Genomic DNA, 144,179 nt, shown 5'->3' on the forward strand with positions numbered 1-144,179 from the left:
GGGGGCGCGGCCGGGGTTAAGGGCTAGGAGGGTGGAGGCATCGTAGGTAATGCGGGAGGGCTGGGCAGCGCGAGGGGCAGGGGGACTGGCGCTGGGCGCGGTCCAGGCGCGGACGGGCGTAGACGGGCTTACCTTTGGCGCACCTTCGGCGCGGATTGGGCGCGGTCGCTGCGCGTGAACGCAGCGCGCGGGAACTACTGTCATATATGGATAGTGAAGGGGAGGGGCGAGGGCGGTTCAGCTGGGAGGCGGGTCGGGCTCACGAGGGCAAACAATAATAAACAAAATGGAGGCGGAGGGGGGGAGCACAGCCGAGCGCTAGAAGGAAACGCGCTAACAAAGTGAAAACCAGTGAAAACAGCGCAAAATTTACAAATCGCGTTTAAATCAAGCCAAGCGGCACACAGGCAGACAGCAGGCAATGTTATACAGCAATTCAAATGCAATGCAGCAGAAACGATACCAGATGTCTCCTGGGGACACTGGGAGCGACCACCCTGCTCGAGGGAGAGGAGCGAGTCACGCTGAATGCAGGTAGGGGAGCGCTGTTTACGGTCAGTGGGAGGGCGGTTCAGCTGGGAGGCGGGTCGGGCTCACGAGGGCAAACAATAATAAACAAAATGGAGGCGGAGGGGGGGAGCACAGCCGAGCGCTAGAAGGAAACGCGCTAACAAAGTGAAAACCAGTGAAAACAGCGCAAAATTTACAAATCGCGTTTAAATCAAGCCAAGCGGCACACAGGCAGACAGCAGGCAATGTTATACAGCAATTCAAATGCAATGCAGCAGAAACGATACCAGATGTCTCCTGGGGACACTGGGAGCGACCACCCTGCTCGAGGGAGAGGAGCGAGTCACAGTAGTTCTAACCAATGGAAAAAGTATTCCCAAAATGAGTACCTAAAATGGCCAATGTGTTAACACATAAGTAATTGGCTGGTGCTTTCAGAGGTTCAATACAGGAAGAGGCATGATGTATTCATGCCACGGACGAATGGAGTGACGATTGGGGCAGCTAAAGGGAAGCCTATGGGCAGGCTGGTTAGAGCAGCGCACACGCGCTGTCTAGAGCAAAGACCTATGAAGTAACCACTTTTGTAAGTTAAGAGCTTTGCCAGAAAGCGGATCTTTAACCTGTCGGAAAAAGTAATTTCATCCATCTAGTGACGACTTCATGCAGCTTCTGGGCACTGTTAAACTTCAAACGAAAACCTACATTTCAGATATCGATCCATCACACTTAATATCATTTATAAACTTATACAGCTTATTTTTATTTCATTTAAAGGGTGCAGCTCATAGGTTTCATGCCTTAACAAACACATTTTTTGTCATAGCTATTGGCGCATTTATTTGAGTGCAGCTTCCACTTGCCCTGGTACGCAATGTACTGTGAAATAAGTGAGGGATGTCTAATGGCTGTTGGTTATGATAAAGTTTAAACACCATTCTTTTTCTGTGCTAGACAATTGTGATGGCGCAGGCGACATAAATAATTCACTTCAAGTTTAATTATGGTGTCAAAGAACTTTTGGGCAGCACTACCTCATGCACCTGTCTGCTCAAAAGACACTTGTCCCCTGCCAGTGGTATTTAGGTTAAAATTTAGAAATTAAATATTGAGGAAAAAAATACAAAAAGAAAAGTGAGAAACTAATATTTCAAATGTTAATGCTGTATAAGTATCTGAAAATGATTTTGTAGGATTTTATTCTTATTGTAAGGTACACAAATCCAAAATCCTATGCCTAACCATAATGCTATCACTATCACTTGCCTATTACTATTATGTACTATAACCGAAACCCAAACCCCCTAACACTAGGAGGATAATATACCCACCACTTTTCATAGACCTGAACCTAGTTCATTCCAGCTAAGTATGCTGAACAAAATTCTTTACCCTAACCCTGTATCATGCCCATACTTCATCTCTAGCCATAAAGTTATCCCTAAGACTAACATTAAACAAGAACTGTTCCTTAACTGGCACAATATACGCAACCTGAAGTCAATCTCTATCCTTTATGCTTACATTAACTCTACACCTAACTTTAATGTGTACCATTGCCCTTACCCTAACTCTTATTCACACACACACACACAACCTCAAAGGCGGCAGGAACGCCACGAAGAAAATGCCCTGCAAAACCAATGATCCAGAGAATATTGCCTTACCTGGCTGCCTAAATCAACCCTGGCCTCAGTGTCACCCAGCCCCCAAATACAATGATCCTCCCTGGCCTTGTCCTAGGCATAGGGGATATGTGTGGTTCTCTGCCCCTACAACGCAATCACACTGCCTTACCCATGTGTCAGGGTGGGTTGCTCACGTTGGCCTCATGAAGGCCCATCCTCAGACAGGAGAGGTAGTCCTGTAACACAACTCACCAGTGCTGGTGCCGGTTGCCTCCTGGCCCGGGCCAGTCACTATTTCAGTAGGAGTTTAGAACACAGTAATGCTGTGTGCTATAGAATATGGACTCAGCCGCATACCTTTCCTCAATGTAACTGTATTCTGTAGATACAGAGCCCAGCCTTTACCCAGGCCAGTTGTTGGATAGCGAGTACCACTCCACCCTTGAGTCCAGGGCCTGGTCTTAGACCCGGTCTTGTATTGTACACCCACATTCCTAAATGTAAGTTGTCTTGGAGGTTGGCATTTCCGTTGGTGCTCTATTACTTCTGAAGTCATGAGTAACTCAAAGGAGAAAGTAAAGGTTGAATGACTTGTTTTATGGTAAATTTAATAGATTGTTGCATTTGGTATCATAAGCCCCTTCAAAATAAATTTTCTAAACAAATTTCTAAATTTCTTCAACAAATGTTATATACACATGAGGAATGGAAGCTGCACTGGCCATTTATTTGATACCGTTTTGTTTTCAGAATTACGTCTTTAGACATATTTTAGCTTTTCTTTCTCGTAAACTTTTATCTAATTGTAAAATACATTTAATAAATGTGAACCGCCGCTGCTGAGGAAAGTTTGAAATATGAGACAGAAAGAGATGCATGGTTCTTACCAGCTCAATATCAGAAAGACAACCCTTGTACGCTTCAAGTACCTGCCGGCATGCGATAGGATGAACCTTGGCACATGTTTGGAAACCGATTACTATGCCCTGTAAATAAGGAAAGACAACTCACAGCCTCAGGGAGACAATAGACATTAACCAAACACAGACATTTAGTACAAGAGATTTCATGTTAGAAAGAAAGGATAAAGCTGGTTCTTGATTTCACATTCAGTGTTTACAGCTGGTATTGGTGAATGATTGTCAACTAGTAAAGCAAATATATTCAGTGGCCTGAAAGCATGATTTAAGGATACCTTTATACAGCTATGCTGGAGGGCCTTTACCATGCTACTTAAAAAGCATCTTTGGACAATAAGATGAGAGTTTCGTCACTATTTGTTTTCTGTCACTTTGTTCTCTCTGGTGTTTCACATAAAGGAACTGCAAGGACAGTTCAATACACAAGCCTTCTTTACAACAAAGGAGTGTGATTTCTTTAGAAGGGATGCTTATCCTTTCTTCCTCATGTCTACAGTTGTCTATTTTGAAGGCCTTTCTGAGAGAGTAATTTCAAAGCCTTCACATAGCTTTATGTCTTTCACCGCTTTATCTGCTACATTGATTAAACTTGATTTATCTTGTTCAAACACTGGCTTCTATCAAGAGAGATCACCTAAAGAGGCTCCTAACTATCCCTGATGAAATGCATTATTAGTCACCTGAAAAAAGGAGCTCTACATTTAGTTTCTGCTAACTTAGTCCTCATCTACTCTGTATAGGGGTTTCACTATACTATAATTTGGCTATGCACGGAGTACAACATCACACTTTTGGGTGAGAGGAAGTACTGAGTGAGGAATGTTTCACCAGTCATCAATAATTTACCATCAAGCTCTATGAATGAAGTTACAAAACTACACAATGTACATCCAGAGGCTCCACAGCCCCATATGACTACCTTCTCAACTTGTTTTTGTTGTGGTCGTACAGGGTGAAATACCCTAGGGAAATAAAGCTATGATAATTGTAAGAAATGCACTTGATACTTACTGCATGGTAAGGCGTAGCGATGAACCAAGTAGATTCGAACATGCTTCGAAGGAAGGGTAAGATCAGTGCAGTATCATCACAGCTGGCCATGCACTTACCAAGGCACTGGAAAATAAAACCCTAATATGGGAGTGAATTAAAGACAGTCTGAGTTAAGAATAAACAGCATCTCCTGCTCACTCTATGAAAGTCTTACTTATATTGGAGTATTCATCTTTGATTCACTCTACACACATATTTGTCTCCCACTTTCAAATAGCACCTAATAAGTTGAGTGAAATGTTTGTTATCTTATGTATAGTATAGTTATATTTTCTGGACATTGTAGAGATTTGTATATGGCCCTGAATATGACTCAAAACAAGGAAGTGAGGGGTAATGTGAGCCAATGAAGGTACAGTACCTAGGCCCTGAAAGTGCTAATGCAGAAACCAGTGGAAATACTGCTCCTTTCAGAAAGCAAAGTAGAAAGAAAGGTGGACAAAGAAAGGGGAATCCTAAGGATTTTTTCTTGGTGCCTTCACAAATCCATGAGCATGCAATGTCTCATCATCAAGGGTGTTCTTCATAGGGCTGGCAATGCAATGCCCTATGGGCCCCACGAAGGGTCGCTTTAGCAGAGATCTTTTTATTTTTTCCATCTGATGAAAGTGCCAGTGTGAGGGCGTTTTGAATGTGTGAGGTTGAGTGAATGTGTATAGTGAAATGAAGAGAGACTAAAAAGAGGTATTCAACTGGACTTTAAACTAATGGTTTCCTTGGCAGGTTTAAAAAAAACATAATTAGGTACGGGCGACTACAGGGAGGTAATGTATCCAAGTAGCCTAAATCTGTGAATGTGGTCAGGTCAACATGTTTCTTGCCTGTTGGCCCAAAAAGTATCTGTACCACTTCTTCAGGACCTAAAAAAGGGAGAGCTAACCCTACCCCATATCTAAGATGTGATATAAAGTGTAGGTAATCCCCTAAAAGAAAATACCTTTGTTCAAAAAGTTTAAAATTGATTGTCCTACTTAGAAAAAAATTGAGAAAATGAAGAAAACACACATTAAACAAATGTTTTGCATGTATGGGCCAATGTGTCTCCAGGATCGCTTTTCCGGGACACTGTATGTGCATGCTATTGTTATGGCTGATCAGTCGCCACAATGGGAAGGAAGTAAAAAACACACTAGAACATGCAATATAACAGAACAGGCAAGTGGACATACAGGTAACAGACAACATAAAACCAATCTGTGTTGATGTGACACAGTGTATCACAAGTTGTCCTCAGGAGTGAGTGAAGGGTCTTACCCTTTGGATCAGTGACCCATAGGTCAAAAGCAGAGTGTAGCACTCAGCTGCTAACTGTGGAAAGAACAATGATAGTCAACATAAAGAAACAGCAAGTCAAGGGGACCAAAATGCCTTAGGGTGAGAAAAAAAAGAAAAACAGAGAGTTTTCAAGAGATGCAACCATACTCATGTGGTTTCTGTGCAGAGAGCGCAGGAGACCTACCATCCTCTGTTCATCTGGATTGAGACTGAGCAGGGGAGAAGACCCGTCTTTTAAGGTGCAGGTAATTGTAGTGATTGTCCTTGGGTGGGGTGCATGCGACCGTGGGAAGGAGTGATGACGCACTGGGCCCCTTGAGATTCCAGAGCCATGATTCGCTTTTAAGTGTACCCAGAAACTGAAGGACCTCCTGGTAAACACCAGACCTCATATTCAACAGTCCCACATGCAGAACACCTTTTGGACCTTACCACCTGTCACAGGGCACTATCCCTGTGGGTCCTACGGGGTATGCCCACTGACTAAACATTCCTAAGAGGTCAGGTTGGGTCCCCAATTCGCCTGGAAACAGAAAAGTCACAGTAACTGCAGTACAAAAAAACTGTGTTTACCTGATCACCTGCCTTTGTGGCCTTCATTACGGGGGAATGACCTCGAGCGCTATCGAGCCAAGAATAATGGAGCACTGGAGCAACATATGCTGCAGACACAGCACTACAAAAATGTGCCATCAGTTTTCCAACTCCAACCACTCTCCAGATGACCTCCGGCAGATAATTTTGGAAGCTATTAATTCATGGAGCCCTTTAAATCTTTTCAGAATGGAGCAAGGGTGGATTTTATGCCTCTCCACCAACAGCAAAGGTTTGAAAGATGAAATCCTCTAGTGCGAGGTGTAATTCAGTCCCCTGTGAAATCAGATACTCTCTTACTATGGCTGGATTGACATTTTCTTCATACATGGGACCTGATATACCATATCACCATTGACACCATGTCACATATGGAATGCCCGGCTATGGAGTCCCAGACACCACACTAAGCAGTGCTTATGATAAGCATTTTGCGACTTGGCATTGGTCTCTTCTTCAGTAACACAAATGATTCTGTTGATACCAATGAGGTGGTACCCTCCAATAAGAAACCATTTAACTGTCTTAGTCTACTGTTTGAGATGAACAAGTTACTTACCTTCGGTAACGCTTTTTCTGGAGGATACAGTATCTGCCTGTGGATTCCTCACCTTGTGAATATCCCCCTGCGTCAGCAACGTTCGGAAAATTCTTTGTAGCTTGCCGGCGTGGACGGCGTCACAGGAACGCACGACATCACGCGTGGCTCCGCTGACATCACCGACTCCATAATAGGCCTACGCTGGCGTGATGACATCAGTTCCGCCCTTTTTTCCGTGCCTTCGAGGCACACGGACGAACCAACAACAATAGATATATACACAGTATACACAGTACAAACTAGTCAAGTGTGAATATAACATAGTAAATCATGTACAAGAACACACTTCCTTTGAGGATAACATGTATACATTAAAAAAACATTACCAGAAATTCAGGTATAGAAGCGTGGACAACGGGGAGGCGGGTGGGCATGTGAGGAATCCAAAGGCAGATGCTGTATTCACCAGAAATAGCGTTACCGAAGGTAAGTAACTTGTTCTTCTGATGGATACATCTGCCAGTGGATTCCTCACCTTGTGAATAGATTCCCACAGCAGTCCCCACTCCCGGAGGAGGGTGTCCACTCCTCTATACCAGAAAGTCCTGAAGGACAGAAAGCGCAAAGTGGCCGTCCCTCCTCACTTCGGTATCCAAGCAGTAATGCTTTGCGAAAGTGTGCAGGGAGGCCCAAGTTGCCTCTCTACAAATGTCCTCTACAGGAACACCCCTAGACAAAGCAGATGTTGATGACTTTGCTCTAGTAGAGTGAGCTCTTATGCCCTCTGGAGGTTCCTTACCAGCCAGGGCGTAGCAGATCTTGATGCATAGAATAATCCATCTCGAAAATGTGCGCTTGTGCACAGCTCTTCCTTTTCTACAGCCAGCAAATCCAACAAACAACTGGTCATCCACTCGATAGTCCTTTGTCTTATCAAGATAAAAGCTCACCGCCCTCTTAGGGTCCAGGCGGTGAAGCCGTTCCTCCTCCTTGGAAGGGTGAGGGGGAGGATAGAAGGTAGGAAGGGTAATAGACTGTCCTAGATGGAAGGGAGTTACCACCTTAGGCAGAAAAGCAGCTCTGATCCTAAGAACCATTCGTTCAGCATGGATAGTCAAGAATGGGGGCTTCAAACTATGAGATTGAAGCTCACTTACCCTCCTTGCTGAGGTAATAGCAACCAGGAAGACCGTCTTAAAAGACAAAAGTCTCAAGGGACACTTGTGCAAAGGTTCGAAAGGAGAACCCTGTAAGCAGTAAGCACCAGATTCAAGTCCCATTGAAGTACAATAAAGGGAGTAGGAGGAAATTTATTCGTAAGGCCCTTTAGAAATCTTAAAACAACAGGAGACTTAAATAAGGACGGCTGATCCGGCAGGCAGAGAAATGCCGACAAAGCCGAAAGATAACCTTTGACTGTAGCAAGCAAACCCTTGCTGCGCTAAAGAAAGAGCAAATTGAAGTATAGCTGATAAACGAGCCCTCAAAGGATCGATGGATTTCTCCCCACACCAGGAAACAAACCGAGACCACCTATAAGAATAGATAGACTTGGTGGAGTCACGTCTGGCCGATAGAATGACATCCGCCACATCATGTGGGAGAGAAAAGGAATTCAGGTTGCCCCGTTCAATCTCCAGGCATGAATGTGTAAGGTCTGGAGGTGGGGGTGTAGAACCTGCCCCTCCATCTGAGAGAGGAGATCTACCCTGAGAGGGAGACGGAGCGGCGGGCACGAGGAGAGGTGGAAAAGATCTGTGTACCACACCCTTCTTGGCCAATCCGGGGTGATCAATATGACTAGGGCCCGGTCTTGGCGAATCTTTCTCAGTACCCGAGGAATCAAGGGTATGAGAGGAAACGCGTAAAGGAGTTGTGAGCTCCAACTCAATTGAAACGCGTCCCCCAAAGCTCCCTGCATCGGATACTGGAGACTGCTGAATGACGGGCAGTGAGCATTCTCGTGAGTGGCGAACAGGTCCACCTGAGGAGTTCCCCACATCCGAAAGACGTGACAAACTTCCTCTGGATGAAGCCTCCACTCATTGTCGGCCGAGAACTGCCGACTGAGACTGTCTACACGCACGTTCAGAACTCTGGCCAGATGAATTGCCATCAGACAAATCTGATGGTCCTGACCCCAGGACCAGAGACGCAGAGCCTCTCTGCAGAGGCACTGCGACCCCACTCCTCCCTGTTTGTTTTCATACCACATCGCGGTGGTGTTGTCCGTCAGGACTTGAACCGACCACCCGCGAAGGGAAGGGAGAAAGGCCTTGAGTGCTAGACGTATCGCCCGCAACTCTAGAAGGTTGATGTAAAGCAACCTTTCCTCTGGAGACCAATGACCCTTGATCTCCAGATCCGCCAGATGAGCACCCCACCCTAGAGTGGATGTATCCGTTATCACCATGGCAACCGATGGAGGTAGATGGAAAGGCTTTCCTTGAGACAGATTGCCTTCCATGCTCCACCAAAATGCATCCATTGCAGCTTCTCTGGAGATCCTCACAAACTCCCTGAGATCTCCGTTGTGCTGATACCACTGCCTGCGGAGACACCACTGGAGTGCCCTCATGTGCCAGCGTTCATGGTTGACCAACAGAATGCAGGAAGGCATCAGACCGAGCAGGCAAAGGACCTTCAGGACTGGAACGACCGCTCCATTGTGAAATAAAGGAGTCGTTCCCTGTATGTCGAGAATCCTTTGAGGTGGAGGGAATGCTCGATATACAGTTGTGTCCAGTACCGCACCTATGAACAGGTAGCGCTGGGAGGGCACCAGGTAAGATTTGGGTACATTTATTAAAAAACCCAACCTGTACAACAACTGAGTTGTGACTTGCAGATGATGGAGCACTGTCTCTGGAGATTCTGCTTTGATCAACCAATCGTCCAGATACGGGAATACAGGTTTCCCCGACCTTCTGAGATGTGCTGCCACCACAGCCATCACCTTGGTGAAAACTCGAGGTGCAGTAGTAAGACCAAATGGAAGGACCGCAAACTGGTAATGTTGCGATCCCACCGTGAAAAGGAGATACTTTCTGTGTGACTTCAGGATAGGAATATGGAAATAAGCATCCTGCAAGTCGATCGACACCATTCAGTCCTCTTCCAGCAGTGCCTGAAGAACCTGAGCAAGGGTGAGCATCTTGAACTTCTCCTTTTTCAGGTAAAGGTTCAATATCCTAAGATCCAAGATTGGACGAAGTCTGCCACCCTTCTTGGGAATCAGGAAATACCGGGAGTAGCATCCCTGACCCCTTTCCTGCTCCGGAACCACCTCTATCGCACCCTTTCGTAATAGTGACAGGACTTCCTCCTGCAGGAGAAGTAGGTGGTCCTCTGAGCAAAATCCTTGGCAAGGAGGGTAATCTGGAGGAAATTCCCGAAAGGGAAGAGCATACCCATTCTCTACAAGATTGAGAACCCAAAGATCTGATGTAACCGATTCCCAATCCCATAGAAAATGGGTAAGCCGACCCCCTACAGGACCCGCATGATCCGGAATGGCGGATCTAGGGGTGCTTTGCTGATGGTGAACGGGGTTGGGAAGAGGAGGCGGAGGCTTGACGTCCTCGAGGACAAGCTCTTTGTTTGCCCCTGTAGGATTTTGCTGTTGCTGCTGCTGTTGAGTTTGACGGTAGGGACGAAAGGACAAACGTCCAAAACCTCTATATCTCTTAGTCGCAGAGCCTCTGGACTGCAGCCCCAAAGATCTGGCAGTAGCCCTACTGTCCTTAAATCTTTCCAAAGCTGCATCAGATTTTTTGCCAAATAGTCCAGCACCATCAAATGGCAAATCCAACAAGGCAACAGAAGTTCCCATATTGTGAGCAACTGAATCAGCAGTGTCAAGACCACTTTGAATCACTTGACATGCAGCCGCCTGTGTATCGGCAAACACCTCATTAAAATCCTTCCTGCTGTCCTCAGGAATTTTAGGAGCCAACTGCCATACAGAGTCCATCAGGGCATGTGGGCATGTGGGCTTTGCGCGGACTTCCTGTCCCCGCTGTTTTCGCGCCCGGAGGCGCTACAAAGCGGAGCCTTGACCTTGGTGGAGCGGGGGTCATTTGCAGCGCAGACAGCCTACCTGACCACACGCCAGCACTCTGCCTCTGCCCCTGGGTTGCCAACGCTGTAAGTCTCGCCGCCATCGACATCCAGGAGCGGCTGGAGACTACAGCTCCCAGTGGGCTTTGCGCGAACTTCCTGTCCCCGCTGTTTTCGCGCCCGGAGGCGCTACAAAGCGGAGCCTTGACCTTGGTGGAGCGGGGGTCATTTGCAGCGCAGACAGCCTACCTGACCACACGCCAGCACTCTGCTTCTGCCCCTGGGTTGCCAACGCTGTAAGTCTCGCCGCCATCGACATCCAGGAGCGGCTGGAGACTACAGCTCCCAGTGGGCTTTGCGCGGACTTCCTGTCCCCGCTGTTTTCGCGCCCGGAGGCGCTACAAAGCGGAGCCTTGACCTTGGTGGAGCGGGGGTCATTTGCAGCGCAGACAGCCTACCTGACCACACGCCAGCACTCTGCCTCTGCCCCTGGGTTGCCAACGCTGTAAGTCTCGCCGCCATCGACATCCAGGAGCGGCTGGAGACTACAGCTCCCAGTGGGCTTTGCGCGGACTTCCTGTCCCCGCTGTTTTCGCGCCCGGAGGCGCTACAAAGCGGAGCCTTGACCTTGGTGGAGCGGGGGTCATTTGCAGCGCAGACAGCCTACCTGACCACACGCCAGCACTCTGCCTCTGCCCCTGGGTTGCCAACGCTGTAAGTCTCGCCGCCATCGACATCCAGGAGCGGCTGGAGACTACAGCTCCCAGTGGGCTTTGCGCGGACTTCCTGTCCCCGCTGTTTTCGCGCCCGGAGGCGCTACAAAGCGGAGCCTTGACCTTCGCGTCGCGGGACGCGCGCGGGCGACGCCGGGCGGAGCCCGGGCAGAGGGCGGGCCGTCTGTGGCCGTCAGGGGCTGGCTGAGGCTGGGCTGGGCCACGTCCCTTTCTTTCTTTTCTTTTCCACCAGTTGTGAGGGCATACGCCCGGTGCCTGTCCCCGTTCTGTTGCCCTAACCATGTCTACCCGTTCAGGGAAACCACTCAGGGGCGAAGTTGACAGGGGATCAAATGTCGCGAGCCCTGTCATAGGATCAATGGACCGTTTTATCACCAGGGTAGCGGCGGTGATTGAAAAGGAGATCGCCATGTCTGAGCGGCGTCTATCTGAAGTATACCTCCCCTCAAGACGTTTATCCTTGGGGGCAGTTGCACAGTCGCTCACACCTGCCATTGTCCGGGTTCAAGCGGGTACCCCCCCTAGTGTGGTTGGTGTTTCTTCAGAACCCCCCCATTCGTCTGGTATAGAGCAAAACATAGATAGGCTGGAAAATCTGGCCGCTCTTCTACCTATAGTTACAATGGAAGACGGTGACCCTAGTAACCTGTCCACATCATCACCACCTATCCCGACAAGTGATGTCGTCAGAGATACTGAGTCCCCAAAATCGCTTGCACCCCCCATTGTCACATCAGACGGGAAGTTAGTTGGGCCTTCACCTATCACCGTGACTTCTGATATTAGGCAGGTGTTTCTCCCCGTAGGTAAAAAGTTGCGCAAACGCAAGAAGGGTAGGCTAGTGAGACAGGCCGCCCTCTACCAAAGAGTAAGGAAGTCTCCTGTATCTAGTGCGAACATTATAAGGGGTGCTCCTATGCTGAACGAAACAGATACAGAAGGGGGTGTACTGATCCCTCCCAAGGTGTTACATTCAGCCAAAGTCTCAAAGACAACTGATTTAGTAGCAGTTGAAAATACTCTGGAGAAGGTATATACCCTCTTAAAACCGTTACTAACACAAGTCAAGGGCCTAGGAGAGAGGATTGATAAACTAGAGCAGTCAACCCTGGATGGGTTTCACTCACTCAAAACAACAATCAAACAAACAACTAGAGTGATTGGAAATAAGGACGTGGGCGCAAAGGGGAACGAACTTCCAGCTCATAGTGGCCCCAAGCCCCTAACATCTCAAAATAAAGCTATTCCTATTAGTCCACTAATCCCAACTCCCAAATCTCCTCCCCATACTAAAGCAGGCCCTAGTCACAAGGGACCTTTAACTCATACAGAGCCTGAGAAACATAAGTCAAAGCCTCTTCTACAAAAACAGCAACAGACAACTAGTGGTAAAAAGGAAGTCCAACAAAAGACAGAGGGGAGCAGTAAACTTAGCGGGGTATCGACAGGGAAAGCCACTAGGTCTGTAACCCAACATCGTGCCCCAACCACTTTTTTAATGGCCCCCAGTAACCCACCACGACGGATTCCCCCGATTAATCTCCCACCAGACTGTCAACCCTTTGTTGCTGTCATGGTTAATGTGCCTCCCCTAAAGGATGGCCAGATGGAAAACCATCAATCACTTAAGAACAAGTGTATCCATTGGCTGAAGGCAAATAAGCCAATCCCCCTGGGTGTGGATGGCATTATCCTAAGTGTCCGTAGAGTGGGATGGGTGGGGCAAGGGAAAAAAATGCAGGAGGGGGATTGTGTAATCATAAACTTCCAAGACCCCAGAGTAATACCTTCCATTTGTACTCCTATCAAAAATATGGGGGCCCCGGGGGTTAAACTAGTAGATCTTACATATTTTTATCCTCGGCATCTTGTTAGTCCTAATGGAGGAAGTGTAAGTTCCCCTAATTCCGGCCAAAACTGGGTTGGGGTTGTAGGGGGCAATAGGGAAAATCAAATGTGGGCAATTGGCCCCTGCTGACTGGAAACAGCGAGCAGAGTAGACCCAGTAGCACCACCACCCACCCAAACAAACTTTGAAAGTGGAATGGGAGATTCTATAGCAATTCCACAAGATCCCTGCTCTCCTCGGATATTTAGGAGGAATCCTACAAATAGGGGCTTCCAGGTGCCCAGCGACCTTCCAGCTGTGACGGACCTAGTCTTTAAGGTTTTCAGCTGGAACGTCGCAGGGATTGCAGGAAAACTGGCCCTTCCAGATGTTACTGCATGGGTTGATGAGCACTCCTTGTGCCTCTTCCAGGAAACATGGAGCCTGGTGCCGGTCCATAGGGTGGGATTTTCCTCTTATTCCTCTCCTGCGCGAGTCTCGGAATCTGGGAGAGGCCGACCTTCGGGCGGCCTTCTTATCTGGGTCGCAGCTTCGCTAAACTGTAGAGTAGTGGACTCTCCTACAGGTTCCCCGGACATACAAAATATCACCCTTATAGATCAAAGGGGAAGAATTGTTCTAAATATCTATAATGTGTATGCACGGGGGACAAAGGGTGGGAGAAAGTCTTCAGTAATAGCTCTTCTCGAGACCCTGTTAAACAACACCCCCCATAAGACACGCATCTTGGTTGCAGGTGATTTGAACTGTACGTTCGAGCCCTTGGGCTCGGACGTTTCCCTCGACCAAGATGAGGAGGATGCTAGGAGGGGGATCCCGGCACTAGACATCCCACCGATCAAAAGGTGGACAGAAGTGGCGCTCCAGATATACTCCCTGAGTCTTGAATGTAACCTAAGGGCAGCGAATGGGAGGACTTCTTCGGATAGGGGGGGTGCCCACACCTACAATAGACCAGGGCACACGTCTAGGCTGGATTATATTCTAATAGACGTGTGCTTATGGTCTTATGTAAGGGACATGCAGGTGGTCCCTTCGACAGAAAGTGACCACAACTCACTCTCACTAAAAATGGAGCAATGGTGGCAACCCTTAAGGAGGGCCAACATCAACTTGGCACCCGTACCACTAGATGAATCGGAAGTCACCCCATGTGGTAGAAGAATTAAATGGGCGAAACTGGTTCTATCCGAGGCAAAGGTTGGGGAAATCAAATCCCATCTAAACCGTGTGGTAACATCTCTCGGAATCTCCATGGAAGGGGTGGGTAAAGCGTGTGGGTTATTTGTGTCCCTGATTGAAGCCTTAACCAACGTGTTTACCCTGTACTCTAAAAAGCCGGGCAATACAGGAACTAAAAAACCAGTTGAGGGGTGGTACACCCAAGCATGTAGGGGCCATAAGGCAAAGTTAGTTGAGGCAGTCAAATCTAAACCCCAAAGTGTGATCCAGGAAGCAAGGAAGGCCTATAAAAAGTCCCTCAATTTGGCTAAAAGGGAGTGGGAAGATAAATACTGGGATGACCTACTCCAGGCTAGTAAAAACAGGGATTCAGGGGTCTTTTGGAATCTTATAAGTAAAACGGAGTAAATCTGACGCAGCCATTAGACCCTGCAACATCCCGCCTCAAAACTGGGTTAAACACTTTGGGTCCTTATACCTCCCAGCAGATGGGGATCTGTCTGTAGGGGGGGACCTCACACTGGCAATTGAACCTCACCCCTATGACCTCTTCACTCCCCTAGAGATTGAGGGGGTTATAGGCTGGGTAGCACCACGTAAGGCACCGGGCCCGGACGGCCTTCCGGGTGATCTCATGAGGGCTTACCCAGCGGAATGGGGAAGGATCATAGCTGCTCTCCTAAATGATATTATGAGGGGAGGAGTAGTGCCAGAATCCTGGAAAGGTGCGGTGGTTGTCCCTATTTATAAAAAGGGGTGTAGGGAAACCCCGGGCAACTATCGCCCCATAAGTCTGATAGACTCCACCCAAAAGATAGCTGGTAAAGCTATCCTTGGTAGGATTCTCCATTGGGTGGAGGAGAATAAAATCCTATCAGACTTTCAGGCAGGTTTCCGGGCCGGTATGGGGACTATAGAGCAGGTGTTTAGGCTGTCCCTTTTGGGGTGGAAGGTGGTGGAACTAGGCAAGGGTAGTCTTTACTTAGCCTTTATAGATCTGAAGACTGCCTTTGACCTAGTTCCCCGGGAAGAGCTTTGGAGGGTCCTTCTTGAGTTGGGATTACCACCTTACATCTTGTCCCTTCTCATAAGCCTTCATGCCCACACCTTTGCACAGGTCCGCTGGGGTAAAAACGGAGAGCTCACTGAGAAGATACCAGTGTCTAGGGGCGTAAGACAGGGCTGCGTCTTGGCACCCACCCTTTTCTCGTTATATCTGAACGGGGTGGTAAAACATCTTCAACAAGAACCAGCCGACGCCCCCTGTCTTGGAGGTGTCCGCATCCCAACCCTGCTTTTTGCGGATGACACGCTCCTGATTTCGAAGACCCCACAAGGACTGCAGAAACTATTAACACGATTCCAGGAGTTCTGTGGTGCTAAAGGATTAATAATAAATGTGGACAAAACGAAATACTTAGTTGTTAATCCACCCAGAAAATTGGGCCGCCCACCTACACTCAACTCTATCCCCCTAGAGAAAGTAGCCGAATTCGACTACCTTGGTATCCGGATTACGGACAGGATGACTTGGGCAAACCACATTGAAAAAATGGTTCTTAACCACAGGAGAGTAGGAGGAGCTCTCATGAGGGAATACAGAGCCTCAACTAGGAGATCACTCACCCCAGTACTTGACATCTACAAGGCCAAAGTAGCGACTTCAGCCTTGTACGGGGCTGAACTGTGGGGCCACTGCCGACTGGATGCCCTGGTCACAGCAGAGAGCAAGCTTTTAAAATCCTTCATCTCTGTTCCTCTGAGCACACCATCAGTACCAGTGAGGATGGACATGGGATGTAGAAACATCAAAGATCAAGCTCAGCTTCGCCCGCTCCTGTTGTGGACACGGATTTGGAGGAGCGAAGATTTAAAATCCTATGCTGATGCCCTGGGAGACATAATGAGCCAGGGGGGTGGGGCTAAGATAAGATGGTTAAATGACACCAAAAAACTTTTGGAGAATATCGGACTAGGAGACTGCTGGTCATCCCGTTCAGCCCCCCCAAAAGAAGTTGTCAAGGCGCTTTACTGGAAATGGACTGCTGAGCGTCTAATCACAAGCTCCAATCATTGCAGGTCCACTGCCACCTTTTTACAAATTAAAGACACTGTGGCCGGTGAACCCTACTTGGACTTGATCACTCTCCCCTTTGACCGATCTCTTTATTTTAAATTTAGAGTTGGTTCCCTCCCGCTAGGTGCTTTGGTATCGAAATGGTCATTAGCGGCCCGTACTTCCCCCAACTGTGCATGTTGCCCAAGTAAGGTTGAGTCCATTGCGCACGTTTTATTTGAATGCCCGGATTACGCAAGGCCTAGGAGCTTTTGGCTGAAACCACTCTGCCGAAATATGGGCACACGCAGTCATTCAGTAGCCTTGCGTATCCTAAGCACGGACACTTCCCCCCCCATTGTATGCGGAATAGCTAAATTTTTAAAGCAGTTTTGGCTCATTCGATGTAAGAGATCGTCAGTAGCTGTTTAATTCTCTTTTAGCTAATTTATAAATGGCCTTTTATATCCTTTTATCTCTTTTAAACATTCACACTGACTTCTTATGGTAATGATTTTTTTTGTACATTGTATGATTGTATTATAAATGTGCTTATAAGATATCTCTGTATATCGAATAAAAGCTTATGACTGACTGACTCTTAGTCGCAGAGCCTCTGGACTGCAGCCCCAAAGATCTGGCAGTAGCCCTACTGTCCTTAAATCTTTCCAAAGCTGCATCAGATTTTTTGCCAAATAGTCCAGCACCATCAAATGGCAAATCCAACAAGGCAACAGAAGTTCCCATATTGTGAGCAACTGAATCAGCAGTGTCAAGACCACTTTGAATCACTTGACATGCAGCCGCCTGTGTATCGGCAAACACCTCATTAAAATCCTTCCTGCTGTCCTCAGGAATTTTAGGAGCCAACTGCCATACAGAGTCCATCAGGGCATGTGTATAGCTCCCCAAGAGACATGTGGCATTGGTCGATTTTAGAGCCATACTTGCTGAAGAGAAAATCTTCTTCGCAGTCTGATCCTGTTTCTTGGACTCCTTATCCCCAGGCACTTGAGGGAAAGCACCAACAGTCTTCTTCGAACAGGCTGCCTGTATAACCAGTGTTGGACTTTGGCCCTTAGGGCAGGTTCACCCCTAGACTTTTTGCTTGAAATGGTGACCTGGAGATGGTGATTTTTGGATTCTGCGCACTTTCACTGTGTCCCAGTGGAAAGTGCGTGCGCACTCTGAGTGCATGTGCTGAGCTAGGCCTGCCCGCCCATAGGAATGCATGGGGAATGTATGTGTCCCTGGTAGTTCCTGATGCGTGGGGTGTACAGGCTTGAGTCTGGTATGTGTGAACTCGTGAGAGTGAATGCTGCGAGATGGTGTAAGCAGCATGTATGTGTCTAGTAGGGAAGCGCCATTTCTAGACATGGCTGTACGTGTGCTGTGAGGGTGCTGGCGTGTGATTGGCTGGAGCTGGCTGGCATGCCAGGCTCCAGGAAGTCTGGATGGGTCTGCCCGGTGGTGAGTGGGAGATCTGCATGAGTAATGTGTGGGAGGAGTGTACCTGTGTCCTGGATGGGCTGGGTTTTCCCCACACAATGCTGGCTCCGCCCCCCTGTGGTTTGTCTAATGACCCAAGCCCTGCCAGTGAATAGAGAGGGTGGTTGAGGTAAACAGAGTACTCAAGAACCAGCTGCGACTGGTTCCGCCCCCCACTCTACACCCTTGAACAAAGGAATGCACTGTATAAAAATGGGGCTGTGTCCCCACAGAGGTGGTTCTGCTTTTTGGATCCTGCCAGAGGGGGCTGTTGCTGGTGCTGGGGCCAGGAGGACCGCCACTTGGGGTGTCTCCCTGCCTGGAGACCCAGTGTGCTGGCTCTGGCCCAGCCTTGCCCCCCCTGCCTGCCTCCAGACCCTGCTGGAGCCTTGTCCTGTCCTCCAGTGCTGGGGAGCACTGAGGACTCCTGGCCTGCAGCCAGAGAGCACTGCTCCCTGCCCTTCAGCGCTGGGAGCGCTGAAATCGCCTGCCTAGCGCTTGGAAAGCGCTTGATTTTGCCCCTAGCGCTGTGAGCGCTGTATTTGGTCCTGGAGGCGCTTGGGAGCGCCTGCCCTTCGTTACCAGCGCTGGGTGTGCACAGCCGGTGCCCACCCGGCATCCGATCGCCCCGTGTGGCGAGTTGGCGGCGCGGGTGCCACCCCGCTCATTGCCGCGGTGTTATTGTCCGCTTTTATTGATCTACGAGGGAGCCCACTCCTCGGATCATCTGGGAAGCCGCCTGCCTGCCTAGAAGCGAGCCGCCGCGCTGCCCGCGGCGACCCGGAAGTGGTGAGGCGGCCGACCAATCACAGTGCGGCCCCGGAGAGGCCGACCGGAAGTCCCGCCCCGCTGCCGCGACCCGGAAGTCAGGCAGGCCGGGGGCAAGACGAGAAGCAGCCTGCCGAGGAGAGCCCCGGGACCAGCGGGAGAGACCCGCCGTCGCTGGAGAGCCCAGCGCGAACCCGGTGAGTGCAGGTGCCTGCAGAGGAGGGGGGGAGCGTCGGGACACATTGCCGGTGTCCGCCCCGCCCCCTCTCTGTAGCGCGACCTCGCGCCTGTAGTCAGTAAGAGCCAGAGAGGCTCTGGGGGCATTTTCTATTGGCGAGCCTTGCGAGGCTCGATTGCCAGCCCCGCGTCCCGAGCCTAAGAGAGGCTCCAACGAGAGAGAGCACCTCAGCGCTCCTGTTGAGTCACGAGGGGCCCCGGGGGCACCAGTTGAGTTAGAGCCCAGCGAGGCTCTTGGCAAACTTCATCCCTTTGGGTCCCCAGAGAGGGGGACCCCACAGCCCAGCGAGGCTGCACCTTTTTGTTGCTGGAGCCCTGAGAGGCTCAGCAGCCCCCCTTACTGGTCAGAGAGCCTAAGAGAGGCTCACCAGTGCCACAGTGGTGGTTCTTGAGCCCAGAGAGGCTCCAACTTTGCCCTAACTTTCCCTGCACCAGTTGCCCAGCACTTTGTGGGCAACTGCCACGTTTAGGCCCTGACATTGGGACACAGGGACAGTCACAGGTGGTGACTTGTGAGTTTTGCGCAACTGTGTTTTATTGTTACACCTCTGAATGTATTGTTGATGCATCATGTGTTTCCCTCCTTACACCTCTGAATGAATGTTATGCATTGCATCATGTGTTATGTTCTTACACCCCTACAGGTATTGTAATACATAGGTGGTTGTTTTCTCCCTAGTACAGGTGGTGCTAGTGAGGTCCTGTTACCAGTGATTACTGGTTGTGTGCTATTTTGTGCTATATTCTATGTACTAAGTGCTATTTCTGATTCCTGACAGTGGTCCAGGTGGCCCTGTCTTGTACATATCCCCTGTAAATTCTGCCCGTGCCTCTGGCACATTGTAAAGTGTGTGTTTTATCTAATGTGTTTTGGTGTAATACAAAGGCTATTTTTATATAACCTTGTGTGGAGTTTCCTTTGTGGTGGGCCTTTGGTTGTTGTTGCTGGGGTGCATGCGCAGATACTTAACTTACATCGCCTCCAAGTTTAGCCTTGCTGCTCGCGCCACGTTACCTAGAGGGTGAGTAGGGGTTATCTTGGCGTGTAACTCCCTTGCCCTGACTTGGGTGTGGTGGTCTCTGACTGACTTTGGCGAAAGCCCTGGCCAGCCAGGGATCCCATTTCCAACATTGGTGGCAGCGGTGGGATAAGGATTTGTGTTTGCCTTGTACCTTAGTAGCAGCTGGCTGCACCACAAAACTCTGCATTTTAGATGACCACATTTTAGGGGATTGTTTTTGAAATTCCATTGTTTCTTCTCCTGAAGAGTGTCATTTGATTGTGTTCAGTACATTTGTCCCCCGCCCTGCTTCCAGAGTTTGGTACCTGTGTCGCTTTTGGTCAGGTTGAGAAGTCAGGGGTGGTAGAAACTGCCTTACCGATCCGAGGGGAGGGTGTGTGTGGATGAATGGTGTGTTTTCCTGGACGCATGAGTATGAGTTCTCTTTGATAAGGAGATTGTTGAAGTTTTGGAATTGTGTCCTCTTACTTCAGATTGTTCAGTCCCCTGTGTTGCACGTGTCTGTGAGCATCTTGCCAAGATGGAGTCTGCTTTTAATGTCTGGGGTCTGTTTTTGCATGAACTGAGAGAGTTTTGCGAAGAGAGAGACATTGCAGTGAATGAGTCAGACACCCAGTCCCAACTTAGGGGTAACCTAATCCAATGGCAGAAGGAGGACTGGGAGCGTGAGCACAGTGAGGAGAGGGCCCTGGTCTCACACCATGAGGGTGGTGGGGCAGAGGGGAGCCCTGAAGAGTCTGAGGAGGAGGAAGAAGATGACAGCACAGGGACGCCAGCAGAGAGTGAGGACCCCATAGATAGGGAGTCCCTTGCTGGGTCCAGTTTAGGAGGCAGCGCCTCATCCCTTTACCTGTCCCCAGAGGAGCTGGAAGATAGGAGGAGAGAAAGGGAGCACCAGCTGGCTTTAGAAAAGCTCAGGTTGGAGCATGCCCAGGCTATGGCACAGCTGGGCATTAGAAAGCAACAGCTGGAGGTTAAGAAGCAACAGCTAGAGACCGAGAGGGTCTTAGCGCAGGAAAGGATAGAGGAGGCTGAGAGGGCCTCCACCAGAGGCGAAGTAGCTCTGGAGGGTAGACTATCCCCTGCGCGCAGTGTTGAGTTTCTGGATCCCCCAGGGAGGGTTGGGTCCAGTGGTGGCAGCTATTTAAATCTCAGTCTAGAAAGTCCCAGTTCCCAGAGTATGGTTCCTGTTTCCCCAGAGGAGGAGAATAGGTTGAGGTTTAGGAACCTTAGGAAACCGTCTCATCAGTCTTGGGAAGACTTTGAGGATGACTGTTGTAGAGCCCTGTGTGATTGGGTACGGGAGCCCACGAAATGTGATTGGGACCTATTGCTCGATATGTTTCTCAGAGAGCAGTTGCTCAGTTGTTGTTCACCAGGGTTGCGCCAACACCTGTTACGGTGTGGATTGTCTGAACCATGTGAGCTGGCAGAGGAAGCAGACCGCTGGGAAGGGACCAGAGGTTCTGTAGAGTCATTGGTGAGTGACTCCAAAAGTAGTGGGTCAGGGATCTTCCAGCCCAGCGTGGTGGAAGAGGCTCAGTGTAGCCCAGCTAGGTCCCTGGTTAGTGAGAAGGGTGTAGGGGCTGACTGCCTGGCTCAGTGGAGCAGGAGTCAGTGGGTGGCTGAGAGCCCCCAGAGGCCCGAAGCCCTGTCTCAGAACCTGGGTGGTTTCTTGAGGGAACACCAGGTTGGGGACCTAGGCTGTCCTGTTAGTCCACTTGAGGAAGATCTCCTAGTGAGTAGAGAACCTAGAGTGTCTGTAAACAGAGCTCCTGTGGTTCTAGAGTCTGGCAGTACCGCTCCGGTAGGGAGGGTACAGGAGTCCAGAGTGAGGAGTGATTGGGGGAGTTCCCCAGTGGAAGGACCAGTGGGTCAGGGACTACCCAGTTGGGCTAGGTTCCCGTGTAGTGACCATGGTAACAACACTTCTGGTCTGGGGGATCGTCACGCACTGTCAGGTGGACAGAGGGCGGGAGATCTGCGCCAGACAGACAATCACACAACAGATGTGTCATTTGTTAGCCTCAGGGGGATTGTGTGTGAGTCCCCAGAAGTACTGGAGTGCCAGGCAACTGTTCCACCGAAGGTTTTAGACCAGAGGTTGGAAGGCCAGGTTCAGGATCGGCCTGACCTGAAGGGTAGGACGACTGTAACCAGTGTCCTGACCGGTTCTTCTTCCAGAGGAACTTCTCCAGGTGGGAGAGGGCAGACCTCTGGAAGGGGGTGCAGAGGGTGGGAGAGCCCACCTCTGACCCCGGTGCAACCTGAGTGGATAAGTCCTGGGTTGGAATGGCGTTCTAGGGGTACCCCTCGCCGGAGGAGGAGGAACCCTAGGAGAAGAGGTAAGGGGAGGAGAGCCTTCCCTGAGACTCCTGGTCCGCCTGAGGTTGTAGGCCCTAGGCTGGAGTACCAGTGGCAGTCTAGTCCTGTCTTGCAGACAGGAAGAGTGGAAAATGGCTCCTATGTGCCAGGGGTTACTACCCCCCGCTCTGCGAATTGGCATGGACCAGTGGCACCTGGGTGGCCCAGGGCCTGGTCCTGGCCGCGGACAACTTGGGAGTACCAGTGGGGTAGCCCAGTTGGTCCAGACAGTGTGTTTAGAAGGAATCCCATGGGTTCACCGTGGCGTAGAACAGGAGGGTGTCCCTGCAGTTGCGGGCCTGCGTCCGTGTTCTATCGCCCCAAGCAGGGAAGTCCATCACGGTGGTGATTGGTCTCCCCTGCGTTTTGGCTGGAAGGGGGTTATGTTGGACTTTGGCCCTTAGGGCAGGTTCACCCCTAGACTTTTTGCTTGAAATGGTGACCTGGAGATGGTGATTTTTGGATTCTGCGCACTTTCACTGTGTCCCAGTGGAAAGTGCGTGCGCACTCTGAGTGCATGTGCTGAGCTAGGCCTGCCCGCCCATAGGAATGCATGGGGAATGTATGTGTCCCTGGTAGTTCCTGATGCGTGGGGTGTACAGGCTTGAGTCTGGTATGTGTGAACTCGTGAGAGTGAATGCTGCGAGATGGTGTATGCAGCATGTATGTGTCTAGTAGGGAAGCGCCATTTCTAGACATGGCTGTACGTGTGCTGTGAGGGTGCTGGCGTGTGATTGGCTGGAGCTGGCTGGCATGCCAGGCTCCAGGAAGTCTGGATGGGTCTGCCCGGTGGTGAGTGGGAGATCTGCATGAGTAATGTGTGGGAGGAGTGTACCTGTGTCCTGGATGGGCTGGGTTTTCCCCACACAATGCTGGCTCCGCCCCCCTGTGGTTTGTCTAATGACCCAAGCCCTGCCAGTGAATAGAGAGGGTGGTTGAGGTAAACAGAGTACTCAAGAACCAGCTGCGACTGGTTCCGCCCCCCACTCTACACCCTTGAACAAAGGAATGCACTGTATAAAAATGGGGCTGTGTCCCCACAGAGGTGGTTCTGCTTTTTGGATCCTGCCAGAGGGGGCTGTTGCTGCTGCTGGGGCCAGGAGGACCGCCACTTGGGGTGTCTCCCTGCCTGGAGACCCAGTGTGCTGGCTCTGGCCCAGCCTTGCCCCCCCTGCCTGCCTCCAGACCCTGCTGGAGCCTTGTCCTGTCCTCCAGTGCTGGGGAGCACTGAGGACTCCTGGCCTGCAGCCAGAGAGCGCTGCTCCCTGCCCTTCAGCGCTGGGAGCGCTGAAATCGCCTGCCTAGCGCTTGGAAAGCGCTTGATTTTGCCCCTAGCGCTGTGAGCGCTGTATTTGGTCCTGGAGGCGCTTGGGAGCGCCTGCCCTTCGTTACCAGCGCTGGGTGTGCACAGCCGGTGCCCACCCGGCATCCGATCGCCCCGTGTGGCGAGTTGGCGGCGCGGGTGCCACCCCGCTCATTGCCGCGGTGTTATTGTCCGGTTTTATTGATCTACGAGGGAGCCCACTCCTCGGATCATCTGGGAAGCCGCCTGCCTGCCTAGAAGCGAGCCGCCGCGCTGCCCGCGGCGACCCGGAAGTGGTGAGGCGGCCGACCAATCACAGTGCGGCCCCGGAGAGGCCGACCGGAAGTCCCGCCCCGCTGCCGCGACCCGGGGCAAGACGAGAAGCAGCCTGCCGAGGAGAGCCCCGGGACCAGCGGGAGAGACCCGCCGTCGCTGGAGAGCCCAGCGCGAACCCGGTGAGTGCAGGTGCCTGCAGAGGAGGGGGGGGAGCGTCGGGACACATTGCCGGTGTCCGCCCCGCCCCCTCTCTGTAGCGCGACCTCGCGCCTGTAGTCAGTAAGAGCCAGAGAGGCTCTGGGGGCATTTTCTATTGGCGAGCCTTGCGAGGCTCGATTGCCAGCCCCGCGTCCCGAGCCTAAGAGAGGCTCCAACGAGAGAGAGCACCTCAGCGCTCCTGTTGAGTCACGAGGGGCCCCGGGGGCACCAGTTGAGTTAGAGCCCAGCGAGGCTCTTGGCAAACTTCATCCCTTTGGGTCCCCAGAGAGGGGGACCCCACAGCCCAGCGAGGCTGCACCTTTTTGTTGCTGGAGCCCTGAGAGGCTCAGCAGCCCCCCTTACTGGTCAGAGAGCCTAAGAGAGGCTCACCAGTGCCACAGTGGTGGTTCTTGAGCCCAGAGAGGCTCCAACTTTGCCCTAACTTTCCCTGCACCAGTTGCCCAGCACTTTGTGGGCAACTGCCACGTTTAGGCCCTGACATTGGGACACAGGGACAGTCACAGGTGGTGACTTGTGAGTTTTGCGCAACTGTGTTTTATTGTTACACCTCTGAATGTATTGTTGATGCATCATGTGTTTCCCTCCTTACACCTCTGAATGAATGTTATGCATTGCATCATGTGTTATGTTCTTACACCCCTACAGGTATTGTAATACATAGGTGGTTGTTTTCTCCCTAGTACAGGTGGTGCTAGTGAGGTCCTGTTACCAGTGATTACTGGTTGTGTGCTATTTTGTGCTATATTCTATGTACTAAGTGCTATTTCTGAAAGTGCTACTTCTGATTCCTGACAGTGGTCCAGGTAGCCCTGTCTTGTACATATCCCCTGTAAATTCTGCCCGTGCCTCTGGCACATTGTAAAGTGTGTGTTTTATCTAATGTGTTTTGGTGTAATACAAAGGCTATTTTTATATAACCTTGTCTGGAGTTTCCTTTGTGGTGGGCCTTTGGTTGTTGTTGCTGGGGTGCATGCGCAGATACTTAACTTACATCGCCTCCAAGTTTAGCCTTGCTGCTCGCGCCACGTTACCTAGAGGGTGAGTAGGGGTTATCTTGGCGTGTAACTCCCTTGCCCTGACTTGGGTGTGGTGGTCTCTGACTGACTTTGGCGAAAGCCCTGGCCAGCCAGGGATCCCATTTCCAACAACCAGACTTTCAGGCAAAGGATGCGAGGATAGAAACTCAGGATCACCAGGTGCTACCCTATACCTCCTTGCAACACCCTTAGCCACGGCAGGAGCTGTAAGAGGCCTGTTCCAAACCTCCAATATAGGCTCAGTCAAAGCCTCATTAAAAGGAAGCAATGGTTCCACAACTGAAGATGGGGAATGGAGGACCTAAGTCAAAACATTAGACTTGTATTCAGCTGTAGGCAAAGTCAAATTTAAAAATTCTGCAGCTTTTTTGATAACCACATGGTATGGTGCAATGTCCTTTGAAGGGGCATCAGATACAGAGGACAGCTCTCATTCAGGGGAAAGCTCCAAACCAGTAGCATCCCTCAAATCATCAAAATAGTCCTCCTGAAGCTCACCTTCTTCCACCTCAGCCTCAGCCTCTCTAAATCTTTGCTCCTCTATAAGGCGCTGAGCTTCTCACCTCGATCTCTCCTTCAAGAGTTGCGCCGTCGGATCCGTGACCGACTCCGACGGAGCCGGTGCCGGCGTCAAGATCGGATCCGGAAGCCCAGGTCGCTGCTCACGAGGTCGAGTCGGAGCCGGCGACGATGGAATCAGCGTTGGCGACCTCGGAGGCGCAGAGAAATGCCAAGGCGGAGCCGGCACCGGCATAAATGGCAAAAGGAGCTGGAGCATAGGAGTGGGGAACTACTAAATTATATGCCAATGGACCCATGGGACCCGAAGGTGCACCAGAGGGGTACAAAGCTCTCGAGTAGGCTCCATACATTGCGTTTAAAAACGAAGTAGGGTCTTGACCTGGAGCTGGGAAGGGTGGGTAAGGACCCACAGGATGCTCTCTCGGAGGTTCCAGATTCGCCTCCTCTTCCACAGGCGGATGGACTGGAGTCATAGAGCCCTCAGGTAATGGAGCCTCTTCTTCCTCTTGAGCCGGGGACGGCGCGGAGAGGGACTCCGATGCCGGAGAACGCACTGGCGACTCCAAGGGCAAAGCCTCACCTTCTGGAACACCAGGTGAAGGAGACTGAGTCCTTACCGGAGTGATGTCGAGATTCATGCCTTCGCTTCTTATGCTTCTTCTTCGTTGACCTCGAAGCATGACCAGATGACTACCTCGAAGGCGACGCCGTGCGGGACCTCGACCTCGACCTCGACTTCGACCTCGCCCTACTCAAACGCGATCTCGAAGTCTTCTTCTCCTTTCTACCTTTCAACTTCGCCACCAGAAGTTTTGCTTGCCTCTCTCGAAGAGCCTTCGGGTTCATCTTCTTACACGAAGAACAGCCTTTGACATCGTGGTCCGAACTCAGGCACCAGATACAATCCTCGCGCGGGTCCGTAATCGACATCATCTTGCCGCACTCCCCACATGGCTCGAACCCGGTCTTCTTAGACGACATCTGCAGCGAGAAACAAAGAAGCAAGAAGACCCCAAACAGAGAAAAACAGTAACAAAGTTACTAACAGCTACAGAGGTTCCCCGAAACCGTTTGCGCCGACGACGTGGAAAAAAGGGAACTGATGTCATCATGCCGGCGTAGTCCTCTTATGGAGTCGGTGACGTCAGCGGAGCCGCCTGCGATGTCGTGCGTTCTTGTAACGTCGTCCACTCCGGCGAGCTACAAAGAATTTTCCGAACGTTGCTGACGCAGGGGGATATTCAGAAGGTGAGGAATCCACTGGCAGTTGTATCCATCAGAAGCCGCCTTACTAATACCATTGACAACATTGGTCAGCCTGCATTTGACCGCTACACACTCCAAGATGTCCACCACGGAGGGATGATACTTTTGCTACACAAGCACATGAGGGGTTTGCTCCTATTGGCTCCAGCCTACCTCTTCTCTTTCCTCTTCTCCTCATTTGACATTTCCCAATAGTGTTCACCAAGCATCCTAATCCATTGGGAATAGACCACTTGGCCGCCTCGTGTTACTTATTACATGAGGTGGCCTAGATTTCCAACATGAACACAGATACCAATATGCCTAGATTCCACCTTGAGGGATCGATAGGAGTTATGTGCACCTGATTTGCTCTCCATCACTGTATATGCAAGAGTACTTAGGTTTACTATACCTTTCTCTTACCATTACCCTTGATTAACAAAACATTCAACTGTCTTAGTTTACTACTTAGAGGCCACCTTACAAAAACCATGGATGACTTCGGGATGCCCAGCTTTTAACCACTGCACACTCTGAGGTAGGCGCCACTGAGGCATGATACCTCTGTTACATCAGCACGTGAGAAGCTCACTCCTTTTGGCTCAAGATCGCCCCTCCCCTCCTCTCCTCTCCTCATTGTCCACTAGGTCATCACTCCTTCCAGCTTCTGCCCACACCACACCTGAGGACAATCACACCAATTGCCCGTACCTTCAATGACAGGTCTTCTCCTCTGCTCAGTCTCGAGCCAGGCGAGCAAAGGAGGGTAGGTCTCTTGTGCTCTCCGTGCAGAAACCATGTGAGTATGGTTGCTTCTCTTGAAAACTTTTTCTTTTTCTTTTAACACTAAGTCATTTGGGTCCCCTTGATTTACTGTTTCTTTTTACTGACCATCATAGCTCTTTCCACTGTCAGCAGCTGAGCACTACCCTCTGCTTTTGACCTATAGGGCATAATTAATTGATCCAAAGGGTAAGACCCGTCACTCACAATGGAGGACAACCAATCAGTTATAAAAAGCTGAGTAACACAAACACAGATTGGTTTATTTTGTCTGTTCCATGTATGTTCACTTGCCTATTCTGTTATATTATATGTAATTGTGTGTTTTTCACTTCTTTCACTTGTGGTGACTGGTCAGCGCCAAAAATAGCATGTGCATGTCTACCTTTAGAGACACTATGATACAGTGAGTTAGAAAATCGATTCTGGTGACACATTGAGCCAAACATACAAAACATTTGTTTACTGAGTGTATTCTTTATTTTTTCATTTATTTTCTAGGTTAGATGATCAATTCTAAACATTTTGAACCAGGTATTTTCTTCTACAGGAATACCTTAGCAGCATATCATGTCTTATGTGTGGGGTTGGACTATCCCCCATATTTTTGGTCCTGACGAATCATTGTGGAACCTTTTTAGGCCATCGAAACCTGACCACACTCACAGATTTAGTCTACTTGGGTACATCACGCCCCTGTTTTAGCCCCACCAAATTATATTTTTTCAATCCTACCAAGGGAACCATCACATTACAGTTCAGTTCGGTATCTCTTAGATAGTTTTAGTATCCCTTTACTTCACTATACACATTTACTCCACCCTTCACATTCAAAATGCCCTTACACAAGCACTTCTCATCAGACAGCAAAAATAAAAAGATTTCCCCTAAAGTGACCCTTCGTGGGGCCCGTAGGGCATTATAGCGCTGGACCTATGAGAAGCAAGCCCACTATGAAGCATTACATCCTCAGTGATGTGTGAGGGCACCAAGAAATAATCCTTAAGACTCCCCCTTCTTTGCCCGCCTTCCTTTCTTCTTTGCTTTTTTGATGGGAACAATATCTCCACTGCTTTTTGCATGAATATGGCCTCACATCCCCTGAATGGGGATTGGCTCTAACATGAAGACTACCTATTGGCTAAAGGAGATCCATTAGGGAAATGAGTATAGCCCTGAAATGTTGTGGCTTTTATTGATTCAAGTGGAGAGGATTACCTCAGGGAGTTCATCTCCATCTGCTTCTTAGTAGGTCAGTCCTTCCAGGGAGTGGGAGAACCACACCTGATTTTCCCAACAGGCTAAGCCCAATACTGTGTACCCATATTATAAAAATTACCTTTACTAATGGGATACACAGTTCTACCCTTCTCCGACTTTGTGTTAAATTGACTTCCCCAATGGTTCAACACTGACCCTTGAGAGCACTAACCTCCTCATTCACATGATGGGCAAAACTGTCAATCTGTTCGGTGAGTTCTTCCATGAAAGAGACATGCCCTTCTCTGTATGGGGCTTGTTTTAGGATAGTCCCCAGGAACTGCAAGGAAAACAGTGAGAGACTTTAATGCAGTAATAGAAACGTAAATGCAGTATCCACGGGTGACGTCTGCAGTGATTTTGAGAAGATAAGGGTATACAAACTTCAGCTAACAACCTCTGTAATGACGAAATTATATTTGGACAGAGAACCAGAGAACACAAATATCAATGCTTAAATAGTGTGGTGTGATATCAGTGCTCAGAAGAAACAGGAGGCCTTGACTTATTTACACAGAAACACATGCAACAAAACCATGCTGCCCACAAATTATTGTGAAAAGAGCAACAGTGCAGCCATCCAGACAGAAAACACATTGGGACTATGCAACAATATCACATACTTAGAAGCAGAATGCAAAAACATTTTGGGTATCCAGCAAGGGGGCAGACTGTAAATTTCGTGTTAACAAGGGTGAAGACTGAACACAAGGAACATACAATTGCATCTCAGGAGCACAATAGAAGCTCAGTGGAGTGTGATGGCCTGGCAAAACATACAGTGACAGAGTGACAATTCAAATGAAGATAGGGAGCATGGATCATGTGCCAGTCCGATTGCAGAATATGAATTTACTGATAATGTGGAATGCAGTGGGAAGAGTGATAGTGTGACAGTCCAGGGAAAGAAGAACGTTGTGCTATTGGGACTATCCTGGGGGATAAAAAAGAGTCCGAGGAAACAATTACCAGTAAGGGGCTACATTTGTAGCCCTGTGCAACAACAATTTCAAATAGGGGGTGGTGATGGACAGAGTATCTGAGTTAATCAGAACACTCCTACCCAGTCAACAGATCAGGGCTTGATCCATCACCGTTTTTTAGCTCACTGCACCAGTCAGATTTATGAGTAATGCAATGATCACTGTAGAGCCTCTAATTTACCTGGGTAAAACATGCAGATAAACTCTGATACATGTAGGACTAGGTGTCGTAAGCATGCAATTTCCAGTTTTATTAATGTCAACTTGGGCCCATAAGGTTTTTAATGCTTCTGGTAAATATTGCATATTAGGGAAATGTTATGTACCGAGTACAGCTGCTCCCCCTCTGTGCCCAATCATAATCAACATCATAGTAACGATCATAATCCATAGAAATAATAGGGATATGGTGAGAATATTGCAACCTCATAGCAGAACAGCACTATGATGGGGTGAATTTAATATCTGTATATATACACGCTGAATGAGTGGCTTTGGAAAACAAAGAGACAAGCGTCATGTGTGACATTCATTAGCAATTCATCCTTACTGAAACAAGCGTGCATTTCCACTTTGCCAAGTCAAAGTTTCTTTCCGTGGAAGCTGAAATAGTAGTTGGTAAAAAAGAAATATATGTAAGTAAAAGTGAATAGCAAGCAACATTTCAAAGGCAATGTGCTTACATACCAAGCACTAGCAGAAGTAGATTCACACAATTCAAAGTGTGCAAAATGTGTTTGTTGGCTCAGCCTGTCCTGGGGAATTGAGTTCAAGGTCATTAGTTGTTCATGTGCCCTTGATGTCACTCTTAGCTCCTTATATCTGGTTGTAATTTTAGGTTTATATATTCTGGTTTCCTTTCTTATATAACAGAAAGGTCACCACACCACTTGTTTGCAGAAAAACAGTTCATTACAGAGCTACTGCCAATAAGCATTTCAGCCGTCAGATGAAGCCTTGATCACATAGGGGATCGCCGTTGTGGTTCAGAGTAAAAAAGAGCACATGCGCTCTAAAATTACATACACATAGAAAAATATTCCTTTATTATATCAAAGACCAAAATATTTTATAACACTTCTTAATTTGCTATAATACCCAAATGTACCCCAATATAGTCCTAGGTAGTCGCACAAGCTTTTACCGACATTTGTCCTACCTTGCTCTTCATAACAGTTCTGGCCCTGACCTTTTACCTAGTTAGGTGCTGCATAAATGTTGTGTAGTTTTTTTTAAAAACTGGCCTAATTTATTATGCATGAGGATTCTTAGTATCACAGCAGGATTACAATCTTGTGCATAATAACTCTGTATAAGGGTCACCACTATCGTCATCCTTGGCTGACATGCCCACAGTACCATGGCACATCTAGGTAGAACCCCTGATGGTACCTTTCAGGTATATAAGTAGAACATCTTTGCTGGGCAAGCCGGAGGAGAAAAAGATTCTATGCTGACATGCTGACACGAGACGCTGAAGTCCCTGCATGCAGACACTCCAGTTAGCAGTCGTCTGACATTACTTGTGGGTTGTCCACTCAAGACCAAGATGGGGTCCTTTGCTTTCTCACATCAGGTATTGGGGTTTGCTCTTTCCTAGGAGGTTCTTGGCTATACACCAACATACATGCTAGGTACACTTAGGTACATCTAGTTAGGGTATGCATCGTAGGAGTACGCACTATTACCTTCATGTATTTATGTGTCTGCATATATTCACTATTTTAGCACCATGGTAGATTTCTACTTTTTATTTACTCTATTGGTGCTTGTAATCGTCTATATCTGTTTCTGTCTCGTGGTTGTTGCAGCACATGTATTTTATGCTAGAATGACTCTGGTTCAATAAATACTTATTGAAAACGCCCCCACCATTTAGTCTGTGTATCTCTCTGAGATAAAGTGAGCACAAGTGACCAAGAAAAAAGTATTGTACTGTTTCCATGATCCCTGAGGGTCAGGGTTCTCATGTTCGATAGTTGCCAGAAACTATTCTCTCCTTGGTAAGGTTGTGGGGCTTTTAGTGGCACTGTGAGCTAGCTGGTCTACATACTAACATATCCTTTGGGGGTGTCTGGAATCAGTCTGGACACCAATCCCTTAGTTTATGTTGTCTAAAACGTAGAGATCCTTTATAGATTTGTAGGAACTACCCGACTAATTCACATAAGTGACATTATAATTTGCAATTAATTCTACCTTAAAAACACAATAAAACACTTCCGCATGATATCTGCTACACAGGCTGAAATACAAATCTTGTTTTTCAGAAAACAAGGGTGTCTAACCTTACAGAAATATGTATCAATCAATTTATTAACAACATAATATCACCAACTTTTCTAAATGTTCCTCCATGTGAACTTCTCACATAGTAGGATTCAATTATGCAACATTTTAAACATTACTTTTAACTGCAACATATGGTTGAACCAGAGTTCTAACATTTTCTTTCATATTAATTGCTGTGAAATACCCTGTTCATCCTTAGTCATCACACAAACAATGTTATGCCCGTGTAGACTAATCTAACCTACCATATACCCTGACTAATACCTACTTCTAATACAAACGCAGAGAGAGCGTTTGGTGTTTATAAATGTGTGTGCAAAATCTCTTCTATATTGAGGCCAACAGGGATATTTGTTTCAAGTTTAGTCATTAGAAGAGTTGGTGCTACTGAGTTGTTACAATAAGTCACAATTGAAATAAAAGAAAAGGTGCCAAAACAGGTAGTGCTCTAAAATAATGTTGACCTTGGATATACTGAAGAAATATTTTTTTCTATGTTTATGGAATTTTTTGGCACATATGTACTTTAAAAAACTGAATCAAGATGCCGCATTCTTATGTGATCAAGGCTGAGTCTGACAGATGAAGCGCTTCATGGCAGAAGCTTTGCATTAAACTGATTTTTTCGGCAAACCAATGTGTCAACTGCCTTTCTGTTATACGCGGAAGTAACCCAGAACTTGCAAGAAGATACCTGACTCCGTTTCTGTTATTGCCTCATTCGGTTTGGAGTACGGCATCGGCCAGCTACAAAGAAAGACTGTGACTATTTCTTTTTTTGCTTACTTATACAAGCCTTCAGCCAGACCTCCTCATCTGCAGGTCTAACGTGTCCTATCATTCACATTCTCTTCTGTCCTCCACAGCATACATCATGGGCCAATTCTGACTTTGGCTAACTTTACTGTGAACAATGGCGTTCTGCTTTTTCACAAGGAGCACATCCACACACAAATTATTTTCATTTAGTTCCAGGGACAACAATAAGAATGTGACCTTTTGAGACCAAAACAGTATTTTTTACCTTGGTATGTACCTGGCATCACCTCCCACAATACAAGTTTATAAAAATCGTGAAAAAAACATGAGTGGACAAGGTCTAAAAGCTAGCAGCCAACACCAGACTTAATGGCTTTGTCATTGGTCAATGGTTGTTTGAAATGCCATTAATACTTGTTAAATTGTGTGCTCACTGGTTCATGCTTTGGAGTCTCACCTTCTAAATATGTTATCAGCGGGGGGATCTTCCTTCTGAGGAGTTTTGCTAGAAATGGGTAATTTGCAGGAATCAGGTGCTTGAGAAGAGCCAAGACTGAAGTTCCCCTTTCGACATCCCAGCGAGGATATGAAGAAATTACCTGAAAACCCACAACAAAGAATTCAGAAAGTGATTCTTTCATGAGTTCCTATTCTCTAGCCTTTGAAACTTCTGGAATTGCTACCTTGTTCTCTATGCAGTACTTAGTACCAACCACATTGGTACTGATAACCAATTTACTGGAAATAAAACCATCAAATTCAAAAGGATAAAAGCTGAGTTGAATTTAAGATCTCTATTAGTAGGTTGCATAGAAATGGCAGCAAACAACTTGGGAAGAGGGATCTGGTGGAATATGATGGGGGTAGAATGTGATACTCACCAGCAATCTTATGAAGAGTCTGTGTATCAGAATTTCTTTAGCTGTTTAGGTACAAAAGAACGAAGACATGTCATACTCAATCCATAAATTACTGAGCAATACCTGCCAAAGGAAGACATATGGCTGACACACACACTTAAGACACCCAGTAGTACCTGTAAACAAGATGATGGGTGGCATTTCAATGAGCCTCTAGCGGTCATGAGGATTCTTTGAAATTCCTGCAAATACTGGCAAAGGCACCCTTACCACTAAGGAGTGCCCAGGGGTGTACAGTACCTTGACAGCCTATGCTGCAATTCTCTTCCTCCCTCCCTTAGTGGTTGAGGTCAAGGAATGAAAGCTGGAGGAGGAGCTACCTAAGCTGCCATGCACAGATTCCTGCTACAGCTTTCATTGAGGGATAGAAGTCTCCAGTGGGATAAGAGAGGATGCGTCATGAGCCGTGGACGTGCTTTACATCCTGAAGGACCATGGAAAAATGGGAGCCATTTTTTGACAGCGGATACCCAAGAAGAAAAGAGGACTCCAGAACATGTTCTTGCATATCTATTTTCTAATAAGGTTAACGACCTGGGGCAAGCAAGAACGAGCACATATTTTGCCTGTTCGATTCTGCTCAGGACTCCTAACATGAGTGACAAATAAATAGACTATGATACCATCTGACCAGGTCACTTGCACTTTATCAACACATCCACTGGAAAGTTGAGTGGGGAGAGCTAATTGGTTCCCTGGAATTACAGCAATTACAGGTATTCACCACCAGATGCGAATCTCCTTCGTAACCTTGGAGTCAGTCAAAATATTTATTTTCACTTACCATCATTGAGCATGCATCCCTGCTTACAAGTGAGGGCCAATAACTAGCATTTTAGTATGGAGTTGAAGTCCAAAATGTTGAACCAGAAACATTGCAGAGACAAATATCATAACTAAAAGTAACTCCATGGAGAAATAAAATACATCCCTGTTGCGGTCGGCAAAAGTAACAACACATAAATAGGTACCATGCCCAGCAGGGCATGATCAACATACTAGACTGAAGTAACATCATGCAGAGCAAGAATACTCCAAGGATTGAAGAGGAGCATTAGAGCCCTGAGTAGCCTCATGGTGTGTGGAAACCTGGGACAGTTAGTACATTGCATTAACCAGACTAAGAGCTGAAACAAACAGGAAAGCCACTTTATGTCTGGCAAACTACAAAAAGTATATAGGGACTATTTACAAGCCCCTTGTGCCACCTGTGCATCACTTTTTGAGACACACCAGCAGTGCAACCTGCTGCTCCATATTTACAAGGACAGGTAAAGCCACCCTGCGTGGCTTTTATTGCCCTTGTAAATATGGCCCCTTTACACTCAACACTTTGTGTGGAACAGTTGTGCCATGGGTTTTGCTGTGAGATTTCCTGCGCAACACCCAAGGCTTCTGCCGCATTTCCAGATTTACAAGAAATAGTACACCTGGAAATGTGTCAGAATGCTACACCTCCCCAGGGGGAGGTATAGGGAGGTGCAACAAGAACAAATATTTGTATTTCGCCTCGTTGTTTACCTCTTTCTACGCATACTGCATACTGCAGCACATTTAGGAAGAGGAAATTACCTATTGTGATTGTTTTTGTGCACAAAGGTATGCCTAACTGCATAAAAATAAAGATATGCCTTACTTCACAAAAACAACCATCCCTGTGATGCAGCTACCCTTGCACCATGGTACAAGGGTACCTTCATAGGTGCATGGCAGCTAATTAGGCACCAGCACTGGGAGAGCAAAGGGATCCATTATATCCTTGTAGATATGAAGCATCCCAGTGCTTCGGAATTAACGCAGCGTGGCACAGCCAAATGGCTTGAGGCACAGCAATTAGTTAATTCCTTATGAATAAGGCTCACAGCGAGCAGCAACATCAGCACAGACACATATATCTCTAAAAGGAGAGCAATAAATGTTATTTGAAATATTGATACCCACGTTCTATAGTAACTCAACCATCACATCCTGAGCTAATGGACTGGTTCTTAAACTCATGCCTGATCATGACAAAGTAAGAGGGGATCTGGGGAGTGGAGGAGGAAGCATTAACCACCTTCAATGGTAGATCCCACTGTGTTAATGAGTAGGATGCTTAAGACTCACCACATTCATGAAAGTTGATGCTTGCTTTCTTATCTACAACAAGTAGCATCTGGCACAGTGCTGGCACAGATGAAGTATAGTCATCTTCCAGCATGTAGCTCAAAATCTCTTTCCAAAATCCCTGCAAGAAAGAGCAGCAAATGTGTTATTAGTATCATTAGCATTTAATAAGGCTGCATTCCCACAGATAAACAGTCCTAGCCGGTGGGAGGGTTTCTGGTGGGTCTTCTGGCGATGGGGCTATATTTGAATTATTCCCTTCCTGATACCATTCCTTGCTGATGGGGTCCAAGACAGATTGCTGGTATTACACTGATGTAGCACCAACCCTGTTCAATGCTACAATCCGTGATTCTATATCCGAGCAATTATTTGCAGAGAATGAGTGCAACATTTATTCTCCAAAAACCCTGTGAGTGAGCTGCTTTGTAAATTATCTCATTATCTGCTGTTATCCTCATAACAATCACAAAAGAGAACTATCTTTATAAATGTGCCAGAGTGTGTAAAGCTATGGCTGGGAATGAACGACCCTGTTGATATGAAATATTGGTTCTTGATTTATACTCGGGCAAGTAGCAAATAGGAGATGCAGATTGAGTAGCTATGTTTTGCAATGTGACTGATGTGCCATTCAATCTCGTTCCGAAGTGGCTATTTAGAATAATTTGGAAAACCTCCTGCCTCATTAAAAAAAATGAGGTAGGATTCGACAATCTTCTATGAATGCTGGAAATGCTGGGAATGAGGACTGCATGGGACAGCAGACCTCTATCCCTGCAGCAGAGGAAACAGACTTTACATCGCGTCTCAAATCACGCTGTGCCTTAACAACTTGGTCCAAACCACTAATAATGATAATAATAATGAGATTTATAAAGCACATAGCTGCGTCAGATGCGTGTCCCAGCACTGGGGTATCAGTCCTATTATACAGAGTAAGAATATGAATTCCCCTAATCTAAGTTAGCGTGAAAAAACATGTTTTTAAATTCTTGCGATATCGTATTTCAGATTTTTCTTGCCTAAGCCAAAGTGGTAGGGAGTTCCACATCTTGCCTGCCAGTAGTTGAAGAAATGGCCTCCAATGTGAGCACTTTTGATTCTGGGGATAGATGCAAGAGAGGCATCAGCTGATCTCAGATTTCTTTTAGGAAGATAAGGTGTGATCAGAGGTGAAGATATTTCGGGCCTTTATGATTGAGAATCTTGCGACAATAGCACATGGCTTTGAAATATACCCAATGCCTTAACGGAAGCCAGAGCACCATTGGTAGAGCTGGGGCTGATGGTGAGTGTCTAGGCAGATGAAATAGCAGCCAAGCTGCGATATTCTGCACCCACTGTCATCTTCTTCATCATGTCTGTGACACTCCGAGATACAGAACAATGCAGTAATACGTTCTCTACATGATTAAAGACTTGACCACTGTCTTTCTGGCAGCTTCTGGCAGGAAGACAAGATGTTTTTAAGGTATTTAAGATCCCAACACATTGCCCTGCAAGACTCGTAATTGCTGTACGTGCCCTAATGTGTCTTTTCAATGCATTCCTTTATCAAGCAAGCCAATACAACCACTTCCCAGAAGGAAAGCGTTGTTGGACTAATGTTGTACTTTAAGTCCAACTCTTTCCCTACAGTTGCTCAGACTGGAGTTGGAATAGTAAATACTATTCCAAATTCCAGTGCTTTCCCGAAGGCAAATCATGGTAACGACTTGGGTGGAAAAGGAATGCATTTTAAACATGAATTCATGGTTCAGATTACTATGTGCATATTTCCCACATACAAACCTGCAGCAGAGAGAGCTTTACTAAAACATGCTATTATGTGAGTTAGAGGATAGAGGATAATGAAGATAACCTGGGAATTGAGGAGTCTTTGGACATTCTGCAATTTATATTTTGTACACTTCTGGTTTATTGACCCACCTTATTTCACATCCTTCTCACTTACCTCGTCAGTATTTTTATAGCGTAATGCAATTTTCTTGAGGAGCTGAGAGATTTGGATGTGGATGGTCTCTTCTTCAACACCAGATTCAGGATCCATGTGACTAGTGCCCTGTGAAAATGTGGAAAAGCAAGAGAAGTAAAGTAACATATATTTTCACATCATTTTCACTGTGTTTTCTCTCCTCATGGAGGTTCAAGAGATTTGAGAGTGAAAACATCACAATTTTCAAATCAAGGTTGTAAGCACAGCGAGAACCTCTTGGCTTAAATTCAAATGTGAAATTAAAACCACTAGCCACAAACATGTAAATAAAAATTTATAAATGAGGTTATGCACCCATGCTCCGCTCTACAGAGAATAAACGTATATGGTCATTTGGCGGAGAAGTGTATAGCATTCATATACAGTCAAAATTCCGGTGGACTCACTTATAATATGTAAGGTTCTGATGCACTGGGCACTACATCTGATACATTGCACCTCTGGCACCACAAGGTAGTCTCTCTTGCTCACTACAAAGATTGTGATGCCCCATGAGCCCTCCCCTTGCTGCTTGATGGGGAAGTATGTGCTACATTATGGTACTTCTTACACTCAATAAGACAAAACCAGGAACTGCATTTTTGGGAGGCAGTGTTGATATGAAATACTGATTTGAAGTATGTTTGTGCTACTTTGTGTAGGATTTGGTAGTTTGCCCTGTTAGGCATTTCAACGATAAAGCGGGGTATGTAACAGAAAGGAGCCCACTTGATAATGTGTTATCAGTGAAAAACACAGCTTATCAGTGCATTCGCTGAATGCCCATGTGCCTTGTTGCCCAATCACCCAAGAAATTTCCCAGTTAGCCCCGGCAAAGTCTAAAGGCCAGTTGTCTCACATAGGCTGGATTGTGTGGTAGGCCTATGTACTGCATGGGAGCACTGCTGTTGAGACGTGTATGGAGCGAGTCCCATTCTCACAGTGTCTGAGCATCTTATTTCTTTGCACTCATGCCAGTCAACATGTGCATCTGGTTACTAAGATGGGATCTAGGTATTCAAGCACCATTGTTACAATGCGATGCAACATAAGGACAGGCCTCTGGCCTGTGGTAAAAAAAACTATGGACAGTGTCTGGCTCATCTATTAGTTGAGCTTAATGGGAACCCAAGAGTAAGACTAAGCATGGACTGTAGACACTCTGGATTATGGTCAGGCCCCAAGGAGATGGATACCAGACGTCATCAGTGGTGCCCAATCCTCACACATATTACTGAGCATGGACTTGAGTTGTGCATCTTGGTACAACTCTCTGTAACATGGATGCATTGGCCAAGCATGAGGAAGTCCTACCTGGTTCACAGTGATCAAGAAGGTCATGGCACCCCTGCTGTTATGGAGGAATTGGTGAGACCATAAACCACTGTGGCCTACTCTCCCAGAGACACTGACAAAGCCAAGAATACTGCAGTTTTCAGACACCATGCCACCTGCCATTGCCCATGCTGCCACATATCACCTGCAGCCCCACAAGCACCAGTGAAGAGCACTTATCCAACACCCATTCCTGGCCCCTAGTCAGATGACAGGTGTTTCCTCCAGCTACTAGAGATAGGATCAAATTGTAAGTGCCCAAAGGACTTGAGATGGTCCAAGAAAAGCGAAGAAATAGAAGAAGTGCCGAATACAAAATCATACATGAGGCCTGTGGAAGAGGAGGGCAATGAAGGAGAAAGAGAATAACTGAAGGATATTATCAGACCACTTTCTGAAACTCGTTGTTCACAACAGTGGATGATTTTGCACAACATAAGAGCAGGATAAAAGTTATAAAATTGCCAGAAGTGCCACAGTCTGAATCAAACCAGCTGCAATAGTTAAACTTCGGGACAACGACTCCACTTGCATTTGACATCACTAACTCAGACCCCACAATAGTAAGGGTACACTAGGTTAAACTTTTCACAATAATGGAAAAACCATAGATTGGGTGTACTGGAAGAATGACTCTTGAAGTGAAAGCTATAAGTAAATTCACTTGAGTGGTTTGGTTCACATCATAGGCACCCTGGAATAACAAGACATGAAGAAAAGGCATGTACAGTGTTGGCACTGATGGGCAGCTGCTGAATTTCAGGTGCAAATGTAAGCAGACAAATGGATAAGGGACACCTATAAAAGTAACGGAGGGAGAAAGACGCACTGGAGTGCAAGTAGGGAACATCAAGCTCAAATGAAGAACATAGAATGTCAAGGAGAGACTATGGGAACTAATGAGAGGGACATGAGGTCTATATTCCACCACCAGGGGCAAATATGTGACACTGCCGATGTATATTATATGGCAAAGTAACTACATTGGGGCACAAGGGGGCTAAAAGGTCCACTTATTTCTTGTGTGCTGACTACTGTTGCTGTTCCCTAACACATTCAACTACCCAAATATGTACATCTGCCACTTACCTGCTCTTTGATAAGGAGGCTGGTTTTTTTAAGCACATAATCCATCACAGCTCTTCCATTCACATCATAAAAACCTTTGGCTGTTAAACTGGACATTAAACTTAAAGTGGCAAGAATAACCTGTAATTGAGAAAAAAGGTAAGCATGGTTAGTGAGAAACCCTTTAGGTGTATGAATATGAGAAAATCACACATTCTAGTGAGAAAGTAGCAAGGGAGTGTGAGAAAAACATGCATTCTCTCCTTCCTTTTGTCCACAGAATAGACAGATATACGATGTTATGTGTGGAAAGCCAGTACCTGGATACAACCTTTTAAAGTATGTTGCAAAAAGGGCTATTATGACACTCTGAGAATGAAACTAGAGTCAATTTAATTAAACTGTTTTTACAGTGTCTGACTGAAGTGTGATTGAGGGAATATTCAAATATTCCAGGTGGGCTACACCTTCTATAGGTGCCTGAGATCTGATAAAAGATTAAAAAAAACATTGCAAAATATGCCTAGGTAGGTTACATCCTACAAAAAAGCTCTCAGGACCTGATATTGATTACACAAATGCAAATGAGAATTCAATAGGCTGTGGATCCCACTGCTGAGGGAATTAAAAAAAAACTAGAGTCATCTGTGGGAAGAATGATGGCCGCTGTCTAACTCCACCTGTAAGATTGAGCAGACATCACAACATGGACAGCAGATAACATATGGGTTGCAGTACTTAGAGTTCATTGTCCCACACCTTGTTGTTTGGTTGATCCATATCACTTTCAAGAAGTCGTTTTGGCTCAAGACCGTAAATAGTCACAGTCTCCTGTATCCAGCTATAGTAGTTAAAATTCACATCCCTAACATGGTTCTGCACGCGGTATATTTGCACAATCTGGCCACAATGGCTTCAACTGCCAAAGGATACATCCATGCTTGATTTCTGTGATTCTAACATTCCTAGCAGAGTCCTGTCTCTGATGTTCCTGGTTTCATCTGAAAAATATCTAAGGATAACTTGGTTTATATCGTGCCCTGAGGTTAAAAATGACAAACCCAATACACCTCTCAAAGAGAATCCATTAGAGACAAAGTTATGGCAATACAGCCTTTTGTTCGTTATCAAAAGAAAACAGCTTTGTTGATTTTCCTTTGTGCCTATGTCCTGTGCTTGCTAACATGGTGATTCTGATACGGAGTTACTTGCTTTCTCCATGGCACTGAAGTCAGGCACATTGTGGACATACATGGCATCAAGAAAGTCACATATATTCCAATTTCTACATAAAATACATCTTTTATAACACAATCAGACTTTTCAAACGTGCACATTGAATATTATCCTGTATTATCGATCCACGTTTGGTGAGATTTCGCTGAGACATAGCCCAAATATTATTCTTGGTAGAGACATTTGAAATACCCTACACCACGGTTGTTAAAGATTTGAGGAGATATTAATATTCTGAACTTCAAAACCCCTTATTTGATCATCAACATTCTCCTCCTCAGTGAGGGGTATTACAGATCAACTCAATGTGAAATACAGACTAAATATGTTAACAGCATACACAAACTTTCTTTTAACACACACTTATTAAACAATTAGGGATCAGCAACCTCTGGGATTGGGTCTGAAAATAATGCATTGACACAGACTAGGGCAGGAAAACTGGGATATGTCCACTTGGACAGGGAGACAATGGAACACAAGACACACTGAACTGACAGAAATGGCTGGAGGTTGCATGACCCAACACCTCCACTGAAGACTTGCCTTGGAGAAAGTCAACAGATTGTGGTGTGCAAACCACAGCTCTGAGTCCATGTAAGTAGGACTACTGCACTATGCAAAAACTGCATAACTTAATTAGATTGAGTTGCTAATTATGAAAGTGCTTTAACACACGTATAATAGCTTGATGGTACCTTGCGATTGTCATCCTCAAGTACGTGACGGACAGCATCCAGATAAAAGGCTCCTTCTGAATCTATTAAATAAAGCCATACACCAAATGTTCATAACACATATATATTGACTTTGTCTAGTAAGATCAAGATTAATACATAAGTAGTAAAGTTTACACTATCAACTGTGATTACCACCCTGAGGGTCTTCTCTTTCAGTTTTGGTTTGTGAGTCTCTTACTGTGAGCCACATGGGGCTATCAATGCCTTCCTGTTTTGCCGTGCATGTCTGTGTCATCATGTACCACTGAGCGTGTCTGTGTCGACCTGCTCCATATTTTATTTCCCTTTTTGTTCCTGTCCAGTGTCTATGTCAGGATCGGTTTTCACAGTGTCCCTGTCCCATTAATGGCTCACAATGGGAACAATTAACCGAAAAGAAAACAGTGGCACTCCTTTATTTCTTCACCATGATTCACATAATTGAAGTTGATGTAAGCAAGGCTTTATTCATAAATTGCAGTGCTCTACCAGGAAAAGTTGGCAGTTAATGTAGCTGAAGAATATAAAATTGAAGTATTTTGCTTATAGCTGCACCATGTTGGACAAGTAAGGGAGTAAGTTGGGAATACAACTTAGGGCTCCGGATTCTATGACAAGCATTATATCCCTTTAACTATTTTCCCTGCCTAAATTACACACTGCCACCCACCCACTGACAGTCTTACCAGTTTCCGAAAGGAGCTTGCAGAGCAGCTGTAATGTTGTGGCACGGGACTCTGCACCTATCTGCATCAAGCTACTTTCAAAATATTTATGGACCTCACTAGAGTGAGAATGGGCTGAAAGAGTAAAGTGAAAAGAAAAAATAGACATAATTGAAAAATTATACAACATAAAATTATGCAAGAAGGAACTCAACGCTGGGGAGCAGCCCATCAAGGCCATTCTTCAACGCATGTCCAGGAGGTATGTTATCAATGGTCTGCAACATTTAATGATGATCTTACGAGCACATGGTACTCATGTGACTACTATAGCTGTATATAGTAAACTGGGCACCATATTCCAGTAGCACGCCAACCAATGTACTGGGGGGGAGATAAATACTGAAGCAATAGTAGCTTTTAAGACGATCAAGTTACGTGCAGGGCAGTGTACAGAAATTAATGTTACAGAGGACCTGATCCCTAGTAAAGGCCAATATATACTTGCATTATCACAAATATATACATACATACATTTATGACCAACTCACCCAGTGACAGGATAATAGCCGTGGACAACTTGAGTGGCTCTTCTGTTTCATCGGAAACCCCACTTGAGGGTGTGCAGATCTGCCAATAACAAAGCCATAATAAATAATAATAGAAGCTAGGCTATCTGAAAGCCAATCCCATACATCCAGACAGCAAATAACTTCCAGTGGGGGAATGACAGCATAGGAGTCTGTCAGGACTTGTGGGACCATGATCCATACCACGCTACAGAAAAATTAATTGTGTGGAATACAGCATATTCAGGGTGCCCGATATTGGTGGAAGTGCAAATTCTCAGTTACCACTCTAAGATGGATGCCTTAGTTTCCTATGGTTTTTGGATAGTTTGTAGACTCAGAAGTTTGGCGAGATTGCCGAAGGTAGTGGTACTTAATGCTTTTAACTAGTGGCGGCTATTCAACGTAATCAAGACGAAGGCTGTTGTTACACTTCATCTTGGTTTATCTCTGGGGACGGTAAAGCTGTTCCCCTTTTGCGTCCTACGGTGTCTGGCCAGCATAGTGGGTTGCATGCTTTTCAGAGCAGGCCTTTTTTGCTTAATTTTTTGCCCATTTTACGTCCCAGGTCTCTAGTCAGCAGAGTGGGGAGCGAGTGTTTCTGTCGGTGGCTTCATTAGGGCCTTTTTCTGTTCTCACCGCCACTTGCTGTTTCTGCTGTACCAATTCATTTTTTTTCTTTACCGGCATTCAGTTCTCATACTTTGGTCCTCATCAGAGATGCTTGTTTCCCATTCATTCCAGATTCCACGTGCCAGCATTGCTATTTGGAATTTCATGCTTATGGCCGTCAAGTTGTGCACCTGTTTTCAGAGGGCCTTCTTATTTGTGGACTGGAGTCTTGAATGCTTCAAGTTTGGATTGTAAGGATATTCCAGAAATGTTGTGTATTTGGATTATTTGAACTAAATTGTGGGGTAGTTTCTGCACATATTGACTTTAGGAACCTTAGCGGGAAAATACTGATTTTCCTTTGATTCATGGCATTAATCAAATGTATATGATATAGACATATTATTATTAAATATATAGATTTAAGATTGGGTGTACTGTTGTTGGGAAACTCATGAAGAGTCCAGTATATGTTATATGGTAAAGTCTAACTGGACAATTGAACCTCCGAGATAAGCTTTGTTAGTATTATGTCTCTGTTGTAAACCATTGTTATTAGGTACAGTTTTTTTCTTTCAGGTCTCCATCCTTGGTGTTCCCCCTGGGTCCCATCCCTTCCCTTTCCCTGTCACTCTGTTCCTCTGTTACCTATTATCAGAGCCAGAGCTGCCGAGAGGCAGACTTATGGGTGGTTCTTGCAGAGGAACTCTCAACACTGACAGATTTATATCCATTGTCTTCTTTCTTTGCATCCTAGAAGCAAATTGGTTCATATAGGATTTTTATGGATTATAATTTAATATTTTATGCAAGAGAGTTCCCAAATGTTGCCCTTTAAAAACACTCCTACTATAAATTGGATTAAGGTAGAAACTTTATTTGTTACAATATGTTACACAGGAAATATCTGTCGCCTCCCACTGAAATACTTTGTTTGTCCTCATGTATATACTTACCAGGTGATGCAAGACGGCAAGCACGGTTGGCACAGTTCCATTCAGCGCTCTGCAACTCTTAGTAACAGCTGCCTTGATGCATAACTCAAGGGTCTGCAAGGAGATAAGAAAATTGAGATGAGGCCAAAGGGCAGTTTGTGCAAATGATGATGGTCAGTGGTGAATTACAAACTTCAAAGTGTAAATTCTGTCTGAATGCAAGAGTGGGTTGGTGTGCGAATGAGCTCTTTTGTGTACTAATTCTAAATACATATGACCACAAGTAGATTTTGACAGGTGACCGTGCTTATGTCTAATTTTTTCTTTCCTGGTTGTTCTGTTTTCTTGACTCACAGTGCCTTAAGATCTCTCAGATTCACGTAGTGATTTCTGTAGAGGTTATCTGTTGGTGTCAGATGTTGGATTTTAGTCCATCAAGGAACCAGAAGAGAACATGTTCAGCATTTAACAGGGGCATGACCTAACACATGTAGCCTAGACTCACTTGCCATCGTAGGCCCTGTGTTCTTAGCCACTGTTGATGATGGCCCTTGCCATGGTTGTCCTCGTTCTCTTGGTGGTTCTAGTTCTCTTGGTTGTCTGCTACTCCTTCTTCTTATGGCACTGTCTAGATCCTCTTGGCCATCTTAGTCCCTTCCTTCATGGCCTTGGTCTTCCTGCTCCTGGTCTTCCTGCTGGTCTTGGTCTTAATGGTACCCATCAGTTTTGTTGATCTCTCTTTCCTTTTCAAATCATCATTCTGCATTTGCTTTTCCTTTCCCTAGTTCTCCTGATGCGTGTCCCGTTGTGATTCCCTTGATAGTTGTATCCTCTTGGTGGACTTGGTAATCCTAGTGTTCCTGATCTTCCTGGTTGCCCTGGTCCCTCTACTCCTCTTGGTCATTCTCCTCTTCCTGGTTTTCCACCTATAGGTTTTGCTCTTCATGCTCCTGGTTTAAAAGGTCTTCCTTTTCATAGTTCTCCTAATCTTCGTATTGATTTTCATGTTCTCCTTTTTCTAGGTCTCTTCCTCCTGATCATCCTCTTATTCTTCTTTCCCTTCTGTCAACTCATATTTTCCTCAAAATCATCCTACTAGGCTTCATCTACATATTCTTGGTCCTGGTCTCTAGGTATTGGTCATTGGCCATAAGTAGCCCTTATCCTCCTGAGATCCTACTTCTGTTAAAAGGATTATCTTTACCATGGTGCTTATTGCTGTGTCCCTCCTAGTTGTTCTTCTGGTGCTCTTGCCCTGGTGTTCTCCAATCTTTTTATTCTTCTGGTCCCAGTCCTGCTGGCCCTCATGATCTTCATTGTCCTTATGTTCATGGTCCAGCTAATCTTGGTCATCCTCTTCCAAGGTCCTCTGGATCCTCTGGTGCTGTTACTCCTAGCAATCCTGGTGTTGGCCTTCAGGTTTTTCATGGTGGTCATGGTGGTGGCTGCTGTTCTGTACCTCCTAGCCTCCGCTTTCGCTTCATGGTCTTCTTCCTCTTACTGGTCTCCCTCTTCCTGGTTTTCCTCCTTATTTTCCTAGTCCTCTTAGAAAGCCTTTTCCTATTCTTCCTGGTCTTGATCCTCTTGGTGTTCCTAGTTCTTGGACATGGTATTGGTCCCCTGTTGGTTTAAGTTTTCCAAATCCTCTGGTGGTCCTGGAGTTTCTAAACTTCTTGGCTGTCCTGGACCCTCACCTCCCCTTCTACTCATCCTCATGGCCATCTTCCTCCTCCTCATTCTGTGTAGGGTCTTCACAGTGGTGTAGGTTCTCCATGTTGACCTGCCCATCTTCTTCCTTCTTGTTCTGGTGGTACTGGTCCTCCTGATGACCCTCCCTTTCCACTTGCACATCCTTCTTCTCCATTCCATTCCATTCCAAAGTAGCTTTATTCGAAGTATACTCATAAAAGCACAAAACAAACAACATTTAGATACAGTTAAAAATGCCTTGGCTGGATAGTTAAAAATGTTTGATAAAACTTAGATCTCAGAGCAAATGGACGAGATAAAAGTTACACCCAGTTAAAATAATCAATCACATGCAGTGGCCAGGCTAGGGAAGTTCAAATTAATGCTCACTAAAGAATTACCCAGATTTAGGTTTCAGCCTTATAGCCCACGCCCATCCTAGGTATTTGGCTACCGCTATTGTGATAAATGGTAAAGTGTTGGTGCGCATAAGCCTTTACGCTTCGGCACTCCTAAATGTGCAAAGTAGGTTGCACACTGGAACCAGCCAAACTCGCCTAGGGAGTGCATAGGCGGGACAGGCAAAAAGCACGTGGGCAACTGTTTCGCTATGACTCCCACAGTCAGGACAGATGTTATCACTTGTGGGAGTCCACCTGGACATAAGGGACTTTAAAGGTAAGGAGCCTGCCCTGAGTTGGAAGTAAAGCTTCCTATCTCTCGGCCTGGTGATATTATCCCAATAGGATTCTAATCTGGGTGTGAGTTTTGTTTCTAAGAAGATTCCCACCATAGAAGATGAGTCAGAGTTACTACAAGCATTAAAAGCAGCCCACTCCCAATGCTTTTCTTTTAGGATGTTTTCAGAGGGAAAAGAAGCCTCTAATGGGTTCTCCCATAGCATTCTCATTGCCAGGCCAATCAGGCTATTCCTAACACCTCTTAACCAACCGATTTTGTGGAAGGCATCAGATTTATGATGAGAGTTCAGATGTCGTTCACAACCTGCACCAATATAAATTCGGACGCAACTTGGGGACATCAATAATAGCTTTCCTACCCAAATCATATCTAAGTGGCTTAAGAGGGGTGCTTTGTGGGAGATTGGTAATGCTACGGAGGAACTTATTTTCAGAAAGAGTTAAAGGAGCTGCTTTCTCAAACCCCCATAATTTGGCACCATAAAGCGCGGAGCTAACAGCTTTAGATTCATTAACTTGGAGGACTGGACTAATTGGTTTTGTTAGAGACCTTTTATGCTCCAGACTTAAAGCTCCCGTAACTTGTCGATGTTTCAGGGCTGCTATCTATATGGCAGTCCCACTTAAGGTTCTTCTTTAACTGTATACCCAAATAGGTAAAAGCCCTGACCAGTTCAAGTGTTTGTTTATTCATAAAAACCCTCCCCTTAAAACTTCGATGCAGATTAAAAGCCATTAATTTCATTTTTGACACATTCACTTCCAGGCCTCGAGCAGCACAAAAATCTTCAAAAATTGATAGAGCTCGCTGGAGGCCATTAGGAGTCTTGGAAATAATTAATGTGTCATCTGCAAACATTAAAATCGGAATTTTTACACCTGCTAGAGAAGGGGCATCTGTAGTCACTGGCAACAAACGGTCCACTATTCCATTAATATACAAAGAGAATAACGTTGGTGCCATGGCACAGCCTTGCCGTACCCCTCGTTCAACCAGAACTTGGTGGTGACCCTACCCTGCCCACCCCAGCGGATTCTAGCATGATTGCTCACGTGTAGCCTCATTACGAAGGTTAGGATGTTGTCCGAAAGTCCTAATTCCCTCAACGTCACCCATAACCGGGAACGGGGGACAAGGTCAAAAGCTGAACGTAGATCAACAAAGGAAGCGTAAAGGCTGCCCTTGCCCAATGTCACAGTCTTCCACTATAAAAGAATAAAATGAATGACTTGATCAATGGTGCTAGTGTATTTACGGAAACCCTCTTGGAAAGGGGACAATATACAATTCTCTTCAATCCAGTCTAAGATATTGTTCAGGATCAACCTCCCAACTACCTTCTGAATCGTATCTATCAAGCTGATAGGTCTGTAATTCCCCGGTTGAGTTTTATCTCCTTTTGTATATACTGGAATTATCACGGCCCCTTTCCAGGAAACCGGGATCGGGCACCCTGGGCTGTTGCATTTGCCATCAACAAGATGTATCTACCCCATCGTATTTTGTCGTAGAGGAACACATCCGCAGGGACACCATCGGGTCCTGGCGCTCTACCTCCAGCAACTGCACTAAGAGCTGCTAAAACTTCTTTGTCATTAAAAGCCTCATCAGTATAAAAAACATAACTAACTTCTTCCATTTGATCATCTAAAGGGTTACGCACATATTGGGGCCTAAAGTAATTAACCCATCCTTCATGAGAGACATGACTTAGGGGATGATCAGGTTGACCCCCTCTGCCTCACTTAATGATATTCCAGAATAATTTGGTATTATTTTGCAAACTAGATTCTTTTAGGTCCTGCCATCTAAGCTCATCCCATAGGCACTTGGCTTTATGGATAGCTTTTATGTATTCATATCTTGCAGTACGGACAGTACCCATTTCCCCAACCCTGATAGCATTGCCAAGGGCAATTCTTGCTTGCATAAATTCATTGTTATATCACCGAAAGGGTTTGGAGTCAGCTAGTTTCTGGCTTCTATGGCGCTTAATAAAGTGGCTACTTGTACATCTTCTCCTCTTTGGCCTCCTGGTTCTGGTCCTTCTGGTCTACTTCATTCTACTTATTCTCCTGGTTTTACTGATCCTCCTCTTTGTCTTGGGCATGCTGGGCCTTATGTCCTTGGGGTCTCAGTCATCCTGGTCGACTGTGGTTTTTGGCTGCCTGATCCTCCAGGTTTTTCCCATGGTCCTCCTGCTATTGCTTTCTCGTCATTATCTTGGAAATCCAGTTCCTTGTGTTCCTAATCCTGCTAGTGATCTTGGTCCTCCTCCTGCTCCTCCATTCAGTTGTACTGAACTTTTTGGAGAGTCTTGTTCCCTTGTCCTCCTCTTCTGTTTGACCTCCCTTTCACCCTCCTGTTTCTCCCTGTTCATCCTACAGGTCCTCTAGTTATCTTCCTGCTTCTCCAAGTGATCCACACTCCACTAATGTAGTCTCATCCAAAGTCAGCAAAATACACCCTCAAGTCAAAGGGCACACTTAGATGTAGCATGGGTGGATGAACACTATTGGAAATACATTTTCCCCTTTTTTCCTGTTAGATAGTAAAATACAGACATAAATGGGGTGCTCCTCTAAAACCTGGATCCATGTATGCGCCGCTACATCTGTTTCACTATTAACAGTTGTGGACCAGGATTGCTCAATGTCCCTCTTGCACCCCTGCACACTGTGAACCATGGGAGTACAGAGGAGCCTAAAAGGATAGTGTTTGCTTATGAGAATCAAAGGCAACGTGGAGGCAGGAGCTGCAACACAGAAGATGGGTGACGACTAAAAGCAGTTTTAGGAACACATTTAGCTACACAGATGCTAATGAGGAGAATGATCACCTGCAATTAAGGCTGTAAGACTCATTGGGGGAACAAGCTCAAATGATGTATATGTTCAATATGCCATACAACAAAATTCAGTCATGTTTTTATGTTTGTAGCTGGTATTCAAATTTTTATTACAAGTGGAGACTGTCAAAAGAAGGACTTGTAAGGAAATTTGAACATCCTGTCCTTTTAACTGTAAGTGCTCAGACCTAGCAGAAACTGTTCCACTTTGGGCCTCAACATTAATCTACAATTCTCAAGCCTTAAAAATAATAGTTCTGTGGAAATGAAAATTGGCAGATTGGAGACGTAATGATTCTAATAGTGTGTCCACCAAGGTCTACGTCACTCTTGCCTTTTCAGCTAATACAGTTCGCACGTCTCTAACTACGGACTCTTTCCTTTGCTAATATTTGTTTTTATAGCAACTAAAAGTAGTATTCTATAATTCCAACACATTATTGATTACCAACATGATAAATTTCCAGTGCTCCTCTCAAGACTTCACTGTTTTACCTGTATGTTCGGTCACCAGGAGTGCAATGCAAAGTCATTGGGCTCCTTAGTGAAGGTCATTTGTAAATTTACTTGTATTTCACAGGGTGTAAGCAGCCTCTCAGACTAGAGAAAATGCAATGGCACACTGTTTGTTATAAGAGGTCACTAGGGCTTTAGTAAGCCCAATTACTGCTTGGGACCTATGTCAGGGCTCTAGTGACTGACGATCTGCTGGTTTGTTATGATTAACACATCAAGATAGAGCAACAGTATGCTCAATTTCACTTCTATAACCAATTTTACTTACCCAGTATCACAACAACAGGTGAAGCACATTTCAGCACTGTTGATGTTTATTTAAAATCTAGCACAATTGCTTCGGTACACATTTCTCCTTTATTAATCCCGATTTCATATGTAACAAATACAAATGTGCATTTTGCTTCTCTGGCTGCCTTCATGGATTGTGTACTAATCACAATTGAGCTGGTTCAGTATTTGGAATTAATGTTGGAAAACTATAGTCCCTGTAATCCAAAACAATACACCAGCTCAAAACTGAAATAATTACCAGGCGTGAATGTGTCAAATAGTGGGGAATTACTGTCCAAATTGGTGTGGTGGTTCTATTTCCCAGGGGTATCTAAGGGGCAAACTTGGAATCATACATTTTTCCTACATCCCAAAATTTCTGATACCCACAACATTGGTACTGTTGGGAGTGGAATGCCAATATGTTGGCCCAATGTACACATGATGGAGGCCTGAACCATCTCACAACTCCACCTGTGGTGTAACTAACTCACCAATGGAATCCTGTAGTTCTGTATTCAACCCTCATTTCTCAATAATGTAGTGTTTCATTGCAGCTAATCTCTCATTATAGGATACAGTGTTCCTTATGAGTGGATCATTTGGGATTGGTTGAAGTGGCCAGCATGGACAGCAAAGAAAGGTCACACTCACCGTGAGCAAACGAAATGCCATATCAGCAGGCAGCTGGGGCTGGAGCCTTTCAACTTCATTGACCAACCAAGGAAGCTCCTTATCTAGTTGCTCCTCTGGCAGAACAGAGGCCAAATTTCCCAGAGTGGTGATGACCTGCCCCCAGACCTGTTAAGATAAATTACACCAGGTTTTCAGTTCCACACACTAGACATTAACTACTAAGAAAAGATGAGCCACATGTGGAAGTAGAGGGTTCCCCGGAGAGGCAGCTGCACTTGACATCTGTTCATTAGGAAGTGATTCTGTCATGCAAAGGCAGTGGTTTGTTTCACTGGCAGAATATTCCAATAGACAAAACTGATTCTCTAAAATAGAAATGTTATCCATGAATTTGTTTTGCTCTTGTCTTATTTGGATGAGGGTTCCCCACCCACTCTCTCTATTTTCTCCCTCTGCCCAGCTCTTTAAAAAAAATATATTTCCCCTGCCTCCTATATATGGACAGGTTGTGGTAGACATAGAAAATACACTACTGCAGCTGCGATTTTATTAAATTGCCCTAGAATCTAATTCTGTCACTTTCTTTTTCAAAAATACTTATTACACTTACTGTTCCCTAATACTTAAGTATTATTTTTTAGACCAGTCATAAGCTTTTATTCGATATGCAGAGATATCTTATAAGCACATTTACAAAACAGTCATAACAATGCACACAGTAAAAGCATAGCTATAAGAAGTCAGTATGAGAACTCGTTAAAAAGGATAAAAGGACATGAAGTGCCCATAGATAATTTAGCTAAAAAAGAATTAAACCGCTACTGACAATCTCTTACAACGAATAAGCCAAAACTGTTTTAAAAATTTTGCTATTCCACACACAATAGAGGGGGAAGTGTCTGTAGTTAGAATACGCAAGGCTTCTAGGTGGCTACGTGTGCCCATATTCTGGCAAAGAGGTTTCAACCAAAAAGTCCTAGGCCTTGCATAATCCGGGCACTCAAATAGGACATGCGCGATGGACTCAACCCTACTCGGGCAACATGCACAATTAGGGGAAGTACGGGCCGCTGATGTCCATTTTGATACCACAGCACCCAGCGGGAGGGATCCAACTCTAAATTTAAAATAAAGGGCTCGGTCAAAGGGGAGGGTGATCAAGTCTAGGAAGGGTTCATAGGCCACAATATCCTTGATTTGTAAGAAGGCAACAGTGGACTTGCAGTGGTTCGAGTTTGTAATTAGGCGCTCCGCAGTCCATTTCCAGAAAAGCGCCTTGACAACTTCTTTTGGAGGGGCTGAGCGTGTTGACCAACAGTCCCCTAGTCCGATCTTTTCCAGAAGATTTTTAGTTTCCCTTAACCATCTTATCTTAGCCCAACCCCCATACTCATTATTTCCCCCAGGCCGTCAGCATAGGACTTTAGCTCTTCACCCCTCCAAATTCGTGTCCATAGTAGGAGTGGGCGGAGCTGGGCTTGATCTTTAATGTTTTTACAGCCCGTATCCAACAGCACTGGTACAGATGGTGTGCTCAATGGAATAGAGATAAAGGATTTTAACAGCTTACTCTCCGCTATTGCTAGGGCATCCATACGGCAGTGGCCCCACAGTTCTGCCCCATACAAGGCTGATGTCACTACTTTGGCCTTGTAGATGTCGATTACTGGGGTAAGTGATCTCCTAGGTGAGGCCCGGAACTCCCTCATGAGAGCTCCTCCTACTCTCCTATGGTTGAGGACCATTTTGTCAATGTGATTTGCCCAAGACATCCTATCCGTAATCCGAATGCCGAGGTAATCGAATTCGGCTACTTTCTCTAGGGGAACAGAGTTAAGTGTAGGTGGGCGGCCCAGTTTCCTAGGTGGGTTTAGGACTAAGTATTTTGTTTTGTCCACATTTATTATTAAGCCTTTAGCAGCACAAAACTCCTGGAAACGCGTTAGCAATTTCTGCAGGCCTTGGGGGGTCTTCGAAATCAGAAGCGTGTCGTCCGCAAAAAGCAAGGTGGGGATACGGACTCCTCCAAGACAGGGGGCGTCAGCTGGTTCTTGTTGGAGATGTTTTACCACCCCATTCACATATAGTGAAAATAGGGTGGGCGCCAAGACGCAGCCCTGTCTTACGCCCCTGGACACTGGTATCTTTTCAGTGAGCTCTCCGTTTTTACCCCAACGGACCTGTGCAAAGGTATGGGCATGGAGGCTAATAAGGAGGGACAAGATGTAAGGGGGTAGTCCCAGCTCATAGAGCACCCTCCAAAGCTCTTCCCGGGGGACTAGGTCAAAGGCAGTCTTCAGGTCTATAAAGGCCAGATAAAGGCTGCCCTTGCCTAGTTCCACCACCTTCCACCCCAATAGTGACAACCTAAACACCTGCTCTATTGTCCCCATGCCTGCCCGAAAACCTGCCTGAAAGTCTGATAGGATTTTATTCTCCTCCACCCAGTGAAGAATCCTACCAAGGATAGCTTTACCAGCTATCTTTTGGGTGGAGTCTATCAGACTTATGGGGCGGTAGTTCCCCGGGGTTTCCCTACACCCTTTTTTGTAAATCGGGACCACCACCGCCCCTTTCCAGGATTCTGGCACTGCCCCTCCTATCATGATGTCATTCAGGAGAGCGGCAATCACCTTTCCCCATTCCGCTGGGTACGCCCTCATAAGGTCCCCCGGAAGGCCATCTGGGCCCGCCGCCTTGCGGGGCGCTACCCATCCTATAACCCCCTCAATCTCTAAGGGAGTGAAGAGATCATAGGCGTGAGGTTCAATTACTAACATAGGGTCTATCCCAGCATTCAGTTCCCCATCTGGAGGGAGGTACAAGGACCCGAAATGTTCAACCCAGTTTTGGGGCGGGATATTACAGGGTCTCATAGCTGCATCGGGTTTGTTCCGTGTGCCTATGAGATTCCAAAAGGCCCTTGAGTCCCTACTTTTACTAGCCTGGAGCAGGTCTTCCCAGAATTTGTCTTCCCACTCCCTCCTAGCAAATTGGATGGACTTATTATAGGCCTTCCTTGCTTCCTGTATCTCACTTCGGGATTTGAGCTTAACTGCCTCTACTAACTTTGCCTTGTGAACCCTAGATGTTTGGGTGTACCAACCGACAACTGGTTTTTTAAATTCTTTGTTGCCCGACTTGTTAGTGTGTAAGGTAAACACGTTAGTTAAGGCTTCTACCAAGGAGACAAATAGCCCATTGACACTACCTGCCCCTTCTAGGGATGTTCCGAGGGATGTTACCGCATAATTTAAGAGGGTTTGAATTTCCCCTACCTTTGCCTCTGAGAGTACCAATTTCGCCCATTTTATACGTCTGCCACAAGGGGAGACTTCAGACTCATCCGGGCGTGCGGCTACCGGGTTAGTGTTGACCTTCCTTAAAGGGCGCCACCACTGGTCCATGCTTAAAGAGAGAAAGTTGTGGTCACTTTCAGTCGTGGGGACCACCTGCATGTCCCTTACATAAGACCATAGGTTTACATCTATTAGGAAATAATCTAACCTAGAGGTATGTCCTGGTCTATTGAACGTGTGGGCACCCCCCCTATCCGAGGGTGTCCTCCCATTAGCTGCCCTTAAGTTAAATTTGAGGCTCAGGGAATATATCTGGAGCGCCACTTCTGTCCACCTTCTAATCGGTGGGATTTCCAGGACCGGGATCCCCAACCTGGTGTCCTCCTCGTCTTGGTCGAGGGAAACGTCCGAGCCCAAGGGCTCGAACGTACAGTTCATATCGCCCGCAACCAAGGTACGCTTCTTATATGGGGAGTTAGTTAGCAAAGTCTCGAGGTGAGATATTACAGGAGACTTTCTCCCACCCTTGGTTCCCCGGGCATAAACATTATAAACATTTAGGACAATTCTTCCCCTTTGATCTATTAGGGTGATGTTTTGTATGTCCGGGCAACCTGTAGGGAACTCCACTACTCTGCAGTCTAGAGAGGCTGCGACCCAAATGAGAAGGCCACCCGAAGGTCGCCCCCTCCCTGTTTCCGAGGTTTGCGCAGGAGAGCAATAGGAAGAAAATCCCACCCTATGAACCGGCACCATGCTCCATGTCTCTTGGAAAAGGCACAAGGAGTGCTCATCAACCCAAGCAGTGAAATCCGGTAGAGCCAATTTTCTTGCAATCCCTGCGACATTCCAGCTGAAAACCTTAAGAGCTAGGTCCGTCACAGCTGGGGGGTCGCTGGGCGCAAGAATGCCCCTATCTGTGGTCCTCCTCGAAAGTATCTGAGGGGAGCAAGGATCTTGGGGGGTATCTATAGAGGCTACTAACCCACTTGCAAGATTTGTTTCGGAGGGTGATACTCCTACTGGCTCTACTATACTCACGGTTTCCAGTCAGCAAGGCCCTACAGCCCACAGTTGGTTCTCCCTTGTACCCCCCGTAACCCCGGCCCAGTTTTGGCTAAAGACAGGGGAACTTAAACTTCCTCTAGTTGGGCTGACAATTTGCCTGGGGTAAAAGTAAGAAAGATCGACCACTTTAACCCCCGGAGCCCCCATGTTTTTAATAGGAGTACAAATCGAGGGCACTACTCTAGGGTCTTGAAAGTTTATAATTATACAATCCCCCTGCTGAGTTTTTTTCCCCTGCCCTACCCACCCGACTCTACGGACACTTAAAATAATACCATCCACACCCAGCGGGATTGGCTTATTTACCTTCAGCCAGTGGATACACTTATTCTTAAGTGACTGATGGTTTTCCAACTGGCCTTCCTTTAAAGGGGGCACGTTAACCATAACAGCAACAAAAGGCTGACAGTCTGGTGGAAGATTTACTGGAGGAATCATTCGTGCTGGGTTACTAAGGACCGGTAAGGTGGTAGATGGGACGAAAGGTTGGGATACAGATCTAAGGCCTTTCCCTATCCCTAGCCCGTTGGGTTTGTTGCGTGTGGCTAAATTTTGGGAGTCTTCCATTTTGCCACTTGCTACCTGTGTCTGCTTTTGTGGGAGAGACTTAGGCTTATTTTTGTCAGGCTCTAAGTGTGTTGGTAACTCCTTTTGTTTTGGCCCTGGTTTGGGACGGGGAGGAGATTTTGAAGCTGAAGTTAATGGACTATTAGAAACAACTTTATTTAGACATATTATGGGTTTAGGGTCTCTTTGGGATGGTGGTGCTTTCCCCTTTGTACCCATTTCCTTGTTTTCACTCACTCTAGTTATTTGCTTAAATGTGGTTTTGAGTGAGTGGAACCCGTCAAGGGCTGATTGCTCTAATTTGTCTATCCTCTCCCCTAGACCCTTGACCTGTGTTAGTAGTGGTTTCAGGAGACTATATACCTTCTCAAAGATATTTTCAACTGTTACTGAGTCAGTTAGCTTAGAGACCTTGGCAGTGTTAGCTTCTGGGTGTAGCCCCTTGGGAGAAGTCAGCACATCCCCTACTATGTCAACTTCATTCACTATAGACCTGCCCCTTATATTTTTCATACCAGGACCAGAGGGCTTCCTTACTCTTTGATAGAGGGCCGCCTGTCTCACTAGCCTACCCTTTTTGCGTTTTCTTGGCTTTTTACTTAAGAGTCTATTCTCCTGCCTAGTTTCAGGAGTTTGGGTGTTGGGGGAAACCCTGTCTGGCTCCCCTTCTGGTATAACCAAGAAGGGGGTAAGCGGACTTAGAGGCAGAGGTTCACTGGTAACTTCATTTAGGAGATTAGATGATAATGGAGAAGACAATTTACTAAGGCCACCATCTTCCACAGTAACTATAGGGAGGAGTGCGGCCAGATTTTCCAGCCTATCTATAGTTTGCTCTATACCAGCCAAATGGGGGGGATCTGTGGAAACACCAGGGACACTAGGTGGGGTAACAGAGTGAACCCGGACGCTGGCCGGTGTAAGCGACTGGGCAACAGCCCCCAAGGATGAGCGTCTTGAGGGGAGGTAGACCTCAGAAAGACGCCTTTCAGACATAGCAATCTCCTTTTCAATCACCGCCGTCACCCTGGTGATGAAGCGGTCCATAGTTCCTATTACAGGGCTCGCGGCGTTGTTCCCCCTTTCGCCTTCGCTCCTAAGAAGTTTTCCAGAGCGGGTAGACATGATAGTGGGGAGCAGGACAGGAACTCACACCGGGCGTATGCACTCACTGCTGATGGAAAGAAAAGGGACGTGGCCCAGCCCAGCCTTAACAGCCCCTGACTGCCCGCCCTTTGCCCGGGCTTCGCTCGGCGTCCCGCTCGCGTCCCGCTCAGCGTCAGGCAGTTATTTAAGTAGTGGGCGTTGCAGGCGGGGGCGTGTCTGAAGGTGGGCGCGTCCGCTCTCAGGCCTGGGGAAGCAGGGACTCCTGGTCTTCTGAGTCCCTGCTTAGCGCCGGCGTGTTGGACCTTCCAGGCGCCTCCCAAGGACAGCGTGCAGCCTTCACCTCTCCCTCCTTCAGCCGCGAAGCGGCACCCGCGGAGCGGGTGCGGCGAGAAGCAGCGGCAAAAGCACGACCCAGCAACAGGTCAGTTCGTGGAGACACGGGTCCAACAGCAACAACCAACCACTTCCAGGTGGGTATTATAGCATGGTTTAGCTTTGATTTTGTTTTATATATCTGACCTGATAGGAATTTGATACTTGGTCGGGTACAATAAAGGTTTTTACACATTTTATTCAGCTACATAAATAGAGATCACAAGTCTGGGTCAAGAGAATGAATTTCATATTGTTTTGTATTTCATCAAAAGAAGTATATATGCAAAGGCAGAGGAAGGGGTAGTCAATGTGTATGCATCAGTTATCTCACAAAACGTAACAGCTCTAAACCTTCATCCACTGCACTCTGTTCCTTCCCCACTTTACCAACTCACCTCCTGCAGACTGGGGATGGTTTCAAGAAGAAATACCTTACAGGTTGAGTAGGCTTCAAAGAAAAGTGTGACTAGAGGAGTGTCTACACTGGAAGCAAACTGGCCTGATAACATCTCAATGACTGCACAAAAATAAAAAAATTACAGTTAAGTTCAAAGGCTTAAGTGTTGCATTAATCTACACATGTACCACCTTGTCTGGTAGTGCATAGGACATACTGAGGAAAAACAGTGCAATGTTTCTGCTGATAGGAAATTATTTTTTAGCAGGTATTAGACTCAATTCACATAGGTATTCTCTGACTCTCATAGATACTGTAATGGTATCCATTTCGATCATGCATCCTATTGCACTTTTGAAGCATTCTAGACAATATATGGTAATAATTCCACATTACTGCATCTCATTGTATTGAACTAAAATGAAGGAAAGGCAGAATATGTGTCACCAGAGTACTTTTTACATTCAATTAGCAACAAAGCAATTTAGTTTGTACAGTTTTGTTGTTTATGAAATAAGAGTGGAGAAATCGGATTTTGCACAAATTATTACTGTATGACGATATTTGCCCTCTTGGCAAAAAAAAAAAGGATGTAAAAATATAAAAGATGATGCATCCGAGCATTCCTTATCAGTAATTTTGTGAATCATTTCATGTGGTTAACAAAGAAGTGCTGGTTCAGATATCACCAGAGTAAAAAGTGGTGTAATGATTTTGCACTATTCTGCTAATCAGGCAGGAAGACACTACACTGGTTTTAATCTCACATCTAAATAAACACTGATTCATTCAATTTCCTATATTAAGCATAGCAAAACGTGTGAAATCACATTGCCCCTTTTTCTGTCCTAATATTGAAAATGTTTAGTTGGGAGCAAATCTTTCTTCCTGCATTCTTTATTTTTCAAGAGGCAAAAATGGTAAAAATATGTTTACTCCATGATTTGCACCAGTCTAAATCTTTACTTAACACGGTGACTAGTTTGCAATTGTGCGAGCTCTAGGTTGCAACAAGATGTCTGTGCCATTGAAGTGAACAATTACCTCTGGGAAATGATGTACAATTTCTACAGGTTTTAATGCTTCACTTCCTAGGGAGGTAAGTTCACAACATAAGGCCTGATTCAGGCTGTGGCAGATGGGTATCCCATCACAAACGTGATGGGATAGCCCGGCCCTCTTATTACACATACAATAGGATACAACTTGTCCACCAAACTCTAAATCAAGCCCTTCGTTTTTTATTACTGAAAAGAATAGGGTTTTTCCCGGAGGTGCACTATACAGACTAGAGATGTGTTCCAGTCATTACATGGCAAACTTGACACAGCAGCTCAGCATGCCAGTTCAATTGGCAAATGTACTAGAAAGTAGTGGAGTTACACATTATGCAGACCATTGTTGCAGTTGAGTTCTGATTTGTGCCACAAATGAAAGTTTAGTGCAGATAAGTAATCAGTTGTTGAAAACAATGGGATGAATAGGGACTGTTATTCTCTGCACCAATCAGACATACGAAATTGCATCTCTTTGCATGAAGGGTGCTCTCAGGAAATGTTACAAAAGTGAACTTAATAAAGGTGTCCTCTCCCAACACTCTCCCAACCATCAAACCGAACGCGACCCCTCCACCAGCGCAGGTGCACACCAAGACTAAACCAATATTTCTGGTTGATTGTAGAAGCAGTCTTCATTACAGGAAAGAGCGTTCTGAGAATCAGATCTAGAGATGGTTCCATTTCCGGTCCTGTAAGAGAAAATAGGATAAACAATATTAATTAAACTAAACACTAATACCAACTTAAGATGATGAGTGTGCTGCAAAGGTGGTGTTGGTCATGAAACATATTGTAAAAAAATCTTGATGCATGGCTTTGTATATTTTCCACCCAGCAGAACATAAAACGTAATGCTATAAGCGGAAAAGAACGTTTCAAATTGTCTTTTCCCAGGATTCATTTGCACCTTTTTATGACGGTGATGAAGGAGTTCGGCATTATAGCAGAGTTACTGCATTTACAGAAATTCTAAATCCTTGTACAAATAAAGGCTTAATAGTTAAGTAGCTGGTTGGTGTAGAGCTGTTTCTGTTTTTAACAGTTTTTCCTCAAGAGACATAATGAAACAAAACCTGTAAGGGACATCTGGTACTGGTATGTGGTGCTAAAATGTGAATCTAAAATGTGAAATTACTAAATTTCAACAAATCTAAAACAATATGTATCATTTGAACATAATAACCAAAATAGCAGCAATACATTTGCATCTTTCAAAAGTGGCTGTCAGTGGACCTGTATTTAAGATGCAACCATTCACTTCTAAGGCCTCTTGCTGGAGTTCCATATTTTGAAGCCTTCTGATGGCATTAGCACGGAGATGCTTGTTTCTTTAATTAGCACTGTACAGAAAGTAATCGTTTTGGAGCTTATTTGAATTACCATTATGACATGGGGTTGCAACACATAGTGGTGCTGTTGTATTTCCTTCCAATTAATTGTCACTTCCTTAAAAAATTAATTGTTTTAACTATGCGGGCTGAAATGGCAAAGGCATGGGCATGGGACTCTATTCTGAATGCCACAATCAGTTTGAAATATATGTAGAAAATAATTTAAATATACCCTGTGGCTTCTTTCTACTTTCAATTTGCATTGTATATGCAATGCTAGTGATTGATCCATTCTCAATCACCACTGTAAAATGCATAAATTCACCATACTGTTATGGGTTTTGTACAAAATGTAGAAATACTTTAAACAAGCAATGGAGTAAGGGAACTGAAAGAACAATGGAGTAAGGGAACTGAAAGAACATGTTGCCACATGCTTCAGAGCCCACTCTGTGTATTTGAGTGTTGTGATGACATGAGCCATAGACAGATAAAACTATTTGCAGACAGACCTAAAATGAATGTAGAATCCGGTAGACTGCCACAGAGCACAGTGTTTGATAACAACATAGCATTTTTTCAAATTACCGTATTGAATTGTCATTTGATGAATGGCCCAAAAAACAATCTCCTCTGGAATAGAAGGCACCGTAAACAGATTTACAATCTTAGAAGATATTGACTGTGGTATCCACTTGGTAAGAGAAATTTGACACATTAAAGCCATCCTTTCAACTTCAGGCGAATTCTCCTAAATATGCAGAAATAGGAAATATTGGTAATTTGAAACATTTGTGACGAACAAGAGGAGAAAAACAAATCCAAAACAAGTATTAAGTACCATGGATCAGGTATAGAGTGAACATTGTGAATACAGGAGATGCTTGAACAAATCAATAACGGCTTGATTATGAGTTTGGTGGATGGGATACGCCGTCACAAACGTGACGGATATCCCGTCCGCCATATTACATGTTCCAACTATAGGATATAATGGAATTGTAATACGGAGGTCGGGATATCCCTCACGTTTGTTATGGAGTAAACCTGTCCTCCAAACTCCTAATCAGGCCCTAAGACTCAATTATCAATAAGATAGAAGCGGAGCAAATAACAACAATGTAATCACTCCTTGAAATAGACCAAGTAGAACCAGCAGTTACCAAAACAGATAAGGCTGTAGTCTGAGATTTCTTGACCCCTAGCAGCAAGAAAGTTTACAGGATAAAAATGGGTCATAATAAAATTATAAATATATTGGTACCCCCAATGAATGAATAAATAAGTCCATCAAAATATCAGAAATTCTTGTCTTTTCTTAATTTCACATCAAAAAGGCTTTTCTTTTTTTATAAATGAATGTCTTTCTGCACTGCAGAGGTATCCAAAAGTGACTGATACCATTTAGGATGTGCACCAAGTGTATTGCTTGGTACAGGCTGAGAGGTGCGAGCTATTCAACCCAGTCGCTTTCTGTATTGGCATGGGGCATATATCATCAGAAATAATTAATTCTATTTGGCTATTCTCTAGACCTGGATTACCTTAGTGTTTTATACTTATAAAATATCTGTACTAGGGGTATGAGTTTGTGAAATATTTAACCTCTTTTCAACACAATACTGGCCTTAGAGACTGCAATATCTTTTTGAGCGGAACAAAAGGTAAACTGGCTTTAAAAACACTGAATGATTATATTTACAAATATTTTACCTATTTTAAGTCTAACACAAATGTATTTTAAACACTCTTATTAGGATGGACTGTCTTAGATAAAAATACATGGAAATACATGATAAAGCACAATGTCAATAAATCAACAGTACTGTAATGGTATAATACATTAACTACATGCTAATAACAATGTGGTGTGTTACGAAATAGGTCTACAGTTGTTTCATCTCCTTGTGTATCTTGATAAAAACATGACCTTGCTAGTGAAGTCCTGAAGTCTCAGAGGCCAGAGAGGGTGCAACAGTGAAAGATGTGTGGCACTTCCAAGCTGCTGTTCTGTTTTGTACTGCCAGCATATCTAAACACATTTGGAGGTGGGTATATTACTTAACTTCATTTTCATGGGGATGACTGGGTTTCTGAGACTCTCCGTAGCACCTCCCAAAGTGTGCCTCGGTAGGCGTGCTACCTTTCCACCGCTTCCCTTAGAGTTAGACATCTTCTGCGATCCAGTTTGCCTTTGCCAGTGCTTAGTAATTTGACAGAAAGACCTGGACAAAAGTGTTCCCTCATTTGTATGGGCCCTAGCCTCCTAGCAAATGGTGTAATGCGTCTTGACACAGTGTGGGGGGTGAAATGGGTGCAAGTACAATGCTTGTTACAAAAGGCCCAGCACATGCCTTGGCAGAATCTGCTGCAAAACAAACACCACCTACCTCCTGTGGTTTTTGCCAATGTAGTCCATGATTTTAAATGAGTGCAGCCCCGAACTCTCATCCCCTTTCTTACTCTCTCTTCTCTCAGTTTCTCACACACATAAACAACTACACACACAAACCAGTACAGACTTGCACACACATTTCTGTGTGCAAATCTGGTACTAAAATAGGCAATTCATTCTACAAAATACAAATCAAGAGCTTTACCTTTGAATCTATTAGTTTGTTATATACGGATTGACTCTATTTTGTGTTCTCAGCCCTTGCCTACCTGTGGAATGTAAAGAAGAATCTGATTCTCGGTGTTACAATATTGCTACCTTTGCTAAGATATTTCAGAAGTTCTTTAGGAGTGAAAATATGGAATTTGGGGCCTGATTTTGTATTTTACAGGCAAAGCAGTGTCCTCCAGGGTGTCAGAGGACATTGCGTCCGCCACCCCAATGGTATTTGAGTTGTTATGTTTCAAGCTGACCTCTTGCCCAGCGATCATCTCTGTACTTTGAAAGGAACCACTGTCACAGCTGTTTCCATCAAGGTACAAAAGGTTTGGTGGATGGCCATCCTCGGTTTGACAGCAGTTCACCAACTATTTAACTTTTTTTTTTCAGAAACCCATGAAGCAGGCAGTTTCTGAAAAACAAAAGATTCATGACTTCCACACTCTGGGAGTTTTCTCCCAAGGTGTGGAGATCATTATTGTTTTTTTCCTGTCCCTCACAGACAAGTTTTTTTGCAGTGATTGGCAAAAGAAAATGATTCTAGGCTTTGGTCGACTGAGCCATCAAGAAATCCACTGATTGGAAAGTTGTAGTCTGCCCAACTGTAAATAAGGCAGGTGGACAAAAGCTTGGAGGGCAGGGTACTCCGTCATATTTGCAACGGTATAACCTGTACGCCAACCTCTAAATCAGGGGCCTAATGTTTGTTATAGTCTTATTAAAGGCTCTGCAAAATATATAAAGAGGTGAAACAATCATAGACCGGCGTTGAAATCCACCGGTTTCTCTCCTAGATATATATTGAGCATCATATTGTTAGAAAGAAATATTTACTTTGATGAATGCTCATTTACTTTTTAATTGATCTATGTATTTACAGCTTTCTGTTGTCGTTAGTTGTAAAATAAACCTCTCTTTCTTTTACTGTCAATGTGCAGAAAAAATAGAGTGGATAACATTTGAGATGTTATGACTTTTTCCATTTGACCAGATTAATGTTTTTCTATTGTTTAAGGTGTGTTAGATGTATTCGTAATTCAAAACCTCTGAACACAATATGCAAAAAATGTATTTAATAGTTACAAAAATCACAACCAAGTATACCATTATTTTGCAATAGAATCAGAGATAAAGCAGAACAGTTTTATTGTTGCATTTTTTATGGGTATCGGTGTGGGATGTTGTGTTTATGTTTGAGATAAGCTGTATAGAGTAAAGTTTGTGAGACTTATGATTTGGCGGGTATTGAGAGTGACAGTGGTGGTGCAGGAGTTGTTGGTCAGTATGTAGGTATAAATTATAGGATGTATGGTCTGGGGGTTAGAATTTACAACAAGGCAGTTGATTTATTTGAGGGTAACATAGGGAGGGCACTGCGCTCAACCAGGAGTAACCTTGACTTCTGGGCCTCCATGCCTTTGTCGGTTGCGGGGCGTGTGGCATTATTAAAAATTATAACCCTCCCCCGTTTACTCTATTACTTTGTTACCCTGCCGATTTGGATACCTGGAAAGTGCTTTGCCCAATTCAACTCCATGGTTTCGAGCTTCCTGTGGGGAACGGGACGAAGAAGAGTGTCTCTGCCGACCATGATGCTCCCGCGTTGGGAGGGAGGCTTTGCAGTGCCGGATTTGAGGGTTACTACAATGCAGCCCATTTCCAATGGCTCACACAACGGCTGGCAGGGAAGCTGGGAATGGAGACAAACCAGAGAAGAAGGGACCTAGAGCTTCGTCACTTGAGTCGGATTTTGCTACCGTTCCCGATGCGGGAACGCGAGGTATCCAGGGATCTATGGGTCCTGAGGCAATGTTGGTATAGGGCTATATGACGCAATAAAGGGAGCCCGGCATATACCCCTGAGATCCCGGTGTGGTTCTGTGAGGAGCTCACCCATGGAGGAGATTGACAGCGGCTACATGACTGGGAGGAATCGGGGATCTCCTCCATTGGAGATCTGTATAAAGATGGTGCACTTTTACCATTTCAAGACCTCATGCAGAGGCACAAACTTTCTGCTCAGGACTTTCTCTTGCACGCGGGATTAACCGCTGCTCTGCGCAAGCACTGGAAAAAAGGGTTAGAGAAACCACGGGTCTTACTTCCCTGCCAATATGTGGTCACCTCTGTAGGTAGGATCAAGGCGGTGACGTGCTTGTATCGGAGGTTGACGCAGGGCTTGAAGACACCTCTGGAGGGACTGCGTATTAAGTGGGAAACTGACCTGGGAACGCCTATAGAGGAGAAACCTTGTGAATTGTTAATGGAACGGGCCTGGAAATGTTCCCGAAACGCGAGATTCCAACTTATTCAATTTTATGTGTTTCATCGGGCATATCTTACACCTCACAAAATTAATGAGTTTTTTGGCTCCCACGCTACCTGCCCACGATGCAGACTGGAGGGTGCGGTATGCATACACATGTTCTGGGATTGTCCGCTGCTTCGTGGATTCTGGGGAGAGGTACTGGCCAAACTGACGGAGGTGACGGAGAGGGACCTGCAGAATACTCTAGGGGTGTGCCTGTTGCACTGGTTTCCCCACACTTCCCGCAACAAAACCACCAGTAAGTTCCTAGACCTGGGGTTAGTTCTAGCCAAGCGTGAAATCACTAGCCATTGGAAGGCGTCCACGGCCCCTAGCGTTGCGCGCTGGCTAAGTGACTTTACTAAGTGGGAGGATTGCGAGGGGACGCTCCGCCTCCAATTAGCTCGGAGGACTGACAACAACAAATTCTGGGAGTCGGCGAGAGCCTGTGTGGCGTTGGTGGATTTGCAAAAGAATCCAACTGAGGATGATGACTGACCTCGCCGGCTATTGGTGCCCTCTTTATTATATGAGACTGCAACAACAGGTAGTGAGTTGAGAGAATGGGAGGACCGAGCGTGGAAGTGGGAGTGTCCCTCCGGCGGAGATGTGGGCTACTGACATAGGACTAGGGTGGAGTATGCAGAACACATTATGAGCATTACATGCGCGGCTAGGTAAAGCGACATGTCTGAGGGGAGGTAGGTGGTAGGGTTCGGGGGGTTAGAGGGGGGAGTTTGAGTTGAAGGGGGGATTTTGTTCGTTTTTATACATGCTGAAACATGGAGGCTGAAAGTGCCTGAATAGGCTAAGAGCAACACAATTTAGCCCTGTAGAACTGTGTCTCGGGTTCACTGGGATATAACTCTTGCTATTAGAAAGGCCTCACTCTATATGTGGAACAAATGGATGGACTAACACAGACTTGGCGGGGCGAGGCAAAATCTGGATGGGGACACAATTATTGGTCAAGTGTTGCGAGACTAAGGTAATGAAGTTGCATGTATCGGTGAATTGTTTGTGCATTGCATGAAAACCTAATAAAATATGTTTTCAAAAAAAATAAAAAACTTATAGGATGTCTGGTGCAGGTGTTAATGTAGGGCACCGAAGGAGGAGGAATGTAGGTACAGAAGTAAGAGAGACTTAAAGAGTAGGAAGTGGCGTGTTTCCTATTGGTGGATTAAAAGCAATGGTCTCTAACAAATCAATCACATGTTACTAGTAGCTCGCACTCTGCCATTGAGTAGCTCACATATGATAATTGCCTGTCAACAAGCTTGAGAATATACAGGTGCCCACCTGATAACACAGCTATTTAAAACACAGCTCCCGTTCCTATGATTTACTCAAACGCTGACAGTGCTTGAGGATGCAGACTACCCTTTTCTGAAAATAATTTCTTCTTTTTCTACTTCTTTCTAGCCTCTTTTTACATGTCTTTCTGTTTTCCTTGCTTTTATGTCTCTCTTTCATTTCTCAATGTATTTTACTCTCTCTTTCTTGCTGTCCTCTTTCGTTATTTTTCCCTCTTTCCCGCTTCCCCCTATTTGTTTACACTATCTCTTTCCTTCCCTCCTTTGTTGTGCATTCTTTTTCAGTTCTCTTTCTTTTTTTCTTTTTGGCTTAATATTCTAATTGATATTTTTCTTTCTTTTTTTCTCATTTTACCTTTTTTTCAATTTTTCCTCCATTTTCCAGTTCTTTGTATCTTTCTTACTATTTCTTTCTTCTCTTTTTCAATCTTGTGTCTCTCAGTAATTCTTTCCTTTCTTCTTTCATTTTTTCTTTTTTCTCCAATTTCTGTTTTTCTCTTTTCTTCGTTTATTATTCTTTCTTCTACTCTTACTTAATTTTCCTCCCTCTCCTTCTTTTCTTTTGTCCTATCTCCATCTTTCTAAATGTTTTTCTTTCTCTGGTTGTTTCCTTCTCTCCCTTCTTTTTTTCAGTCTTATCTGTTTTCTCTGCCTTCATCTTCCCTCCTCTGTTATTCTTTTTCTGTATTTCTCCTTTTGGTGTTATTACTTATTGTTCTGTTTCTTTCTTTTGCTCCTTTCTTCATCCACAAGGATCTTTTCTTAATTCCACCTCTGACCTGATCTTCTCCCTTCTTTTTTCTTCTACTTTTTTCTCTTATTTTTTTTCTTTCTTTTCTTCCATTGTTTTCTCGCTGTCTTTTTCTTTCTCTCACCTTCTTCCTTTATTCTTTCTCTGTTGTGCTCTTCATTCTTTCGCGTACTTCTTTTTTACCATGCCTTCTTTCTTCCTGTATTTTCATTCATTCCTTTCCTAGTTTGTTTCTTCGTCTTTCATGTCTTCTTAATTGCTTTCTTCCTTCATTTCCTGCATTTGACTCTTTTCTCTGGGTATTTTGTCCTCGTTGTTTTTTTCCTTTATTTTGTTATTTGTTTTCCTATATTTCTCTTTCTTTCTTTCTTTCTTTCTTTCTTTCTTTCTTTCTTTCTTTCTTTCTTTCTTTCTTTCTTTCTTTCTTTCTTTCTTTTTTTCTTTCCTGATTTCTTTCTTTATTTTGTCATTCTTTCTTTTTGTTTTATTTATCTTCCTCTTTTATACTCATCTCTCTTTCTCTCTATTTAGGTGTTTCAAGAGCAAAGGGACAACACTGATCCTCAGGGACCCCAATTGTAAACCTTTGCATTACAGCTCCTGTTCTATTAATACTTTATGCTCCCTGTATCTGGAATGAAGAACTTAAGGGTACTCTAGGGGCAGTGTTTAAGTTATTTGGTCTCTGTGTGCATTTATAAAATTCCTATATTAGACAGTAGCTCAGGGAAGGTTTGAGACTCCTGATTTAAAGAGTGTAATTGACCTCTAGGCTGCATGTGATAGGGAAAGAAGTATATGCTAGCTAGTTGAAACTGATGTCTTTTGTGATGCAGGAGTGTAGAACAGCAAACATTGGGATGTAGGTTTCATGTACGATGTAGGTAGTGAAGGTGTGGTATGGAAGTGCAGTGTAGATGCAGGTTATAGTTTAGCTGGTGGTGTCAGATTTCCCTACAAAAGTATGAGAGTGTCATGCTTACCCTAATGTGCATTGCATAATGATGTTCAGTACACTCATTTTCTACAGGCAGACCATTTAAGGCACACTATTTCTTTCTTCCTCAGGACACACCCTAATATCAATATAATAATTCATCACTATCAACTCTAAAGTACTACTACACCAAACTAAAGGACCTGGAATGATAAAAAACATAACATTCAAACACTAGATAACAAAAAATTAACTGTTGTCTTTTGAGTGCTAACAGCAGAGAAGCTCCTTACTAAAACTTTTAAAAGGGAATAATTGAATATTGCACCCACAATAGTATCAGAGATGGTAGTTAAAAAGATCAGCACATTGCATTTTACTCCTTCCTAAAGAATTCTTAATGGAAATACATGAGAAACCGGTGTGTACTTAACAAAACTGTTTTAACATGCCATATTTTATAGTTAATTACTTTTTTATCTGTACAATGGTTTTAATTAACTATGCACTTTACAAATAAAGCGGACTTACTTAAACTTACTTAGTTAATAAGACCATTGTAAAAATAATGTGTATGGATACAGTGTTACGTTAAGTGTTTGCAGTTTAATTGAAATAGAAATACTATGGCTGAATTTCAAACTCTGTGAAATCAAATATAACTTCTTGCTGCAGACACAGCTGAACTAGCACCTAATCTGTCATATAGGTCCATCTGACATAATGTTATGACACAGTTGCAGCTGACAGCCCTTAATTTATTAAATCTGTCATCCTTTGTCAAATTCTATTGAAGGTGTTGTACCTGAATAGCATGGTCAGAATATTGACTGACATAATACTCTGTACTAAACATTGTTCATAAACATTATTGCCACATTTAGGACATGATTTTTATGTCAAATGATCGACTATTTTTAAATTTTATTAGAATTCCATAGCAGCAAAGTAAATAATACATAACTGAACACATACATCAAGACTTCCACCATTGCCCATTTTAAGCCCCAATCCTAACCAATGCCCTCGACATCAAGTTAACATGAGGTACAAACTATATGATAGATAATAGACTTAATTACCCCGTCATATACTCCCTCACGGATGTACGTGTTACGACGTGTGGTATTACCACGCGTACCGTTACAACGCGTCTTTTACAACGCAAGTCATTACCACGACTTGCGCTGTAGGGGTGCGGACTTAGGAATAGTTTAATTTACTATTCCAACACCAGCCTATGTACAGTAGGGAAGGTGTTGGACTAGTAAATCTACTATTCCTTGTCCTTTAGCGCCCTCCAGCGCAAGTCGTGGTTACGACTTGCGTTCTGAAATACGCGTTGTAACGGTACTGCGGGGTAACATCCGTGTCGTAAAGCATGTTCCCCCTCCCTCACCACCCCCCAAATCATTAACCCTAATCTCCTTTTTCTATATCCTTTAACAGGATATAAACTGTATTCCATGTGGTACTCATTGAGAAACTTGGCCCGCCACATCTCAAAGGGCGCAGCCTCTTGCTGTAGCTAAAGTGAGGCAATTGCCAACTGAGCAACCACCGTGGCCATAAAAATAGGATAACGGTGTTCATATAGTAGCTGCCCCTGGCGGAAATCTTCCCCAATACCAAGCAACATCATAGACTGAGAAATTTTAACACAGTCCCCTTTATTTCTGACAAAAACCTCTCTATAGATTCTTTCAGAGTGTCCAATACCGAACATGCAAAAAACACGTGCACAATGTCTGCACTATCCTTTCCACAGAGGCAACACTTCCCACCATGCTGACCCCCCCCCCCCCACTTCATCATTTTAAGAGGGGTATGATACAAATTTAATAACATTTTATAATGAGGACTTTTAAGGCTGGCTGCAGGAAAGATCCTCCCTGTCAAATCAATGGATTTTTCCAATGAGATTTCAGGGTTCCCCAACCATGTTCTCCATCTCATATTATATTTTTCTAGATCATCCGTTCTGCCCTCTAACAGTGTTTTATAAATTAGCTCGATGTTTCCCTGCTGTCTAATAGATTCTACAATTTTAAACTTCATAATGCAAATAGGGTGTTTTCCCAGAAAGTCCCTTACTTGTAAGTATTTAAAAAATTGAGTTGTGGGTAGATGGAATTTATCCGCCAACTCAGCAAATAAGTGTAATCTCCCATCATCATGATATAAGTCGCCAAGTCAAGTAATCCCCTTCCTTCTCAAGCCTAAGGCCACCTGGTCCCAGAAGATCGGGGGCAGCACTCCTGTGGCATTAGTGGGGGTATACATGGAAAGTACTGGAATCTCGAAGCTTTTCCGTACAGTCTTCCAGACTTTAAACACAGCATTTAATACCTTGAAGTGCGTTCTTTTAAAATAACTGCTGTCCACTCTTTTGAATAGGCAATGCTTGACCTTTGACCCTAGAATCATCTGATAAATTGAGTGGGCTTTGGCCAGATTACTAATCTCTTCTCCAGTACGTAAAATACGTGCATTAACCAAAATACAGGAATAGTAATACAAAGCAAAGTCAGGGATAGACCATCCTCCTCTTTCTCAAGAAGGAGTCATATATCAAGCAGCCCTACAAGGTTTCCAAGGGGCCCACATAAACTTAGTACAGAGAGATTGTAAATATGTAAATATTGAATTTGCTTATAGCATACCTCCAGGGGCACAGCCCTAAAAAAATACATAACTTGCGGTAAGACATTCATTTTCAGAACGTTAGCTCTGCCACTAATGACAGATGGAGATTCTCCTACCTTTCAAGTGAGCATTTTACTCCCCAAATAATATCGCCCCAATTAACCTCAATGATCTCTTTAACAGAGGTACGGATCTTAATACCCAGATAGATAGCTTCCTTAACACACCTAGCATCCCCATCCATTGCTTGACTTGTACATAAAATTTGTGTTTTAGCAGTATTAAGTTTATACCCAGAAAGTGCCCCAAAAGTCTGCGCCAGGGATTCTATTTCAGGTATAGCGAGACAGGGATTACAAGTAACAATCGCTATATCATTGGCATAAACCATTACAGAATACTGTTCTTGTTGTACTTTACAGGGCAAAATCTTTCTACTTTGTTCTAGCCTAAGAATAAAAGGGTTAATATACAGCGCAGATAAAAGTGGTGAACAAGGACAGCCTTGTCGTGTGCCTCTAGAAATCGCGATGGTCTCTGAGTAATATCCCATTGAGCAAATTTTCACTGAGGGGAGATGATAAAGGGCGTTTAAAGCACGTATATAGCCCTGCCTGAAACCCATGTGTTGCAGTCCCCATGAAAGGAAATGCCACAAAACCCGGTCAAGCGCCTTTTCGGCATTGAGTAAAATCAGGCCAAGTTCTCGAGATTCTACCTGTACGATATCTTGGAGAGTAATTACTCTACGCACATGGTCTACGGTCCCTCTCCCAGGTATAAAGCTGTGTTGTTTTAACAATACTATTGATGGTATAATTTTTGCCAACCTGGTGGCCGACATTTTTGCATAGATTTTACCGTCGGCATTAAGAAGAGAGATTGGATGATAAGACCCCGGTAATTCAGATGGTTTCCACTTTTTCTTCAACACACAAATATTGGCCTCGGACCAGGTTCGTGGAATCTCCCCTTTTTGTGAAGTTTGATAAACTTTAAGCATATCATTTTTTATCTCCTGAAAAAAGATCTTAAATACTTCCAAGGGGAGTCTGTCTGGTCCCGCAGCTTTCCCTACTGCAAGAGAATTTATGGCCTGCTCTAATTCCCCCATCCTAATAGGTTCAACATCCGTTTGAGCCAATTGGCCCCATAAAGTGGCTGGAAGTCCCATATCTGTCAGAGAAAGGCCCCCAGTATCGTTCTCTGTATATAATTCTGTATAAAAATCATGAAACACTATAAGAATTTCCTAGGGATCAGACACAGTAACCCCATCCATTCTTTATTCGTCCTCTTATATTTGCAATTTCTAGGCTAAACATCGGCCCGTGGCCTCGCCATACTCGTGACACTCTTTTCTATATGTTTGATATTTTATGGTGCTCTCCTTGCTCCATTCTAGATTAATTTTGGCCTTACATCTCACTAGATTATTCTGAAGTGGTGTGGTGTTATATCCTGCAGCTAACCCGTTAACTAATTCCTCTTCGACAATCTTAAGCTCATCATAAAAAACCTGCAATGCCTGTTTCACTAATTTAAATTTTAAATACCCAAGGCTCTGTGTTTCCCCTCTAAATCCAGCTTTGGATGTATCCCATACAGTCCCTCAGGACGCGGAGTGTCTATTAATTTGCAAAAATTCCTTTATCCACACCGTCATGTGGTCAATACATTTTTTATCCATCAAATGCTTCCTGTCAAATGTAAACGTTCTCGGGGCTACACACCGAGCAAGTGCCGGGATTTCAACTACCACAAGTGCATGGTCCAAGGTCACCCTTGGGTATACACAGATTTTCAGCCCAGTAAACACTGATGTAGGTACAAAACAATAATCAAGATGTACAAGCCTGTTGTGGGGCTGTGAATAAAATGTATATCCTGGGTCTTGCCTATGCAAGCAGTTCAACACATCCAATAGCCCATGATCAGTTAGTAATTGAAATAGAGCCTTGATGATCCGGGGTTTCCTACCTTTATAGTTTCGCCTCCAATTTTGAAAAGCGTCAGAGGTCAAATTTATATTAAGATCCCCACACAAGAATAACAGAATGGGCCATGTAGCAAGCTCCCCATTCAAATATTCCAATATTGGGGCTTCATCAAGGTTAGAACCGTATATTGTACAGAGGGTAAATATACCCCCCCTGTCCTACATTCCACAATGGCCCAAAATCATCCCGATGTGGATACACCACATCGGGCTGAATCACCCGAAGCTCTCTGGAGACCCTCTGCCTTTTATTATAATTATTTAACCCTCACACATTCAGTGTCCATATTCGAAGGCCTAAATTTGCCATAAATTCAAGGTTGCCATACCTACAGGCCTATACGCAAATCTTTTTAACCCTCTGTACTTTTCTTTGCTGCTTTGAATCTTCCTTTTTCTTTTACTTTTGCCCTCCTCTTTACCCTCTCCACCACCCTCCCCCCAATACCACCCCTACAGCACACCCCACAGCCCCACTACCTTGAGGCTTTAGGACTGTTAGTCCTAGCGGTGACATGCTCCCTATACCTAAAAGTCCGTCCCACACCCGTGAAGTCCCCCAACAATTGAACCTAACAAAAAAAACATTAACCTACAGATCAACAGCTGGGGGGTATACAACTTCATAAACAAGAGTTATGCAAATAATTAGGCATAAGAGCACAAAAGGAAGCTGCAAATCTGATAATAATTCTATAAGCCTAATCCCTCCTTATCCTTCTTTGAGGGTTTGCAGAAACTCTTTCGCCAAAATTTCGGAGGTGAAAAACCTAGTATTCCCTTTATGGATGATTTTAAGTTTGGCTGGCTGTAGTAAGAAAGCTTGGGTCCCCTTAGTTTGAAATGGTAGAATAAACTGAGGTAATTGTCAGCGTTTCTCTACCGTCTGATGGCCGTAATCTGGCCTAACAAAAAATTCAACCCCCTAGCCAACTCTTTTCCTATCGGGACAGGCCAGATCGGAAACTGCTTCTCATGCCAAAAAAGTTGTTAAATTAAATCAGTATGGCCCTTGGTTTAGCCACTTCTGCCGACTGACCTGGCCGGGCCCGGACAGAAAAGGGAAAACGGTGAGCCCTCTGAATCCTCTGTCTGCCAGTCCCATTGAGTTCATTCTGGAAACGCCTCAGTAAACAATTCAATAATAAATTTACAAGGATCCTGTCCTTCAACCCCCTCAGGAATTTGAAAGACTCGCAGATTGTTCCGCCGAGCTCTGTTCTCCAAATCAATAAGTTTCCATAGCATATCATCCTTCACTGCACGTAAAGTCTCATTCATCGTCTTTTGTGAAGCTAGTTTATCCTCCAAATACGAAATACAGGCTTCTGCCTCGGTAATTCTTGCAGTAAACTCTGAGCAAGTCTTGGCGATACGCCGTACTGAATTTTGTAATTTACGACAGACATTCTGTGTCCTTTGGCTTTCTAATCGCGTTTCCTCCCTGTGAGTAATCACTGTTCGATATATAAGACTCAAGGATACCTCTTCTGATGGCTCTAGTGTTCTTCGCACCACAGAGGGGTCAGATTTATCCGGGGTTCTAACCATTGACTTTTGCACCGGTAAAGAGGAATTGGCAAAGTAGCAAGACTCCTCTGTCAAAGCCCTTTTATTCTGCATTGTCTGGGGGCTCCCCTCCGATGAATCCCTTTCCGTATCCTCAGGGGGTGTAGTACTATGCTCACTCAGTTCATCCCAATGTTGAGCCATATGCGTTTTCCCATTTCTCATCATCTCCTCATTGGATATATCCGAATGATCTGATAATGACAAGAACTTATCCACAAGATCCACCAACTCCGCCTCCTATGTTAGTGAATCTAGACTGAGTGACTCTGTCCTATTAAGAGCCCCAGCCAAGCCAACCGAGCCATTTTCACTTCTAACCACAATGTTATTATCATTACAAAGCTTCTGTGGTACAACTGGTTCAGTATCTTGGCAACCCAGTTCCAGGGGTTCACCCCACTGTTGTTCACTCCTGCAGGATTGCGCCCATCCTTTTTACCAGCGCCATTAGCCAGATCCATATTGCTGCCAGATATTAAATTGTCCAAGGCAACAGCGTCATACAGAGAAATCTGCTGAGCACCTGAACTCTCCTTCATGATGACCGGGGGAACCAACAACAGCTTCAACACTCAATGTTCCTAGGAGCTTGTCTGTTTGGGGATTCGGAACACCCTGGATCCCCGTTTTCCCACTCTTCCCACCTTTGCCTTGTGAGAAAATTTGCGGGATAGTGCATTTTGTGGGACTGACCATGCCCGTAGAGTTACCACGGGCACAGCTCTCGCCTTTATTTGTTTTACCATTGAGATTAGAGGCTTTCTTACGGCTCAGCGGCTCCGCGGTTTTTCCTACCGTTCCGGAGACAGTTCCAACAGCTGCCACTGTAGCAGCAGCAGTAGCACCATCAGCCAGGGCCTGGGCTTTCCCTCTAGCTCCTTTAGGCGGCATTATCGGTGTTCTGCGATATCCTGTTCTCGACTCTCCAGTAGTTTTGCCTGCAACAGTTGCTGCTTCTCGGCTCGGCGTCTACGCCCGGCCCCTTGTGGCTACAATGTATCTAAATCGGATTTTGCTGAGATAACCTGAACATGCCAATAGTACCAGGACTGAGCTTCGCACACCTCGGGAAGTGCTCAGACCCACTTTCACCCTCTCATCCTCTCACTATCCACAGTACATCTTCTTCACGGGTGTAGGAGGACAGGAGCGCCCAGCTCACAGGACTGAGCTGGGGGCCGCCATCTTGCCTCTGTCAAATGATATTCTATATGTAATATTCTGATATATAGTTCTGTTGATTTCTACATTCCCACCCACTGTAAAACTAAGACAGTGTTCTCATTATAAGAGCTGCTATATTTCTTGTAATTCCCATGATATCCCCAATTCCAACAAAATCCCTTCTATTTCCTTTGGGTAACTGATTAGACTTTTTCATGTCAGTAATATCTTGTTTTTTTTGTGCCCCATTGCGTCTCCCATGCACTACTTCTGCCAGGCTCTCTACTCTGTGGTAAATAAATAATTAATTACCGGTACTATTTTTGAATACAATGAATAAAACAGATAGCTCAATAAATAAGAGACAGGATTCGAGGTATCTTGAGTCTACAGGCTTTAATCAGGCATAAGGGACAGGAACAGGACAGCCTGCACGAGAATGATGGCAGCTGCCAGGGAAAATGGGAGTAAGGCTGACTTTCAACATGGGTGCACAGTATATATACTTAAACAAATACATTACATTCAATACAGTAGGCGTAGCAGTAGGCGTGACTCGTAGCAGTCGCGAAAGATAAGAGCAAAATGATGTAACAAGAAGGCGTGTACAGGGCGTATACATAGACATGTGATGTAAACGTAACAGAAATGTCATAAATGGGGCGGAAACATGGAGGGGGCTACCTGAGCAGCCGGGACCTTTAACCTAGTGGTGCGCGCAAACGGGCGATGACGTGTTACCAGGGAGAACTGGGGGCTACGACTTCTGCGCTAGAAGAGGAGACTAAAGTCTGGAGTGTCAGAGCGACATGTACCTAAAGCATATCTAGTATCTGGTGTTTGGAGTACATGTTGATAGAATCCAAAAGTTATCAGGGCAAAGGCTACTAGACACTAAGACTGGTGCGTGCATAATTCTACATGTATTGCGTGTGCTAGGAATATTCTATGAATATTAATACAGTATTTCTCTTACATGGAGACACAAAGGCTAGACCATGGCTGAAACTATTGATGCGATTCAGTAGCTTAGGAATGCAGAGAAGGAGGGCTGGACTGATAACTAGAAACATAACATACTCTTGGCAGACTGGCAGGCAGAGCCAGGCCGGGCCGGGCACTGTGAGGCAGGAAGTAAGTGAAGGGTCAGGGATGCAGGTGGGGGCTGTATCGCTCCTCGGAGAGGGTTCAGGAGACAGGAGCTGAATCTGGTGTCCGGGCCCTTTTGAGGCCTAGAAACGGGGACAATTCAATGAATTAACGTGCACACTGTAAAATGTGGCAACATAGGCCTAATACTCGTTGTTTTCACGAGGACTGGAAACTGACATACTAGAGATGGACACAACTATAATTGCGTCTTTAATCGATCATAGGGGGGTACATGCATATCGATCATGCACATATAGCAAAATATGGGGAACACGTAGGCACATACAACATGGCAAAATTTACTTTTCCACATTCCCTCCTTGTGCCCTACGTTTCCATCAGGAAACATCAATATTCATGATACCATCTATCTGTTCATATAGCATCATTTGCTCGTCTCGAATTGTCTTGGAACGGGATTTAGGACTAGGAATACAAGAGGTAGCACACATGCCGCAAATCGCAGGGCCACATTGTATACAGAGGCAGCAACTGAATATGATCATTACTGCAATACCTACAAATGACAATACTTTCCATCCCCAGGCAGATATAATACTCCAGAGCCAACCGGACCATGTCCAGGTGCCTGGATTCTGGTGTAACTGATGGGCAATTTTATGAAGTCTGGTTATAGCTGAATAAACAGACGGCGCGTTATTAGGAATGAAAATGCAGCAACTAGATCCGATGACTCTACATGCTCCTCCTCTATCGGCCAGTATGACGTCAAGAACGAGACGATTTTGGAGCACGACAAATCTCATAGCAGATTGCTCTTCAGTTAAGTTACCTAGAGCAGAAGTAGTCTCATTCACTACTGCTTCAAGGGTTCTGGTTAACCTACGTATTAACTTACTATTCTGAACAGGTCCTATAAAGAAGAAGAAACCTTTATTGAAGTCTTGATATTGTTCTAGAGCAGTTTCAGTTTGATCGACAATTGGGGACTCGATCTCCCTTCTATGTCTGACGTGTACTAGATGTGTGTTTCTGTGATAATCAGATGGGGCTAGAAAAACTGGTGGCAGTAGGAAAGCAATATAACATGTTCCATCCCAATCGAGGGGCAGACGAACATATGCGGTCTGACCACAAACAAAATAAGAATGACGTGAGGCTTTGAAAATAGATTTCCCACTGTCACTATACTCGACAATAGTAGTACAATCACTATGTCCTACATGTGCGGAACCATTCTTTCTGACACATAATTCGCCTTTGACTGGTAACACTGAAATAGCAGGCAAATCTGGAGTAGTATCGGACTGAATATTCAGGACCATAAAATTCGAAGAATAATTACCTAAATCATATACTTCATTTTCTAGATCTAACCCTGTTCTATGGGAAAGACCTTGCTTGTCTGGGAAACATGTTCGGTTCAGAAGGGACATATCATTTGAGGATGACGTTAACGTGACCATGCTCCACACAAACCATTATGTGAAAACGGATAAGGAAAAGTGGCAGAACTCCCTTCGGTGTCTGGAAAGGGGGGAGTCGACCACACACCCAACAATTAGTGGCATTGCTGGTCTGGTGTGAATAGTGTAACATTCGGATGAATGTATTATTACGCATAGCAAGACGATAGGATAGCTCGTGAGGAGGCAGATCACTAAATGTGTGCTCTACTGTAGCATTAGAAAACATATGTACATTTGAAATTGGAAAACATAAATGTAAAGCATAACTTGTGCAGGTAATCATAAGACTCAAAAATAACAAGAAAAATAGAACAATAATACATCTTTTAGAGTTTTGACTAACTCTCTCACTGTGTGGGTCTGTCTCATACATGTCAGGAACCTGTCTAACCGTTTCACCCGAGAGGGACTTAGACAATTAAACTGGCTGACTTATTTTACTAGACCTGAGTTTATCTTTATACTCCTGCTGCGGAGTTTTCTCTAATAGGGGAACTTTGAGTTCAGAGTCTGTTTTTAGGCAGTCTTTAGGAATAAGGCAGTCCTTAACAAATGTCTTTTCTCGTAATCCATGGAACTTTTTTATATGGCTGAGGTGGACCCACCCCTTCCTGCCTTCAAGTTTGACGGCGGTCCTTGTTGTTAGCAATACCATGCGAGGCTCCTTCCACCGGGGCTCCAGCGGACTTGAACGATCAAAATTTCGGACCAATACGTGATCACCGGGAACGACTTCATGCGGTTTCACCTCGGTGTTGTCTGGAAATGCGGCGGCAACCTGTGAACGACAAGAGTGTAGGGCAGACATCAAGGAAGCTAGGTAATCTGTCAGCATATTACTGGAAACATCTGTAATACTACGGGGTCTAGGTGTACCCCACATGTTTGGAGGGCGGCCGAATACGACCTCATACGGGGACAGACCTGATCTGGAATGTGCAACCATCCTCATATAGAATAAAGCAACTGGCAGGGCAACTAACCAGTCTACACCTTTTTCCCTACAAACTTTAGCAATGCGGATTTTCAGAGTCTGATTGTGTCTCTCTACGAGACCGGCTGCTTCAGGATGGCGCACACAATGGAACTTCCACTGGTACCCTAACAGAATGGAAACATGTTTCATGAGCTCGGATGAGAATGGCTGGCCGTTATCTGAATACACGACCCTAGGGAGTCCATAGCGGGGAAAGAACTCACGAACCAACTGCCTGGCAGTGGTCGCAGCTGTGTAATCTGGAACTGGATATGCTTCTGTCCACCTGGACAAAGCACATACAACTACGAGGACATACTTAAAACCTCGACGTCGCTCCATCTGAATATAATCCATCTGGAGGACTTCAAAAGGGTGGTCGGGAGGTTGGAATCCACCTTGTTCCACCGGGACACTTTTACCTGGATTGAACTGACAACATATCATACAGGTACGGACTTTCTGCTTGGCTGCAGCTCGTAAATGCTTGTTGAACCAAAGGTTCTGAATACTGTCTAACATAGCTCTTTCTCCTAGATGTGCTGGACTATGTGCGGTATTGATAATGACTTTAACCATAGAGTCAGGGAGAAACCATGTGGCTTTTCCCTTCGTCAACCATCCTTGATCTGTCTGGACCCCTCCTTGTTCGGACCATTTCTGGATTTCTTCAGGAGTAGCATGTAACTGTATGTCTATGACATCTTGTGTAGGGTCCTTAACTGTCATACAAGTAGTCTGATCTGGAGTGAGTGTCTGTGTCGTGTTAACTGGAATGTCTGGAGTCTGAGCTGTAAGCTTGGCTGTTCGATCTGCTAGATCGTTACCTTGGGAAATGATGTCAGTGACTTTCGTATGTGCCTTGCACTTCATGATAGCGATAGCTGTCGGTAAATGTATTGCATCTAACAGAGCTTGAATGAGAAGACCATGCTGAATTTTGGTTCCATGAGAAGTCATGAAACCTCTCTCCTGCCAGAGCACTCCAAAGTCGTGTACGACTCCGAATGCATAACGTGAATCTGTGTATATGTTTACTTTCAGGTTCTTGGCACGTATGCAGGCTTGGGTCAGAGCGACTAGCTCTGCTGCCTGAGCAGACAGGGTGTCAATACGATGTGTTTCTATAACTTCGGTTTCAGTAGTCACTGCATACGCGGCTACTAGTTCTCCTGTACTTGTTCTCATACATGAACCATCCACATAAAGTGTCAGGTCGGGATTAGGTAATGCAATGTCTGTCAGATCTTGTCTTGGCTTTGTCATGGTGTTAACAACTTCCACACAGTCATGTGTGGCAGGATTGGAAGTAACTGACGGTAACAGTGTAGCAGGATTTAGAATGTTGCAGCGTCTGATTTCTATGTGTGGCTGGAACAGTGTCAGTTCATAACCTGTTAAACGTGCAATTGTCAAGTGCTGAGTCTGGGTTCTGTTTAAAAGAACTTCCACGGAGTGTGGGACTTGTACTGTCAGGGAATGTCCTAACACTATGGAATCACTTTGTCTGATCGCTAGAGCTGTGGCTGCAACTGACTTGAGGCACGCAGGCAGAGCCTGGGCCACTGGATCTAATGTGCTCGAGAAATAAGCACAGGGCTTGCATTGTCCTGCTTGGTCTTGTGTGAGAACAGATAATGCAGTACCATCACGTTCTGTGACAAAAAGTGTAAAAGGCTTACTGTAGTTCGGTGTTGCTAGAACTGGTGCTTGACATAAGGCTTTCTTTAACTCATTAAAAACAAGTGTATGTTCCTGGGTCCAAGGGAGGACAGTCGATACGGCTGCCTCCTGTGTCGTTAACTGTATTAGTGGCTTGGCTAGAAATGCATACTGAGGAATCCATTGTCTGCAGTAAGAAGTAAGGCCGATAAAAGCTCGTACCTCCTTCTGTGTCTTGGGCTGTGGAAGACTCGCTATTAACTGGATACGGTCTGGTGTCAACTGCCTACCCCACTTGGACAGCAAGTGTCCTAAGTATACCACTTGCTGGACACAGAATTGTAATTTGGAAGGGGACACCTTGTGCCCCTGCTCGGCCAGAAAATACAGGACTGTAAGTGACGCACGCTCGCAGTCACGTTCAGAACGGGCTGTGATCAGTAGATCATCGACATACTGGAGCAGGGCAGTGTCAGTTGGCATGTGAATATTGTCTAGTTGTCGCTTGAGTGCTTGACTGTAAATGCTAGGACTTTCTGTGAAACCTTGAGGAGCTTGTGTGAATTTATAGCTTCTTCCATTTAAACAGAATCCGAAAAGGAATTGGCTGTATGGATGAATGGGGACACTGAAAAATGCGTTCTTGAGATCGATGACTGTGAAGAACGTAGCTTCAGAATCAATGGCTGTCAAAAGTGACGAAATATCTGGGACTACTGGGTACTGAGGTATGATACCTTTATTAAGTTCTCGAAGGTCAATCACTAATCGATATACTGGAGGTGCATTTGGATCAGTACGTTTCAGGACTGGAATGATAGGAGAATTACATACATTGGAGTCAGTTTCTACAACCACTCCTTGAGCAATAAGTTCGTCAATAATTTTGGATAAGGCTGCTACAGCCTCAGGTGGCAATTTGTACTGTCTGATTCGTGGCAAAACTATACCTTGCTTTAGAGTCACACGATGGGGTGTGATATGCATACAACCTACATCAGTTGGACCTTGCGCCCATAAATGCTGTGGTACATTCAATAATCTTGGATCAAAATCACGTAATACATAATGACCTTTAAAGTCTCTCAAAAACAATCGGACCCCTTCTGGGGAGCAGCAAATAACTGCTCCTAATTCTTTTAATGTCTTAATGCCTAACAAATTTTCTGGACAAGATTTCGTAAGTAACAAATCAGTAGTTCGGGACAATGGACCAACTTCTAGAGTAACTGGTTTCGAAATTTCATTAACAATCGGCTTTCCTGAAAATCCAAGGGAAACATTTTTAGAGCCTGAGAGCGGAGCCCCTGGAACCTCGTCATGACTGATGGTAGTCCTACTTGCCCCTGTATCAATCAAAAACTTTCTGTCTTTCCCTAATACTTGACTGTGTACATAGGGACCCTCTTGATCTACAGGTATCTCGATGAGAGGCAAGCCTACCTCCCTCTCTAGGCTGTTTCATGAATACGGCTGATAATCTGGATACTCTGTCTGAGCATACTGGTACATCTGCTGTGTAACATGCTGTGTTGCAGCGATAGGCTGCGGTGCTGGAGCTGTGTGTTGTGCATTCTGTGGTGGCTGAGAAGTCTGTGAAACTTGTTCTTGTCTAGGCGGACGTGGTCTTTCTTTAGTTTTACCAGTAGCTATGTTGTGTTTCAGAACTGCACACTCGTTTATAAATGACCTGGCTGTTTACAATAATTGCAAGTCCCTTTAACGGGAGCTGCAGGATGACTGGCTTGATTCGGACCCCTCTTCTGATTGTCTTGTGGAACAGATTGTGCAACTAATACTTTCATTTTCGTGTCTTTCATACGTCTCCTTTCGTGTTCTTGCTCTTCCCTGATTCTGTTCTGGTGGTACTGGAGCATTTGTAACATTTGTGACGGAGTATTAGCTTGCCAGGTACTTTCGACTTTCAATACTCGATTTTTAACTTGTGGTAAAGAATTCTCGACTAGTTTGGTAACAAAAAGATGAGGGAACGATTCACTACTTGTTTTCAGACCACTGTTAATAATAAAACATTTTTCAAATCTAGAATAAAAATCACTAGTATCTTCATCTTGTTTCTGTTTACAGGCTGAGATTGCATCCCAGTCTTCCTTTTTCGTGGCTAGTAATCTTGGCAAAACTTGTATCAATAACTCGGGCAAATCTTTACATTTCTCCCCAAGACCGGTACCTGGTACTCGTAAACCATCTTCAGCTTCTAGAGCTGTCCAATCAATCTTTTTCTCTCCCACCTCCCATTCTTTTTCCTTGAGTTTTTCATATACCCCTGCGGGCAACAGGACCTTTAACATTTTAATGATATCAGGATACGTGTATTCTCCCATACGGAGCATGTCTTTTAATTCTCGATGGAACCCTGCTGGATCTTTGTCGTGACAGGGAATTAACTTTTTCATCTCTAAGAGTTCCATCTTTGTGATAGGGGTGTAAACAAATACTCGTTCTAGATCACCACCCGCTGTCCTAACTGGGTGTACTTCTCGTAACGGATGCTGTCTATCTATGTAAAATGATTTACTTTCTGGAGGTGAGACATGAACAAAATGCGGATTCAGAAACGTTCGATATTTGTGGCGCTGTTCTAGGATGACACTAATTAAGTCAGTACCTAAACCTCTCCATCTATACTGGAGTAACTCGTTCAAAACATCATGTAGCGGACCTGGATCAGAATGCTGTCCCTCATACAGTGTAATGAGGTGCTGGATCATATACATACCCACCAGTCGCTGCTCGGCTGGGGGCAGTTTCAGAAACATTTGTGCCACTATTTCATCTGGAAAAGTGGTAGAATCAGTAGTCCATTGGACTGCTCATCGGGCTAGTTCTTGTTCATGCATTGTACTAAGTTCACTATAACCTATTCGTGATTTCAGAATGTGATCGGTAGCTTGAAATACTTGCTCAAGAGAACCCTGCTCTGGTGCTGGACGAGGGAAAACTTTCTTGTGATCTGGGCGTGAATGTCGGTCGGGAAGTCTAGTTCTACCTACATACGCTATTCTGGAGGGATTCTCGTTGTCTACCTCTTCGGTATCAGAGTTGTCTTCTTTCTCGGTTACTTGTGCTGCTTCTCGTTTCTCGTGTAACTTTATTATTTCCCTACGGATTTTCTTGTACATACTCTCTATACAGTTCTGTGTCTTGTGTCTTCCCTCGGCTATATGGTCACTCCACCTAGTCAGGACTTTCATTTCTTCCGGATCTTTATCCGGATAATCTTGTTCTCTTATTAAACAATTAATTAGAAACTTTAAAAGCATGAGCTGAATCTCGACTTTTCTTTGAATCATGGCGTCGCAAACACTTTCTGGATCCACTCCTGTACGGATAAAACGATATATTCTGTCTAGATATTCTTTCATATTTGGCAGGGTGTCCAAATATTCGGTCACCCGTCTTACACGCAATGAATATATGACCATATTACCATCGCCTGAAACTGGATCATAACGGCATTCAGTAAGTACTCGCTTGATACCTGTAAATGTCTGAATTTTTGGCGAACGCTGTAACGCTCGTTCATGTAGCTCAAGTATCGTCATACGTCTGTGTTGAGGCGGGGTTCCAGGAGGACTTCCCCCCGCGGCTCCTAGACTAGAATCGTCGGTGTGTACTGTACGTGCTGGCAGAGTGACTGATGTAGCGGGTACATGTACTGTAGGCTGGACCGGGGGTGCCGTAACAGGTGCTGCAACGGGTGCCCCGGTGGCTGGAGGAACAGGAATTACATTATTTACAGGAGCAGGCGGAACAGGATTTGCATATTCCGGGACTGTATCGTCCAAATAGGACGAGAGAAAAATATCAGCTGCAGTCGGTTTGTGACGTAGCTTAATCGGAACCAATGGCGGCGGAAAATTACATGGTGCTTCCGGGGTTGCTTTTGGCAAGCCCTCGGCAAGAAGAGGATACATACCCTTAATAAGGGCATTTCTCTGTCTGTCTGACTGTTCTGCTTTAACTCGTTCACCTACTTCGATTAATTCCCTTTCTTGGGCTCTTTCTGAGGATTCCCTACTTAATTCTGTTTTTCTGATTTCTTTTTCTGTTCTTCTATGAGATTCTTTGCGCCATAACTCGATGGCATCTTTCTGGGACTGTCTGGATTTCTTTTTCCATAATGCTTCCTCTACTCGCATGATGCACTCGGCATCCCATGTACCTGACATGGGCCATCTATATTTCTCTTCTAACTCCTTGGTATAATCCACCCATAAGTCTAGATATAATATGGCACTTAAGCCATGCTTGTGATACATAAAATGACCTGGACTGTCCCTAGGCGGGACAGGAACTGCTTCCTCGAGCAACCCTTTCCGGGTTTTTAACTGACGTAACTTGGAGAATAGAGGCATTCTAATCTTGAATCTGAACACAATACAATACACGATAAACACAATAATGACTGGAAAAACAAATCACTCATACCACGACATTGAAAACACATTAAACGACATTTAAAATAACAGTTCGGACAGAATATTACCTGGTATACTGAGAACAGAACACATGAATTTCTCGAGAACGAAACTTACTTACTTACTAGAATGACTAGATGCACTGCTAAACAGTATGAAACTTACCGGTCCCATAAAGAGACACGTCAGACCCGCATCCACCTAGGTGGACACTTCGTGTTGGATCTGTGTACCCAAACCCACGGACCAGAGACAAATTAATTGACCCTGTCTAGGTACTACCCCAGCAACGGTACTCAACGGGCAGCAAGAACGGAAAGCCTCGGACTGGACTGGACTGCTACGACGACGGACTACGAACTTCGGACTTCAGTTACAGGTGGGCCTCCGGATACCTCGGACCTTGGACTCTCGGCTTGGGCTCTGGTCGGGACTCGCCGCGTTCCTCACCCCCTCGTCTGGATGCTGGACCGCAACCTCCGTCTCCTCCGTGGGCCTGAGGGATACTTGAAGCAGAAATATCTGCACGTGCACGGTATGGTTCCGTCACAGCTGCAGAGGATCAGGGGGCCTGCGTGGCTTCGCCGGCGCGTGGGGAAAGGGCAAGTCCCTATTCGGGCGCCATTATGTGGTAAATAAATAATTAATTACCGGTACTATTTTTGAATACAATGAATAAAACAGATAGCTCAATAAATAAGAGACAGGATTCGAGGTATCTTGAGTCTACAGGCTTTAATCAGGCATAAGGGACAGGAACAGGACAGCCTGCACGAGAATGATGGCAGCTGCCAGGGAAAATGGGAGTAAGGCTGACTTTCAACATGGGTGCACAGTATATATACTTAAACAAATACATTACATTCAATACAGTAGGCGTAGCAGTAGGCGTGACTCGTAGCAGTCGCGAAAGATAAGAGCAAAAAAATGTAACAAGAAGGCGTGTACAGGGCGTATACATAGACATGTGATGTAAACATAACAGAAATGTCATAAATGGGGCAGAAACATGGAGGGGGCTACCTGAGCAGCCGGGACCTTTAACCTAGTGGTGCGCGCAAACGGGCGATGACGTGTTACCAGGGAGAACTGGGGGCTACGACTTCTGCGCTAGAAGAGGAGACTAAAGTCTGGAGTGTCAGAGCGACATGTACCTAAAGCATATCTAGTATCTGGTGTTTGGAGTACATGTTGATAGAATCCAAAAGTTATCAGGGCAAAGGCTACTAGACACTAAGACTGGTGCGTGCATAATTCTACATGTATTGCGTGTGCTAGGAATATTCTATGAATATTAATACAGTATTTCTCTTACATGGAGACACAAAGGCTAGACCATGGCTGAAACTATTGATGCGATTCAGTAGCTTAGGAATGCAGAGAAGGAGGGCTGGACTGATAACTAGAAACATAACATACTCTTGGCAGACTGGCAGGCAGAGCCAGGCCGGGCCGGGCACTGTGAGGCAGGAAGTAAGTGAAGGGTCAGGGATGCAGGTGGGGGCTGTATCGCTCCTCGGAGAGGGTTCAGGAGACAGGAGCTGAATCTGGTGTCCGGGCCCTTTTGAGGCCTAGAAACGGGGACAATTCAATGAATTAACGTGCACACTGTAAAATGTGGCAACATAGGCCTAATACTCGTTGTTTTCACGAGGACTGGAAACTGACATACTAGAGATGGACACAACTATAATTGCGTCTTTAATCGATCATAGGGGGGGTACATGCATATCGATCATGCACATATAGCAAAATATGGGGAACACGTAGGCACATACAACATGGCAAAATTTACTTTTCCACAACTCACATCCATTGTGGCGACAAGTTAATCATCCTGTGCAAAATTTTTCAGATACTTTGAGAGAGCCATCTGTATAACCCTGTTAACCATTCAATCGCAACACTGCTAGTTTCCATACCGGCTGCAGACCATGATGGAACTATCTGGAATACCAAAGTTCTGACTGAAGGATCAGAAGTAATTCTGCTTTGCCCTGAAGGTTCTGAGGTTTTCCAAGACTGAATGAATGATCACCATCTGTCAGTGAGAACCTGTTACTTACCGAGTCCGTCAAGATGCTATCCAGAGTGTCAGCAGTCACCAACATGTTGCTCATTGTCACCTCCCTTTGAGTGATGGTAGTATACATAGAATGTACAATGGCTAGTTCCTGCATGAGTGTTAACTGGAAGAAAAAGTACATTTCATACATGTGATTAACAGAGTCAATCAGTAACTTATTCACAAACTGCAACATACTGCAAAATGCTTATCCCAAAACCTTTGTCTGAAGACCTCTGCCTCCACCTCTCTTATCTTTACTACGAGATCTTTGCCCTACACATACAACTATAATTGTGTACTACCCGTGGGAGGGATGGGAGTGAGTGGCTGGAAAACAGGTAATAGTTATTACTAAATGGGAGAGCTTTAGGTAAAGGTAGTTAGGGTATATATATTCATTAAAAACCAAAGGTTATAGGGAGGTTACAGTTAGGTTCAGATTTTCCACACTCAAAACCATAGAAATTCAGCAGTTATAGCTAGAGTTATCTCAAGTAACTATAACTTGTGCCTAAGGTAATTATAACTCAACCCCGCCATGAACTGTTATCTCATGAACAATTTGACAGCAAAAGTTGCACTGATATTATCAATAATATCAGAGAAGATGTCACGATTGAAGTAAAATGTGAGGTGCATGGTGACCTTGTGAGTTATAGTTGCCTTAGGGCACAAGGTATAGTTACTCCCCATTAGTAACAGTGCCAGACCATTGGGAACGGGGTCCCTAGGGCTTGAATCAGCCCGGGGAGGGGGTCTGCGTGCCCCCTCACCCTTCTTACCTTTATCTGTACCCCAGAAGATGGAGTCCAAGGCTGAAAACGGTAAGGGGCCTATGAGCTGCCCTCTCAATATTTTATAAAGCTGGTCCCCGGGAAATGGGGACATCAGGGTTGGCTCATCCTTGGGAAGTGGGCCACGTACAACTCTGACCTATATGCATATACAAAAATTCATGTGCCCTCAAGTAATACAACTGGTGCTATGTAAAGCGCTTTGATACCCGATTCGGGTCAAGTTCGCGCTATATAAAACTCTGTAAAAAAAACTAAAACATGGGACCTTACCCGCCCAGGGAATTAAAGAAAACAAGCACAGGAGACTGTACTTGTTTATTTTTTTTTTTGATTTGGCCATAGATGCTCTGAGGCATCCGTCTGCACGATGAATTCTTTCTGGAAGTCAGGAGTGGCCAGCACCGGAGCTGTGCACATCGCGCGCTTCAGTGTTTCGAATGCCTCCTGGCAAGCAGCCGTCCAGATCACCTTGCGGGGCTGCTTCTTGGACTTTAGCTCAGTCAAGGGGGCTACGATGGTACCATATCCCTTGACGAACCTGCGGTAGTATCCCGTGATGCCGAGGAAAGCTCGGACCTCAGTTTGGGTTTTGGGGGCTCCCAGGCCATGATGGTCTCAATTTTGGCCTGGAGGGGTTGCACCTTACCCCCGCCCACCAGGTGTCCCAGGTACACGACAGATCCCTGTCCAATCTGGCACTTGCTAGCCTTGATGGTGAGGCCAGCGCGTTACAGAGCCTGCAGCACCTCCTGGAGATGCTGCAGATGGTCTTCCCAGGTGCTACTGTAGACAGCTATGTCATCCAGGTACGCCGCTGAGAAGGACTCCAGGCCAGACACCACCTGGTTCACCAACCGCTGGAAGGTGGCCGGAGCATTCTTGAGCCCGAAGGGCATCACTCTGAATTGGAAGTGGCCCTCGGGGGTGGAGAACGCTGTCTTCTCCTTCGCTCCATCGGCCATGGCAATCTGCCAGTACCCTGATGTCAAGTCGATGGTGCTGAGGTACTTAGCTGCTCCCAGCCGGTCAATCAGCTCATCCGCCCGTGGGATCGGGTGAGCATCTGTCTTGGGGACAAAGTTCAATCCCCGATAGTCCACACAGAACCGAAGTACTGGTGTGGTGCCCGGTGGGGCCGCTTTCGGCACCAACACAACCGGACTAGCCCACGGGCTGCTGGAGGGTTCGATCACCCCCAGCTCCAGCATTTGGGCCACCTCACCCTGGATGCTGTTCTTCACTTTCTCGGACAGCCGGTAAGACTTGGTTTTTACGGGCGGACTATCCCCTGTGTCCACATCATGGGTACACAGATGTGTAAATGAGGGAGAACAACGAGGCGTGCTGCGCCAATACCTGGTGGCAGTCCCTCTGTTGCTCTGGGGTCAAGGATGGGGAGAGGACAACTCCCTCCACTGAACCATCCTTCTCCTGGGCCGCCAGAAGGTCAGGAAGAGGCTCACTCTCCTCCTCCTCGCTCCCATCCGTCACCATGAGGAGAGTATGCTCTGATCGCTCATGGTGATGCTTCAGGCGGTTGACGTGGAGCACCCGATGGGGCTGACGGGGGGTCTTCAAATCCACGGCGTAGGTGGTCTGGCCTCGACGCTCAACAATCTCGTACGGACCAGTCCACCGGTCCTGGAGGGCACTAAGCTCCCCAGGCTCCATGACCCACACCTTCTGTCCAGCGTCCAACTCCACCGTCCGAGTGTTGCGGTCATACCACTCCTTCATGACGGCTTGGCTAGCCTCCAAGTTGTCTGATGCTTCCTTCCACAGCTTGGCCATCTGGCTGCGAAATGCCAGCATGTAGCTGACGACATCACGGGGAAGCTTCTTCGAAGTCTTCTCCCACCCCTCCTTAACAAGGCTGAGGGGCCCCCGAACGGGATGGCCATAGAGCAGTTCGAAGGGGCTGAACCCGACTCCCTTCTGTGGTACCTCGCGGTATGAAAACAGCAGGCAAGGAGGGAGGAGGATGTCCCATTTAACCTCAATTCCTCTGGCAGGCTCCGGATCATACCCTTCAAGGTCTTGTTGAAGCGCTCTACGAGCCCGTTAGTCTGGGGGTGGTAAGGAGTGGAGAACCGATAGGTCACTCCGCACTCCTTCCACATGGCCTGCATGTAGGCCAACATGAAGTTTGTGCCCCTGTCTGACACCACGACCTTGGGGAATCCCACTCTGGTAAATATCCCCATCAGGGCCCGCGCCACCACAGGTGCAGTGATGGTCCTCAGAGGAATAGCCTCTGGGTACCGAGTGGCATGGTCCACTAACACCAAGATGAACCGGTGTCCCGCAGAGGTCGGAGGGTCTATCGGCCCAACAATGTCGATACCGGCCCGCTCAAAAGGGGTCCCGACCACCGGGAGCGGTTCCAAAGGGGCCTTCATTTTGGTCCCCATCTTGCCACTTGCCTGGCAAGTCTTGCAGGTCTTGTAGTAGGTGTCAGAGACAACTCTCATCCTGGGCCAATTAAAATGTGGGACTAGCCTCGCAAAGGTCTTGTCCTGGCCCAGGTGTCCAGCTAAAGGAATCTCATGCGCCAATTCCAATAAGAAGGCCCGGTAGCATTGGGGGACCACTAAGGCCCTCGAGGATCCATGCACCGGAACCTTAGGCTCACTGTAAAGGAGGCCATTCTCCCAGTACACGTGAAAACTGCCGGTCTCCTGTTGAATCACTTGGGCTTCGGCCTGTCGCCACATGCCTTCAAGCGCGGGGCACTCCTTTTGCGCCCAACAGAATTCCTCCCGGGTAGGCCCTCCTTCCACATGCCACTCGGCAAGGGTCGGCTAGTCCCCCACGGGAACAACATCCACCTCCACGGACTCCGGGGGTACCTCCACAGGCTCCCCATCTATCACACGGGGTGTGTTCTCTACTCCATTCTCCCCTTCAGGACCAGCATTGGGTTGGGCCATTGTCTCAGGCTCCAACCCGAGTTGAGTTTCTTGATGGGCAACCATGGACCGCGTGACCACACAAGTCCACTCTGGTGACCCCAGCATCTCAGTGTGGGCCTTAAACTCCACTTCCTTCCAGGCGGTATGTTCCAGGTCGTTTCCTAGCAGACAGTCCACAGGCAAGGCAGGGCTTATCGCAACTCTCAACGGGCCTTGAACTCCTCCCCACTCAAAGGGAACCTGAGCCACAGGATAGTAGCTCAGACTGCCGTCAGCCAACACAGCTGGATGGAACACATCAGGTAGTACTTGCTCAGGGGACACCAGCGGCCTCACTACGGTGGTCATGCTGGCACCTGTGTCCCTCAGAGCGTCCACCTCCTCCCCATTGACCTTCACCCTCTGCTGGTACTTAGCAGTATTCCATGGTAAGGGCGTCACTGGGACCATCTCTCTATCCCCAAGTGAAACCAGGGTCAGGCCTGTCTACTCCCCCTCCCTATCTAGGGGCAGCTCCATCCCAAGCGCTAAACTAGCCACCCCAGGACTCTTGCCACCTGTGGGGGCTGGTGGTCGTTTGTGACACTGGGCATCTCCCTTGTAGTGTCCAACATCCCCGCATTCATAGCACCGGACAACTTTTGGCTGCTGACTCTTGTCAAGGTAAGTGGGCTTTGGGGAACTGGACTGAGGTGGGGCACCTACTCCTCTCCCAAACTGTCTAGTTTGTGGGCCTCGTGAGAACTCCTTCTTTTTATCTCCCCCCTCTTTCTTCTGGGGGCCGCCCTGTCCGCCTTTTGGGCCATCTCCCCCGGGGGCCTTGTGTGACACCCGGGTGCTGACCCAAGTATCCGCCTCCTCCGCAAGCTCACGGGGATCAGTCAGCTTGCGGTCCACCAGATTTTGGCACAGCTCCGGAAAACATTTATCCAAGAGGTTCTCTCTCAAAAAAAGATTGTACAGGCCCTCATAATTATGCACCTCGCTGCCACGCACCCAACAATCCAGAGCCTTACGGGCATAGTCAAAGAAATCCACCCAATTCTCAGTGGACAGCTTATGGCTGCCACAGAACTTTTGGAGATACCTTTCAGGGTTGAGGCCGAACTTTTTAATGAGCGCCTCCTTCATGGGGGAATACCTGAACTGGTCTGCCTTATCCAAGTACAGGAGGGTGTCCCTGATGTTGGGAGGTATATAACAATACAGGCCACCTCCCCAGTGTTTCTCAGGCACCCCATGGGCGGTCAAGGCCACTTCATACGCCTCCAACCACCTAGCAATGTCATCCCCCTGTGTGTAGCTCGCGATCACCTCCTTGGGTAACCAAAATCTGGGCTCCTGTTGAACCCCTTGTACGCTGCCACCATTGGGACTTCCTGGTGCACCCAATTGCAATGCTCGCAGCTCGATTTCTTTAAGCTGGAGCTTGTGCGCCAACTTCCTTTCTTCCATAGCTATCTTTCTTTCCTCCAAAGCAAGCTTCTTATCTTCCCTTTCTCTTTCCCTCTCGTGCTCTAGTTTGGCAAGCTCCCACTTCAATCGCCTCTCCTCCCTCCTGTCCTCATACTCCTGGGATGACGCACTCCCCCCAGATACTCCCTGCCCCGGAACGTCTTCTTGGCAACACATTGTCGGACATATCAATGTTGAGCAGGCCTGGGTCTTCTGGAGTGCCCGCCTCCCCTTGAGTGACCTGTCCCTCCTGTTCCCCATCCCCTCTCTCCTCTGGGTGGACGCTTACCCATGCCCTCAAGGCGGTACGGAGTTCTTCCTTTGCGGCTCTCCACCCAACCGGCACCCCCATCCCCTGACAAAATTCCCTAAGCTGCACCACTGTGTACTCCTCCAGATCGGCTAGCTGGAACTCCATTTTGCCAGGTGGGGACCCAGATAAAATCAAGGAAAGATATTAGGACGTGGGTACAATACTGGGTCAACACAGGTCTCTACGCACTCTACAGGCTAGACAGTGGGGGGGGTTAATTGAGAAAGGTTGTAGGCACGATAGGTGTCCAGTCTAATTGCAGCGCACTCTGTCCCACTGGAGGGTGCTGTATAGTCACAGGTCCTGGATCCCACCGCTCGCCACCAAATGTAGGAACTGAGGTCACCAGTTCCCCGGGGGTAGCCTGGCATGAGCAGCTAGGCACCTGAAAGCTCAGGTGTTAAGTGACTACACAGCACACGCATCCACTGAGACAATAAGTGCAGGCAAGGACATAGACTACACCAGTTACGTTTGATTCAAATTTTTAAGCTTTTATATAAGATTAGAATCAGGGCAATCAAAAATTCACAGTAGCAATAACTTATTAGTTTCCCTTAAAAGCACATGTGTCTCATCACTCAGCAATAAATACTTAAATGAATAAATATTAAATATTAGATAACCGTGGGCTTGGCAACAACCTTGTTCCTAATCAGCACCTGCAAGGCAACCTTTATAAAGACATTCAAATAACATTGCATCAAGCATCAATAACCATTTCTTCATGTAAGCAACCATCTCATTTAGTGACTAAAAGCATCCAGGAAACTTTGCCTTAGACAAGAGTAAACCATCCATTAAGTAGGAGTAAAACATTTCATTCTGTATTAATGGACATCACCGTGAAGATTGGGCATCAGCTCATTAGGTGAGAGAACTGGGCATTCATTAAGGCACAGATACCCCTGTATTCAGCAAAAGCACTTCCTTATACCACCATTACCCAAGCATCAGGGCCTACACCAGCTGGCATTCGTCTGGACCCCAGCAGGGGTTAACCAATGTCTTGGCCCAGTTCAGAGACCTGGCAGTCTCGCAAGAACTTCTCCACCACCCAGAGTCATCTAAGGCCAACAGGGCCCAACCACGATGTTCCCCGGGGGAGGGGCGAATTCCGCCCTCCTCCCCTGGGGGTGACATTCTATCTTAGGCCCTCCGGGGCCCTTGCGGCGGGTCAACTGGTGTAGGAGGGCTCGGGCTCCTTCGGGAGCTCTCCGGTGGTCTGGCACTGTGAGGGGCAGTCGCGAGGTGCAGCCGGGCTTCACGAGGCCCCGCGGGTGCAGCAAGCAGGAGAAGATCTCTTGCTCTCGTCGAGCGCTGCTGCGGGATCTGCCCCGGGTCCCAGACCTACCGAGTCTCACTGGGCCCAGGACCAATCGTAGGAGACAGGGAGGAGGCGCGCCCGCAGATGCCGGTTGCAGAGCAGCCTGCGGGGGCGTGTAGGCCTCACGCTCGACAGCAGGAAGTGGTGGAGGGGGCGCAGCTGGTGACGCGGCAGGCGTCCCCTCACCATGTGACAGGGAAGGCAATGGCTTCGGGCCCGGAGCGGCCTTGTGGAATGTGGCGGCGGCCCTCTCCTGGTCCCGGGGGCCACTGAGGGGGTGATGAAGGCAGCACCGGCCCAGGGAGTGCCAGGCTGCGACGGTGAGTTCCGCAGCGCTGAGGGGGCAGTCTCAACTCTAGCGCTTCGTGACAGAAAGGGGCTCTGGCCTCACAGTGCTTCGTGAAATAAAGGGGCTCTGGACTCACAGCGCTTCGTGAAAGACAGGGCCTCTGGCCTCACAGCGCTTCCCAGTGGGGGCACAGTTGACGAGCGCTGGATAGATAATACATGCAAAATAGCCGTTGCAGCTATCAGGCAGGTCAGCATTCTAGCGCTGAAGGGGGGGAAGAGCGCTTCTCAGGTGGCCCAAGTCACTTCAGGTTTAGGCTCGCAGTTAAGTCAGGGGGGGTTGGCGCAGAGAGGGGAGAGCGCTTGGCAGGCAGATCAGTACCTGGTTGATCCCCAAGATTCCTGATTAGCGCGGGAAAGCTTCTTCTTGGCGCGTGTTGGTTCTGACGCCCTTTGTTTGTAGTTCCTTGGTTTCTTGAGGGGGGGTAGAGTTGAAGGCTTTACAGCAGGTCACTTCAGGTGGTCCCTGGGTTCCCCTCCCACCGGGCCAGATCAGTGGGCTAGGTCAGGGTTCCTCACTCTACTTGGAAGGCAGCACCTAAGCCCTGTCACTCCCAGTGCTAAATCTCCTGCGTGGGTCCCCCAGGTCAGTGATGCCCCAACTCTCTACTCTGCTCTGACTGGAAAGTTACCCTCCCTTTCCTTATATAGCGACAGTTGGCAGTTGGCAGTGGCAGTTGGTGTCACCTCCCCTGTTCTAGAAGGTTCCAGGAGCTTCCCTCATTCTAGCTATGGGCAGGCTGGAAGGCTGGCATTGGTACATTGTTTAGGGTTCCAGTCAGCTCCTGGCTACTAGAGTGCACCTAAAAAGACCACGCTGCCGTAGCAGGGGTCAGTGGCAGCCATCTTAGGGGAAGAGAGCACCTGCACCTTAACATTGGGAAACAATGGGAAGGTGCCCAGAGACCTATGGCCAACAAAAAGTAGGTGGGAAAAATGAGGCCAAGGCGAAAAAAAATATGGAAGACCACCCTAGGCCTGACAGGTCTAACATTAACCTTGAATCGTACCAACAAAAATCTATACCTTTCATTAGACAGGAGTGAAAGGAAAGCTCCATACCCTGAACAGTTTTTAAAAATAAATGCCCCTATACAATGGGTTTCACAAGCTCTATGTGTTCATGTTGTAATAAGGGACTTTTGAGAAACAAGTCTCTCCCTCTTTTGAGTTCCAGGGGGTACGGGGACTAATAACTGAAGTATATGTTCACCCAACCCATGCTGGTAAAAGCTGCCTTCATATAAGCAATCCAAGGGATTTGATGCATGTTGTCAAGGGTCAGACAATCAGACAAAATCAGTCTATTTATTTTGCATCCCTCTACAGTCTATATCTTGATCCAGCACAGCAAGGGTCTGAGAGCAACAAGGTCACCAATGTATCTAAAACAAAGTTCCTGACGAACAAAAAAAGCTGGGGTACTTTGTTGACCCGCAGAATACACCTTAAAATGTATTTTCTGTGAGTTCAATTTTATCGACGTCATGTAACCCCATACATCACTGTCATATAGCTCCTTGGAGAAGCACTTGGACTTAAAATACTTAACTAGAGGGTCCAGTCACCATGAGGCCAACCTCTGTGCAAAGCTAGCTACAGTCCCCGTGGTCTTGACCAAATCACAAGTCTTACCCTCAACTAGGGGTTTAAAACTCATATTAGCATCAAATAGCACCAGCAGGTAAGAGAAAGCTGGGACCTTACCCAGGGTATGACTCCCCACCTTGAAGGTTTTGAAACTGGTGGAAATTCAGCGATGTGAAGAACTCTCTCCGGAAGTTGGGATTTCAATATGATATGCTCTACCCTGCCTGTCTATGAGTTGAGGTCAATGGGAGGCCTCGCTCCTTGACAACCCAGCAGAGGCAAACGACTTTTGCAAACACTTTGCTTTCAAGTCCTCCTCTTCTAGACAGAACACGCTACAAAGTACTGGATCACCGACTCCTGCTCCTTAGTCCCCTTAGAGCTGATATGGCCTGCAGTATTTGGATTCTCCCTCAAAATAGGGACTACTTCTGCATAACACATGTGGACTGCCCCAGACAGTATGCTTTGCTCATCATTTCCTTTCATATTACTTTTTCCATACAAATGCTGTTTATATGTGGTTGATTCTTCCTTTCTGCTTCAGCCATTCCTCTAGGAACGGGCCACACCAAGCAAACACGTCAACTCTCCCCCATGGAGAACACTGCAGTAGCCTCATTGGGATTGTTTAGTTCTTTGTTTCTCCTTTTCGGGGCTTTATTGGATGTTTTCCTATATAGTGGGGGTGGGGGGGGGGATAGGTGTGGGCCCTTTCTGCTTTCTCTTCAGTTTTGTATTTGTTTGTTACCCTTTGCACAACAGGTACACTATATGCCAGCGTATGACATGGCGCTGTTCTTTTAACACCTGTTTACTCTATGCCATCTCAGAAAGGGCCTGTAGAGGTGATAGACATTACTTCCCTTACATGAAAGATATGTGGCATCAATAATCCACGTAAAGGCAAACAAGTCCTCTCATATCTGTCGCGACATAGCCTTCCTTCAGGAAACACGTCTCCTACCTAATGGCGCCCAATCATATGCGACTACTTGGGGCCCCCACCCCGCTATTTCTCCTCTCATGGCTCCTATTCCTGTGGATTCTGCCCCCTCATGCATAAAAGCAGCCCCTATTCCCTCCATAAATGTCACTCGGACCCAAATGGATGCTATTTAATCCTACAAGGCAGCTTCACTGACAAACGAGTACTATTAGTCAACATATACGCCCCGAACACTGAGTATCCACAATTCTTTCAGGAGTTTTATGCCCATATGGGACATGCAGATGCCAACTTTGCTCTTCTGAGTGGGGATTTCAACATGGTACATACTCTAGCATTGACTCTAGTACCCAGCTGAATGGTTATCCCCAATCATGGGAAGCACTCCACCTTATATTGCAGACGCTTATGCTCTACAGGATATCTGATGTGCTTAACAGCCATCCACACCTGGTTATACCTTTTACTCTGCCCCACATGATATTTTGACATGGCTAAATTATTGGTTCTTGTCTGCTAATGTTTCACTCTGGACTACAAAGGTAAAACTTCTACCGCAAACTCTATCAGATCATAGCCTGTTCTCTTAACCCTACAGGTCCCCTATGGATGTAGGTCAGAGCGCACCTTGAGTATCCATCACTAGGCTATACATGATCCTGTGTTCTGTAGCGAACTCCTTCATTCCATCGTCCACTCCTTCGCAATGAACTCGGGTACGGTCTCCACACAGGCAACCCTCTGGAAGGCCTTTAAAGCATATATCCATGGGGTGTGCATATCCAAGCATCTGAGTATCCTATGAGATATCCACTCCCAACCGCAATGCTTTTAAACCTCCAAGGTATAGACTTAAGTGCCTCCTAAGGTGGCGGCCTCCAACTCCATTGACGTTTAGTATTGTTGACTGAATTTCGCGATCTGGCTGATAGGGAAATCACATATCTAGGGAAACACACTAGGGCTCCGTGCTATGGTGAGGGGGCGCAATCGACCGCACTCTTGTGCGGATAATCCACCCTAATCACCTAGGTAGTTATGTCGATGAATTGCGCACCGTCTCTGAGTTCTCTGTTTTTGCTGGCGAAGATGTTCTGGCAGAGTCCCATTGCTATTATGAACTCCTTTGTACATCCTGCACTCCTGACAATGCACCAGAGATCCCATCATACTTGGTGGAGATCGCCATAGGTCTGGCCCACTGATGGCCAATGACAATTTTTTAGCAAGATGATTTTTTGCGAGGAGGTCACCCAGGTGATCGACTCTTTAGACAGGTCCAATGGCCCTGGCCTTGATGGCCTTATGAGAGCTTTCTATAAAGCTTTCAAACAACATGTCACCCACATCTCTTTGCAGTGGTCAACAGAATCTCCTGCCAAACACCTGCTTTAGTTACCCTATTGGATGCCGAAAAGACGTTTGACCCCTTGGAGTGGCCCTTCTTGAAAGAAGCTCTGATCAAACTGGGAATCCCTACCGCGCTCATCTCCTTGGTCATGCTCTTATATCCTAATCCTGTGGCACGCATGGGAGTCAATGGTTCCCTTAATGACCCTTTGATCTGCCACCTTCTGGAGCGCCACATACATGAGGCTCCCGTGCTTCATTTTTTAAAATATTTTCGTCCGGAGTCACGCTGGGTGTGAAAATACAGCCCCCAAAAAATTGCTCTTTTGGCCCTGCGGGACCCTCTGATCAGGCCTATGTGGTCAGGGTGCTTTTACCCTGCCACCTTTTCTTCTTTTTTAATCGTTTTTCTTTCTCCTCATACCAAGTGACAAGGTGGCTGTCAACACTTCCTGGTTACAAGTGTTGGCAGCCAATCAGAGGCAAGCTCCACTGTGGCACTTACTGGATGTACTGAGTGGGCTAGTTGGACCCCACACTGAAAAAAACATAGGTTTCAGGGACGTTATAGTTAGTTGGAGATTCCACTCGTACAAAACCATAGAAATAGTCAGTAGACCTAACTTTAACTCGTGCCCATGCAATGCACTGCTGATGACGTCACATATTATATCACTTGTGACATGCTCAGTGACATCACTGTTGACATCTCTAATTTTCCATTGGGCATACAAGTCACACAGTCCTTAAAATAACAAACGGAGATGTTGGTTCACCATCTGCCTACTGGCTCAACTACTGTCTACTGATTGGATAGAAAATAGTCAATTGTGACATTAAATTGCTTACATTCTCATGGTTCTGCCTATGTCGAACATCTACTTTTGCCACACTGATGAAGGCTGATTGCTGAAACGCGTATGTGGCCAATAAAGTTATGTTGAAAGCCCCGGGAGTGTTCGAGTTGCTTTTTTGGTTGTTGAATGAAATGGGTCACACCCCCGCTAATTGGAGGCACCAGTTGTGAGCTCAGAGGAACTGGTGGGAAACGTGTAGTTTATATATATATATATATATATATATATATATATATATATATATATATATATATATATATATATATATATATATATAAACGAATTACACAGTTATTATAATTTAAATACATTTAACAACAAACAATTAGTAATTTTTAATTCAGATTAAATAAAAATATACATTTTACTTTCTGGTTGATTTTTTAAATAAATATTTAAATAAATAATTTTGTATTAGCTTATTATATTTACAGGAAATATTTTAACATACTTTCAAGATAGTATTGCTGTAGAATTTATTTTCAATTTCTTTTAGGTTTAAAAAAAAATACATTAAAATATTTTCATTAACTTATTTTAAAGAATAAAAATCCCCAAATCTATACCATAAGGAGAACTCTGCCCTGGTGAAATAAGTGTGAAAGGTTACCAGTGGCAACTAGTCACTTATAAATTTGCCTCCACCCTCTAGTTTCAGGGATCGAGGATATGAACATTTCCACTGTGTTGTAACTTTACATGTGAAAACGGTGAATAGCCAAAAGCAGTAAAGTTACTACAAAGTCTAAGAGTAAATGTGCACGATTGCCGGTATTTCTACTTTTGTGAATAGGGATGATAGTCTTTTTTGACCTGTATTTATTTACCTTTTCCTTGTGCCACATGTTCCTCAATTATCCCTATCCAGAGTAGAAACTAGCCATGCATTCTTACGTCTCACAAACGGCTCCTTTAGATGACACTCAACATAATATTGTAAGGACAAAAGTAGCTGACATGAGAGCTTTCCATTCACAGATTTGCTGTAATAAGGATCAGGGTATTTCACAATAAGTCCCTCAAAGCAAGATTCTGGTTACATTTCTGGATTAACCAGAGTGTTTAAATGATCTTCATTTTGATGAGGTTATGTACATTTGTTTTACAGGGATATCTTGAATACCTGGCAGGATCCATTCTTTCTGGTTCTAGGTTGTAGACCCCAAGATCTGAAGTATTTTTACAGCAAACTAGCAGTGTAACTGTTCTTTCTTCACTCCAAGAAAGAATTTGCCATTACATGGTTCGGTGAGAGGTTAGTGTCTGCCATTTTCTCCCACAGTCTCTGACCGAACAGAGTTGAAATGTTCAAACAAAGGTTACAATACTGTTTTGTCTAATGACTCATCCATGAAGTACGATATCAATATGTATACTTAATGGATGCTTTAGATGAAAATCTGTCATTCCAGGCACTTGCAACACAACACAGCGATGTAATGCATTACAATACATCTCTGCATCATACTACAACATAACACCACAAAACACACATAGCTGCACTACAGCACAGCATTACACTGACAAACTACACAAGACTATAGTACACTGCACAAAAATATGATATAACACTGCAACACCACACTAACTTACTTATTCTGTACACTATAGCAAAGCATTGGACTACAAGCCAAGACAACCTAACCTTATACAACTCTACTTCACACCACATAGTCCTTTGCAGTACCCTAGGGCCCAAAAACATCACACTACAACCCTACACTGTCAGGAAACGGGCTTTTTGCATGTTCCCATCCCAGTTCTTGACCCTATTTGAGTACTAGTTGCTGTTTTTCCGACTCAGTGCACTTAGGCCTGTTAACCTGACCCCAGTGCCAGTGTACTGACCCATTATAAAAGATTTCTTGAATTGGATGACCCCAATTTGCAAGCACTAACTTACTTGTGAGTCCCTAGTATATGGTGCAGAGTGTGACAAAAGACAAGAAGGCTACCAGCCTCCCACTGCAGACTAGAAGGGTAGTGTTCACAATGCTAGTTTGACTATGGCATTGCCATTAATGGCAAAGCCACCCGTTCCCTTAATGATATATGTAATTCACCCCTAAGGAAGCCATATAGACCCCTATGGCAGGGAGCTGTATATTGTTAAGCAAGACATATACGTTTATATAGCCTTAGCAGCAAAACCCTTAAAGTTGTTGTTTTGATGAGGAAAGTTAGTCCGGCTAACTTCTGAATGGGACTACCTTACATCAAATTCAACTTGATGACCAAATCGAAATTAATGTCACTGTTAAAGTTAGGCAGCTTTTAAAAAGTTGACACTCTGTGCCCTAGATAGTCCAGTGGCTTTGTGCAGGCCCGGGCCAACAGACAGCTTTCTGCCCACCTGGGGAGACATGTGAACAACTCCAAGGCTTAAGCACAAAGGCAGTTGCCGCAGACTGAGGTGTCACCTCCTCTCCCAGAAAGGCCAACTGAGGTGTTAGCCCAAAAGGCAGGCTCAAAGGAAATGCCCCCTTTAAAGGGTGACAACACACCCGAGCAGGATGACTTTTGTTCCTGCAGACAAGTTGGAGGCAGGGACGGAGAAGAAAACACTGTCCTCAAACCAGTTTTCCTGTGGGCTTGACAGTAGCAAAAATATTGCACACTGGGATTGCGAAATGCCACACATAACTTGAACTTTGTCGCAAAAAAGGAGTGGGCCTACAAGCCCATTGGATAGTGACCACGTTGTCCCCCCAGGCACTTTCCCAGGATAAAATAGGTACCCCATGCATGCTAAACCTCAGTACACATTGGATTTGGAAAAATAACCCAACAAAGACTGTTCTCCTGCCCTTGGAATAGCACAAAGAGAGGATTCACTGTTGGAAGGACTGCACCTGCTGCACTTTGAACTAGTAAAATTTGGACTGTGCCTGCGGCTCCTGGCTTGGGAAAACATTGATCCCAGAGCCAGATTGAAGCAGTGACTCCAAGGGTTAGTTGGTTGGCCCCCTGGAAGAGCACCATGGATACCAAAGTTGAGAAAGCCGAAACCGGCAAAGCAGTATCCTCTTCAGAGGAATCACCACTGACTGCTGTTGGGTGCTCCTAGAGACATCTCCGATGTAGCCAAAAGTTGCACTCGAGTCTGCTGGACCCAGAACTGCTATCAAAGGATTTCTTGCCTTAGAGGGACACTAGCCTCTACCAAGGATATTAGCAGTGATTGCTGTGTCGGGAGCACAGTAGCCCAGCCGCTGCTTGCCTTCGACTGTCACAAAGAGAATGCCATGGGACCTCACATGCAGTGGCCAAAGTTGTCCCACCTCACCCATGCACCAAGGAATCACCCACAGCTCACCCTTGTCGACTGCACAGCTCCAGGATGATTTTTGAACATCTTTTCTGCCTTCATCCCCAGCTTAGGAACCACTTCATTGTACTCTATGTTGGTTGTTTTCTAAAGGCTGGAACTGAACTGAAAAGGGTCTGGTGGCCAGGTCATTTCCCAAAGTGACATTAAGTCAGGCTGAAGTTGACAAACTAACTGTTTTAAACATTAAACAAATTTACAAACTTTTGTTGACCAGTTCTGTTTTGTGGTTGTATTGAAAGTTTTTTTATTGTTTTCAAAATACATATCTCTGGAACCTCCAATGAAATTTGATGAACATGGATTCAAAAAATGTATAAAAATATGTTCTATTTTCATAAAGTATTGTTGTATCTCTTGTGTGACTTTCTTATTCCATTGTTTGGTGCTCTTAAATGATTTACACTAAGTTTCTTTGTCAAGCTTTGCTGCTCGAAGCCCCAGATACCCAGGGTTGAACAAAGGTGATACAAACAAGTTTCACTGGACCAAAGACAGTTTTTGTGACTGTATTCCACGATAAGGCTTCTACTGCCATATCATATAATACTCTGAAATTCTCACATAAATAATATATCATACCATGAGACAACCACATGTTTAAATGCAGCACATTGCCTCTTATTCCCTAGAATGCCCGGTAAAGCAATGCAGAATCACAGTTACCTTTTTTCGATGTTCCAGGATTTTACAACATAACAAGATGTTCTCATTTGAATTTGCAGAAGCAGATGTATTCAAAAAAGCCATAAGGATGTTTATGTCCATGCGCCGGATAGATTCCATCAGTCGAACTGTAATGACAACCCAGAGAAACAGACACATGTACAAATAATGCCCAAACAGAGGTTACTTGACATTTTTTAGAAGTTTAGAAAAAAGTGTCACAAGATATTTTTAACTTGCAGCAAAATGTGCATGAAATACTAAAGAAAGGACACTTGTCCAAGATGCATTGGTGCTTGTGCAAATTATGTTTCATGTTATTTTCTTACAGATTGATTATATCTGGAATTCAGCGGTAGGTCTTGCCACATTGAGATTGACACATTGTGTTCATTTTAGACTTTTACTCCAACTGTTAGGATCATAATTGGTTTTTGTACCTCATTCCACAAAACTTACAGGCGCTTCGTTTTAGCTTGCTAATCAGGGTGACAGCTGTTGTGATCTTCCGTCCCCGCCCCGTTCCACCGTTGCTTTTGCCGTTTGTTGCGGAGGGCTAAAGGACCGGACATACCTGACTAGCACTTGTGGGATGGGAACAGCTGATGTGTGCGCGAGACACCTGACTCACTGCTATTTAAGCAGCATGCCCGCGCGGACGCGATAACACCAGCAGTAGGTCTTGTCACCTATCATTTTGCCCTGCTGCTATTTTTAAAAACTGTATTGAGATTGACACTTTGTATTCATTTTAGACTTTTACTCCACCTGCTGGGATCGTAATTGGTTTTTGTACCTCATTCCACATGCTTACCGGCACTTTGTTTTAGCTTGCTAATCAGGGTGACAGCTGTTGTGATCTTCCCTCCCCGCCCCTGTTCTGCCGTGGCTTGTGCCGTTTGTTGCGGAGGGCTAAGGGACCGGACATGCCTGACTAGTACTTCTGGGTTGGAAACAACTGATGTGTGCGCGAGACGCCTGACTCACGGCTATTTAAGCAGCATGCCAGAGTGGATGCACAGAGGGCGCGCCGCTGGCACGCCAAAGGCAAGCCCGCCTGCGCCCATCCGCATCTAGATCGGGCCCAGGGCCACCCCCCCTGTCCGTTCCCTACTGATCTTGGGCCCAAGTTTAAAATATACAAGAGATACTCTTGTAAGTCTTAACCCCCAGATGAAGGATTCCTGTCCGCAACTCGATCCATTGAAAGAGCCTAAGGTGTGCCCTCTGTGTGACATGAAGTTCCTCTTCACCAAAACAAAATGCAGCTTTAACTCGCATCAAGTCCTTTACCCGCAAACAGTTTTGCAAAAGTCCCTCGAGGGCCTACTCCTGAATACACGCTCTTTAATTAAACACAACATTGAATTTGCCGAGCTGCTGGAAGCTCACAATATAGATATGGCATTTTTCACGGAGACGTGGGCAGATGGAGCATCTGATCCGGAGCTATCATTAGCCATTCCTGAAGGATACTTATTAATCAGGAATGACAGACAGGAAAAGCGGGGAGGGGAAATAGCGATTATTATCAAGGACACCTTGTCGATGAAAAGCTCTACTGCAGGAAGCGGTCCTGATTGTGAACTGCTTTCATTTGGAATCACCATCAGTGAAAACTATATATTTAACGGCATACTGCTGTATAGACCACCAGGGGCTAAGAACAAGTTTGTAGAGACAAAAGGTCATATCATCGAGTCTAGTTTTGACTTTCAGGAATTTTCTATCTTAGGCGACTTCAACTACCATTTAGAAAATATAAATGACCAATATACAATCTCGTTTCTAGAGCTGATGGCCAGTGTCTTGATGGAACAACTGATCAAGCATCCTACCCACGAGGATGGACACACCCTAGATGGAATATTCATATCTAATCCTCAATTGAAAGTGCAGGAGAGGTTGCCAATCCCATGTTCTGATCATAAGGCCATTCGGTTGGTACTTACCTCGTCCCATCATCTTACTCGTCCTCATTCTGCACTTAGGACTTTTAAAGGGAGAAATTGGAAGGAAATCAGCCCACAGCAGCTGCAATTAACATTAGCTGCCTCTAAACCGACACTAATGCCCGAAGTAAATACATCCACCAATATTTTTACTAATTGGATAGCAACCGCAGTAAATATTTTAGCTCCCGAAAAAACATTTACTAGCAAATGGTTGAAGAAATCAGAACCTTGGTCTGTGACTCACTGCGCATCCAGTAGCAACTATGCAGACAAGCTGAAAGGCGCTGGAGAAAAACTTATACGAAAGCCAAAAAAATGGTTTATACACAGTCACTGACCGAATATAAAAAGATGATTCTGGAGAAAAAAAGCAGCTATTTCTCTGATAAATTGAGCAGGCGGGCAACTCAAGTAAATTACTTTTCTCAACTTTAAAGGAATTAGTGACACTTCCCACCCCACTAGCACTGAATAGCAATGTTACTGTCTGCAATCAACTCGCAGATTCCTTTAGGGACAAGGTGCTTTCTATCTATGATTTCTTCAGTGGAAAAGGCAATGAGCATCAAGTGAATCAACCCTCTTCACCTACGCGACATCCTGGCCATGGCTTGAATGCTTTTATCCCCCCAAATGTAGAACAGGTTTCGCAGATAGTCAGATTGGTGAAAGCAGTGGCTCCATCCGACCCCTGCCCCCCTAAAATATTCCAACAGGCAGCTGATGAGATCAGCGAGCAACTATGTCTGATTTTCAACGAGATCCTTATGTCCAGCATTTTCCCAGAGGCTTGGAAGAAGGTCTCCATCCTCCCCCTGCTGAAAAAACCTAGACACCAGCGATCACAATAATTATCGACCCATAGCAAGGATTCTGTTCCCAGCTAAAGTTTTGGAAAAAATTATAAATCTTCAACTTACGGCCTTTGTTTCCTCAGAAAATCTGCTGGACTCTTCACGATACAGCTTCCGGCAAGGGCATGGAACGGAGACCGCCTTGGTCATGGCAGCAGAGGAGCTTCGCTCTATGCTGGTTTCCGGTGCAAAGGCCACCTTGATCCTTTTGGATCTTTCAGCGGCCTTTGACACCGTGAACCATGACATCCTCATTCTAAGGCTTCAGAAGTTGGGAGTGTCAAGCTTAGCACTAAGCTTAATCAAATCCTACCTTAACAATAGGTGACAGTAGGTTCAGATTGATGATTCTTGTTCAAAACATTTTTTCACTTCCTTGTGGGGTACCTCAGGGCTCATCTTTAAGCCCTAAGCTGTTCAATCAGTATGTCAACCCCCTAGCTGACGTCATCAGGCAGTTTGGCTTCTCGCTAGTGTCCTATGCCGTTTATACCCAGATTGTAGTATCCATCTCAGGCAATCTGGAAGAAACGGCGGCCAGCTGTAATCAGTGTATGACCTGCATGGATCACTGGATGCGGGCAAAGTGCCTCAAGCTTAATGGAAGTAAAACAGAGGTGCTTCTGCTGGGCTCAGACTCCACCATTTGGTCTCAGAAATGGTGGCCCCCAGCTATGGAATACTTCCGACCCCAGTGCGTAAAGCTAAAAATCTAGGCTTCATCTTCGATGACCGTCTCACCTTCCAACATCAAACCAAGGTCGCCGCTCAGGTACATTTAAATCTAAAACTAATTCAGAAGGTGAAACCTTGTATTCCCCACCTGCAGTAAAAACAGTGGTAACAACTTTGGCATTGGCCAGACTGGACTATGGAAACGCCCTTTATCTGGGCCTTCAGGAACAGCACTTGCTTAAACTGCAGCGTCAAGTCAAAATTGTCAGAACAGAAGTTAAGTAGTGTAAGGGGTAACAGATGCAGTGAGATAAAGCAGCATTAGACAATGTGCAGGTAGGTGTGGCTCCCCGAGGGCCCTGTATATCCAGGTTGACAAATGACAAGTATTTCATTAAGAAGAAAGCAATGATTAGGTCAGGTGGGGGGACAGTAGGTCCTGTCTAAGAAGTAAACACCAGGTCACTTGACAAAATATATCCGCTTAACCTGACCCACCACCAGTAGGTACCAAGAAAATGGGGCGAGGCCTAAAAGGTGAAAACATTTATGTGGAAAGGGGACCAAATGATATAGCAAAATAATGGTGGAATTATTTGCTCACTTCTAATAAATATTGATAATCAACTCCAAGGATCTACTTAAAAGCTTCCCATCATACATTTCATGTATCAACATTTTCTAAACTCAAAACCTAAATTGAGATACAAAGCTAAATGTTTGGTATTTTGCATCATTGCTCTATAGGTTGTCTCATATTTCATATTTATTCAAATGTATCAGCGACAGCTTAGTTTATCTGCATGTTAAACTATATTTCGAGCATTTGCATAGTGCACATTTTGCCTTTGGCTTTGTCCTATGGTGCTGTCCGCAATCTGGTGGCTTTCCACGTGATGCAAGTGTTAACAAAGCAGATCAGCCTCTGCTTTGCTTTATGGGGTAAAGATGTGGTATTGGTATTGTGGGCTGGTCAACTTTTGGGTGAACTGGATAGTTAAGGGTTAAGGCTGTATGTGTTCACCAACAGCGCATACATTCTCCAAATAGCTAAGTATAGGTGTGCATGTGCTTCTGTGTATGTGCTGTGTGTGTAGTGTTTGTAATGTTGGTGCTTTTGGTTGTATAGTGTATCTGAATCTGTGTTCAATGTATGCTAATGTTTTCTGTTGGAGGAGCTACTGTGATAGCCATCATACTGCATGCCTGCAGTGTGTGGCATGCTGAATATGTGGGTGGTGTTCTATTTAATATGTTGTGGAACTCTGTGAGTTTCGTAATCAGTAGGGCTACTGTAACTCACGTGCTGGCCAGCTAAATTACATATCTTGTCTGTGTTGAGTTTGTGAAACATGTTCCGTCTTATGTGTTCTGTTGGAGTTGTGTGGCGTTTCCTAAGTGCAGTTGAGACCCCCATGATAACTGATCATAGATTCATCTTGAATGTGTTGAATTTATGTGATAGAGTGCTTGATTATATTTCGGAGCATTCTGTGGGAGAAAGGCAGACTGTCTTGCTCAGGTTTGGTTATTTCCTGTATCCTACTTCTATGTAAATCTAACTGCTTGAACTACACCTTGCACCTGAGGAAGCCTACGGAGGGAAATGTACAGAGAATTAGCACTCCCAACAAAGCTTCCATAACTATGCAGACGTAATAAAAGTGCCTCTCATGATAAATTCTAGAGCTGTTACTCTCCATTTTTATAATGAGACTCCTCAAATGTTATGCTGTGTTAAAGCCACGGCATACAAGACAACATATCCAGGAGCTCTCTAACCTATCCAAAAGGACACCAATGGCATTTGCTAATCACAAAGAGCCTTTGGTCAGAAATTTGGGTTAGTTTGAGGGCACAAGTATCTCTAGATTGAATGTCAATTTCGATTACAGAGTCCCATATGTCTGCACAAACTGAAGAAAGTGGCTCCTCAGATGGTCCTCCCTTCATGCCCCAAGTTGCTGCTGATTGAAATTATAACATTAAAAACAATATAATAACATAGTATAAACTAACATAACATAACATAACATAACTTATTAATCTACTAGAGTTTAAAAGCCATGTTTGCTTGAAAACTAATCAGTTTAAAGATGGATACAAAAATGTCCTGAAACTCGGTAGCTACACGTTTCACTGCCAGTCCTGTAATGCTCCTGGTGAAAAAGGCCCTCCAACTTGGTTCTCCCTATTCCCCCAATTGTATAGTTGTTGCCTGCCTTTCTCTGTTTGCAAAATGTGAATATTTGAGTCGGGATGGGTGATGGAGGACCATGCATGGTCAATTCAACTCATCTATGTTAGACTTCAGATACAGCTGAACAATTGTTCATGTTATGTGACTATACGTGTGAATTTATGATAAGGTTTTTTTTTTTAAGCAGGAATGGTGCAGCTGTTTGTGACTTTTGTATCAAATATAAGAGATTAATATATATAGATTTAGAAGGCACTGCTATGGCAGGCTCTTCTAATTTGCCCATGTAGCAAATCACAGCATTTTGTTAGTGAGGCTTACAAGTTGTGTTCCTGCTCCTATGCTCCCCATTGGAATGTATTTTCTCCAGGTCACTGTTTTGGACAATAACTTCTGAAGCTATTTGCCACATCTATGAAAGTTCTAAAATATCAGCCTTTTTGGTGGCCCAGCCTACAACTGTTCATTTTGCTTTATATTTCTGGGGTTAGGTACCTCCTATCCACGGATGTACGTTGTTACAACGCAGGTTGTAACAACGCATACCTTTACCACGCGGCCGCTACAACGCAAGTCGTTACCACGACTTGCGTTGGAGGGCGCGGATTTAGGATTTTTATAATTTTATATTCCAACACCAGTCCGCGTAACAGTAGTGTAGCAGGGTTTCTGTTCTCCCACAGAACTGTGCACAGAGGATTGGAACCTCAGCGAATTAGGGTGACCCAAAACTCACCTTAGTACCCAACAAACCCCTTACCGAGCTAGCTACAGTGTCTCATTGGTCATAACCAACTCCCAATGTTTAGACAAACCAGAACATGAACTCACAAACCTCAGGTTACGTGGAACACATGAACACTCTTTCGTTATACAATCATTTCAAATCAGAACTTGGAGTAAATGAGGACACGTGCATAATTGAAATATTTATTTACTAATGCCGTCTTCTCAGGCGCAGTATCTTAGATAATACAAGGAGACATATTATCAAAAGCAAAGTTATCAGCATAGTTACTAGTCCATAGAAAGTGAATGGTGACAGCATACTAACATGCTGTAATGAATAAGGGTTAACAACACTTATTTCTCACCCTCCCTAACTTGCATATTATATTAATAGCTAAGAAGGTCTCTTTGGGTTGAATTAGGGCGGGCCCATACCTCAGGATCCTAGAACAAAGGAATCACATCAGCATAAACCAGCTCTCTCTGCATGCGAACAGCATCAAGTGTGTTTGTGTGCTTCAAGCAAAGCCATATAAAACCCGCCTAAAGCCCAAAGTTGGCAGAAGCTGCACTTATGTTATGTCTATGGAGGCGCGAAGATCAGACCACATAACAATTTTGTATCTTGTTATTCCTGAGGCTTCAGCACTCTCTGTACAGACATATTTTATTAAGCAAAGCTGATATCAGAGAAATAACATATTATTCTCATGTAAACCACAACGAACTACTAGGTTGAAAGCTAAATCAACAATTAAGTGTCGTGTGCAGAAGCAGCAAAAGGAAAAAATGGCGTTTAAACATGTAATGACCCTATACTAACTTAACGCATTATAAAGATATACAGTAGCTATATGACACCCCCCCCATGATCCGAGGACGGATAAGATAAGATAAGATAAGGGCAACTTCATGAAAGCAGAGTTCAAGAACTATGAACAACCTTATAACATAAAAACTACAGTAATCAAATAAAAAATATAAAAAATGGCAATTTCATAATTCAACAGCACTCAAACAAATAGGACTGGGAGGTGAAAAAATGCAAAAAAAAAATGAGGCATCATCATAAACCGTCAAGGTTCATCAAGGTAAGACCGAATATGCAAAATATGCAGCAACAGCCTCCAACAGGAAATCACCGTCTTCATCCGAAAACAGTTCAGCCAACCAAGTCAAGAGGGGAAAAGAACAAATGTGTTCTCCCAGTACAGGATCCTCTATTACCATCAGAGGACAACTCGGTGGGTTTTCAAGAAAGCTCAGTGCCAAGAAATCTTGCGCTGCTGTAAGAATGTTCCAAGGACCCATTAGTCCATGCATCGCTGCTAAGGCCATAATCCTGTCGCCAGTAAAAACCAACTCGTGAGTAACGATGGGACTCATCAGCTGATTAAAGTCGACTTCAGGAGAAACCGGTCCGCAGAGACACAAATCATTGGCCCAGTGAAAATTACAGCTTAGGCAATGAAACACAGGCTGGGCACAGGTGAAGTAGGAAAATCAAAACGATAATCCATAAGCCGTGCTTAAAATCGCAAGCGGCAGCGTGCCATAATATTCAAGCATCTGGTTGCGAAACAACGCCAGGAGGTGCTGGGCGGCTCCTTCCACATGTGGGGCATCCATATTTAAGGAAGCAAACAACCACTAAAACGGCTGCCGCTAGTGCCAGTATAACCGGGAATCCACCAAACAAACTCGAAAAAATGGAATGGAAGAAAGCAGGGATGACTCCAAAGATTTTTTCAAATTAAGTTACAAGACCACTGCTAACACATTTAAAAAAATGCGCCAGCCCAGTTGTGGAGGACGCGTTAAAGATAGAATGTATCATCTCACTGAAATGCAACGGTAAATCAGTATTTAAAAGGGCCTGGACCTCAGTCCGGGTATTAGCTATGTGAAGAACGAATGTCTCCCTAGCCGAACTCAAGGCCACTTCTTTCTGGGACAATAAAGCCCTTATTCTGTTCATACCTCTGAAATCTGCTTTCAAGGTTGGGATGCGTGGCCAAATGGAAACCTCCCTATTTTCATGTGTGGGTAGGTACAGGACATTTCTGCAGCAAACGACACGCTCAGTTACAGTTACCACATAAGCTACACCTTTAATTAACCCGCAACAATCTTCATTATTTAAAAGTAAATAACTACCGTTCCTCAGTAAGGTAAAAGTCGGGGTGATTGCCGGCACAGGAGTCCCTTTCAAAGTTAGGTCGGTCCGGGTTGCAAGAGCCGTGTAATTGTATGTGCCTACACATTAACGAGTGATCTGGAGTTTCTGTACATTCTTCCCCATTCAGATAAACTTCCTGGCCGTCTTTCAAACATCTATAAGTGAAAGGAAGGGACCATACTTCATGGAGAAATGCACTACCTAAAGGTTCATACCGACCTATGTCAACATATTTCATACAATTTGTAAATTTATACAAAGCAAAAGGTAAAGTTATCAAACCGTGGATAAGCCACGTTGCAGCGGAGGCTTCTGCCACAGAAAAAGGTAAGGACTCTAATCTTTCAATATGTAACATAGAAAAAGAAGCATCTCGCATAGAAAGTAATCGCTGCTTGTCAGTTAAATTAAAGGGTGCAAAGAGAGCAGAAACATTCATGTAGGTCCATGGCACCTTGCCAGATTTAAGCGTTTGAAGGGTCCATGCAAATTGCAAGATAGAACGTAATTGATTCTGACCATGGTACAACACAGAAACTTCATCGTGCACAATATCCACTACAGAAGACACAATGTTATCTAAAGTGTAAATGCGGGAAGAAAGCGTGTTAATACTATTGTCAACTACAGCAAGCACTTTCTCTAGATTTGCTTGATCTATAGCTCTAAGTCGTGTCGCTGCCTCAATCTGTGAGGTCTTCCAGATTTCATTGTACATAGCATATATCCATCTTTTTGATCTACCACTAGCCGGGCCTTTTATAAAATCATTTAAATCTACATCATCATTCAGCTTAGCAAGATGTAATTTAACTGCAGACAATGTCGTATGTTTCAACCAACTCTGACACAATTTACCCACTGAGTAAGTTGTGACAGAATGTTCACTTTCAAAACGTGGATCAGGTCTGACCTGTGTAAAGCCATCAGACAAACCCAGAAAACGGTGCTGGCATGAATCAGCACTTCTGTGCCACACCAGCCAACCTCTAGGGTCTATACTGGAAATGTTAAAGGATGAATTCAGCAACAGGGTCTGTAAGTCCCTAATCGAAAACTGAGTATCATTACTCCAGCCAGAATATTCTTCTAACTCCGGGATAATAGGAAAATTTAGTTTTTTAGAAGTAGCCAATCCAAAGCACGTTGTCTGTGAAATAGTGGAATTCAAAAACAACATTTGATTCGGGATGAGACATGCACGGTGCAAAGCCTCAGTGCCTTGTACCTGCCAGATTTTCGAACCCCAAACAGATTTTAGATCAATAGTTTCCTTCCATAATTCAAAGCCGCCAACAGCCAATTGATCAAGAAAGGACTTCGAGTACAATAATTTAGTATCGGTAAGTCTAACCTTGGACATAGGCTTCTGTGTCATTTTGAAATAAAAGGACTCGGGATTAGACTGATTAAAGTCAGTAAAATAAGTGTACTTTTTCAAAAAAGTACTTGAACTGCCTTGTTTAGGAGCTGGGCAGTGCTCCCATTGTGTGTAATTTACAGTATTCCTTCTGGATGTTGTTTTATGCAAGAAGTGATTGCCAAAATGTTGAAAGCAAAACAAATCACCATAATTAGCAGATTCTAAGTATAAATCCTCAGCATCAAAGGCAGCATAGTATTTCAAATCAGAAAACAAAGACTCTACGGCCTGAACATCCCAATCATCAGAACGTATGTTTTGTTTCACCACATCCCCCATATTAACTCTAAGTACATTAGGGACATTAACAACCTCAGTAGGCCCATGAATTTGAAATCTAACGGCATCCCATACTATCCCATCAAGGACAGGCCAAGCAGTGATGTTAACAAAAGTCAAGTCTCTTCTCAGTCGGTGTGCAGAATGCGATGAGGACAGGGGGGCCAAAGTTCCATTGAGATGTCGAATGCATGTTCGTTCCTCGACATAGTGTCCATTTACCAAGCGGAAAAAATAAAACACAAACCCAATTGTCATAAAAAGGTAAATCGAAAAAAGCACCAGCCAAATGTATGTCCAAGGGGGAATTAAAAAATGTTTTTTAAACAAGCTGGCATAAACTGCAAAACGTGAGGGTTTCTTTGAGCCATTGGAAAAAGTGTCAAACGAAAATCTGGATTCTGTGGCCAAACGTGCTTGCAGGTCAGGTATGGACAAGTCAGTGGGGTAAGTATAGTCTAATTCATCATGGTTTGTACCAGGCAAAGTACTTAGTAAAGGACTGGAAATTGCAGGTAAATCGATGGCCACTTCAGTTTCATTATTAGAAGCCGTGGGCAAAACTGAATGTCTCACAATGGAAGGACAGGAAACAGCCGGTGTCATGCTAAGAAGAATCGGCCACTCTGTGTATCTTGACATTGTCAATTGAAATAAACCTGTTTTCCTTATGACCAGGAAGTGGTGGTAAAATGACTGTTCTTGTGCCTTTCACTCCAAGCACTGGAACCGGAGCTCGATAGGAAGGACCAAATTCGTTCTTGTTATCGATCTTCTCGCGAACCAGGTCACCAACTTGGGGTAGCCAGCCGACTACCGGGATCTGCAACGCAACATCCGATGTGGAGGGCAAATGTTCCTTTGCAAGACTGTCTCTGGTCTTTTGTAGATCCTGTAAAACATTACAATGTTCATCTACGTCAAAGGTTGTGGCGCGAGCCACGCAGTCTAGACCGTTGAGGTCAGGGACGAACATCTTGATGCCAAAGAGCATTTTGTATGGGGTCCGCCCACCCAGAGACCTTCTAGGGAGACTATTAAGTGCACGCTGCACGCCATAGAGGTGGGCTAGCCAGTTTCTGCTAGTGCCTATAACGCGAGCTGTCAAAGATTGCTTTAAATCACGGTTCATTCGCTCCACTACACTGTTACCCTCAGGTCTGTAGGGAGACGAAAACTTGACTTGGACCCCCATCGAAATCATGGCTTCCTTATACGCCTTAGAGGCGAAAGCCGGACCCTGATCCGAATGGAAGGTTCCACAGGCAAAAATCCCTACAAAGACACGCAAATCTCTTATGACAGTCCGTGAATCAGCGCTGCGATGTGGCCATACCCACACAAAGCGTGTGCATGAATTAACTGCTACTAAGATGTACTTATACGCAGTATCAGAGGAAAAAGGACCGCAGTGATCTAAATAAACACAACCTAGTGGTTTATTAGAAATGTACAACTGTGTCTGTGGCGGACGCGCAGCAGTCGAAGGTTTAATCTGCTGACAAATGTCACAATGAAGGACATAATCACGCGTCTGTTTGAACAGTCCCCGCCACCAGAAACGTTGTTGTAATTGAGTTACAGTGGCTGAGACGCCCGCATGCGCAGACGCTACACCTTCATGAGCTGCTGTAATCAAGTCTGCCCTGCGATCCGAGTTGGGAATCAAACGATCACCAACTTCAGGAATTTTCACAAATGGAAACATTTCGGGACTTAAGTGGTATGTGTACTTCGAAGGGAACCCCGAAGGATGTTTACTCCCCTTCGCAGTTGCAGCAATAGCCGCCAAGATATCACTATCAATCTTACTTTTGGACGGTGTAACTGCCGCAACTAAGTAAGTAGACACCGCTAATTTCGCTGCCTCCTCAGCAAGCGAGTTACCGACAGCGTGAACTCCTAGACGCTGATGGCCGAGAGTATGAATTACAAAAATGAGCGGCAACTTAGCCTTAAGCTCTGCCACTCGAACCCAGATCATCTTGTGTTTTATTGTGCTACCCTTGGAATCACGAAAATCGTTCTGAATCCAAAAGAACAAGTTTTCATTGTAAGACTGGACACAGTAGAAAGAATCACTCACAATCAAAGTAGTAACACTAGGATCTGCGTACTCCAACGCTAGTAAGAGAGCACGAAGCTCTGCTAATTGTGCGGTAAAATCCCCCAGTGGCAACGTGTGCACTTCCCTGGAGACTAACTCATCGTTCAACATAGCACCGACCACAATGGCGCATGCGGAAACGTAGGCGTGTTTAGAGCCATGCGCAACCTGCGCCGAACCATCAGTGCAAATGATACAATGGAAGTCCCCCAAAGGTCGCATAGCTAGAGGAGCAGGATGAACAAACTCATACTGCAAGAACTCTTGCGACCGCAACGAGGCGTCAAAAATAAACATGACGTCTGTGGACGTCAAGGACGCAGCCCACTGAATCCACCGAGGGTGCAAAGCTTTTGAATTTGGTACACTGGCTTTCGTGACTGCCTCCAAATGAGGGCAGGGTGTAACAACCAACATGCGTTTCCCCTGTGAGAGAGCCCGTTCTTTAAGAATAGCCATCTGCACAGCTGTTAAAACCTTTTCCACAGTGGGAAATCGCATCTCCGCCGAAGTGTACAAGTGTGACTTGTAAGCAATAGGTACTGTGTCTCCTTCGTTAAAAGTGAGGTACGTGAAATCCACAGTCCCCGGTATTATTCTTATCACCAGGTTGGTATGGTTATCACGAGTCAGTAAGAATTTAGAAGCGAGCAGATCAGCCTGCAAGGACTGCAAGATGGCTGAGTGCTCAGGCAGCCAGCATGATTTTGAAAACGTTGGTTGTATCAAAACATACAAAGGCTTGATACGCTGGGCATATTCCGGAATGTATGTCCTCCCGAAATTTAAAAAGCCCAGTAATGACTGTAATTTCTTCAGTGTTGTTGGAGCGCGCAACTGGGCGCATTTCTCCAAGAAGTGAGGAGCCAAACCTCTACCTTCATTGTTGAGCTCATAGCCCAGGAACAACACTGTGTACTCAGCAATGTGCGATTTTGCAAAGTTAAATTTGTAACCCATGTCTGCAAAGTTACAAATTATTGAATTCACACGACACAGATGCTCCCAAATTTCATCGTCTGTGAGATATATGTCATCCACATACGAACAAGCATCTGGGTCGATCCTCTCCAAAAGAGAGACTATGCGTGCGGTAAAAATACCAGGACTATTCTTATAGCCCATTGGGAGACGCCGGAATTGTTTTTGGACCCCAGCGCATGTAAAACTGGTCCATTGGGAGCTTAAGCCATCCAATCTGTGGGCATAAACACCGTTGGAAATGTCCAACGTTGTTTTAAAACGCTTACGCACTAGACTATCCACTAGGGCAGAGCCGTGAGTATTCTGTACTGCACAGTTACGGCAATGCGAGTTTAAATGCCGGTAATCCAATACCAAACGATATGACCCGTCAGGTTTGGTTACAGTAAAAAGAGGATTATTCATCGGTGACACACACGTTTCAATGACTCCTAGATATTCCAATTGTTCAAGGATTTCCGCGACGGAAGCCTTTGCTTCACGCCGAATCGGATATTGAGGTTGAGGCTGTGGCTGAGACCGTAACGGGATTTCGTTGCTCGGGGACAATTTATCCCAACCACATTGATTACGGTACAGAGCCGGTGCGAGTGCCCGAGCCCACTCTTCTGCAAAATGCTGCGCATGCTCTCTCGAGACAGTGTTCGCGAAACTGGGGAGGATTACCTCCTCCCCTCGCGGCGCCGCGAGCACAAAAGGTGGGGGCCAGTCAGCCTCCGAAAGCAAAATGTCATACGTAGAAGACAGATTTTCCCAAAATACCCCTTTTATGGTACGCTGTATGTCACCTTCAATTAACAGGACAATTTCATAAAGTCTTTCAGGGGGAGCAAGTCTCGTATCGGCTGTTTCTATTACAACATAGACATCAGTCGCTGTCACCCTCAGTAGTGGACACAGAGCCTCTCTCACTATGGTAATCTCCGCCGCGCTGTCCAGCAAGGTCAGAGCCCACGTCAGATTCCGAAGCCGCGTTCTCACTATCTGTGGCATATCGATGTGCTGTTAAGGCTGCGACTTTCTTTTTCGCAAACTGCGGTCTCTTTGGCGTAGAATCCTCCTGCTTCCCTGCGCCTTCTGTTTGGCGGGGCTGACCACGTCCTTGTTGGCCACCACGCCCCCGTCCGCCTCCACCGGTCTTCGGGGCCGATGAGTCCTGAAAGGAACGAGGAGAGCGTTGATCAGAAACCTGAAATCGATCAGGTGATTTAATCATCGCGCGGTCGCGCAAATCATAAACTTTCTCAGTCGGCGCAGGAACTTGTGGCGCAGGATAAGAATCCTGAGTCTGCTGTTGTCGCTTCCCCTGTTTCTGTTTTTGAGGCCAATTTTGTTTTTTGGACTTGGGTTGCACATCTGCCGCAGCAGACTGCACTTGTGGTTGTTTCTTATCCTTAACTGCGAAATACTTTAGACCCTTACTTGTGCGACCAATTGTTTTATAAGCGGCCACTACAATCTTCGCCAACTGACGGGGATTTTCGGCATCGGGTAATGCTGCCAAAGCATTAAAAACCTGGAAGTTCACTGCATCTCCTTTGATATTGGAGAGAATGAGATCGCTAACAATCTCAAAAGAACCACACAGGCGCATACCCAATTCAACAGCTGCCTCCGGACCGTGATCATCCTGAACACGTTTTATGATCGTAGGCAGTACAGCCATAGTTGGGTGCCGAAACACCTTGCATAAACAGCTGCAAAAGTCTTACCCCAACTTTCACAGTCAACGAGTTCGGGAGTTATATCCTTTGGTAAAGTAATCGTCAACATTCTATGTTTATCAGCAGGAGTAGAATTCGGAAACGCAGCTTCCAGTTGGTCAAATTTCTCGGCAAGCCAAAAAGGAAAATCATCCCTATCATCGGGGCGTTTACCAAAAACTGAATTGACCATGACTGGATTAAGCTTCAAACCGCCATGTTCCGTTTGAACGGCCGCACACCCCGGGGGACCTCCCGGGAGATGACGACCTATGTATTGCACTAATGCACGAATCACGGCAATCGAGACAACGTGTAGTCTGCGAATATCCGCAAGGGGACAAGCGCCGTGATTCGGGTGCGGGGTGAATCCACCCAATGCAGGCCAATTTGTGCCTGGAATGGATAGTGGACCTAACCTCGCAGCGGACAAAGAGTGGGGAAGGGCGCCATCAAACCAAACGCGATGCTGCCAATGATCAATAGGTATTTCCAGTGCCCTGTACGGTGTATACTCAGCCGGTACAGGGGATGGTGTGTAGTGTAGGAACACTCCAGAATTTGCGTCCACCTCCGGAAATGTGACCCACGAGTAAAACAGCTCGAATGGGTATGCCGGATCTGCACACACCACCAAAATCACAGCCATGCCATCCAAAGGGACTTGGTAAGTTTGTAAATGGTTGCGCACCGCAATGCGACTATGCTGCGCAATGGCCACAGCCATGATATCACCGGAACCACGGAAAAACAAAGGAAACTTTGTAGCACAACTGGGTAGTAATTCAAAGAAACCGTTTTAGAAAGATTCAAGCTTGAAAATACCTATTTCAAAAATAAGTAGGTTTCACCGACACCACCGTTTTCTGGAAATGACAGTGAAGGGGTTAAGATTTGAATGATATACTACTCGAGTGTCATGATATAAGACCACCAACGTATGGGCGCCATGTAGCAGGGTTTCTGTTCTCCCACAGAACTGTGCACAGAGGATTGGAACCTCAGCGAATTAGGGTGACCCAAAACTCACCTTAGTACCCAACAAACCCCTTACCGAGCTAGCTACAGTGTCTCATTGGTCATAACCAACTCCCAATGTTTAGACAAACCAGAACATGAACTCACAAACCTCAGGTTACGTGGAACACATGAACACTCTTTCGTTATACAATCATTTCAAATCAGAACTTGGAGTAATGAGGACACGTGCATAATTGAAATATTTATTTACTAATGCCGTCTTCTCAGGCGCAGTATCTTAGATAATACAAGGAGACATATTATCAAAAGCAAAGTTATCAGCATAGTTACTAGTCCATAGAAAGTGAATGGTGACAGCATACTAACATGCTGTAATGAATAAGGGTTAACAACACTTATTTCTCACCCTCCCTAACTCGCATATTATATTAATAGCTAAGAAGGTCTCTTTGGGTTGAATTAGGGCGGGCCCATACCTCAGGATCCTAGAATGAAGGAATCACATCAGCATACACCAGCTCTCTCTGCATGCGAACAGCATCAAGTGTGTTTGTGTGCTTCAAGCAAAGCCATATAAAACCCGCCTAAAGCCCAAAGTTGGCAGAAGCTGCACTTATGTTATCTCTATGGAGGCGCGAAGATCAGACCACATAACAATTCTGTATCTTGTTATTCCTGAGGCTTCAGCACTCTCTGTACAGACATATTTTATTAAGCAAAGCTGATATCAGAGTAATAACATATTATTCTCATGTAAACCACAACGAACTACTAGGTTGAAAGCTAAATCAACAATTAAGTGTCGTGTGCAGAAGCAGCAAAAGGAAAAAATGGCGTTTAAACATGTAATGAGCCTATGCTAACTTAACGCATTATAAAGATATACAGTAGCTATATGACAGTAGGGAAGGTGTTGGAATATAAATTTATAAAATTCCTTATCCCACAGCGCCCTCCAGCGCAAGTCGTGGTAACGACTTGCGTTGTAACGGCCGCGTGGTAAAGGTACCGCGTGGTAAAAACTTCGTGGTAAAGGTTGTTTACCCCTATCCACAGCCTAGGAGTTCTGTAAAAATGTGTCCGTACTGAACAAAGATTCCATTTGTGAGCGAGCCCAGGCTTCTCCTTTTGCCATCAGCATACACTGTCCCTCGGTCTCTGTGAGCCAGGTACTTCCAAAGACACCTGCCGTCTAACGTAGCTCTGCGGCCACCACCAGCATTTGGCTGCAAATTTTCACAGCCCACACTACACTTGACCATCTTTATTGTCCTCATAAGGATTTGGGGGGCCCTGGGTAAGACATAATTTGAGGGCATCTGTACAGTACAAATTTGAAATGTATTATCCATTTCCTACTATTTCAATCCTGCTTGATGCCAAACAATACTAAACCATATGTCACACTATAACAGGAGCACACAATAACAGATTAAATATGTCCTGACAGGGATCCCAAAATTCCTAAAAATGACTCAAAAGAGTCAGTAGTGGCATGAGGTAGAGAGTTTTAAGAGAGAAACAGAATAGTCAAAGATCAAATAGTGAGAAAGTCCACTTTCCCATGGGGCCTCTTGGAAGGTGGGGGCCCTGGGCAATTGCCTAATTTGCCAATGCCTTAAAACGTCTTTGACCATCTTGCCTGGTGATCCAGTGGGCTCCAAGCCTACCACACACATGCCATAAGGCTCCAATAATTTGTCAGTGCTGTGTTTGGTTGTTGAATGACCATTCTGCCGAGGTGGTACCAGGATTTGAAACACAGCCAGTACCTCCCACCACAATGACTGTGGCCCAACATGCTCAGAAATGAAATATTAAATGATCAATGCCGGCGCCATACATTGTAACATTGAGTGACTGCTGCCTCCATATCCGCATGTACTTGAATAATAGGGGTTGATTCACCTGCATTTCACGTACTATATTATTACATAATAGCTTCAAGGACAGTGTGTTCTGTGCTGAAAATGTACTTTTTACAGAAATGCATCCCTTCCTTTCATTAAAACTATAAACAATCAAATAACTCACACAAAGGGGAAAACTCAGGGGCAGATTTACAAGAAAGTGACCCAGGGGCATATTATCAAGGACCGGTGTTAAAATTATCGCCGTTTTATCGGCAGGAAACTGCCGATAAAACGGCGACAATGGCCTTGATATTACGCCCTTGTTAATTCCCATAGAAGCCCTTGTTCTGGTATTAACATGGGCTTGTATGGGAATTAACAAGGGCGTATTATAAAGCCCATTATCGCCGTTTTATCGGCAGTTTCCTGCCGATAAAATGGCGATAATATGCCCCTCAGTGCCGAATGCAAGCCACATTGAGTCACTATCAAAGCACAGGGATGCAACATATTTACAACAATATGTCACATCTCAGTGCTTCCCTCTGCGCTGACGTACAAACTGCTGCCGTGAGCAGTGCGTCGTGGGGAGATTGTTTTTGTTCAGGAAGGATTCCCTTCCTGCACAAAAACAATCTGAAATGACGTTTTTCAACTTCTATGTGTGCTGCATTAGCACCCATAGAAGTTGAAAAACTGCATTGTTTCAATGATTGTTGATGTGCCGGAAGGGAACCCTTCCTGCACATAAACAATCATTAGAGGTGATTTCCTGTTTCTATGTGTGCTGCAAATTCCAGCACCCATAGAAAGAGGAAAAGAAAACGAGGAGAAATTAATACATTTCTCCTTGTTGCGCTTCCCTACGCCTCCGCTGGGGAGGCGTAGAATTCACACTCATTTCCAGATTTATGATTCCTTGTGAATCTGAAAATGTGTCTGGTTCCATGGGTGCTGCGTGTGAACACCCATAGCAACACCCATGGAAAGTCCCTTTCATGCAAAGTGCTGCGTGTAAAGGGGTCATATTTATAAGGACAAGCAAAGTGGCTTTTCCTGCCCTTGTAAATATGGAGTGTTACCATGCGCCACCGGCACAACACAAAAAATGATGAACCGGTGTGTCAAGGGGCTTGTTAATCTGCCCCTCAGAGTACATTTATGCCTAGTGGCATGAGGTAATGAGGGGTTTTGCTTTCTACCACTTACCTCCCTCAGGGACTGATCTGCAGCAGCAGATTACTGCCCTCAGGCGGGCTCGCATGCAGAACTACAAGAGAAACAGAAAGAATCATTTAGTCTTTTTCTCTAAAACCAGATTTCACCATTTCATCATATTGATATACAATGTTACACCCTGTGCCGCTCAGCCATTTTCTCGTTGAAATGTAGTAGCTAACTACTGAAGGGAATCCGCTATATTCAAATGCCATGGTCGGGGAACAGTCGGAACACTGTGGTCTAAACCATGAGTGTTCCAACTCCGCTAGTTCTACAGAACATGCATTAACCACACATATGCCCTAAGCACGCATATGTGTGGTAAAGGCAATATGCATACTAACTGCTGCCTGCTACGGACAGAAGCAAGAAGACCTTGCAGGAAGCGTTGAGTTTATTTGTGCTGGGTGTAGTTTGGGCTGGGGGTTGTTTTGTTGTAGTTTAGTAGGCTGGTGGGGTTGGGGTAGTTTTATAGGCTGAGGGTGAGTCAGATTTTGATTTGCCGGCTGGAGGGGGTGGGTTGGGTTGGTTTGTTGGCTGGTGGTTGGGTCAGGAGTAGTTTTGTGGGCTGGGGTTGATTCGGTGTTGTTTCACGTTCTATGAGCCTCCTCGTGAGCTGCCCTATATCTCACTCCTGCCTTGAAGGGGAAGTAAATTGTTTCACCAAGTGTAACTCTTTCACTTCACAATTGAAGCCCTGTAGTGGAGCGAGCTCTAAACATGATGTTTGTACAACTATGGGAAAGAGATCACACCCCTACTTTTTTTTTGAAGAAACTAAATTGATTGTCAACAAAATTGAGAACATCTCAAATGACAACTCTTTTCATGAAAGTGAAAACTTTAAAGTAGGCACAATAATTTTCTCACTACTTATCCTCCTGAACTTTTAAACTAACATTGTAAGTTGGGAAGAAACCGCGGGGCATATCTAAAAGAAACTAACGCAGCGCGATGAAGCAAGTCATTTTGCTGTGCTGCACTGCGTTAGTTTCAAAGCACAGGGATGCAACATATTTACAACAGTATGTTGCACCTCTCTGCTTCCCCTTGCGCTGGCACACAAACAGGTGGTGCAAGGATGCCTGCGTCATAGGGAGATTGTTCTTGTGCAGGAAGGGGCACCTTCTGACATTCTGACACATTTCCAGATTTACGATTTCTTGTAAATCTGAAATGCATCAGTGGACATGGGTGTTGCGTGGGAACACCCATATCAACACCCATGTCCTGCCCCTAACACGCAAAGTGTTGCATGAACTGGGGCGATACTTACGAGCACAGGTTAAGTCACGCAGAATGACTTTACCTGTGCTTGTAAATATCACTCAGCAGGCTACGCCACAACTGCCTCATGCAACTAGATGCACCGCGGCACATGGGGATTTTAAATCTGCTCCCATATATTTAGGTCCGATCATTTCTCAGTCATCAAACAAAAACATAGTTCAAAGGTCACTACAAAAACTCTTCTCGCTCCCTTTGTTTTTAGTAGGTGACACTATATTGTTTCCTCTCCTGTTTTAAAACATTGCATGTCTTATGTTTTACCTTTGTTCACCTGCAGCTTCTTTTAGAATCGGGACTTAACATGTGAATTTTCACTCAAATAGCAGTACTCATCTCTATTTCAGAAACTCAAACCCTGATAATGACAAGGATATATGACGGTACCACGCGTACTTTTACAACGCGTACCGTTACAACGCTACTTTTACCACGCAAGTCGTTACAACGACTTGCGTGGAGGGGCGCTGGATAGTAAATTTTTTTAATTTACTATTCCAACTCCAGTCCCCGTGGACTCTAGGGAAAGGAGTTGGATAGTAAATTAATCTATTTACTATCCTGGAGCGCCCCCCAGCGCAAGTCGTGGTAACGACTTGCGTGGTAAAAGTAGCGTGGTAACGGTACCGCGTTGTAAAAAATGCGTGGTTACCGTTGTATAACAATGACAATTAAGCATAATACCTCATTTACACTTACAGGCATGAAATCAAAACTCACATTGTTGGACATCCTGACTTGAGTGAAATTCAAATTTCAACTGTAGTTGATGGTGCTCACTCAACTAGACTGTAGACAATTAACTAGGAATCAAGAAAGAAAAGTAATGAGTTGAGTCAAGAACTTCAGTTGTCACAATAATTTTAGAGCAAAGGATTCCATGAGCTGTGAAAGTCGGAGATCAGTGGCATAGCCTCCCATAGTAGGAAACAGTATACAATATATGCTTTATAAACACTGGAGATTCAAGACGGGTCTGTGAACTACGACCTTATTTTTTAACATGAATAATTTCTGATGTCTAAAAGGGATTATAAGAGAAAGAACATTATCTCTATATCCAGGGTTCAGTTCAGGGGAGGCGAGAGGAGAAAAGAAACCTTGATTCTCACCTATGCTGTTGTTATACTAAATCCCCAAATACCAAAATATTTCAATATCATTTCGCCAAATAGAATGAGAAAACACCTTCACTGCAATGTGCTGTACAAAAGAATTCCTCGCTTCTCATCCCTAAAACCCAGACCTTAAGTTACTGTTTTCATAAAAGGATTGGCCTATATCAGAAACTGTGGGGATTCACATTTTCATCAAGTAACACTCCCTTTCTATAAGTAACTACTAAAAAAGTTGTCTAGACTTGGGATGAAACATGTTGGCCCTATGGAACCTTGTAAATGATTTTTAACTATCCAACGTGCTTTTGTTACATGGAATCAGCTTCATTTTGCTATATGAGAATAATGCCCTAAAACATCACCTGCTTGTGACACAACTATTCTCTGTCTACTACAGCGTCATTGTTTAAACATATTTTTGGTTGCTTTTCAAGTTGCAAGTTAAATGTATAAGTATGAAGGAAATAGATGGTAAGAACAGCTCAAGATGGCACTAAGGCTGTTCAAAAAGCCTTTAAAATTAACTAAACAGCTAATTTATAAGTTACTGGAGTAAGTATGTAGATGAATCAAAATAAGGAATGGGCAGGTCTCTTGGAGGGATTGTAGTTGGCATAAGATACTTGTAGGGGAGCATTACACTCCTGTTCGCAGAATGGATGTGTGGGTGTCAGTGATATTTTATGAATGCAGGCCACCCAGTGCCCCTGTAATAGATTATGTGTGTGTGTGTATATCTTCAAACTGGATGGGAGGACAGATGTATTGTGAGAGTTCAATGAGTTGGAGTTGGAGGGTGGAGTTGGAGGGTGGAGTTGGAGTTGGAGGGAGGAGTTGGAGGGTGGAGTTGGAGGGTGGATTTGGAGGGTGGAGTTGGAGTTGGAGTTGGAGGGTGGAGTTGGAGGGTGGAGTTGGAGTTGGTGGGTGCAGTTGGAGTTGGAGGGTCCTATTGGCTATGGCAGTGCTTGTTGGTAGCACGTAAGGACAGTGCTGTTGTGGTGCTGAGTGATGATGTGGATGGGCTGAGTGAAGTGGCAGTGTATTAGAGTGATGTGGTGGTGTCCCAGAGTGAATTGGTGGTGTCCCAGAGTGATGTGGTGGTGTCCCTGAGTGAAGTGGTGGTGTCCCCGAGTGATGTGGGAGTCCTCGAGTGATGTGGTGGTGTCCCTGAGTGATGTGGTGGTATTCCCAGAGTGATGTGGTGGTGTCCCTGAGTGATGTGGTGGTGTCCCCGAGTGATGTGGTGGTGCCCCTGAATGATGTGGTGGTATTCCTGAGTGATGTGGTGGTTTCCCTGAGTGATGTGGTGGTGCCCCTGAGGTGGTGCGCCCGAGTGATGTGGTGGTGTCACTGAGTGATGTGGTGGTGTCCCCGAGTGATGTGGTGGTGTTCCTGAGTGATGTGGTGGTGTCCCCGAGTGATGTGGGTGTCTCCGAGTGATGTGGTGGTGTCCCTGAGGGATGTGGTGGTGTTCCTGAGTGATGGAGGGTGGAGTTGGCGGGTGGATTTGGAGGGTGGAGTTGGAGGGTGGAGTTGGGGGGTGGAGTTGGAGGGTGGAGTTGAAGTTGGAGGGTGGAGTTGGAGGGTGGAGTTGGAGGGTGGAGTTGAAGTTGGAGGGTGGAGTTGGAGTTGGAGGGTGGAGTTGAAGGGTGGAATTGGAGGGTGGAGTTGGAGGGTGGAGGGTGGGTTGGAGGGTGGAGGTTGGAGTTGGAGGGTGGAGTTGGAGGGTGGAGTTGAAGGGTGCAGTTGGAGTTGGAGGGTGGAGTTGGAGTCGGAGGGTGGAGTTGGAGGGTGGAGTTGGAGGGTGGAGTTGGAGGGTAGAGTTGGAGGGTGGAGTTGGAGGGTGGAGTTGGAGGGTGGAATTGGAGTTGGAGGGTGGAGTTCGAATTGGAGGGTGTTGTTGGAGTTGGAGGGTGGAGTTGGAGTTGGAGGGTGGAGTTGGAGTTGGAGGGCGGAGTTGGAGGGTGGAGGTGGAGTTGGAGGGTGGAGTTGGAGTTGGACGGTGGAGTTGGAGGGTGGAGTTGAGGGCTGGAATTGGAGGGTGGAGTTGGAGGATGGAGGGTGGTTTGGAGGGTGGAGGTTGGAGTTGGAGGGTGGAGTTGGAGTTTGAGGGTGGAGTCAGAGGGTGGAGTTTGAGGGTGGAGTTGGAGGGTGGAGTTGAAGGGTGCAGTTGGAGTTGGAGGGTGGAGTTGGAGTTGGCGGGTGGAGTTGGAGTTGGAGGGTGGAGTTAAAGTTGGAGTTGGAGGGTGGAGTTGGAGGGTGGAGATGGGGGGTAGAGTTGGAGGGTGGAGCTTGTGGGTGGAGTTGGAGTTGGAGGGTGGAGTTGGAGGCTGGAGATGGGGGTAGAGTTGGAGGGTGGAGCTTGTGGGTGGAGTTGGAGTTGGAGGGTGGAGTTGGAGGGTGGGGATGATATTGGATGGTGTAGTTGGAGGGTGGAATTGGAGGGTGGAGTTGGAGGGTGGAGTTGGAGGGAGGAGTTGGAGTTGGGGGGTGGAGTTGGAGGGTGGAGTTGGAGTTGGAGGGTGGAGTTGGAGGGTGGAGTTGGAGTTGGAGTTGGAGTTGGAGGGAGGGGGAGTTGGAGTTGGAGGGTGGAGTTGTAGGGTGGTGTTCGAGGGTGGAGTTGTAGGGTGGAGTAAGAGTTGGAGGGTGGAGTTGGAGTTGTAGAGTGGAGTTGGAGGGTGGAGTAAGAGTTGGAGGGTGGAGTTGGAGTTTGAGGGTGGAGTTGTAGGGTGGAGTTGTAGGGTGGAGTAAGAGTTGGAGGGTGGAGTTGGAGTTGTAGAGCGGAGTTGGAGGGTGGAGTAGGAGTTGGAGGGTGGAGTTGGAGTTGGAGGGTGGAGTTGGAGGGTGGAGTTGGAGGGTGGAGTTGGAGGGTGGAGTTGGAGGGTAGAGTTGGAGTTGGAGGGTGGAGTTGGAGTTGGAGAGTGGAGTTGGAGGGTGAAGTTGGATTGTGCAGTTGGAGGGTGGAGTTGGAGTTGGAGGGTGGAGTTGAAGGGTGGAGTTGAAGGGTGGAGTTGGAGGGTGGAGTTGGAGGGTGGAGGGTTGGTTGGAGGGTGGAGGTTGGAGTTGGAGGGTAGAGTTGGAGTTGGAGGGTGTAGTTGGAGGGTGTAGTTGGAGGGTGTAGTTGGAGGGTGGAGTTGGGGGGTAGAGTTGGAGTTGGAGGGTGGAGTTGGATTTGGTGGGTAGAGTTGGAGGGTGGAGTTGGCGTTGGAGGGTGGAGTTGGAGGGTGGAGTTGGAGGGTAGAGTTGGAGGGTGGAGTTGGAGGGTGGAGTTGGAGTTGGAGGGTGGAGTTGGAGGGTGGAGTTGGAGGGTGGAATTGGAGGGTGGAGTTGGAGGGTGGAGTTGGAGTTGGAGGGAGGAGTTGGAGTTGGAGGGTGGAGTTGGAGGGTGGAGTTGAAGTTGGAGGATGGAGTTGGAGGGTGGAGTTGGAGTTGGAGGGTGGAGTTGGAGTTGGAGGGTGGAGTCAGAGGGTGGAGTTTGAGGGTGGAGTTGGAGGGTGGAGTTGAAGGGTGCAGTTGGAATTGGAGGGTGGAGTTGGAGTTGGCGGGTGGAGTTGGAGTTGGAGGGTGGAGTTAAAGTTGGAGTTGGAGGGTGGAGTTGGAGGGTGGAGATGGGGGGTAGAGTTGGAGGGTGGAGCTTGTGGGTGGAGTTGGAGTTGGAGGGTGGAGTTGGAGGGTGGGGATGATATTGGATGGTGTAGTTGGAGGGTGGAATTGGAGGGTGGAGTTGGAGGGTGGAGTTGGAGGGAGGAGTTGGAGTTGGGGGGTGGAGTTGGAGGGTGGAGTTGGAGTTGGAGGGTGGAGTTGGAGGGTGGAGTTGGAGTTGGAGTTGGAGTTGGAGGGAGGAGTTGGAGTTGGAGGGTGGAGTTGTAGGGTGGTGTTCGAGGGTGGAGTTGTAGGGTGGAGTAAGAGTTGGAGGGTGGAGTTGGAGTTGTAGAGTGGAGTTGGAGGGTGGAGTAAGAGTTGGAGGGTGGAGTTGGAGTTTGAGGGTGGAGTTGTAGGGTGGAGTTGTAGGGTGGAGTAAGAGTTGGAGGGTGGAGTTGGAGTTGTAGAGCGGAGTTGGAGGGTGGAGTAGGAGTTGGAGGGTGGAGTTGGAGTTGGAGGGTGGAGTTGGAGTTGGAGGGTGGAGTTGGAGGGTGGAGTTGGAGGGTGGAGTTGGAGGGTAGGGTTGGAGTTGGAGGGTGGAGTTGGAGTTGGAGAGTGGAGTTGGAGGGTGAAGTTGGATTGTGCAGTTGGAGGGTGGAGTTGGAGTTGGAGGGTGGAGGGTTGGTTGGAGGGTGGAGGTTGGAGTTGGAGGGTAGAGTTGGAGTTGGAGGGTGTAGTTGGAGGGTGTAGTTGGAGGGTGGAGTTGGGGGGTAGAGTTGGCGTTGGAGGGTGGAGTTGGAGGGTGGAGTTGGAGGGTAGAGTTGGAGGGTGGAGTTGGAGGGTGGAGTTGGAGTTGGAGGGTGGAGTTGGAGGGTGGAGTTGGAGGGTGGAATTGGAGGGTGGAGTTGGAGGGTGGAGTTGGAGTTGGAGGGAGGAGTTGGAGTTGGAGGGTGGAGTTGGAGGGTGGAGTTGAAGTTGGAGGATGGAGTTGGAGGGTGGAGTTGGAGTTGGAGGGTGGAGTTGGAGGGTGGAGTTGTAGGGTGGAGTTCGAGGGTTGAGTAAGAGTTGGAGGGTGGAGTTGGAGTTGTAGAGCGGAGTTGGAGGGTGGAGTAAGAGTTGGAGGGTGGAGTTAGAGTTGTAGGGTGGAGTTGTAGGGTGGAGTAAGAGTTGGAGGGTGGAGTTGGAGTTGTAGAGTGGAGTTGGAGGGTGGAGTAAGAGTTGGAGGGTAGAGTTGGAGTTGGAGGGTGGAGTTGGAGGGTGGAGTTGGAGTTGGAGGGTGGAGTTGGAGTTGGAGAGTGAGTTGGAGGGTGGAGTTGGATTGTGCAGTTGGAGGGTGGAGTTGTAGTTGGAGGGTGGAGTTGGAGGGTGTAGGGTGGGTTGGAGGGTGGAGGTTGGAGTTGGAGGGTAGAGTTGGAGTTGTAGGGTGTAGTTGGAGGGTGGAGTTGGAGGGTGGAGTTGGAGGGTGTAGTTGGGGGGTGGAGTTGGAGGGTGGAGTTGGAGTTGGCGGGTGGAGTTGGAGGGTGGAGTTGGAGTTGGAGGGTGGAGTTGGAGGGTGGAGTTGGAGGGTAGAGTTGGAGGGTGGAGTTGGAGGGTGGAGTTGGAGTTGGAGTGTGGAGTTGGAGGGTGGAGTTGGAGTTGGAGGGTGGAGTTGGAGGGCAGAGTTGGAGTTGGAGTGTGGAGTTGTAGTTGGAGGGTGTAGTTGGAGGGTGGAGTTGGAGGGTGGAGTTGAAGGGTGGAATTGGAGGGTGGAGTTGGAGGGTGGAGGGTGAGTTGGGGGTGGAAGTTGGAGGTCGGAGTTGGAGTTGGAGGGTGGAGTTGGAGGGTGGAGTTGGAGGGTGGAGTTGAAGGGTGCAGATGGAGTTGGAGGGTGGGATTGGAGGGTGGAGTTGGAGGGTGGAGTTGGAGGGTGGAGTTGGAGTTGGAGAGTGGAGTTGGAGGGTGAAGTTAGAGTTGGTAGGTGGAGTTGGAGTTGGAGGGTGGAGTTGAAGTTGGAGGGTGGAGTTGGAGTTGGATGGTGTAGTTGGAGTTGGAGGGTGGGGTTGGAGTTGGAGGGTGGAGTTGGAGGGTGGAGTTAAAGGGTGGAATTGGAGGGTGGAGTTGGAGGGTGGAGGGTGGGTTGGAGTGTGGAGGTTGGAGGTGGAGGGAGGAGTTGGAGTTGGAGGGTGGAGTTGGAGGGTGGAGTTGAAGGGTGCAGTTGGAGTTGGAGGGTGGAGTTGGAGTTGGCGGGTAGAGTTGGAGTTGGAGGGTGGAGTTTGAGTTGGAGGGTAGAGTTGGAGGGTGGAGTTGGAGGGTGGAGTTGGAGTTGGAGGGTGGAGTTGGAGGGTGGAGTTGGTGGAGTTGGAGTTGGAGTTGGAGGGTGGAGTTGGAGGGTGGAGTTGGAGTTGGAGGGTGATTTGGAGGGTGGAGTTGGAGTTGGAGGGTGGAGTTGGAGTTGGAAGGTGGAGTTGGAGGGTGGAGTTGGAGGGTAGAGTTGGAGGGTGGAGTTGGAGGGTGGAGTTAGAGTTGGAGGGTGGAGTTGGAGTTGTAGGGCGGAGTTGGAGGGTGGAGTTAGAGTTGGAGGGTGGAGTTGGAGGGTGGAGTTGGAGGGTAGAGTTAAGGTTGGAGGGTGGAGTTGGAGTTGGAGAGTGGAGTTGGAAGGTGGAGTTGGAGTTGGAGCGTGGAGTTGAAGGGTAGAGTTGGAGTTGGAGGGTGGAGTTGAAGGGTGGAGTTGGAGGGTGGAGTTGGAGGGTTAGAGGGTGGGTTGGAGGGTGGGGGTTGGAGTTCGAGGGTAGAGTTGGAGTTGGAGGGTGGAGTTGGAGGGTGGAGTTGGAGGGTGGAGTTGGAAGGTGGAGTTGAAGGGAGCAGTTGGAGTTGGAGGGTGGAGTTGGAGTTGGAGTTGGAGGGTGGAGTTGGAGGGTGGAGTTGGCGGGTAGAGTTGGAGGGTGGAGTTGGAGTTGGAGGGTGGAGTTGGAGGGTGGAGTTGGAGTTGGAGGGTGGAGTTGGAGTTGGAGGGTGGAGTTGGAGTTGTGGGGCAGAGTTGGAGGGTGGAGTTGGAGTTAGAGGGTGGAGGTGGAGTTGGAGGGTGGAGTTGGAGTTGGAGGGTGGAGTTGGAGTTGTAGGGCAGAGTTGGAGGGTGGAGTTGGAGTTAGAGGGTGGGGGTGGAGTTGGAGGGTGGAATTGGAGTTGGAGGGTGGAGTTGGAGGGTGGAGTTGCAGTTGGAGTGTGGAGTTATAGGGTGGAGATGGAGTTAGAGGGTAGAGTTGGAGTTGGAGGATAGAGTTGGAGGGTGGAGTTGGAGGGTGGAATTGAAGGGTCGAGTTTAGGGTCGAGTTGGAGGGTGGAGTTGGAGGGTGGAGTTGAGGTTGGAGGGTGGAGTTGGAGGGTGGGGTTGGAGGTTGTAGTTGTAGTTGGAGTTGGAGGGTGGAGTTAGAGGGTGGAGTTGGAGTTGGAGTTGGAGGGTGGAGTTGGAGGGTGGAGTTGAAGGGTGGATGGTGGAGTTGGAGTTGGAGGGTGGAGTTGGAGGGTTAAGTTGGAGGGTGAAGTTGGAGTTGGAGGGTGGAGTTGGAGTTGGAGGGTGGAGTTGGAGTTGGAGGGTGGAGTTGGAGGGTGGAGTTGGAGGGTGGAGTTGGAGTTGGAGGGTGGAGTTGGAGGGTGGAGTTGGAGTTGGAGGTTGAGTGGGAGGGTGGAGGGTGTAGTTGGAGTTGGAGGGTGGAGTTGGAGTTGGAGGGTGGAGTTGGAGGGTGGGGTTGAAGGGTGCAGTTGGAGGGTGGAGTTGGAGTGTGGTGGGTGGGTTGGAGGGTGGAGGTTGCAGTTGGAGGGTGGAGTTGGAGTTGGAGGGTAGAGTTGGAGTTGGAGGGTGTAGTTGGAGGGTGTAGTTGGAGGGTGTAGTTGGAGGGTGTAGTTGGGGGTGGAGTTGGAGGGTGGATTTGGAGGGTGGAGTTGGAGGGTAGAGTTGGAGGGTGGAGTTGTAGGGTGGAGTTGGAGTTGGAGGGTGGAGTTGGAGGTTGGAGTTGGAGTTGGAGGGTGGAGTTGGAGGGCAGAGTTGGAGTTGGAGGGTGGAGTTGTAGTTGGAGGGTGTAGTTGGAGGGTGTAGTTGGAGGGTGGAGTTGAAGGGTGGAATTGGAGGGTGGAGTTGGAGGGTGGAGGGTGAGTTGGAGGGTGGAGGTTGGAGTTGGAGGGTGGAGTTGGAGTTGGAGGGTGGAGTTGGAGGGTGGAGTTGGAGGGTAGAGTTGAAGGGTGCATATGGAGTTGGAGGGTGGGGTTGGAGGGTGGAGTTGGAGGGTGGAGTTGGAGGGTGGAGTTGGAGTTGGATAGTGGAGTTGGAGGGTGAAGTTGGAGTTGGTAGGTGGAGTTGGAGTTGGAGGGTGGAGTTGAAGTTGGAGGGTGGAGTAGGAGTTGGAGGGTGTAGTTGGAGTTGGAGGGTGGGGTTGGAGTTGGAGGGTGGAGTTGGAGGGTGGAGTTAAAGGGTGGAATTGGAGGGTGGAGTTGGAGGGTGGAGGGTGGGCTGGAGGGTGGAGGTTGGAGTAGGAGGGTGGAGTTGGAGTTGGAGGGTGGATTTGGAGGGTGGAGTTGAAGGGTGCAGTTGGAGTTGGAGGGTGGAGTTGGAGTTGGCGGGTAGAGTTGGAGTTGGAGGGTGGAGTTGGAGTTGGAGGGTAGAGTTGGAGGGTGGAGTTGGAGGGTGGAGTTGGAGTGGAGGGTGGAGTTGGAGGGTGGAGTTGGTGGAGTTCGAGTTGGAGTTGCAGGGTGTAGTTGGAGGGTGGAGTTGGAGTTGGAGGGTGGAGTTGGAGGGTGGAGTTGGAGTTGGAGGGTGGAGTTGGAGTTGGAAGGTGGAGTTGGAGGGTGGAGGGTAGAGTTGGAGGGTGGAGTTGGAGGGTGGAGTTAGAGTTAGAGGGTGGAGTTGGAGTTGTAGGGCGGAGTTGGAGGGTGGAGTTAGAGTTGGAGGGTGGAGTTGGAGTTGGAGGGTGGAGTTGGAGGGTAGAGTTGGAGTTGGAGGGTGGAGTTGGAGTTGGAGAGTGGAGTTGGAAGGTGGAGTTGGAGTTGGAGCGTGGAGTTGAAGGGTAGAGTTGGAGTTGGAGGGTGGAGTTGAAGGGTGGAGTTGGAGGGTGGAGTTGGAGGGTTAGAGCGTGGGTTGGAGGGTAGAGGTGACAATCTTTTAGATAATATCCAGATTTACCACAATACAAACACATTCTTTGTACACATCTTCTTTTCGTTTCTTCCTTTTGCAAAGCTCATATCATAATAAATTGCAAGGATTAAAAATAAAAAAGACTGTTATGAACGGAGGTTTGCTCCCTGGGGAGGGGCCTATGTTGGCACCGCAAATGTCACATCTGCTGCTGACTACGCCAACAATACGATGCAGTGCCAAATGATGCCAACTACCAGCATGCAAGGGGAAATTGCAAAAAATTATTCAGGATGCAGTCTGACACTAGGGAATATTCTCATATAAAGAATCAGCGTCTAGATAGAGTCTCTACCAACTAAAGCGTTATGGAATGTAAGTAACTTGTTCGTCAAGATGTTAGTTATCACCTCTGTTGTAGGTAGGTTCAGGTCAAGGACCTCCTCAGACCCTAGGCACCACAGACATAGTTCATGGGGATCTGTCACAGACATTGTTTTTCAACATTCCCTGAAATGTTTAAGCCCTGTTGTTTTGGTAGGTGACATATTGTCCCTGGGACTCTGAAAAAGAACGTTTTGGGAGAAAAATAGTTGTCAAAGAGAGGAGGAGTAAGCTCTGTTTCCGCCTCAAAAAGCATGTATACAAAGGAACTGGCATCAGCACGCCTGGATGGTGGTTATTTACACCCAAGTCTTCTGGAGTGGAACAACGTCAGCACGGAGGTGCACATCGCCATCTACTGGTATACAAGAGTACTGCTGCTTTTAAATATCTGGATCCAGTCTGATGCCTACCAGAAGCCTTAAAACAGCAGCATGTCATGCCAATTTTATTTGCTCAAGCATCATCCATGTAGCCATGACTGTCACAGTAACCTGTTGCTTTCATTGAACCCCCAAGTCATACTTTCCAACCATTCAGTAAAAGGTGGAAATCCATTAAGGAACTATTTGTCTCATCATCTTAAGAAAAGAATGGTAATTATCCTAGCTTCTTTCTGCACTGTCTATAAAAATCTCAGTGTTTGTAAAGACCGTAGGGAAGGATTATGCATAGTTTAAAGCGTACTCACCACCGACTGTACTGCATAGCTTTAAAATAAAACCACTTAAACGTAGGATACCCACACCACTTGACATCCTTGAAAATGTTGTCCAATCTCGCTCCCACTACCAGGGCTTTTAGTGCCTTGGAAACTCCTGTCGATTGTGGCTCAAACCTGCAAATTTCAACCCTCCCTTGTTCAATCATCCACCTGATGCATCTGTTTAAGGCAGATGAAGACATTGTAGTGCCGACTGGTCTTGATTCTGTTGTCCTCTTGAAAGTTGTATGAAGTGTGTATCAATAGCAAATTGATGTTGCTAGAAAGCATGTAAGAAAGTCTAAAGACAGTGGAGGAAAGGTTTTAACTCAAACCCTAATAAGAATGCCATTTCCAGATTTGAAAACCTATAAAATAGCCATTAAAACAAAACATTCGACTCACTTTGTGCTCAGAGTAATCAGTTCACCTCTCGGACTAGACAGATTTTGGAGATTGTTAGAGAGTTTGGCCCACTCACTGTGAAAGATGTAAGTCTCTGCCCTCCTACACTTTATACAACAAATTCTATCACTTTTTTTGCAGGAAGCATTTTAGAAATTAGCTCACCCTCTGCAGACCCCTCAATAACATATTAGCTGGACCCTACTTCTCAAGGAAACACTTTTATGCGTTTTAAGCCTATAAAATAGGAAGAGCTACTTGAGCAGCTGAAAGAGATATTATCAAGATCTCTTTGGGATATCTGTAAGATGAAGATCATTCACACAGTTTGTGAAATTATTTAAATTAAACTTACAGAATTAATGTATCAGGCCAGGTACCTAATGGGTGGGAAAATACTGCTGTCTTTGTAGCATAATTAAAGTTTACGTCAATTACCGACCTGTATCATTTTATCGTTTGCCACCAAACTGATGCAAAGCCTGGCTAATAATCAGTTATCAAGTTATTTGGAAAATAATTGCTCAGCCCGCAACAATTAGGTTTTAGACCAATGCACTCGTCTGATTAAGCCTTGACGTCCCTGTTGGATGCCCTCCATCTGTTGCATTCCTGATTCTTTCAGGCCTTTTGGCTTCTTTTGAGTCTGTTTCCTATCCAGTGCTTAACGTGGATAAAATCAAACTTAGTAGTGGGCAACAAACTAAACAGCTGGGCTAACAACTGTTGGCTGGATAATCAATCATATAAGTCAAATATCACACGAGTTCCTCCAAAAGTTTCTTTAACCAATAAATGATGAAGTCGGCACAATCTGGAGTGTTATCAAAGGGTAAAAAGCTTTAGAGCAAGGGGATCTGGAAAGCCCATCTTGCTGCAACATTAGGATTCAAGGTCTTGCGTGAGTGGGAGAAGATATTCAGACTTACATTCAGAAGCTACTCCCACACATCGTGAACAACATCGTTAACATGCACTGTACATACATATGTTCGAATGTTCCTCACCCATTACTGTACCCATATGTGATGAGTTCCAACACCTACAGGAGTACTGCACGTGTCTTGCATAATTATGTAATGATTATTTTGCCTCCTAATACTGTATCCCTCTTACCCAAAATTGTGAAGCACTCTGATACCCGTAAGGGTCACGATGGCGCTATACAAAACTTTATGAATAAATGTTTGTGCCTTGCGCACCAGACTCTAACATTTTACCGCTGCCCTGACTCTGTGAAATATCTAGTCTGTTATGTGACTTGTTCACCAGCCATTAATATTTTGCTATGTATGACTATAAGGGAGAGCCATTAGCATGAATACCGAATTTCAAATCCTGTTATTGCTATGACAGAAAAACTGGGAGAAAAAAGTTGTTTCATAATGTTGCAAACTGATAAATCAGTTCCAGGTTATCCTGCCATGGCTCTCAGAGAGCCTGTCAGCATTGGATGAAGAGCAGAGAGCACACCTTAGAGCAAGGAAGGAAAGTAAAGCTCTAGAGAGAAATGTGGTAGGGTAGCCAGAGGCCAGGAATAATGTTTTTATATTTTGGCAGGAGAAAGATTTAAAGAGAGGTGTGGTGGGAGGCAAAATACCAGGCTTATCAGTGAGTAAGGCAATGGCTTTTCCCTCAGAGTTCTGAGATGCATCATAGACAGGGCCAGACTGGGCGTAGCCGGCACTAGGTTTTTCCCCGGTGGGCCGCCAGTGTGAGGGATGGTTTTTGGCCTGTGGGGTGTTGTTTTTGTTACAGGGCCGTTTTTGCAGCACATAATATCGGACCCTGTAACAAAATCGTCCGAAACCGGCACTGGCAAACAGCTGGGTCGCACCCCTAACCCCCAGGCGGTCCGCCGAGCACTTTGCCGGGTCTAGTTTTGGTTCACAGTCCAGCCCTGATCATAGACAACTCAAGCTTCCATCTCATCATCTATTTGATGCTACCTAGGACCCCTGTGTGAAAAACATGGCAGTTGTGTTAAATGATCGCTAGTCCGAAATGTTTAGTTGATGCATGAGAAATTGCAAGAGATCTAATTCAATAATCAGCTTCAAAATGCATTAGTGGGTTAAGCGGATAATTTCACTATAAATATTATTTCGCTAATAGGAACAAAACAACATGTAAAGGGTGATGGCCCTTTGTGGTTCAACTTAAATTTGAAGAACTGTAAAGTGTCCTTTATGGCTAAATTATTTTGGGGAAAATATACAATTGATGATGGCACTTTGTTGCAATAACTTTTTTTTGCAAGGTGCACATGAAATTCCTATGTTCTTGTTTAGCCTAAGAGTGTTTTGTTAAAATGTCTGATTTAAGCACCATTAGCGACAATCATTTGAAAAGGTCTGGATAGAGATAATCAAAAACCCTGTGTCACTTGCCCCTCTGCCACAAAGGATAGATTCATTCTGAGGTCATCCATGTGGGCTCATTTAAAAGAATTCCTTGCACCTGAGAGACCTTCCAGGCATGTACTGATAACTCTGCTTTGGCTTCATTCATAAACAATTAATTTAAACTGACCAAGCGTTAGAAACTGGGTGAGAGGGGTGGAAGCACCACTCAAGTAATAAACATAATCCTTGTCTGGTTAACCACAAAAGTCACTAAGTAAACCTGTGCTTACCCTCTGGTGCCTTGGCACACGATCACTTATGCTTAAGATAGGGTTAATGCGCATAGTACTTATGCAGCACGCAAACAAAGTAATAAAGTGATAACACAACGCAAGACAAATACCAAATCTATTGATGTTGCTAGAGCTTCTCTTTGGCTGGACCGTTCAAATGAGAAGCAGGATCAACACTGATTTGTATATGGTTGGGTCTAAGCTGGGGTGGCATGGTGAGCAAAGGAACAATGGATTTAACCCAGATCTCTTGACTGGGGATGAATGTTTGATTAATTCAGCATTCCAGCCATCATTTGTTTGCATAGCACTTTTCACCCTAAGTGGGACGGGTGTGCCCAGACATGGGTCCCTTGCTCACTGTTGCACTGGATTGAAGCTAGCATGGCTGATGAGGGGTGATACTCCAAAATCGGTCCTAGGATGCTTGTGTCTGGTTCAAAGATGGCCTGGCTTTTCAGTTTGGTCTAGACTGTTACCATGATAAGCAGGGTCAAGACTGTTTTGCATATGGCTGTGTCTAAACTGGGATGGCATTGGTAGCAAAATATCGATAAATTTAACCCAGGTCTCTTGAGTGGGTGTCAATGTTTGATTAATTCAGCAGTCCATCCATCATTTATTTGCGTGGTGCTGGATCTAGGAGCGGACATGAAGAGCAGGTCGTCGCAGGAGATTAACGCTGGCAGGCATTTCAGATGGTTGTCGGGTGACGTGAGGAGTCCATTCGCAGTCGCACAGTGGCCAAAAACTTCAGAATCTTCACCTGGGACTCAGGACTTGCGGTTTCAGACAAGAAGGGAACACTCTAATGCTAGCCAAGGGTCCATGACTTGGACGGGCACCTATTGGGGATCAGAGTTCACTCCAGCAGAGGCCGGCAGCAAGGCTCAGGCAGGCCCAGTTGCTGGTCAGCTTTGCAGTTGCAGGGAGGCACCTGGAAGCATGCCTTGTCCCTTTAGCTCAAACAGGAGGTCAGTCAACTGACTCTTGGAGTCACTTCCATGGAGCCTGAGACCAAGTCAAGCAGGTCCTATTTTCCATCTTCAAATGGCAGGACAGTTCTTCTTCCTAATCTTACACAAGTCAAGGAATGTTCTGATGAGAGGTTTTGAAGGTACCGCTTTTATTTTCAGTGCCAGTCTGCAGGTGAGGGACGTCCCATTTGTCTAAATTTCACTCTTTCCTATATTTGGCTCAAAACTGTCCAGGGTAACAAAGGGGAGACAGTGAATCATGCCTTTAAGATATTCTCATTATCAGGGCATGTAAAACTGAAGTAAACCTTTGCTACTTTTTAAATACACTGCACCCTGCCATATGAGCTATTAGGGCTTGCCTTAGGGGTGACTTATAAGTATTAAACAAGAATGCTTAGGCCTAGCAAAAGGCATGTTGTGCCTGGTTGAAATGGCAGTTTAGTTAAAAACTGTACTACAGATTTAGTGGCAGAAAAAGGATATGTTTTGCAGTGCTACCTTAGTTAGGGAGAGGGGGGCACAATGAGTGCTGCAGCCCACTAGTAGCATTTAATTCGCAGGCAGTGGGTACATTTAGTGCCATGTACTAGGGTTTTACAAGTAAATTAAATGTACCAGTCAGGTGTAGGCCAATTTTACTCTGTTTTAAAGGGAAAGCACAATCAGTTTACCAGTGATTATCAGGAGCAATGTGCACAGAGTCCTAAAAGCCAACATAACTGTGTTCAGCGAAGGAAGGCAAAAATCTGGGGTGACCTGGCTTAGAGGGAAAGTTCGAACACCAACTCATTCTGTTGCTGCTTTTAACATTTAGAACTCATATTACCAGCCCACTAAATAGTAATATTTCTGCAGGTTGTAAGGCTGACCAAGAGATATTGAAACCATCACCACTGACATTGATTAGATGCAACTATACCTCATAGGTATCTAACCTTTTCCAATTTGATAGGTCGACAAGCACAACCCTAACGTCAACATATATTAGATATCTCTAGATGGTAAATAGTGTTTGAACAGAACACAAGTAATCTTTCTTCTTTTCCCCACAGCCTATACGTTTTTCTCCTATACCTTACCAATGTACAGGTTCATAACACGGGTGTACAGCCTGACAGCCCTCAAACACAAGACTCACATGAACAGACAGAAGGAAGAGCAGAGTTTAATAACAACAATACCAGCCCAACAGTGCAGCAACAAACACAACTTACCAGAAAACTAAATAGCTAAGCAAAAACTAGAGATGCCTGTAAAATTTTGAGGCCAATAAATCAACAAAACTATTTTTCACTTCAGAACATCAACTCTGAACCACTAAGGGAATGTTTGACAATGAAAGAAATGTTTAAATCAGGTATGTCGTAATATATACAGACTTCAGCCCCTATCAATTAAAACACTTCACGCTTAATTACCACATTTATAGAGGTTTTGAAAATATACAAGCAAACACAACCAATCATAAACAATTTAAACATGTAAACATAAATAATAATCTTTTTTTGAAATGAGAAATCATCTAAACTGGTACTTAGTGAACAAAATTCTATGGGTACTTAGTTTAAAGCTAAGAAAGAAGAGGATCAGAGAGACATCTATGATTGTCGTAGGAACTATTATAGATAACAATAAAAATACATACTCAAGAGGTGCGTGTTTGAGTGTATGTGTTTGTGTACCTAGATAATTCATATTGTTTACTGAGAAATAGATGGCTGGTAAGCCATGTGTGTTCCATTGAAATAAATTGAGTGCAATGTTAGTATGAAAAGTAAACCTGCATATTTTTCATACAGATTAATAAAATTTTAAAAAATACTCATTAGCATAACTCATATGTAAAACATGTTCCTCTATATTATTAAAGAGATGTAATATCAGGGTTTCTTTAATCCTAAACCTACACTTTTAACCCTCTTCACCATAACCTTAAGAAGATTCCTGAAATACTTAAGCCATACCCTTAGGCCCTATACCTTATACTCAATGTGTTAATCTCTGTTCCCTTAATCCATGAACCCTATACCCAAAAGTGCTAATCCTAATACCGTATATCCCACAATATTAAACCCTAGCACCTATAACCGTCATAACCCTCACTCCTAACCTTTTCACTCCTTAACATTATACCCAAAACCCTTAACACTTAAATCTGTAACTCAAAATCTTAACTATTATACCCTAAACCTCTAACCTAAAACCACATTACCTCACATCTATTCCCCTAATGCATAAACACTAGTCCCTGAACTTTAACATAAAGTTTCATCATTTGTCCCCAGTATGTGTGTGTGTTTATGTAAGTGCACATGGATTCTTTAAATACACAGGCCTTTGGAGATAGAACAATGTCTATATTCTATTTAAGTTTAATATTAACATAATGTTTTAGATTCAAAACATCACAGATATCCCATCCATCAAATTCCAAGTGTATTATAACCTAAAGCCTAAAGCACTTGTAACATAAGGGAAGAAGTATCTGTCACATTTTGACTGAGTATCCCATCCACAAACCTCTAAATAAGACCCTCAGTCAAGCACTCTAACACATACATGACCTTACCAGTTGTAGTAGTATTCAAGCTCACAAATAAATGTCAGTGTTTAAAGAAATTGCAGCTCTCACAAGCTAATACAGCTCCAACTGCCTCCTTCCAAGTCTCCAAGGAAAGTGACCACTGCACCAGAGATCTAGAACTCTTAGCCCGTATGACACTATCAGCAACCATCTGCTTGTTATGTTTCTATTTGTGCTCCTTGGCAATGTCTGATGATGTCACACACATAGAATCTGGAGAGGTTGGAAGATGAATTGAGAATCCTGGTGTGTGGGAAATTCCAACAAACAAAAGAAGCAGGATTATCCTTATTTAAAATGCAGAAAGGTCATCATTCCTCAATATGGGAAAGCCCACAAGATTTCGAATTCAGGTAAGCTTTGTTTAAGTGGCACAGTGTCACTGAAACCACGTCTGGACATACCCTGTGTCACAGGAACAAAGCTATACTTTTTGAGGAGCCCTAACCAGGGTAAAACCACTCCTGGGTTGCTTGGTTCCGGTTCAGGGAGAACTTAGCTTGTTCTCATTGGAGCGGAGCAGAGTCAAGAGTGATTTGCATATAGTTGGATCCAAACTTAAGTGGCATGGTATGGAAAATAATGATGGATTGGGATGCGGCCCAAGTAATTACCAATGAATGAGATTAATTCAAACAATCCATGCATCACTTTTCTGTACACTTTAATGAAAAAGCATACAATGTTTATTAAGCATGTACATCATGGGAAGGGTTCCCTAATTTACAGTTATATTTGTTGTCAATTCTTGTGGAGTATTGCTATTTTTTTCAATGTTTTAAACCATTTGAAAATGGTTGTAATAACCAAGCGTGCAGTGTGCAATTTGCACACTTTTTGCATGGTGTAATAATTTTTGGCCACTATTTTCTGTTGCTTTTATTATGAAGTATTATGATAGCAACATTGTTTGATATATCTTTGCTTTATTTCCTGCCTAATGCCTCTGCACTAAACCTGGACGGAGTTTGCAGAGTTGCACTATGCGGCACTATGCGAACTGCAAACAAATCTCCGCCGCACTATGCAGAGCTATGCGAGTGGCCGAGTATAATAGGAAAATGCTGTTTGCAGTGATTGGACAGTGCCGGATGCTTGTCCGCACTGTGCAATCATTGCGAACGGCACCATGCACAGTGCAAGTGGACCCTGCTTTCCTTTTGTGCCGCTAAAGTAGATTTTTACTCGAGTGCCAGCTTTCTTAATGGGAACGGGCAGTTTCTCAACGCGTGCTGTCACAAGCATTCGCGACCACTTGCAAGAGAAACCTGTTGCCCCCTGCATTGAGAAATCTTGCCGGGATGTTGATTTTCCAAGCTCGCGCTCGCCAACTTGATGTTGACGATCGCTAACGAGGTAAAAAAATCTGCTACACAACGCGAAGTGGAGTTTTTTGGAACTCAGTGATCTCCGCTTAAGGCGGAGTGCAGGAAAAGTGAGGTTCAAGAAACGTATAGGAAGAGGTGTTTCAGCCTTCACATGGCTTCATCAGTGCAGGTTTCAATGGCTCCTTCTTCCAGGGGGGCCAAACGCACAGATTTAAATATTGTGGCCACTCCCCACCAGATGGTCTCTCGCCCCTCCCCAGCCCAACGATGTTCAGGTATCCTGCGCTCAAACCAACCAGGCAGATGCATGCTGGGGCTGGGAGTACTCAGAGGAAGCCCTTTCAGTGACGGGGCATCTCCTAACAACATGTGAAGTCCCAACTGGTTGGCTAGGGATCCTAAAGCCGCCAGAGGTACCTGGAATGATTATGCCTTCCTATGCCCCCTTCTCAGGCAATGGGGGCCACGCGTTGCATTTCATGCAGCTACCAGAGTTCACAGGCTCTCAGCATTGCTCCAGACTGAGAGGGAGGTCGTCAGCCATTGCCTGCTTGCTGGCGAAACATAGACACCAAAACTTTCTCCCAGGTAGGGAAAAAGGGAGGACACAGCTCCGGGGATTAAAAAGGCTTTAATAGCTCTTGTTTGGCGCAAGTAAGTGAGGTCCATGAAACGCTTAGGCAAACACGTTTCAGGCTTCAAATGGCTTCATCAGTGCCGGTTTCAATGCCTCCTTCTTCCAGGGGGGCCAAATTCACAGATTTAAATATTGTGGCCACTCCCAATCAGGTGGTCCCTCGCCCCTCCTCAGCCCAATGATGTTCAGGTGTCCTGTGCTCAAACCAACCAGGCAGATGTATGCTGGGGCTGGGAGTACTCAGAGAAAACCCATTCAGTGATGGGGCATCTCCTAACAACATGTGAAGTCCCAACTGGTTGGCTAAGGATCCCAACGCCGCCACAGGTACCTGGAATGGTTTTGCCTTCCTATGTCCCCTTCTCAGACAAACAGTGTTGCCT

General features: G+C 45.6%; 1 protein-coding gene and 1 long non-coding RNA gene across 2 annotated transcripts; both read right to left on the reverse strand.

Moving 5' to 3' along the window:
• Positions 1–35,977: 35,977 nt before the first annotated feature.
• Positions 35,978–52,021, reverse strand: LOC144798105 (maestro heat-like repeat-containing protein family member 1). The gene is made up of 8 exons (XM_078668867.1): positions 51,788–52,021; positions 45,127–45,219; positions 43,541–43,619; positions 43,011–43,124; positions 42,304–42,365; positions 40,391–40,510; positions 37,946–38,053; positions 35,978–36,109 (listed from the first exon to the last, which is right to left on the reverse strand). The coding sequence occupies exons 1-8, from the start codon at positions 51,806–51,808 to the stop codon at positions 35,978–35,980; spliced, it is 729 nt and encodes a 242-aa protein (XP_078524993.1). The 5' UTR covers positions 51,809–52,021.
• A 9,547-nt stretch (positions 52,022–61,568) lies between these two features.
• On the reverse strand, positions 61,569–104,030 carry LOC144798671 (uncharacterized). Its single transcript, XR_013603604.1, has 3 exons — positions 103,901–104,030; positions 88,007–88,129; positions 61,569–61,722 (listed from the first exon to the last, which is right to left on the reverse strand). It is a non-coding gene; the product is annotated as an uncharacterized LOC144798671 (long non-coding RNA).
• Between the last annotated feature and the right edge of the window lie 40,149 nt (positions 104,031–144,179).

This window comes from Lissotriton helveticus, chromosome 12 (genome assembly GCF_964261635.1).
Source record: "Lissotriton helveticus chromosome 12, aLisHel1.1, whole genome shotgun sequence".
Classification (NCBI taxonomy): Eukaryota; Metazoa; Chordata; class Amphibia; order Caudata; family Salamandridae; genus Lissotriton; species Lissotriton helveticus.

Bases quoted from the DNA above. Each gene is read 5' to 3' on its own strand.
- LOC144798105 (XM_078668867.1), bottom strand. From the start codon at position 51,808: ATGGCATTTCGTTTGCTCACG. The intron at 45,220-51,787 runs GTGAGTGTGACC...ATCTCCTTGCAG, and splicing joins TGGCATTTCGTTTGCTCACG to ACCCTTGAGTTATGCATCAA. The intron at 42,366-43,010 runs GTAAGACTGTCA...TTTATTTAATAG, and splicing joins CAAGCTCCTTTCGGAAACTG to ATTCAGAAGGAGCCTTTTAT.